The following is a 133,860-nucleotide window of genomic DNA, read 5'->3' as shown; positions in this document are numbered from 1 at the left end:
CTTCCTTATTCAATTTCAAATAGTACCTCTGATTCTCCTTTGGATCTAATCTATTCTGACGTATGGGGGCCTGCTCCTATCTCAGCTGGTCGGCATACATATTATGTGAGTTTTATAGATGATTTCAGCAAATACACTTGGATCTACCTACTCAAGAAAAAAATCTGATGTCTTCTTAGTTTTTCAAAACTTCCAGCAACTTGTAGAAAGGAAGTTTAACAAGAAAATAAAATCCATGCAATCTGATTGGGGAGGAGAGTATGAAAAATTAAATTCCTTCTTTCAGCGCATTGGAATCTCTCATAGGGTTTCTTGCCCTCATGCTCACCAACAAAACGGTGCAGCTGAACGGAAGCATCGTCACATTGTTGAAGTTGGCCTTGCCCTTTTAGCCAATGCCTCTGTGCCCCTAAAATATTGGGATCATGCTTTCCTCACAGCCACATATCTTATTAACTTGCTTCCCAGCAAAGTTATTGATTATGAAACACCCACTGAACGTCTGTTTCAAGAGAAACCAGATTACACATCCCTAAGAATCTTTGGTTGTGCATGTTGGCCCAACTTGCGACCGTATAATTCTCGAAAACTTGCTTTCCGCTCTACCCGCTGTGCTTTCCTTGGCTACAGTCCCATTCACAAAGGCTTTAAGTGCCTTGACATCTCTAGTGGTCGCATATACATATCTAGGGATGTTGTTTTTGATGAAGGATTTTTCCCTTTTGCTCACGTTCATCCCAATGCTGGTGCTCAGCTTCGAAAAGAAATAATCCTTCTTCCTACTCATTTGCTTGGGGGTGTAAGTTGTGCTGCTGATGTTACTAATGATGCTGGTGATAGTGCTTGTGATGGACAGGAAAATTCTGCAGAAAACTCGGCACAAATTGATGACAGCATCAATCCAGGAGGTGGGAATTCATCTGCTGTTCCATCTGGCAGTGATTGCGGTGTTGCTGCACCTGATGTGGTGTCCGCTCCGGTGCCGCATTCACCCAATCCCGGCGTGCCGTGTGGGGGGGCAGTGGATTCTCCCACGCACGCACCCATCTCCTCCTCTCCGGTTCGACCAACAAATGTTGAAGAGGATCAGCCTGCGGGATCACCTGTGCCATTAGCAAATGTTGAAGAGGATCATCCTGCGGGATCACCTGTGTCATCAACAAATGTTGAAGCTCCTTCTCCTCCACTCCGACGCACAAGGATGCAACATGGGATTATTAAGCCCAAGAAATTTACAGATGGGACCATCAGGTATGGAAACTTCTGTGCTACAGGAGAGCCTGAAAATTTACAAGAAGCTTTAGATGATCCTCGATGGAAGAAAGCCATGGAAGAAGAGTATACAGCATTGAAGAGAAATCAAACATGGCATCTTGTGGAAGCAAAACAGGGTAACAATTTGATTGACTGCAAATGGGTCTATAAGATTAAGAAGAAGGCAGATGGCTCGGTTGACAGGTACAAAGCTCGTCTAGTAGCCAAGGGATTCAGACAACGTTATGACATTGATTATGAGGATACTTTTAGTCCAGTTGTCAAAATTGCTACAGTTAGACTAGTTCTATCTCTTGCTATTTCTAGAGGATGGTGCCTTAGACAGTTGGATGTTCAGAACGCGTTCTTACATGGTGTTCTGGAAGAGGAGGTTTATATGAAACAACCACCTAGTTTTGAAGATGACAATGCTCCACATCTTGTTTGCAGACTTGATAAAGCTATCTACGGGCTAAAGCAGGCTCCAAGGGCTTGGTATGCAATATTAAGTTCTAAACTTATTGATCTTGGTTTTAAGGCTTCTAAGTCAGATACGTCTCTGTTTATATATCAAAGATCAGGAATTGTCATTTATATGCTCATATATGTTGATGATATTATTGTCACAAGTTCATCTAGTGAAGCTGTGACAGCTCTATTGCATGATCTAAGGATTTTGCACTAAAGGATCTTGGCAATCTACATTATTTCTTGGGCATCGAAGTTCAAAGAGACAAACAAGAGCTGCTGCTGTCTCAAGAAAAATATGCTCAAGAAATATTGTCTCGTGTTGGCATGATCAAATGCAAAGCTGCTCCAACACCCTTGTCGACTTCGGAAAAACTCTCTAGTCATGAGGTAGAATTGTTGGGACCAGAAGATAGTACAAGATATAGGAGTATAGTGGGTGCAATGCAATATCTTACTCTCACCAGACCAGACTTGGCTTATTCAGTTAATAAGGTGTGTCAGTTCTTACATGCACCCACCACTGAACATTGGTCAGCTGTGAAGAGAATTCTTCGCTATTTGCAAAGTACTTTGAATGTTGGTTTGAAAATTGAAAAGTCAAGCTCAATGTTACTAAGTGCTTTCTCTGATGCTGATTGGGCTGGAAGTGTTGATGATAGAAAGTCAACAGGCGGTTTTGCGATATTCTTTGGGTCAAATCTTATTTCTTGGAGTGCTAGGAAGCAAGCTACTGTCTCAAGATCAAGTACAGAAGCAGAGTATAAGGCAATGGCAAATGCGACAGCTGAGTTGATTTGGCTTCAGTCTTTGTTAGTTGAGCTTGGAGTTCAGTTAGCGCAACCGCCAATTCTGTGGTGTGATAACTTGGGAGCTACATATCTTTCAGCTAATCCAGTCTTTCATGCGCGAGCAAAGCACATAGAAATCGATTTTCATTTTGTCAGAGAACGTGTGGTCAAGAAGCAGCTGCAAGTAAGATTAATTCCTTCCAAGGATCAGGTTGCTGACGGCTTCACCAAAGCATTACCAGTCAGGAAACTTGAAGAGTTCAAGAACAATCTAAATCTCAAGAGGAAGCGAAGTTTAGATTGAGGGAGGATGTTAGAATAATCTGGTCTTTGTAACAGATATGTTCGGAACTAGATGTGGTAGATTGTATCATACTCGGTTTGTTAAGCTCTTAGATATAGACATAGATTGATTTTAACAAGCCAAACCGAGTCTGTAACTGCTATCGTATCTTTGTAAAACTCTTGGCAATTGCCTATATAAACATGCACCCGTGGCTAGCCAAGATAGGCAACCACGTTTCCTTCAATTTTACAGACCAAACACTGATTTCATAGTGTGTGAGAGATAAATTCAACTTTGAGAGTGTGCGAGCTACAAAATTACGCTTTCGCGGTGTGCTGCAGACTAAAAACCCTTTCTTTTTTTCGGTGCGGCAAACGGTGACCGGCGGCGGGTGCGGTGTTTGGTTACCAAAAATTTTCAGCTCCAAATTTATACCTTTCTTTTTGACACATATATGGAGCACTAAATATAGTTAAACAACAAAATTAATTACACAGTTTGGATGTATACAACGAGACGAATCTTTTGAGCCTAATTAGTACATGATTAGCCATAAGTGCTACAGTAACCTACATGTGCTAATGATGCGGTCAAAGACTTCAAAAGATTCGTCTCGCGGTTTCCAGATGAGTTCTGAAATTAGTTTTTTAATTAGTATTCGAAAAGCCCTCCCGACATCTGGTCAAATCATTTATGTGACATCAAAAAAATTTTGGTTTGGAAACTAAACGGCCTCTCACCGAGCAGCACTATGACTTACCACCCCTGAAAGCCGTCCATCCCAAAATCAACGGTGAGAACTAGATAGACAGTACATGTGCTACAGTCATAAACACTACACGTGCAACAGTGATTGTGCTACAATTTCTGCTACAGTGTCATCACTGCAGTATTGTTTTTGTCTTTTAGCACTAGTTACATTGTGACTTGCAAGAGGCAAGCCATTGAATCCAGCTGGGGGTGGGAGGAGGGGGGAGAGGGGAGCGGGTGGTTTAAATATGGTCGTTTAGACCGGTCTCAGCGGTTATCTAGAACCGCATCGGAGGAGTGTTATGGTGATAAGTGTTATGGTGATGACACTCCTCTCACATCTCATGACACTTCTCTTTCTCTCTTCTGCCATATCAGTAAATTTAATATTCATAATACTTCCATAAAATTCCCAAAAAATTTCTAAAAATACTTCAAGGTGCGATGAATCTAATGGTGTCAAATTTTCTCAAAAATTCGTTTATTTAGTATAGTTTGCGGGGATTTGAAGTTAAACAAAAAAAACGTGCATATAAAAGTATACAAATACAATGTAAAAGTAATACAAAAGAGGGTTGGAGGGTTCATTTAGGCTAAAATATGTTATACAAATATTTATTTAGTATACTTTGCAGGCATTTGAATTTAAATAAAAAAATAAAAAAATTTGAATTTGGCCGGTTAACAGTCAAACCGACCGGTAAACCGGTCAAACTGGCCGGTAAGCCGGTCCGAACCGATTGCACGGCGGCTTTTGAATTCAAATTTGAATTTGACCTGTTCCGACCGGTTTCCGGCCAAACCGGACCGATATACCGGAACCGGACTCCGCCGGTTTGGCCGGACCGGTCGGTAAGTTAAACCCTGGTCAGCACCCCCCTCCCACGTGGTGGCCGCGCCCTCTGCCCTGCCGCACAGCGTCTTCCCCAAGGGCTCCGCCAACCCTACACCCGGCACGGCACTGGAAGTTTTCTTTTTTTTACTCCAGAAAAAAGAAGGCTAATGCTTTTTTCGCATTTATAAAATTTTTAGAGTCGGTCCTACTGGAGATTTGTCTTAACATGCAAACTGTCTACCTCAACAATGCTGTCGGGGACCACGATTAGGGACACCCTAATCGGGGTACTAAGGTCACCCTAAAAACGCAAACACATGTTAGGCGACTGAGCCCACGAAGGCCCACGGCCTCCTTCCAATCTGGAAGAAAGGAAATGACTCAAAGAAGCCCAGCATGCGGCACATTCGCACCCCCCTCGGACCCGCGGGGCGATCTCCGTCTCGCTCAAGGGCTCCCATCGAGACCCTCGACCGCGCCCCACATCTCTGCCTCGCTCAAGGGTAGCGAACCTACCCTCGAGCGGGCAAAACCTCTCCGCCTCGCTCGAGGGTAGCGAACCTACCCTCGAGCAGGGCGAATCATCTCCACCTCGCTCGAGGCCACCCTTCAACGTAAAGGACAAACGGCCCTTCCGCTCACCCGCTCGTCGTACGGAGGCATTGAATGCCAACCACTCCTCCACAGCGCCCAGGACGGACGTCGTCATGCCGCCATTCCCCACAGTGGCTGTGACCGGAGTCCCGTCCGCCATCCCGAACGTTGTGGCAGTACTGTGGGACCTGCGACGCGGGACGAGACGTGCTTAGCACAGCTCCCGTTACTATTCTGCCAACTCCGGCTGTCCGGACTCCACCTCACCACACGTATGGTCACAGACCCGCCCCCTGCTCGGGGAGGGGTCCGACGTCGCCACATGCCCCTCAAGGAGGGACGCTCAGCACTAGCAGCCGGAGGCCCGGACCTCCCCCTCGAGGGGTCTGGGACCTCCATGTGACTCTCGGACCTCCTTAGTGCACACTCCAGCACTCTGTCCAGTGGGGTCCGAGACCGCCGTGTGCCCCGCTACCACTAGTGCACGTATATCTGCAAGACCATGGCCTGCAGGGCCCACAGAACGTCACCACACCATGTTTGAAGACTGTACACCCTACAGCGACGACCACGCCGCCTGGTGGGGCTGGCAGGACGCCGGCGCGATCTCCGCAAGACCAAGGACGATACCCAGGACGACTGCCACGCTCGATGTCATGCCCCACAGTGTACTTCCCACAATGTTCGACCATTGCACCCCCGCGATTCGCGGAAAACGACGACTTCCACATCCCCTGCTCATGTACACCGCCCCTCCTTGTGACTATAAAAGGAGGGGGCGGGCTTCCTTTAAAAGGGACGTCATCATCGACGATGTCGGCATAATCGCGCGACCAGACCCACTCGATAGAACACAACACTCAGCACGACTGAGCACCCGATATTGGCACTCGCCTCAATCAACCTCTCCTCTAGAAGAGACCTGGGAGCTTCCCTCCCTCTCTCGCCTTGCCTGTACCCCCTACTACAGGCACCTCCGATGCAAGATAATACAGTGCCCTCGCACACCCCCTTGCTGGATGTACGGCCCCGTGGCCGGAACCAGGATAAACATGTGCGTTACTGTGTTGCCTCTTGCATCAACATCTGGGACGAGGAAACACGCAACATTACTAGTTGGGATCCGGACCGCCGGGTCAGGACACCGACAGTTGGCGCGCCAGGTAGGGGACGCGCTGCGTGACATTTCCTCTTTTGTTCCCATTTGATCTCCAAGGATGGCGAGCAGATCCAACCCATTCCCCATGGGCGTCTCGGATCCGCTCCCAGCAGGATACGTGATCTGGTTCGGGAGTCTCGAGTTCAGAGCAACCGGCAACGGCTACCTCACGGAGCTCCTCTCACCCAGATGCAACCCGACCACTCCGACTTCACCAGCCCGGCGCAACAGGCGCTCGGGCCAGCATTCGCGACAAGCGCGCGCAGAGCGGCGCCGGGCGGCACGCCTCACCTCCCCTACGTGGGTTGAGGTTGCCATGTCACGGCTCAGCGTCGTGGCCGACGGGGCCTCCGCTTCATCATAACGTGCTTCGGCGTCGGTAGCGCCGGCACCATCATCGACTGCAGCCCTAGTGCCTCCCAGGGGGGCGTGACTTCGTCGTCGCCCTTCCCATCGGGATGCGCAACGCTGCGTCCTACGCTTCTTCGTCCAGCACCAACTTCGCCGATTACGAGGACCTGCCGGGTCATCACCTCATGTCGATCCGCAGCCTCATCGCGTCATCTCATAATGACTCCTACCTCGAGACGGTGAGCTCGATCGCCGACGACATCAGCTTCTTCATGGACAACTTCACGGTTGAGGAGGCCGGGGACTACTCTGGGGTTCGCGACCCCGGCGCTTTCAGCTCATTCCAGCTGGCGACGGCTTACTGCCTCACCTGCTCCGAAGACTCAAGCGAGGGGGATTACGATCCCGCCCGGGAGTGCTTCATGGACCAGCTCGCGGACGGGCAAGACGACAACGCTCCGGGTGATGACGGGAACGGCGGGGCAGACGCGCAGGCAAACCAACCGGTGGTGCCTCCTGCGGCCCCTTCCTCTTCGTCAAGCTCGGCGGCGCGGCAGGCACAGCTGGCGCAGCTCAAGGAGCTTCAAGCCAAGCTCGACGAGCAGCGTCGGCAGACTCAGGAGATACGCACCGCACTCGAGCAACAGCGCACCACGCGTGGCGCGCATGTCCAGGCGGCGGCACGCGTTACCCGGGAGCGGATCCTAGCCGACGACAACGTCGACAAACCTCCAGAATTGAAAACAGCAGGCGAAAAACTCGTCGCTGCGGCCTACCTACTCCAAGCGATGCCCGAGCTGTCGACGACTTCGGGTTGCAACCTGCGCCGCGAAGCACAGGCGCTCATCGAGCAAGCTGCTGTGCAGCAGGCCGAGAGCTCTGCGTCTCGCATGCGCTCGATTGCCCCAAAGCAGCCCGGTGGGACTGCATGCCAGGACCACAACGCTTAGGCGCAGACTCCTCCAGGGGGGAAGGGAAAGGCAGCCGTAGCGCACGACGCGAAGGCACCCTCGGTGCACGACCGCATCGGAAAGGCTCCCGCAAGGGAGCGACTCCACGACACGCGCGGTCATGCTGGCGATGGCGACGCCCGCTACATCATCAACGGCAGGAAGTACACCCCTCGACGGGGTGGACGGTTCAACCCCGAGCACGACAGGGGTGAGTCACCGGAGCCTCCGGGCACCCGGGTGTTCAGCCGGGAGATTCGAATCACTCCTTTTCCCCCGCGCTTTTGACAACCCGCCACCCTCGTCAAGTATTCGGGCGAAACCGATCCTGCAGTCTGGCTCAACGACTACCGCCTAGCGTGCCAGCTGGGCGGTGCGGCGGAAGACGCGGTTATCATCCGCAACCTTCCCCTTCATCTTGCTGACGCCACACGAACGTGGCTCGAGCACTTGCCTTACGCGACTACGTGTGGCGCTTCTCCAAGCAATGCACCGAGCTCCCCAGCATCACTCATGTCGAGGTTATCAACGCCTTCCTCGAGGGCACAACGTGCAGGAACCTGGTGCACGAGCTAGCGCGAAGCCGTCCCGCCAACACCAATGAATTATTCGACGCTGCCACCAACTACGCCGCCGGCGAGGAGGCGGTTGGTGCCATTTTCAACGACAAGCCGAACAAACGCAAGGAAGATGCGTCCGCAGAGGGCAGCAACGCCAAGATCAACGCCCCCGCCAAGAAACAAAAGCGGGGGAGGAAAGGGAAGAAGCTGGCCCCACCAATCCAGCGTGGACCGGGGCAGGCAGAAGACTCCGACGAGGCCTTCGTCGCTGCCCCGGACCGCAAGGGACCTCGAGGCCCCCCTCGAGGTGGAGGCAGCCTATTCGATGACATGCTGAAGAAACCATGCCCTTACCACAAGGGCTCGGTCAACCACACCCTCGAGCAGTGCGAAATGCTCAAGAAGTACTACAACTGCATCGCGCATCGCGACGAGGACAAGAAGAAGGATGCTGGCGACAAAGGTGGAGATGACGAGTTCCCCCCAGTGGAGAACGCCTTCTTCATCTTTGGAGGGCCAACGACAAACATGACCTCTCGGCAACGCAAACGTGAGCGCCGGGAAGTCTTCTCCATCACCAAGGCCATGCCGTCCTACCTCGACTGGTCGAAGGACACCATTTCCTTTAGCCACGAGGACCACCCCGACTACGTCCCGCATCCGGGACGTTACCCGCTCGTTGCCCACCCCATCATCGGCAACACCCGCTTCTCCAAGGTGCTCATGGACGGGGGGCAGCAGCCTCAACATCATGTACGCCCACACCTTGGAGCTCATGGGGATTGGATTGAACAAGCTTCACCCCAGCAAGTCACTGTTTCATGGCGTTGCGCCGGGGAGGTGAGTCCATCCCCTCGGCCAGATCGATCTGCCTGTCTGCTTCGGCACGGCAGCCAACTTCCGCAAGAAAGTACTCACCTTTGAGGTGGTGGGGTTTCGGGGATGCTATCATGCCATCCTTGGTCATCCCTGTTACGCCAAGTTCATGGCCATCCCCAACTACACCTACCTCAAGCTGAAGATGTCGGGTCCGAAGGGTGTCATCACCGTTGGCTCTTCGTTCAAGCATGCCTACGAGTGCGATGTCGAGTGCATTGAGCATGCAGAGGCTCAAGCGGAGGACGAGGCCCTCGCAGCCACCCTCGACAAAATGGCAAGCGAGGCCTTGGACTCCACGCACCAACGCGCGGGAAGCTTTGAACCCGCCGAGGGTATCAAGAAGGTGCCCCTCGACCCGAATCGCTCCGACGACAAGGCGTTGCAGGTCAGCGCCACTCTTGACAGCAAATAGGAAGTGGTGCTCATCGACTTTCTCCGCGCCAACGCAGACATCTTCGCGTGGAGCCCCTCGGACATGCCTGACATACCGAGGGAGGTCGCCGAGCACTCCCTTGATATCCGACTCAACTCCAAGCCGGTGAAGCAGCGCCTGCGATGCTTCGATGAGCTCAAGTGCCGGGCGATCGGCGAGGAGCTGCAGAAACTTCTGGCGGCCGGATTCATCAAGGAAGTATTCCATCCCGAGTGGCTAGCTAATCCTGTATTAGTGAAGAAAAAGAATGGGAGTTGGCGGATGTGCGTAGACTACACTAGTTTAAATAAAGCATGTCCGAAGGTTCCCTTTCCTTTGCCACGCATTGATCAAATTGTAGATTCAACTGCGGGATGTGAACTTTTATCCTTTCTTGATGCTTACTCCGGTTACCACCAAATTAAGATGAAAGAGTCCAACCAGCTCGCGACTTCTTTTATCACGCCTTTCGGCATGTACTGCTACGTCACGATGCCCTTTGGCCTAAGAAATGCCGGAGCTACATATCAGCGGTGTATGCTCCACATTTTCGGGGACCATCTCAGGCAGAACGTAGAGGCATATGTTGATGACATCGTTATAAAATCCAGGAAGGCGGACGACCTGGTTGCCGATCTCAGGATCGCATTCGATTGCCTAAGGGGTAAAACTCAACCCCGAGAAGTGCGTCTTCGGAGTCCCTCGAGGCATGCTCTTGGGCTTCATTGTCTCCCAGCGGGGCATTGAACCCAACCCTGACAAAGTCTCGGCCATCACTCGGATGGGATCGATCCGAGACATAAAGGGGGTACAGAGGGTCATGGGATGCCTAGCGTCCCTTAACCGATTCATCTCACGTCTCGGCGAGAAAGGCTTACCCCTGTATCAACTCCTGAGGAAAACCGAGCGCTTCACGTGGACCCCTGAAGCTCAAGAAGCCCTCGACAGGCTGAAGGCATCGCTCACTCACGCCCCCATCCTCACGCCACCCGCGGATGGCGAGCCCCTCTATCTGTACGTAGCCGCGACGACCCAAGTGGTCAGCGCGGTGGTCGTTGTCGAAAGACAAGAGGAGGGCCATGCTCTGCCCGTCCAATGACCGGTGTACTACATCAGCGAGGTGTTGTCTGAAACTAAGACACGATATCCACAGATTCAGAAGCTGTTATACGCAGTGGTTTTTCGAGGCCCATCCCGTCACCGTGGTCTCGTCTTTCCCTTTGGGAGAGATAGTCCGCAACAGGGAAGCCGAGGGTAGAATTGCCAAGTGGTCTGTGGAGCTGATGGGAGAAACTCTCACCTACGCTCCCCGCAAAGCAATCAAGTCACAAGTCCTGTCTGACTTCATGGCTGAGTGGACGGACACTCAGCTACCCCCACCACAGATCCAGGCCGAATGCTGGACCATGTACTTCGACGGGTCGGTGATGAAAACTGGCGCCGGCGCCGGCCTCTTCTTCATCTCACCTCTCGGAGATCACATGCAATACGTGATACGCTTGCACTTCCCTGCGTCTAACAATATGGCGGATTACGAGGCCCTCCTCAGTGGCCTCCGCATCGCCACCGAGCTCGGCGTCAAGCGCCTCGACGTGCGCGGTGACTCTCAACTCGTCATCGACCAAGTGATGAAGGGGCCTAGCTGCCACGACCCGAAGATGGAGGCATACTGCAAAGCAGTGCGCCGCCTCAAAGACAAGTTCGATGGCCTAAAACTCAATCATGTCCCGCGCAAGTACAACGAGGATGCCGACGAACTAGCCAAGATCGCGTCGGGGTGGACCACCGTCCCCTGAACATCTTCGCTCGCGACATCACCAAGCCATCCGTCGAATTCAAGGATCCGGTGGAGCCAGGCCCCTCGACCGCCGGGCCCTCCGGCGGGAACTCCCCAGTGGACGAGGCCGAGCCCATGGACACTGACTTCGAGACCTCCTCCTAGGACGAGGCCGAAGCAATGGAGATCGACGAGGCCCCCACTTCGCAAGATTGGCGCGCCCAGTACCTCGACTGGATGATTCGAGGGGTCCTACCCTCGGATCGCGCTCAGGCGCGACGCCTCGCTAGGCGGGCCAAGTCCTTCATCATAATCAACCACGAGCTGTACAAGCGCAGTCCCTCGGGCATCTTGCAGCGATGCATCCCCATCCCCTAGGGCAAGGAGCTGATCTGTGACATCCACGCTGGCATCTGCGGCCACCATGCCGCGCCGTGCACCCTCGTGGGTAACACATTTCGGCAAGGTTTTTACTGGCCCACCGCGGTCGCCGACGCCACCGACGTCGTGCGGACATGCAAGGGTTGCCAGTTCTACGCTCGAAAGACACACCTCCCGGCCCAAGCTCTGCAGACCATCCCCATCACGTGGTCATTTGCCGTGTGGGGACTGGACCTCGTCGGTCTGCTACAGAAGGCGCCCGGGGGCTTCACCCACTTGTTGGTGGCAGTCGACAAATTCTCCAAGTGGATCGAGGCTCGACCCATCGGCAAGATTAAATCCGAGCAAGCTGTTCTATTCTTTACCGACATCATCTTCAGGTTCGGGGTCCCGAACTCGATCATCACCGACAACGGCACCCAGTACACAGGCAAGAAGTTCTTGGCGTTCTGCGACAGCTTCCACATACGTGTGGACTGGTCGGCTGTGGCGCACCCACAGACGAACGGGCAAGTGGAGCGTGCCAATGGCATGATCCTCCAAGGACTGAAACCAAGAATCTTCAACAAGCTGAACAAGTTTGTCCAGAGGTGGCTCACAGAGTTACCCTCGGTAATTTGGAGCCTTAGGACGACCCCAAACAGAGCCATGGGCTTTACCCCGTTCTTCCTTGTCTATGGCGCCGAGGCCATACTCCCCACGGACTTGGAGTACGGGTCGCCAAGGTTCAAGGCCTATCAAGAGCAGCAGAACCAGCGAGCCCGCGAGGACTCACTGGATCAAGTGGATGAGGCTCGAGACGTGGCGCTCCTGCACGCTACTAGCAGTCTTTGCGAAGATATCAAGCGCAGAGAGTCCGGCGCCGAGACCTCAACAAAGGGGACTTGGTGCTGAAGCTTCGACAGAACAACAGGGGCCGCCACAAGCTTTCACCACCATGGGAAGGCCCATACATCACCGCTGAGGTGCTCAAGCCCGGCACGTACAAACTGGCGAACGAAAACGGCGAAGTCTTCACCAACGCTTGGAACATACAGCAACTACGTCGCTTCTATCCTTAGAGTTCTGAGCTATTTGTACATCGTTTGTACTCGCATTTTCCATTTCCCGAAATAATAAAGAAGTACGCTTTACTTGTTTATTTTTGGGAACCTTCCGGACCCTCGAGGCTCGGATGCGCACGAACACTGAGGTAGGCTCGGCCTTACCCTCGGCAAAGCCAAGCCTCCCTCGGGGGCTACTACTGGGGGAACCCCCAAACGTCCCCAAAAATCGCCAACGTTTTTTCGAAAAATTTCCGTTTCTAAGCTTCTCGTACACTTGGAAAAAACGGACGCGAGGCATAAGCAACTACGGTACGGGGCCGGCCGAGTCATGGGGCCGCCTACGCCTCCGGGATACGGCACCCCCCTCACCACCCCACGCCTACATCGCTTATTGTAACACCTCCGGTGTTTAGCACACCTCCGGTGTTTAGCACTGTTTAAAACTGCAATTAATAGTTAATAACCAAGTTAACTAAATCAGGTTTTTCATATACGTATACGTATATGAGGTTATGTGTAAGGGTACGCATGTAGTGACCTATAAATCGCTGTAAATTTCAAATCAATCCGTTTTTGCCTGTGAAATTGAGTAGGCACCTTTTCCTTGTCTTAATAAACAAATGATTAGTTGGAGACTAGGGGAGAAAACGAAATTTTTCACATGAAATGATAAGTCTTTTGAATCACGGTTTTTGGAAATTCAAAATAATTTTTGAACCATAGCTCGATTGGAGTTTTGCACGCCTTTGAATTTCTTACAACTTTGGTGTTCTCTTTTTTTTGAGTTTCAATACAAAAATTTGAGTTAATTGGAGTCAAACTCAGTTTACCCTCCTCCCTTCCCTTTCTTCCTTCTCTCTCTCCCTCCTCTGTTCCTTCCCTGGCGCCACGGCAGGGTGGGCAGCGAAGCCCCGCTGCCCGCGCGATGCCGCCTGCTGCCGCGCGCCAGGCCACCACACGCCACGGGAGACCAACGAGGACGCGACGACAACCAGGGCTGTCGAGCTCCCACACACACGCCGTTGACCCCGAGCTGGAGCGGAGGAGCGTGCCCGCCACCTCGCTCGAGTACGCACGCCCCCGGGTCACGCTGCTGCCTCGCCGTCCGCCCGCACGCTACCCCGTCATCATCGTCTCGCCATCGTCGCGCTGCTGCCCCACGCTGCGACGCCCCCAACCCTCCTCGCTGCTGCCCCTGACCCGGCCTTTACTCCTGTGCGGCGAGCACGCCACCGCGACGCCGCGCACGCGCCGAGCTCGCTCTACGACTACGCCCCTTCTGCCGAGCTCTTCCCCTCCCCATTTGCTTCGCCAAGAGGTGCTCCACCCTCCTCTCCACTCTCCTCCCCTCACAAAGCCGAGCCGGGCCGCCCCAGTGCCAGAACGGCGCCGCCGCCCGCCATTGCCGCCCGCCGCTCGAGCTTGCCACGGAACCCCCTGCTCCGGCCCTCCTCGACCCAAATAGACCCCCAAAATAGCTTCCTCATGGCGCCGTGAAGCTCCCAGACCTGCTCGCCTCCGCCCTGGACCGCCGGAGCGGCACCGCCGCAGCTCGCCACCACCGGCGAGCCACTGCCCCGCCGACCCCGCTCCCGGCCGCCCCCGACCTCGACAAGGCCACCTTCGAGTAGCTCTCGCCTCCCTCTTGCCTTTCCCCCACTTCCCCTCGCCGCCGGCGAGCTCCTTCGCCGGGAAATGCCGCCGCTGCCGCCTCCTCTGTTCCTGACTCCGGCCAGGGGCTTATGTGAGAGCCCCCAAATCTTTCCAGGGGCCTAGATGCAAGATCTCGTTTTCTTTTCTTTTTGTTTTCAAAAACAGCAAACTTGTAAATTCGTTTAAAAATCGTATAAAAATCAGAAAAATGAGAAATCAACTGTTATGGAATCCTTCCAAAGAGATCTACAACTTTTGTTACATGCACTTTTTCATTTGCTCAATATTTTTTGCTTTATTTAAAACACAAGGAAAATATAGCTTTTATTAGATCTCAAGTTACATGGATGATCTGTTGGCCATTTTTGGTCAGTATGTTACATGTTATATTCAGATCCTTGTGTAAAAGTTTCATAGTCATTTATCATGCCTAGCTATAGATTTACTTAGGTCTTGCATTACGCTTAGGTTAAATAGTTTTATTTATCCAAGTTGTTGTGGTATGATTCATGAGCTTAAAATTTTCCAGTTGCTCTATATAGATGCATGTTTTCTTCAAAAAAAGTTTAGAAATTTTTAGTTAAGTAAAACTGGTCCAAATAATTTATGGTAGGAAGAAATGTACTAAATCACGAAAAATAGTTCCTTTGCCTGGAAAAATCTAATATTTTTACTGCAGTCTTTAATTAAGTTGGGAACCATTTGTATAAATTTTAAAGCTCATAATCTTGGTATAACAGTCTGTGGAATTTAGTTTTGATCCATGCAGCTATACATTGTGCTATTTTTCATGCCTTGTATAATGCTTAGTTAAATCTGAAATTTTTAAAGTAGACTTATCATAAGTTGCGGAGCACTCAGTAAAAATTGTAGTATCTTTACTTGTAGGGTTTGTTCTGTATAAATGAATCTTAGTCCTAGCAGTATCTGTTTAATGTATTTTTAATAATTAATATGCTCAGTGAAAATAGCTGCAAATTTTATGACAGGTTTGTACTTAAGTAATTGACTCTCCATAAAAATTTCATCTTCATAATCTATACCCATCAGCTGTTTGGAATTTTCCATGCTTGCACTTGAAAATAACCTTTCTTAAAATAACAAAACCCTCACTTACTTAATAAGAAATAGTTAATCTAGATAATACTTTATAAATGATTGCCCAAGGAGATGTAAAGAAAATATTTTACAACTCTATTGTGAATTAAATTAAGTTTGTTACCATCACCACAACTCACGCATATGCATTCATGTAGATTTGACTACTCTCGCTGACGGTACGTACGAGCTGGTGCCGGAGTCCGAGAGTGAGCAGCGTGAAGCCTAAGTTAACCTAAATGAAATTACTGAAGACCTGAACCAAGGTTTAGAAGAGCCCAAGGCTAGCTCCGCTTAGGAAGGCAAGTCCCGGAGCATGTCCCGTCTATTTTTAAATTTATGCAACTTATTGTTATTCCTATCTACTTGTGCATTTAAGTTTATAGGAATTACTTGGAACTCTAGTTGCATAACCTTAAGTACCTATGTTTGAATACTAGTATGTATAGGTCGCTAGTTGGCTATGCTAATGGTTCGGTAGAAGTCGAGTGATTTCCTGTCACTCGCGAGAATTATAGGAGTTGGATGTTACTACACACAGCAATATAAGGTTTACGGGCAGGGTTGATGTCCTGGTGATACCCCGTCTGTTTAGTGAAAATGGATAAGGCCGCAGTGTGTGGTAGTGGTGGTTAAGCGTTTGAACGTACTAACCACATGCCGAGAAATATGGTAATCGGTAAGCTTAAGTACCTAATTGGACCGGGAAGTGGACTTTTCCCTCACCCTCTTTGAACGTTGTTTCTCATGCGGCCACATGCGGGTGCAAGCGTGTTCACGACCCGGCGTCGACCGTGGCGTGGGGCTCTTGTAGTCGAAGGGGGTGACCCTGATCCACGAGCCGGAAAGAAAGGGGAAATGTTGCGTGGGGACTCGGCTCCCATGCGTGTGTTTAGGTCTGCCTGGCCAGGTTAACAAATTCGATTCTAATCGTCCGCCTCACACGGATATTGGGACTGCTTAACCCTTTTGCCACATAGAGTAAGAAGTGGAATATTGATTATGAGGAATATGATTGACTGATGAAAAATAATTGTTTTCACCATGTATGCTATTAGATAGATGCTAATGTAGAATGGTTAATCGAACTAGAACTTGAAAGCTAAAATCTGAAAATAAGGACTTACTCTTTATTGCTTTTCAGCAAAAACAAACCCCTCAAGCCAAAAGCATTGCATGTCTAGTTAGAGGGCTAAGTATATCCTAGTAGGGTAAGCCTTGCTGAGTATTAGTATACTCAGCCTTGCTTGTGGCTCAACTTTGTTTTCAGGTGATACGTTTTAAGATCAGATAGCTAGCTTGACTTGGCCGTGTACTTTACCCCCTGGATGGTCGGTGGAGTGGGATTCGACTCCGGCCAACGATGACAATGCCGAGTGATGTCATATACGGGCTTCATCATGACATCTTGTATCGTCGTTTAGTATTCACTTTATTTCAGCTGCAGTGAACTCTGAACTACTTTCATTTTGAACTTCAAGTACCTTTCTGAGATTTCGAACTTGGTTTGTAATAATTAAGTTAAGACTCGGTAATGTAATATATTTGTGAAATGTTGTACTCTCTGGACTCACCTTCGTTTGGGTTGCATGTAAGCTTTGGGTTCGATCGACGCTCAGGTGGATTCTTCGGGACTTTACTCGACAACCCTGCCGGATTACTCCGTTTGAAGTGCGTGTTAGCCGGGATTACCTTTAGGGTGATGGTTAACGCACTTGAGCCGGATTAATTTGGGCGGTGCTGCCACACTTATGAACGTGAAATTCCTCGCAGAAGTTTACCTAAGTCGCGTACGAGAACACGGAAGCAGAGTAAAGAAAATGAAGTCTCGAATGCACAAGGCCTCGACGGGCCACACTGTCGATTTAACGATAACAAATTTCTTTATTCATAAATATAAAGTACAATTACAACGAACACTAATTCATTACATGGGCTCCGAGGCCCAGTTTTCCTACAGGTTATCATCCCCCCTCTGTGGATCTGCGACAACATTGAACTCGGCTATCGAGGGGATGTCAGCTTCGAGCTTCCCGGCTAAGGCAGTGGCAAACTCCTCGGCGGCTGCATCGGCGTCGTCCATGATAGCTGACGCGGCATCCGCATCGGTGTCGTTGGGGACGACGTACCCCGATGACACCCTCTGGAGATCCATGATGTAATGCGTCGAGGCCACGGCGAGGGCTCGCAAGACACCGAGACCGAAGGTGCTCTTGGCATGCTCGGCGATCCGGCCACCTAGCACTCGCAGGCGGCTGATCACCGAGCTACCAGACACGGCGCCCTCCCCCTCGAGCTCCCGGCACACGCTCACGGCGGTTCGCTCCAGGTCAGCGTACTCCGCCTGCGCCGCCATGAGCGCGGTGTTGACCGCCTCCTTTGCCGCAGTCTCGTCTGCCACTTGCTGCCTCAGCTCTGATCAAGGGAACAAAGATGAGTTACGAAAAACTAGAATCCAACAACATCGAAATTTCGAGCACTCACCTGCGATGTTCTTCTGCGCCTCTTCTCACTGGACCCGGGCGGCCTCCTCGAGGGAGGACAAGGAGTCCTCCTTCTCCTTGAGGGCGGCCTCCGCATTCCGGAGGGCCACCTCCCTTTCCTCGAGGGCTTTGCCCTTCTCCTCGAGGGTCCCGGTGAGCGTGGCGACGGTTGCCTTCTCGCGCTGGAGCTCGGCCTCCTTGCCGGTCTCCTTGCGCTGGAGCTCGGCTTCCTTCTGCTCGAGCGCCGTTCTAGTGTGCTGCAGCTCGGCAGTTTGTGCCTCGGCTTCCCAAGCCTTCTGCTCCGCTGCAGCCCTCTAGACGTCACGATCACCGACAGCCCGCGCCAGCTTCTCTTCTAGCACCTGCTGACGTGCCCCCAGATCCGCCATCTTGGTGTTGGCGTCGATGTTCTGGAGGACCAAGCCAGCATTGTGCTGACCAAGCCAGTGCACCTGAGAGTACAGCTGGGTCATCTCGGCGCTCTTCTTGCGCGAGATGTCCCTCAGCCGCTGCAAGAGGAAAGGCGTGGGTAAAACAAATGAAACCAAGGCCAAATACGCACGATTCCCGGGGAGGAGCCGCTTACCTGGCTGATCTGGTAGTCTGTCGTCCGATGGAGCTCCAAGGCGTGATCGAGGTGGTTCAGGATCTGAGAGCCTGCCTCGATCTGCGCCTGCCAGACGGCCTCCTCCTCCCGCTCGTCGTGGAGCATTCAGCGATCTTGTCGGCGGCGCTCGCCGCAGCAGCGGGGTCGATGTCACTCGAATCCCCGAACTCCTCGCTGCTGTCTGGCAGCTGCACCACCGGGATCGCGCTTTCCGTCGTCGCCCCCGCAACGACACCCTCATCCTGGGCCTCTGCAGGCACCGAGACGTGGGCTTCACCACCGACGCCCTCGGTGCCGACTCCTCAGCGACGCCTTCGACCCCAGCCCTCGGGGGCTTGGGGACGAGGGTCTCCACCTCCGTTTGGCTGGCGGGGTGCTCCTGCACATCCCCACCAGCTCCTTCCTCTGCGACCGGCCGGGCGGCACTATCCGCGTCGCTCCGACCGGCCTCGACTTCGACGACCGACCGGGCGGCGCCGTCTGCGCCGCCCCAGCCGGCCTCCCCCACAGTGTCAGCCTGAGCGGCTGTGTTAATGCCACTCTGGCCGGCATCGCCCCCGTTCCCCGGCGCTCGAGCCTGTAGGGCAGCTTGGGCCCCTCGAGCCATGGCCTCCCGCAGCTTCGCGGCCTCCGCCACGATATCCACGACGGGCGGGGGCTGCGACGCCGATTGCGGCGTGGCGCGTGCCCCGGTCTTGAGGGCTTTGGTCAGCGCGAGCGGGGCTGCGTTCTTGGCAATGGCCCCGGAGCTAGAAATCGGGGAAGGAAGGCTGAGGTTAGCGGGACTGGGGGATCGATCAAATGAACACAACAAACAAAATAAAAAACACTTACCCAGACCGGGCACTCATGCTGCGTTTGCCCGTGCCACTCCTTCGGGCTCGCGGCACGCTGACGCCCCTCGACGACTGATCTGAGGGTGTTGTCCCCGGACCAGCCTGGGGCCTTGAGGCCATCTGCGCGGGCGTCCCAGCGCTCGCCGCGGACCCACCGCCGCCCGTCGACATCGCGGGTGCGGGGGGCCCCCTCGCCCGTCGCGGGCAGGGGCGACCTCTGCTCTGTCGCGGGCGTAGATGATCTGCCGCCCACCGCCGGTGTGGGCGACCTTCGCCCCACCGCTGGCGAGGGCGACCTCCGCTCCGTCCCCACGAGGGGCGGGTCCGCCAACAGCCCCGGTGCGGGCCTTGCCTCACGCGGCGCCGCTGGCGCGTCCTCGTCGCCAGCCTCTTGATAGACTGGCGGGGAGTCCGCACCTGTTGCCGCCTCATCCTCACCCGGGAGGTGGGCCTCAGCATCCGAGGCGTCCTCCTCCTCCTCACTCGTGGACTCGGGTGTAGCGGGCCGTGGCTTCCCCTCCGCGGGGGCGATTTTGCACGCCTTGTCGTGTTTCTCCTTCCTCCTCCTTTTCCTGTCGGCGGCCGCTTCCTTCCGCTTCTTCACCGCCTCTGCGTGGAGGCGGTTGACCTCGCATTCCTCCGGGATCGGAGGCCTCGAGGGGTGGCACTTGCGGCCCATTCCCTGCAAAATGCAGTCAAATCGGAGTCAGGAAGCAGGAAGGGGAAAGGAATAACACAAATCGACAACGGAATGAAATCAAGACTCACCACTGAAATGTACCTCGGCTCGGGGCACATCTTGATCTCCCAGAGATTGTTTGCGTTGTCGGGGAACTCCGCCACCGCTTTCCTTGCCCTCCGAGCAGCGATGCCTCGAGGGAGCAGCACCGTCGACGTCCTCGAGCCCGAGGCCGGGACCCCGGGGGTGAGGCCGAAGATCGGCAGGCTTCTCTCCGTCAGAGGAATCACCCTCTGCCAGTGGAAGTTCGCGATGACGGCAACCGCCATCAACCCCTTCCTCGCCAGGTGCACTAGCGCCTCGGTGAGGACCTCGAGCATGGCTTGGTGCGCAGGGGGCGACACCCCCAGTCCCACTTCGCGGGCCTCTCCCGAAGCACCTTGTTGGTGAAGGCCGGGAGCTTGTTGCCGAAGTTGCGCAGGTAGAACCACCCACGAGTCCACCCGGCGTTGTTCGTGGTCATCTTGTTTGGGATGTAGAGGTTCTTCCGGATCGGGCGCAGATGGAGCATCAGGCCTCCGGCGCGAGCGAACCTCTTCGGTTGCCCCCTCATGTTCTCGACGAAGAGCTCGCCGCGGAACAGGTGGATCCACAGGTCCCAGTGGGCCTCGATCCACGAAGTTGTGCAGCTCTACTCCGTAGTGCTCGCACAAGGCCCGCATGAACCTACTGACAGGGACGCCGAATCCCCGCTCATGCAGACGCACGAGGCTCACGACGTAGCCTTCGGGGGGATTCGGCTCGGTCTCCTCCGGCCGCGGGGAAATCCACGCTGGCCGCTCCGAGTTGATGTTCATTGGCAGCAGCCGGTCGGTGACCAGCTGCTCCAGAACCGCCTCTGTGGCGGTGGACTTCCCCCACGGCACCGGCTCCCGGATATCCGACATGGTTTCGAACTACGGGGAGGTGTGGGAAGGCAAGCTCTGCGGTGCCTAAGGTGCGCTCTCGCTCTCTCCTTCTTCTTCCTCTCGCTCTTGGCTGCGGGCTCAGGATGCACGGGAGGCGAAGAAGGCAAATGGCTAGGTGAGCCCAAACAGTCCCCCCTCTCTCGCTTTTATTTCACCACGACACGCAGATACGCCACCATGGCCCGAATCCGCCACATTCAATGCGATAGATTTTGCCGTCTCTGACGGATGGGTCCCACGACTGCGGAGTCTCCCACGCGCGCACTCGGCAATAACTGCGGCGCGGTAACCGACGGGCGCGGCGCGACTGTTGCGCTATTCCATCCGTCAGCCGCCGCCCACGCCGCTTCGTCTACCCGAGGTAGTCGCCTGAAAAGGCGCGCCCGCACTGCACCAATCGGGCCACGTCGCCCACGACCAGCGGAAGACCCGCGCACACGACCGGCGACTCCGCGCCGTTTGCAAACCGTGACGGAATATTCCCTTCGGGGGCACTTCACCCTCGAGGGAACATTATTCCGAGGCCTTACTGATCAGGGGTTCGAAGCCTGGCCTGTCGAGGGTTCGACAGGCGCCCCAGATCGCCAGAGTCAGGGACTGCATGGGCGTGCCGTACAAGCTACCCTCGAACGTGGAGTTCGAGATGTCCTACGCAGTGTTCAAGGCCAGTCGAGGGTGCCTAGCAGGGGGATCCCATCAAGAGAGAGCATCGAACCCTCGAACCCTATCGAATGGGTCCGAGCCCCACCTAGCGAACCTTTGCGAGCGCTTTATGTGATGTGTCCACGGACCACGAGCCGACCCTTATCGAACGGGGCACGGATGTCCACTTGAACTACCCGATAACAGCTCACCGAAGTAGCCATAGCTCGCGGCCCGGGCATGGGTAGCATGGTGCGCTTCACCCCTCCTCCCTGCGGAAGGGCGACGAGGGCCGTAACCAAAGTCGAGGGTTCCCTGAACGCCTTTACGTAGGCCGAGGCTCGGGGGCTCCTCGCACACTACGGCTCAGGCCGCACCCTCGAATAGGTCGACGACCGTCGATTGTGAAGTTCCGTGTGTCTAACCAAAACCCCTACTATTGACGCACGTCTGCCTGATGGTTAAGCTGAATGCTGGGTCGTTGTGCCAGCACGAAAAATGCCGAGGCCGGCTGAAAGAGTGCCGATGCCGGGTGAAAAAGACGCTGGATGGCCACCCCAGTGAAGCAACCAAGCGGGGCGACGTTTATTGCCCTTGGACGAGTACAAACACTCCTCCAAGGCCTCGGGGGTTACACCCGCGGGACCAAAATAAACGATTTGAGAGTTTAGAGACCTAGGTGAAACCGCGGGACAAGTTTAGAGACCCGGAGTGCAATTTACTCTTTGATGATTATTTTTGCTACACCATTGCCAATAGCGGGTTCTATATATGAAACCAATTTGACAAAGCTAAGTGAGCTGTGATTAGTTTTCTGGAGTATATATTTGACAAAGTCGATCTCTTCGATTATTGCACGTACGTCCTATTCAGCCTTGGCCTAGCTAGCTAGTTTAGGAGAAAACGTATCAATGCAAAACAGATCACGGATGGATGCACATCACTTTCTTTCATAAGTTGCTTGCATTGCTAGCTGCTTCTAGTAGTAAAATGGCTGCAACGAAGTAAAAAATGCATGCACATCACTTTCGAAATTGGGCCTGAAATAGCAGTGGCCAATCAATTGCAATAGCCGGCCAAGCAAGGAGATGAAAAGTAGTCACTACTCGCCTAACTACTGGAGTAGTATATGTATGTACTCCTCCTAGCTGAGGCTTGGCTTGCACTGACACAAAAAAGGCAGAGAGAGAGAGAGAGAGAGAGAGAGAGAGAGAGAGAGATGGGCACGGCTGCTGGCGAGATGCCGCCGTTCAGCGCCGTGCGCGTGAACAAGCCCCTTGCCGCCGCCAACCGCCTCATGGCGGCCGTCCACCTGTCCCTCGTCGCCGCGGTCATCGCCCACCGCGCCCCGCTGTTGGTCTCCGCCGCCAACGCCACCATGGTCGCGGCGGATCTGACGCTCCTGTTTCTGTGGGCGCTGTCGCAGTCGATGCTGTGGCGGCCCGTGTCGCGCGCCGCCTTCCCAGAGCGGCTGCTGCTGGCGGCCCGGCGGCGGAGCGAGCTGCCGGGCGTGGACGTGCTGGTGGTGACGGCGGACCCGGACAAGGAGCCGGCGCTGGGGGTGATGAACACTGTGGTGTCGGCCATGGCGCTGGATTACCCCGGCGCGAGGCTGAGCGTGTACCTGTCGGACGACGCCGGGTCGCCGCTGACGCTGCTGGCGGCCCGCAAGGCCTACGGCTTCGCCAGGGCCTGGGTGCCCTTCTGCAGGAAGTACTCGGTGCAGTGCCCGTGGCCGGACAGGTACTTGGCCGGCGACGACGACGAGCGCCGTGGTGAGGCCGCCGAGGAGAGGCGAGGAATCAAGGTACGTTACGTTGCGTATCAAAAATCTGACGGCAACAGCCTAGCAGGCATGTGTATTCTTGGTCTTGTGACATATATAGTATATCCACATCAGTCAATCAGTGACGATGAGTCTAGATCATATAGATATAATGAGCACTGTACCAACCAATTTTATTTATTTCCGCCTAATTAATTCCCTTCTTTTCTTCATTAATAATAGTATATTAATTATCAGAAACTGTACGAGACGTTCAAGGAGGACATAGAGGATGCCTGCAGGAAGCATGCCGATAGGACAAGAGAAAAACGCAAGGATCACGATGCTTATGTGGAGGTATCTATCTATCTATCTTATCTCATGAGCTAGCTGGGAGCATGCTGCAGATCGACCACCACGCTGCATGCTGCAGATCATGAGTGCCGGCGACGAGGAGGAAGACGACGACGACGAAAGTAGGATGCCGTTGCTGGTGTACGTGTCCCGTGAGAAGCGGAGGGCGTCCCCGCACCACTTCAAGGCCGGCGCTCTCAACGCCCTGCTCCGGGTGTCGAGCCTCGTGAGCAACGCGCCCTTTGTGCTGGTGCTGGACTGCGACATGTCCTGCAACAGCCGCGCCTCCGCCCTGGAGGCCATGTGCTTCCACCTCGACCGCCGCGGGGCCCCAGACAACGACCTCGCCTTCGTGCAGTTCCCGCAGATGTTCCACAACCTCAGCCGCAGCGACATCTACACCAACGACCTCAGATACATCTTCGCGGTAGGTACATAGACATATATAATATATACACACACACATATATAATAATGATGGTGGTCGAGATCGGCAGACTCGATGGTTCGGCCTGGACGGCCTCCGGGGCCCGCTCCTCTCCGGCACCGGCTTCTACGCCCGGAGAGACGCCCTGTACGGGGCCCCGCCGCCCGCCACGCAAGGCGGTGCTGACTTGTCGTCCGGCGAGCTGGCGAGGAGCTTCGGCCACTCGGACCAACTCCTGGCGTCCGTGCGCAGCGTGCTGCAATCGTCAACACCACCCAGCAGCAGCAGCAGCAGCTCCGCCGAGAGTCCTCGTCTTGTTCCTCGAGACGCCACGCTTGTGGCCTCCTGCGCCTACGAGAAGGGCACCGGATGGGGCCACCAGGTCGGCTTCATGTACCAGTCGGTGGTGGAGGACTACTTCACCGGCTACCGCCGCTTCTTCGCCCGGGGCTGGACGTCGGCCTACTGCTACCCGGCGAGGCCCTCGTTCCTGGGCACCATGCCCACCAACCTCAACGACGTCCTCGTCCAGAACAAGCGCTGGATGTCCGGCATGCTCGCCGTCGTCCTCTCCCGCCACTGCCCGCTCGCCTGCCGGGACCTCCTCGCCGTCTCCGTGCCCCAGGCCATGGCCGTCGCCTACTTCGGCTTCCTCGCCCTCTCCGCATTCCCGGTGCTCTGCTACGCCACCCTGCCGCAGCTCTGCTTCCTCCGCGGCGTCCCGCTGTTCCCCGACGCCCGGTGGTCCGCCGCCGCATTCGCGTCCTCGCTGCTCCAGCACCTGGTGGAGGTGTCTGTGGCCAACCGGAGGCTGGCGGTGCGGGCCTGGTGGAACGAGCAGAGGTTCTGGATGCTCAACGCCGTCACCGGCCAGCTCTTCGGCTGCGTCAGCGCCTTGCAGGACCTGCTCGGCGCGGCGGCTCTCGACTTCGACCTCACCGCCAAGGCTGGCGACGGCAGCCTGTACCACAGGGGCGTCTTCGACTTCACGGGCTGCTCCACGCTGCTGCTCCCGGCCACCACGCTCTGCGTGCTCAACGCCGCCGCGCTCGTCGGAGGGACCTGGAACATGATGACCAGAGGCGGCGGCGCCCGCAGCGAGCTGCTCCCGCAGCTCTTCCTCCTGAGCTACGTTGCGGCGCTGAGCTACCCGCTGCTGGAGGGGATGTTCCTCCGCCAGGATCCCGCAAGGGTTCCACGGCGAATCACTGCACTCTCAGTAGCCTTCGCCGCCGTCCTGCTCGCCCTGTTTGGATGAGAGAGAGCTCAAGAACCTTATCATGTTTTATTTTTCTTGGCAAGCATCAAGCATTGATGTACTTTGAGGCTTTCATCAAACATTGGTTGCTAGCATTCGTACTGCACTGCATGCAGTCCAGATCAAATTAAGCTCATTATTCAGTACATTATTCCCACAGCTCAGTTTCACGCGTACATAGTAAAAGCACAGCAGTGAGACAAAACAACACTAAGAAGTGGCTTACTTATCGAGTACAGTACAGGAATATAGATGCGACATGTTAGATTATGCATGCCTAAACATCTCACAGCAAGATTCTAGTGCATCGGGATCATCCGATCCTGCTCCTCTGGGAATTCCAGCTCCAGGATCATACCGTGTAACGGTTCTTCGGACCCTTGTCCATCTTCTTTGCATCGTCCTGCAGCATATATGGCCAAGTGAGAAACTTACATGCCTTAAACAATGGGAACTGAGAAGAAAGGCAGGCAGGCTTTGGGTGCTACTCACATGGACGATGAATCCAATGGAGTCCTTGTAGTCCAGAAATTCCTTCCACTGCTTCCCGATGCTTACCTGAAGAAAGAGGGTAAATGTTCATCACGTTTCGCCTAATTATTCCGAATCAATGAAAATCATGTTGAGGGCTCAAGCATTTTACAATATATTTTTTTTAAAAAAAACACTTCCCAAGTAAAATGATATGCAGCTAAAAACAAAATCCTCCCTGAGTATACAACATTTGGAACAGGCACCTGATATTAATGGATCCACATATATTATAGCAACCATACACACATGCTTATATGTGATATCCAAATATGATCATTTTGTATTTATCACGAGCTTTAAATCATCAGAAAAGCACGATGCCTGTATACAAGGGAAGAAACAAGCTGTCGTAAAAGCATTTTACATAAGATGTCACTACAGCAATCAATACCTGGGCAGCTTCATTAGCAGCATTTTTGGTCCAGATAGCTATTCTTTCCTGCTTACCACGCACGCTAATGACTGCTCCACAAATTTCATCACCATAATCGAATTGTTCACCAATCATTGCCAACAGCTAAACAAAAAGCATGTGACAAGATATAACATGGAGGCTATAATAAGGTTAACTGTGCAAAGCAAATTTATTGTTTATCAAAAAATACTTACAGTGTGCAGCCACAGTGTGTCAGATTTTCCTTTGCCACAGATGATGGTCCATTTACCGCCATTAGCACAAATAGGGTCTTCCCATTTAGGTTCAATCTTGTTCTTGAAGCAATGGAAGTCCGCTCCCACAGCCAACTTGCTAGGGTGGTGAATATTATTGTAAAGGCTGAAAAAAATACGAAATTGGTTAGTGACTATTCTGGAATATATAAAGAGCTAAAGTTGGAATAGGACGTACAAAGAATGAAGAAAATATCACAAAATCCGGAAGATTCCTCAAGCAGCCGCTCCATCAAGAAAACAGACTCAAGTACTTATCCAGGGGTAAAAGGGGCAAGTTAAAGACTACAATTATCGACATCTGCTACTCATGTATGTCCTTCCTTTTCAAGTTTTATGTTTCTTTTCATCAAATCTCCTGACTTCAATCCTGTGCAACACCCACTATAAATTTTTGTTGGACCTGACATGAAGTGATATCTTTTGTGAACAAAGAAGATTTCACAATCAAGGAAACAACAACCAAAAGAGTCAACACCGTAGTAAGCATGGCTCAGTGTTTTCTTTTTTTTTTTTGATAAGGATGGCTCAGTGGATTGAATCGAACCTCTGAAGTCTGAACAATAAATACATCCTAAAGTTTTTGCAAGAGGCAAAATTACTCAAAAATAGAGCTATAAATCGAACCTCTGAAAATAAATCCCACTTTCAGTTAATGTTCACTTTAGAATATAAAGTTTGCATTTGAGTACCCACAATCTGCCCTGGTGAACAAAGGCTAGCAGCTAGGCGAGGAGGGCGGCGGTCCTTTTGAGAATAATGGCACCATGTGATGCTGCTACTGAGCAAACAGCTAACATACATCAATGAAAGTGAGTAATCGCATAACACTCCCAAGAACTTCTTGTAATCTAAGATGACAAATGAAAAAGAAAATGTCTCCAAAGAGTAGGGGGATTGGGGTGGTTATATAATTAGAAAGAAGCTGTATATAGATGACTGGCGCTACCCTAAAGGAAGAGTAACCTTAAAATGCCCAGTTGCCAAAAGTAACTAGTAACGCTTCAAACAAGGCCTCATGGCTTACTCCTGCCTATCCCTATGGATTTGAATCCAGAAGCAAGGGCACCACTTCGCATATCTATTTCGATTTCCTATTTTGATAGATAATGGAAGAATTGAAATAAACAAAACTATTGGTTTGCCAATTTAGTTGTGCAAGTTACAATAGCAGTTAGGTATTGTAGCTGAGCACAAAAGCTGTGAATATTTCTGCAACCAATGCGCCTCAAAGAGACGTCTTGCAAGTTGCAAGGCATGGAAATCTCAATCCGGCGTCACAAGCCCAATAATTTTCGTCCTAGAAACTAGTGTATGAGATTCAATCAGCAGGATCAGAAAGCAATAATGGAGTAAGTAGAGTAGACATCCCAGATCCGCGGACTAGTATGTATGATATATGTATTGTAAAGGATCTGAGAGACTATGGCGAGGCTAGGTAAATTGATTACCCCCAAAAGTCCTCGACGGTGGAGAAGGTGTGGATGGGTCGGATGGAGCTCCCCCATGCGGCCTGCTTGGATTTTCCGAACGGGTTGTCGAACCAGAAGGTCCAGGAGTGCTCAAGTGGGTGCGTGGCGGGGTGGAGCGGCGGGGCGGGCGCGGAGGAGTCGTCGGTGATCTCGCCCTCCTCCCTGTCGTTGTCGTCCGGCACGGAGCGGCCCCGGGAGCCGGCGGACGTGGGCCTGGTGTCGGTCTCATCGGCCATGGCGGCGGCGGCGTTTTTAGGTCGCCGTCTTCCCTTGGTCGGAACTCGGAAGAAGGAAGAGGAAGGAGAGCAAGGAAACGCGTGGTTGGGCTGCTGCTATGGGCTGGGCCCGCCGGATTTTCCATTTATTTATTTGGGCTCTAGTTGGGCTGGCCATCGTTGTCAGTGTCTGTCTCGAGTTTCCGACTAGTTGGCTCTAGTTGGGCTTAGGCCCTTACTGAACGAGAATTGATGTTTCTCAAAAAAAAACTGAATGAATTGATAAATCCTCTCAAAAGAAGAAGAATGAATAAACGAATGAATGAATTGATGAATGAAAGGAATGACAAGTGAAGAAGAGGACAAGCATCTTCCTTCATCACTCTCAACTGAAGATAGAGCTGGTCAAAGCGAGAAAAAGAAAAGGCAAGCAAGATCATGTGTTTAAGCTGCAGCTGTCTTGTGTTCCACGTGCCACTTGTCGAGTTGAGAGTGATGTGGTATTGTGGTGGTACTGGTACTGGTATGGTCGATCTCCACCCAGATCCTGCGAATTGAAATGAATCGTTTCCTCTAGACAAGACTAAATAGACAGTCCAATTGAAATGAATGTCTTCTTCCAGCTCCAAAAACTCCAGAGAGTATTACTTGAAGAAAAAAAACTCCAGAGTGATACCAATACCAACTACAGATTGTTTTTTGTCTTTGCTTTGTCTTGGGCACCAGCACCCACACACAACTACTAGTGTCTAGTGGACTAGAAAAATATATACTTGCACGCACGTTGCCCGTCTCATTCCCCATGCTTACACTTCTTCGTTAAGCTGATCAGGTCAGATCAGATCGGATCGTATCTGCAGATAATAAACATCCCAGTCCTATGGTCTTGTTTGGTTTTCTGGAATTCCAGGAATAGTAACACTTTGACTTATGGTGTCATACAAAGTCAGTTTACAAAACCAACTCCATAACTAGATTATTGTAAAAAAAAACTTGACCTGCGGGGGGTAAGACAGCCCCGGGGTATTGCATTAAGAGAAGACCTTCTCACGCAGGTCAAGAAAACCCCCGAACCCCTGACCCATCCTTACACAGCGGCACCGTAGCCCATGTGAGACGACCACGACCGGGGCCGGGCCTTAGACCTGTGCTTTGGCCATGGGACAGACGAGGGGATTTTTTTAACCTCAGCCTGAAATTCGCTCTCACGGGGAGTCGAACCCAGGACCTGAGGAGTGCCGCTGGGTTCCTCTAACCATCTCAGGTGGAGGCCCTTTGGCAACTAGATTATTGTAGCATGAGACGAATCTAATGAGGCCTTTGATCGCGTGATTAGAGGATGATACTGTAGTATCACTGTAGCCAATCATCGATTAATTACCGTCATTAGATTCGTCGCGAATAGTTATATTCATCCCTAAAAATTTTTTACAAATAGACTTCATTTAGACGTTCATACGGAGTCTAGAAGACGCGTTCTAGATTTATTTCTAGAAAACCAAACACGGTCTATGTAGACATGAATGAGAGCGAAAGAGACGGTTCAGTTGTTTCATTCACTCATTCATAATAATAATAATGCACCTAAAGCTGCAGCACAACCACCACCTCCAAACCTCCTCCTCCTCAAGTGTCCAGGTAAATCGAGTTATCTCGAGGTCAAATTGCAAACTCCGACGAGTCCGTCCCACTGCACAGCCGCACCAAACCAAAACAAATCATTCGGTCTGAGGTACGGGCAACTGAAAGGAACGGTGTTCTTGAAGCTGCTCTATGGTTCTACATGTTTCTTTGACTTAGTTCTGTGCTAGGCTCGGTAAAAATGTTTACTTGAAACTTGGTGGTTTCACTGGCTGCGACCAGTCTTGCTTTTTGTGGGTAGTTGGAACCTCCCTGATGGATGCTGTAAACACTTTTATCTGTCTTGTTAAGTAAGATGGGGGGCTTTGCCCTCTAGAACTCTAAGAAGGAACGGCTGCTGAGCATACTATCATCCATTCTTCCTTGCCACACTCATGTACCAACTTCTGATTTACATGTATGATAACACAAAACCAAAACAAACCATTTTTTCTAGGACAAATTGCAAGGTGACACACCTCTAGTGCTCTCTCTTCACAATTCAATTTGACTCTTATACATTTTTAGCTCAAAATTGTATCGAATTAGAGCCCGACTATTGAATTATCTAAGTCAAATTTAAGACTTTTTACCACTTCTACACATAAGGAGTGGACATAAACTAAAATCTGCTCTGCTCCGTGGAATGGCCCGTTTCTATTAGAGGGTGGACTCCCACTCCTCCCATCGGCTAGGAGGCTGGTGGAGAGGAGAAATAGAGGCCGGAGGGGGAGGAGGCGGGGGACTCGACGCGAGGCAGGGATAGCACATGGGGAACTGTCCGTGAGGGGATTTTTTCATTGTGTCCAAAGAGTAGACTAACTATTAAAAAAGAATGAATTGATAAATTCTTGAAAATAATAATAATAATAACAACAACAACAACAATAATAATAATGAATTAATGAACGAATGAATTGATAAATGAAAGGAAGGATAAGTGAAGAAGAGGACAGGCATCTTCTTCCAGAGCTGGTTAAAGCGAGAAAAAGAAAAGGCAAGCAAGATCCGACCATTTTGCAGTAATCTATTGTTGGCTTGCTGCTGTTTGATTCTGTCATCGGTGGCGGGTCACTCGCATCACCTGCTGTAGATCGATCTTTATGTAACAAATGAATGGTAATTACCATCAACTCCAACAGCTCCACTACAGCCATCAAAATGATCGATTTTTGGTGGAGCAAAGCTCTCCCAAACATCCTCTAAACATTAGCCATCAAAATTATACCTAGACGAAAGTCCCAAACAGAGCTATATTCAATTCTTTGAATTCACCTCAAGATACTACAAAGTTGGTGCCAACAATTTGGGGACTGCAACAGGATCGTTATTTCTCTAGATTGGCAAAATAGTCAAATTCATCCCTAAACTATATTATATTATAGTGTTCGGCTCAATTTAATTCAAGATCCGATTCAGTTCATAAATTATTCTTACCGATCCAACTTCGTTATTGGTTCCTCCCATCACCACCACCGAGATACATTTTTTACGCTCCATAATTTGCGAATGGCCAGCTCTGGCCAATAGCGGCAGCAGCTACCTCTTCTCTCGTCACTCCGGGCACGGGCAGCTATCTTCTTTTCTCGATCTATACTGCTCCAGCTCCCTCCTCTTCGTCTCCTTAAATATATATAGAGAGAGAAAGAGGGGTAGAGAGAGAAGGCGTAGCGAGGCCACCGCCACCGACATCGCCTGGTAACCCGTCGTCCCCGAATCCACCCACCCACATTCCCCGAACCCCACGCCGCATTCTCCCCGATCCAACCGCGCCGCCGCACCAGGAGGGGAAGGAAGAAGAAAGGAGACGGACCATGTCGTCGCCGCCCGCCCGCATGGATCTGGACGGCAACCCCGTCGCGCCCCTCACCATCTGCATGATCGGCGCAGGTGGCTTCATCGGCTCCCACCTCTGCGAGAAGCTCATGGCCGAGACCGCACACGTCGTCCTCGCCGTCGACGTCTACTGCGACAAGATCCGCCACCTCGTCGACCCCGCGCCGCCGCACCTCGCTGGACGAATCTCCTTCCACCGCCTCAACATCAAGAACGACTCCAGGCTCGAGGGACTCATCAAGATGGCCGATCTGGTTGCTTGCTTGCCCGCCCCGATCTGATGCTGCTGCTGCTGCTGCTTCTTCTTCTTCTTCTAGATTGATATTTTGTTGTCGTTGTTGATTTCGCTCCTCTGCTGAGCTGACTGTTCTGCTGCTCTTTGGATGGATCTCATCAAGACGATAAACCTGGCGGCCATCTGCACGCCCGCCGACTACAACACGCGGCCCCTCGACACCATCTACAGCAACTTCATCGACGCCCTCCCAGTGGTACCTACCCTGCCTCATCGTTTTCGCAAATTCCTATCTACAGAATGGGGAGCCTCATTCTCATCACTCCCCAGGTCAAGTACTGCTCCGAGAACAACAAGCGTCTCATCCACTTCTCCACGTGCGAGGTCTACGGCAAGACCATCGGCAGCTTCCTCCCCAAAGACCACCCTCTCCGCAAGGTCACCATAATTCCACCCCGTCGTCGTCTAACACTCTGCCTGCATATCCTCACCAATTTTTGTATTGTTTGCTTCTTTTTCTTCATGTGTCAGCATGCACTGTGTTTTTCTTTCTATTTATTAGCTGCCTCCATAAACTAAAGAATCCAAGATCTGCTGCAGGTTGCTAAACTGGTCATGTTTCTAACTATTTTTGTCCTTGTAGTACGGTCCTTGTACCAAGGTTGTGTTAGTTGGGGATCGATTTTCTAGTTGAGGCCTGTTTTGTTGTTGGTTGGCGCTGGGACATGCTCTTGTCATGCTGAATTCTTGAAATCATCACAGGATGTTGACCTTTGAGGGATACCATGGCTTGACTGCATATGTTAGCCTAGGCCTTTCTTATCTTCCTCATCCCTTAATCTGTGTATATTGTCCAGTAACATTTATTTTCCTTTTCACCTGTCTAAAACCCATGCTGTTGAATGCTTAATTAAGCAATCAAAGGGTTATTACAATAGCCAACTAGGCAGCCAGCAGCCTTGCTCAAAGAGTCAGCGTTTACTTGAATAGTGAATTCTTTTTTAATTTCACGAATTTTTGTATTTGTTTGGTTCTTTTTCTTGATTGATGTGTCAGCATGCAGTGTGTGTTTTTTCATGATGTGTAAAAAAAACCGTAAAGGATCCTGTCATTGTGTTGGTACTGCACCATGGCTAATGAAAATGTTTTAGTTATTGCTGTTGTATCCATCTATTTGATCTGAGCTTATCATTGTAACTGTAAAAAAAAATTGACAAATGGAATGGACTGTGAATTTTACCATGACTTTGTTGTGGTCAGCAAAGTGAGAAGAAACTTAAATTACAAAGAAAACAGCAAGAAAGAAGTTATAATTGTAGGCATGTCGGAAGTCGATGCCCTGTATTTTTATTCCTTTTGGTTCATATACTTGTCCATTTTCTGATGTTTTTGTGGCAACTATGCTCTTCATACAGGAACCTGAATTTTATGTTCTAAAAGAAGATGAGTCGCCCTGCATTTTTGGTCCAATCGTGAAACAGCGATGGTCCTATGCATGTGCAAAGCAACTTATCGAGAGGCTTATTTTTGGTCAGTAATTTTGGCCTGTACTATTTTTGTCACTATGTAGCTGATGGTCGCAGCTTCTCATTCTAACCATTCTTGTCATTATGGTTGAGTATCCACCAGCTGAAGGCGCGGAAAATGGACTTGAGTTCACAATTGTGAGACCTTTCAATTGGATTGGACCAAGGATGGACTTCATTCCTGGTGTTGATGGCCCTAGTGAGGGTGTACCGCGGGTTTTGGCCTGCTTCAGTAATGTATGTGTGTGCTTTTCTTTTTCTTTTGGCCGAGGATTATTACATTAGTTTTGTCAGTCTTCTCAGCAGATGTATGGTATTGATGGTTTTGCAGAATCTGCTCCGCCGAGAGCCCTTGAAGCTTGTTGATGGGGGCCAGTCCCAAAGAACTTTTGTCTACATTAAGGATGCCATCGAAGCTGTTGTTTTGATGATTGTATGTTATCCTTTGTCTCTGGCTGCTACTCATGTTCAGATTCAATGAGATTGAACTCCTTTTCTTTTTCCTGTTGTCAATTATGAAAGGAAAATCCTGCTCGAGCTAATGGTCACATCTTCAATGTTGGGAATCCTAACAATGAAGTTACTGTTAGGGAGTTGGCCCAAATGATGACAGAGGTATGTTGTGGATGATGCAGTTAAGATTTGTGATCCTTTGCTTGTGTCTGTTGTCAGCCATCCTTTGCCTTGTTATACAGGTCTATGCAAATGTCTCAGGAGAGGCACCACTAGTTGAACCCATGATTGACGTGAGTTCGAGTCAGTTCTACGGTGAAGGATATGATGATAGTGACAAGAGAATCCCTGACATGACTATAATCAACAAGCAGCTAGGTACTGCTGTGTTTTGAATGATTTGCTCTCTTGGTATGTCATTTACCCTCACTACTTGTTAATAGGCAAATGCTGACGAACTGTAGGTTGGAATCCAAAGACGCCTCTCAAGGATTTGCTGGAGACAACATTGACATATCAGCACAAGACATACAAGGAAGCTGTCAAAAGGCAAATGTCACAGGCTTCAGCTTCGAGTTAGATATGGAAAGGTGGTGGCGGGCTCTCATTTAGAGCGCAGTCACAGGTGCTATGGTGTTTTGGAAGTCAGGATACATATATGCTAGTAATCGTTTTTGATGCTCTAGTCGCTCCCTAGATGACATCTTGTTATCAGGGAAGGGATGTTATCCGATTCCGTGCTGCTATCAAGGGAAGGGATGTTATCCGTATGGCAGAGTTGATGTATTCTATCCATTGTACTTTGATTGCTCCTCTGTGCTGTGTCAAGTCATTCTTTGGAATCATTTCATTGGCGAGAGTTGTTATTGTTCGCATGTTGCAACCCGAGTGAGATTTTTAGTTGGGCACACATTACTCTGCTGGGTAGCAATACTATTTATTATATCTGATGTGGTGGCTTATTAGCTATAAGCTCTGGTGGTTTGGTTCCTTGGACCACTTGAAATTGATGTTGGCAAACTTTTTTTTTTAACACTCAGATAATATTCCTCTGATTTTGTGAGATATAAGTTTGTCAAAGTCTGATGTAGGCCTCCTTAGAGACGGCAAATAAGAATTCCAATCAGGATGGAAACTCTGAAGAGGTTTTAGGCTAGGAGAAATGGGATGCTATTTAGCTCATGGGCCTTACACGACATGGTGATTTCTTCAGCAATCCTTTTTGCTATGATTACTAACGGTTTTTGGCACTATTATCTGGATGATCAAAAAAGTTCTTGGAATTGAAAGAACGGGACAAAATCTTTCGAAAAAAGAAAGAAAGAACGGGACAAAGAAGAAAACAGAAAAAGGGAGAAAAGAAAAGAGATCCTTTGCTTTGCTTGCGATCCTGAAGCGGGACATCCCTGTAAACAAAGGACTACTCGGGTCGATAGGGGAGGGGAGAGGGGAGAGAGAGAGAGAGAGAGAGAGAGAGAGTTTCTCGCGGGAGGAGGCCATGGGCAACGCCGGGAGCGCGCCGGAGCAGCCCCACAACTCCGCGGATGGGGCTGCCGCCGCAGAGGCCCGCCGCGCGCCGCCGTCCACGGTCCGTTTCTTCCCCGATGCGGAGCGCCAAAAGGCCCGGCAGCCGCCGCCGATAAAGCTCGAGGAGGAGGAAGGCGCAACGCCGCCGCCCGCCACCGAAGAGGAGATGGCCCCTCGCAACCTCTGGCAGGTACGCCGCCGTCTGGATTTACTTTACCTCCCAGTTTTACAGGTACACTAGATTAGGTCAGTTAAACCACCCCAAGCCCCTTGTTGCCTGGTTTCCGAGTTCATCCAATCTGATTGCTGAAATTGGGCCTTCTTCTTCTTGTGTACGCTGGACCAGCACAGCACACTAGGCCTGCTGATTCTATAATGTCCATGTCCACAACACGAGGATATATGTTTGCAATTTGGGTTGAAATTTCTAGTATCATAGAGTTTATTTTTAAAAAAAACTCAAGAAGCTTTTTTTTAGGCCTGTGTCCAATTGTAGTCATCTTTAGTCGTGTATGTAGTGCACGGCTCTGAAAATGTTATATATCTAGAATTAGAATCACTTGTAGTGAGGGTGCACTTTCATTGTTACTTTTTGGCAGGATCGGTATCAAGTAGCCACTTTTGAAATCACTGGGCTAAGTGGCGAACTGGGCTGTGAACCGTTACTTATGTTTGAAAGGTCTTCTCATTTGTTATGTTTTACAAATGCTGGCTAACGGAAAATGGGATTTAAGTTGTAACTGTTCCGCCAAGACGATGAAGATTATATTAGTGTTATCAGCCTATTGGTAATCCACATCTTGATAAAAGTCCTTGACAGCAATTTTACTCTTGTTTGCTGTGGTTGTTTCATGCTGAAAAGTTAGATGCCTTTGACTTTATTTCCAACTGTGCCTGTACTATATCATACGAATGATATTGCTGTCTGACTTGTGGCTAGTGTATTCCATGCAAATGTGACATCTCCTACTATACTGCTGCTAGGTGTATGCGCTTGGGGCGTTCATTGTGTTGAGATGGGCCTGGGCCAAGTGGAATGAGAACCAGGACAGAAATGACTCAGACTCGCCTGATGGGGATGGAGGTGCACCGGACAGGTCGACTTGATCATGGTTTGCTGCATCCATGGACTTGGCTCTGCTTCGGTCTAAAACTAGAAGAGAAGATGAATGCTATTTCGCTTCGCTTATGATGATGGATCACTCTACCCCCATCATATAGTGGTCACAGATGTTGCTATGCGGTGGTGGATGTATGTTGTTCACATTTTGCAAGTGACACTCTATGTGTACTTTAGAAAATTCCTTTTCATCTCTGGTTTGTTACGGTTACAATCTGCGATGTTAATGTTATAGATTGATTGCCTGCTTGTTTTCTGACTTGCAGCAATCTTGTACTGGTTGTTTTTACAGTTAAATAACCATGTTGTCAAGTTGCTAGCTATTTGAGCAACAAAGTGGCGGCGGTTGTGTGTTGTTGTTGTATCGCGTGCTATCACTGGACTCTGCCTGATGTATGTGGAGGTATGCAGCAGCATGGTGATGCATGTTTTGTTACTAGAGTAGTATACTACAACATAGAATGAAATAATAAATAAAAAAGAAATGCTGCTGGCTGTGGGGTTCGAACCCACGCGCACTCAGCGTGCAGAAGATCTTAAGTCTTCCCCCTTAGACCACTCGGGCAAACCAGCTGTTTTTCCTTTTTTTTTTTCTGACGAAACATATGGTTTGGGGCTTGAGGCAGTATACTCTACATAGCATACGTGTCATGAATCTGCACGCGCGGATTCGGCCTGCACACTCTCACATTCACACGTTTGATTTGGTGGTGGGGCCGCATGTTTGCTTAGACACAAGATCCCATTGTATTGTGTCATCAGTTCAGTCCATGTCCATGCATCCCTCTCCAGTCTCCCCATCGTCCAAGGCTCCGCCGCCGGCAGTGCCAGCGTCGCCGTTGGATGCTGTGCTGCTGCCGGTGACCGGAGGAACCTGATGACATCGTATGTCCTCTCGGGAAGTAAATAATACATAAAGTTGGGAGACCAGCATGCAATACATTCAGTACAAGAGTTACTCTCATGGATTGGTGCTATCTTCAAAACTTTCAACTGCTTAGCCCCAAACAAACAAATTGCACACCACTGCAAATTGCAATCATACCCGTCTTGGTCCTTTTTTTTTCTCTCTCTTTTCTTACAAAGATTCTGATGGTGGTCTCATCGTTTGGCTCTTGTTCTGTTTCAGGCGCTGCACTCTTTTTCGGTGGCTTCGCCCTTGCCTGTGCTGCTCCCACTCGTGCGCCCCTCGGAGCACGCGCTTGTCGCAGGCCTGTAAAACACAGCATTCACATACACATGCTTCATCACTTAAACTGCAACAGGATATCAGTTTATTCATACAACTAAATAGTTACCACTAGTCACCTCGCGCACATATTGAGTCCACAGCTCTCTTTCTCCAATATGATCTGAAGCATTTGTGCTTGGCAAACAAGTTGTACCATCAGACAAAAAGCTTTTCACAACATCCACACAAGGTTCAACAACTTCCTTGTTCCATGAGTTGCCTGTGGTACCTAGCAACATACGCACAAGGGATTATAATTCTACAGAAAGAACATGCATTCCATGATATGCACCAGTTAAGTAGAAATGGCCTTACAGCAGAATGCTTTGGTTGCGTCAACACGATGCAAGTTCCACCCAAAGTCTTTACTCACCCGATGCAGTCTCCGTCTCTGAAGGGGGAGAAAATTTTAAAAGTGAGAAAAGCATGCCAAAGTTTGCTCAATCTTTTAAGCAAAGGTAACAAAGGATGCAAGTGTTTACTTGACGCCGAACAAGTCTGCGTGTGTTTGTCTTAAGCTGGGAAACAGCTTCATCCAACAAGCTCTTAAGTTGATCATCATGTACTGTTAACATAATTGCAGAAGAAGTTGCCTTATCCTTATCAGATTTTTTTCTTGTTAAATATAATCTGAAAAAATCATCAAATTTGTTAGCAGCTCAATTTTCACTCTCATTGAGCTGAGAGGATGACACTCAAGTTGGGGAAGTTTTCTCTGTTAGCAGCTCAATTTTCACTCTCATTGAGCTGAGAGGATGACACTCAAGTTGGGGAAGTTTTCTGGGTTTTCTTCATTCACACTCACAATGCCATGCCTTCCAACGGGAGGGGTGACCACACATATATACAGCCAGCCAAGGAGCTGCTAACTGCCTAGTCTAAGATGCTCCTGCTGTCCTAGAAAAGTAGATGCTAACTGCTGCTGTCCTACTAACTGCAGCTATCCTAGCAAACTAAAAAGCAGTTCAAGATGCTGTCCTCTAGGGCCAGCACAACCCACTGCATGCTGCAGCAAAAAAGGAGATGCTGCAGCCCCCACAAAGACCAAGAGTACAAGACTTATTCCCTTCATTCTCCCCCTAAACCTTGTGCGTCGTCTTGTGGGAAAGTTGGACCATCCCGGTCCTGGAGCAAAGCTCAAGGAACTTGATCCTCCCAAGGGGCTTGGTGAGCAGATCCGCAAGCTGATCCTTGGTGTTGATGTAGCTCGCCTTGATGCTTCCTTCCTCCAAGCAGCCTCGGATGAAGTGATACCTCACCCGGATGTGCTTGCTCCGTTCGTGGAAAACGGGGTTCTTCGCCAATGCCAGAGCGGACTTGCTGTCCACCCTGAGCTCCACTGCTCCAGTGTCTCTGCCGAGTAGATCACCAAGCAGTCGAGCGAGCCAGAGCGCCTGAGTCGACGCGGTGGAGGCCGCTATGTACTCGGCCTCGCAGCTGGACAAGGCCACCACCTGTTGCTTGACCGACTGCCAGCTAACGAGGCACTCGCCGAGGAAGAAGAGGATCCCGCTCGTACTCTTGCTGGTGTCGATGTCGCCGGCGTGGTCGCTGTCGCTGTACCCGACGAAGTGTGCCGCCCCAGGGCACCTCGGGTAGTGGAGATCGTGGTCGAGAGTCCCCGCAACATAGCGGATGATCCTCTTCACGGCCTGCTGGTGCTCCGTCGTCGGTCGCTGCATGAACCGACTGACGTAGCCAACGGAGAACGCCAAGTCCGGCCGTGTGTGGGCGAGGTAGCGGAGGCTCCCCACAAGACGCCGGTACTAAGTAGCGTCCACCTCCTCCGCCGTGCTGTCACGGCTCAGCTTCAGCCTCTCCTCCATCGGAGTGAGGGCTGGGTTGCAGTCGGTGAGCCCAGCGAGCTCGACGACGCGCTTGGCGTAGGCGGTCTGTCGAAGTGTGATCCCGGAGTCGTCCTGGTGCACCTCGATCCCCAGGTAGAAGGAGAGAGGCCCCAAGTCGCTCATCTGGAAGGTGGCCTTCATCTCCTCCTTGAACACCGCCACCTCCGCATCCTTGGTGCCGGTGATCACCAAGTCGTCGACGTAGACACCCACCAGCAGGGCATTGCCTCCTTTGCCCCGCCGGTAGATGGCCGCCTCGTGCGGGCTTTGCTCGAAGCCCATCCCCTTGAGCGTGGAGTCCAGCTTGGCGTTCCACGCCCTCGGGGCCTGCCGCAAGCCATAGAGGGCCTTGCGCAGACGTAGCACCTTACCCTCCTTGCCGGGGATCGCAAACCCCGGCGGCTGGTGCACGTAGACCTCCTCCTTCAAGTCGCCGTTGAGAAACGCCGACTTGACGTCCATGTGATGGACACGCCAGCCCTCCTGGGCAGCTAGCGCAAGGAGGAGTCGCACGGACTCCATCCGTGCCACGGGAGCGAAGGCATCGTCGAAGTCGACTCCCTCCTGCTGCACGAAACCTCGTGCCACCAGGCGAGCCTTGTGCTTGACGACGGTGCCGGCCTCATCCCTCTTCAGCTTGAACACCCACTTAAGGGTGATCGCGCGGTGACCGCGAGGGAGATCAGCAAGCTCCCAAGTGCGGTTCTTCTCAACCGCGTCCATCTCCGACTGCATCGCGGCACGCCATGCCGCGTGTCCCTCGGCCTCTGCAAAAGACCGAGGCTCGCCGTCGTCGCACGCGAGGTGCAACTGCGCCTCCAGGTCGTGAGGCACCAGTCCCGGCACCGGCTGATCGCCGAGAAGGTCCTCCATCGTACGGTACCGCAGCGGCTCACCGTCGTGGTACGCGTCGATGCGCTCCTCGTCGTGAGAGAGCGGAGTAGCGAACTCCACCAGGCTGTGAGCAGGTGCTGGAGTAGGCGTGCCCGGAGGAGTGGCTGTCGGTGCTGGAGTGCGCGGCGTCGCCGGCTGTGGTGGTACAGCTGAGGAACTTGGCGCAGCCGGAGTCGTAGCTGAAGGGCGTGGTGCCGCTGGTGTGGCGGGCGCCGGAGTCGGTGGAGGCTCGGGGACCGGGGTAGGCACGCTCGGCGAAGAAGAGCTGCCTACTCCCCCAGCTCCCTCGAAGTGGACGTACTCGACGGTGAAGTCGTCGTACGTCGGAGCCGAGCCGTCGTCCACCGCCTTGTCCCACGCCCATCCTCGCCCTTCGTCGAACACAACGTCACGCGCCGTGCGCACACGCTGTGTCTCCGGGTCGAGAATGCGGTAGGCCTTCGAACCCGCCGCGTAGCCGATGAACACTCCCGGAGTGCTCCTGTCGTCGAGCTTGCCGATGTGGCCAAGCTCCTTGGCGAACGCGAGGCAGCCGAAGATCCGCAGGTGGGAGACCGCCGGCTTGCGCCCATGCCAAGCCTCATACGGTGTCATGCCGTCGAGTGCCTTGGTGGGCGAGCGGTTGAGGATGTAGACGGCCGTCACCACCGCCTCTCCCCAGAAGACAGGCGGCATCCCCCTCTGCTTGAGGAGGGCCCGGGCCATCCCCACAACCGTCTGGTTGCGCCGCTCGACGACGCCGTTCTGCTGCGGGCTGTACGGCGCGGAGTAGTGGCGCTGGATGCCCTCATCCGCGCAGTACGCCGCGAACTCGGCCGCCGTGAACTCGCCGCCGTTGTCGGTGCGCAGCACGCGCAACTTGCGGCCGCTCTCCGCCTCCGCAGCAGCCTGAGCACGCCTGATGGCGTCCGCAGCCTCTCCCTTGCTGCCGAGGATCATCACCCACATGAAGCGGGAGAGGTCATCGACGAGCAGCAGGAAGTAGCGCCGTCCTCCTGGTGTGACCGGTGTCACCGGGCCACACAAGTCCCCGTGTACGAGCTCGAGCCGCTCCTTGGCTCGGAAGCTCGCCTGCTGGGGGAAGGAGTGCCGCCTCTGCTTCGTCAGCACGCAGACGTCGCAGAGCTGCTCCACGTGGTCGAGGCACGGGAGGCCTCGCACCATCTCCTTGGCGCCGAGCCGCTTCAGGGCCTCAAAGTGGAGGTGCCCAAAGCGCTCGTGCCACTGCCATGCCTCGTCGTCCCTGCGAGCTGCAAGACAAAGAGGCTGGGCCACCCCGACATGGAGGATGTAGAGGCGGTTCTTCCCTCGAACCACCCTGGCGAGAAGCTGGCGACGGTGGTCCCAGATGCGGAGGACCCCGCTGTCGATCACCACGCGGGAGCCGCTCTCATCGAGCTGCCCAAGGCTGATGATGGAGTTCCGCAGCGCCGGGATGTAGTAGACTCCGGTGAGCATCCGGTGCTCTCCGGACTTGGCGGTGAAGATCACGGAGCCCACGCCCTTGATCTCCACGGCGGAGGAGTCCCCGAACCTGACGGAGCCACCTACGTCGACGTCCAGGTCGGAGAAGAACTCCCGCCGCCCGGTCATGTGGTGCGTGGCGCCGGAGTCGAGGTACCAGCCATCGACCCTGTCGTCGTCGGAGCCGTTGCCGAGGAGAACTCGGGCACGCGGCTCGTCGAGGTGGAGTAGAGCGGTGACAGGCGGTGCCGCCAGGCTGCGGCTCCATGTCCCCGTGGAGTAGGAACAGAGCCGGCTCGTCATCCGGCTGGGCCTCCGCGACGTGGGCTTGGCCCCCACGCCTCCGCTGCGGGCAGTCCCTGGCCCAGTGGCCGGGCCGGCCACAGTTGTGGCAGGCGTCGTCTCGTGCCGCCTTGGGCCTGTCAGCGGCGCCGCCCTGAGCATCTCCGCGGGCGCCACCCTCGGCGCGCCCTCGTGCCCCGGCTTGGGCACCTCCGCGCCCCTTTCGCGGCTTGCCGCGCTTGCGGCCACCAGTCGAGGAAGAGGGCTCCCCCCTCCTCCTGTCACCGCGCCAAGCCTCCCACTGCTCCTGAGTGAGGTGGAGCTTCCCACCGATGGAGATGCCTCCCGAGGGAGGCTGTGGCTCGTCGCTGTCGACGACCTTGAGGCGACCTATCGCCTCCTCGATCGTCATGGTGGAGAGGTCTAGCAGAGACTCGTTCGAGCGAGCGGTCTGCCTGTACCTCTCGGGGACGCAGCGGAAGAGCTTCTCGACGGCTCTCTCCTCGTCGTAGGTGTCGTCGCCGAACTGCACCACCTTCTGCAGTAGAGTGTTGAGACGGAGGGCGAAGTCATCAACATCCTCACCTGGCTTGAAGGCCAGGTTCTCCCACTCCTTGCGAAGTGCCTGGAGAGTGGTCTTGCGGGCGCGGTCGCTGCCGATACGTGCCGCAGCGATGGAGTCCCAGGCCTCCTTGGCAGTTCGCTTCTTGGAAAGCGTGAACTGCATCTCGGGCGGGGCTGCTGCGATGAGAGCATCCAGCGCCCGTCGATCCTCATCGTAGTCGACGTCGCCGTACCGGACTGCCTCCCACATATGCCGCACCTGGAGCTTCACCTCCATGACTGCGGCCCACTCGACGTAGTTGGTCTTGGTGAGGGTGGGCCACCCACCACCGGGACCGACGTCCCTGACCACCGCCTGGAGGCCGTGGTAGCCGGGGGCGCCGCCGCGCGCACCCCAGCCAGGAGCTCCGCCACCGCCCTGCGCGCCGCCGCCAGGGGCGCCGCCTCCGCCGCCGGGCGCGCGGCCCCCTGGGCCGTCGCCGGGCGCGCGGGCCCCTGGACCGTCGCCGGGCGCGCCGCCATCCAGGCCGCCGCCGGGCGCGCGGGCCCCTGGACCGTCGCCGGGCGCGCCGCCGTCTAGGCCGCCACCGCCGGGGTGGACTGCTGCCCACCGCGCGGTCCGCTCCCGCGCTCTCTCCCTCTCCAACTCCTCAAGGTCCTCGCCGGCGATGGAGCCGCTGAGGCTGCCGCGCAAGGTCTCAACCTCGACCTCCGCCGCACGCGCTGCATCCTCCGCCGCCTCTGCTTCCACCTCCGCCCTGGCCGCCGCCAGCTCCGCTGCAGCCAGCCTGGCCGCCCTCGCCGCTGCTGCAGCGGCTTGTGCCGTCGCTCGCCTGCGCTCCTCTGCCGCGGCGAGCTCGGCATCTCGCTGACGCCGTGCGCTCGAGGCGACCGAGCGCTGAGACGGTGCGTCGGACATGGCGCGCCTCCAGGGGGCTGCTGCGTGGAGAAGACGCAGCCTCAGACGAGCTGCCGCTCGTCTGCTCGGGTGAGGAAGGTTGAGTAGAGGGTGCAGCAGGTGCTGCTGCGCTAGCCGCTGCTGCTGCGCTAACTGCCGCTGCTGCTGCGCTAGCTGCTGCTTGGGAGGGAGAAGTGCAGGAAATGTCTAACCTACAGGAAAGTACGGCTCTGATACCAGATGTTAGCAGCTCAATTTTCACTCTCATTGAGCTGAGAGGATGACACTCAAGTTGGGGAAGTTTTCTTTGTTAGCAGCTCAATTTTCACTCTCATTGAGCTGAGAGGATGACACTCAAGTTGGGGAAGTTTTCTGGGTTTTCTTCATTCACACTCACAATGCCATGCCTTCCAACGGGAGGGGTGGCCACACATATATACAGCCAGCCAAGGAGCTGCTAACTGCCTAGTCTAAGATGCTCCTGCTGTCCTAGAAAAGTAGATGCTAACTGCTGCTGTCCTACTAACTGCAGCTGTCCTAGCAAACTAAAAAGCAGTCCAAGATGCTGTCCTCTAGGGGCAGCACAACCCACTGCATGCTGCAGCAAAAAAGGAGATGCTGCAGCCCCCACAAAGACCAAGAGTACAAGACTTATTCCCTTCAAAATTCACGAACCCCAATGGCCTGCCGCAGCCCTTGGGTGTAAACACCATCTGGATCATATATATTGCACACTTCATCTAGCAGGCCAGCATCCATCATGCAATCAACCCTTTGGTTCACATAGTTATCCAGAACTTGAAGATCAGCATCTACCCACAGGAAACAACAGTCGAATCTGGAGTTACTAACCCGGCCCCATTTCTGCTCTGACACAACCAATGCTCACAATTTAGACATTTAGAATTCCCAGCGTTTTTAACACATATAGGAAAATAAAAAAGTGAGATGCAAGGCAACACATTAATGAAAAAAAAAGTGGGCACTCCACTAGGACTTGTGCAGGACTGAAAAGCACTGAGGAGACAACTATAGCAAAATTCCTCACCTTAGCAGCCTTTCCTTGGAAAAGATTGCTGGGTAGGGCACCTGTGGTCGCATACAACTCAAGGTAGCGTTTTATCTTTCCAAAACAAAAGCACATGTAGAATAGAGAAACACAAAACAATCAACATCATTGGGAACTGCAAAGGAACCTAGCACAGTGTCCTAGTAAGTTAGGAAAATTAGGCAGCACCCTTACTTTTCTATGGTCGTTTGGGTGGATCCTTTGGGTTGCGACAGGATCGATCTCCTTCAATCGCTCATACCCACCACCTTCATCATCACTGGTAAGCCCTGACCGGCATAACAGACAGGTCAGCCAATGTTTGAAAATTGTGCTACTCGTGCTAAGAATAAGAAGCATATAATGTGACTAGATTATTGACCTATGTCATCTGGGTGATCACTCAAAGTACAGTCCTGCATATCTTGTGCCATGTCATCAAAGAGAAATGGGCTAACAAGGGCCTACAATACGCAAGGGGAAAACCACGACAGGAAATCAAATACTGCAGTCATTCAAAATAAGATGAACTTCATCTTACAGAATCCGGCATGCCATCAAATCAAAATTACCTGGATGTAGAAGTTTGTACCGCCAACAATAACAGGGAGGCCACCGCGATCCAGTATTTCCTGTATGATCTGTAACCAGAGGGAGGGAGGGAGCTATTATGTGACACGGATCATCAAACCAAGTGGGGAGTATCACTTAACATTTGCAACAAGTAGTGAAACTTGTACAGCAGCAGCGTTGGCTTACCGGCACGGCATGGTCGCGGAAATCGCGGCAAGTGAACTCGACGGAGGGATCGATTACGCTAAGGAGATGATGAGGAACACCTGGAGATACGCATCAAGGATTAAATCTGACAGGAAACTGAAGTTGGGGATTGGGGAGTTAGCAGGTCGTGGGGAGCCAGAGACCGTTCTGCTCGTGCAGAGGAACCTTGTTGGTGAGGACGTCAAGACCGCGGTAGACCTGCATGGAGTCAGCACTGACCACCTCGACGCCGGCGAAGTGAGCCGCGAGGTCGACGGCCAGCCGCGACTTGCCGGCGCCCGTGGCGCCCATCACAATCACCACCTTGGCCCGCCACCTTTGTGGCGGCGGAGGTGGGGAGTGGATGGCGCCATCCTCGCCGGCGTTTGGAGCCGGCGGCGTGGAGGCGGAGTCGGCGGGATGGGCCATCTCCAACCGGTGGCGGCGGCGTCGGGGGTGGGACGCGGAAGCAGGCAGGCGGCGGCGGCGGCGGACCGGACCATCTCTTTTCAGGCCTGTATGTTGGCTTCTGGCATAAATAAATAAATTCCTCTCAATAAATAAATACATACAACTATAAAAACGTTAAAACAGTAGTCTAAACGGGTTTAGCAGCATTTTATTTCCTTGATTATTCGATTCAAGTTGCCCTCTGATGATGGTTTACATGCACCAAGAGATTCTATATTTACTACAAAAAAATCGAGGAAAATAAAGCAATTGAACATGATCAATCGGCCTTTTTTCTGGAAAAAAAACAAATAAAGGGGAAAACGATGGAAATACAAAACTTTGAATTTGACAACGCTAGGATACTCTACTTTTGTGAATAATAGATGCATACATTGATACTACAAAACATGGGACTTGTCTTCAGAAACGCAAAAGTGACAAGAGTGCCTCTGCCTTCCGCATAGAACAAAACATGGTTTTATACTTTTATCACTCTCTCTCTCTCTCTCTCTCTCTAAAGTTATTATTACACTCTCTCTTTTACTATGGTGGTTGTCATCCTTGTGCTGCTCCATTCCAGCACCACGGTGTCCTTGTGCACCGGCTTTGAGGACCCTTCTCTGGGGAGCTCCAAACAAGACCCCCTCAACGTCGTGCATCTACTCATCCTTAGGCTTCTCATCGTCTTCCCCTCTGCGTTCTACAAAATAGTAACCGCCGCATGTTAGTGTCGCTCTTATCTATCAGGTTACACCTACGAATCTCTTCGCTACTCACACTTGGGCTATCATAACCTTCTTCACAAGCATCGCAAAGATCCAAAGCCAGCTTCCGAAGTAGTGGTAACTGCAATATATAGAGATCAAACTTACTTTAAGCTAAACCTTTCAAGTTTCAAAACCGCCAGAGCTAGAGGAACGATAAAGGATGAGGAAGGTACCTCTCTGATAGTATCGTCTACTATGCTCCTTCCGATGCCTCTACCCTGCAGTTCTCAACTCTCACAAACTATATAAGCAATCAACCCTTCAACTTATTAATGAAGAAAGGGGCACCAGCATACATCTCCAAAACAAGAACCTGGCTATGAAATTCTTCATACTCACCGTGAGCCATAATAGGACGTCTTCCAAAGCTTTACAATTTAAAATAGAAGAAACCCCTCCAAGTGTTACTTGGCCACAGTCCTGTATATGGAAAAAGAATGCCATCCTTAAAAGATGGCATTTACAGGTTGAAAACGATTTCAGCCGTAGAATAGAGTTTTCAATAATTGCACAGTATATTTTCTATAGCATTCGAAGTCAAATACATGCCAAAATCAAGTTTCAACTAATATAAAACATCTATCGACGAGTGAGATAAAACTGCAGAGTACATGCCAATGCACAAAATATGAGCATGCTATTTTGTTAGTTCTATAAGCTACTCTTTGAAAGGGGCTGTTGCTACCCCACCACCAGGCAAATCCCACTGCGTACAGTTACATTAGCAACCGAATCCCACAAATTTGATGTTCAATGAAAATAACTTATTTTAAGTACTGAAACATTAAAATGATTTTGCTCAAATGGCTGCACTAAAGGTTGCAGTTAGGCATACCTCAAGGTGTAAAAGCACCAAGTTTGGCCACCCAGATGCGATTATCTCTTGACTGCCTGTAGATCAAGAAAAAGTGAAAACTCAAACTGACAAATTAACAGGTGGAGCCACACACTGAATTTAGTAAAACTTACTGGAGTCAAGGAGTTTGCAACCAGACAGTGAAAGTTCAACTAGATTACAATTCTTTGTAAGGATTGTCAAGTCATCATTTGTAATCCAAGGAGTAACCCACTGAAGGGATAATATTCTTAATGCTGGTGCCTGTGCTTGAAAGATAAATGAAGTTAAACTGCCAAGACAATAGTGCAGGCAAAGCACCTGAAGATTTACTGATGATTCCAGTAGATTTCTAACAATCATGTCAGATATCACCTGGATGTAGATTGCCAATTTATTATGGGCATGTAGTGAAAGGCACAAGTTCTTGATTAGCATGCAGTAGAGTGTTGGAGCACACCTGAAACCTCGAGTCACAGACTCAAGAAATGGGCAAATCACAGGAAGAGCATGCAGTACATTCTCCGCTAATGTTGTGCCAAGGCCAACTGTCATATTCCTTACTTTACTAAAAGAAGGAATAAGGTCTTCGATTTGAATAGGGCAAAATCCCCAGCCCATTTCAACATCCTCCAAACAACTACTTCCTATCTCCTGTAGAAAATTTCCGTACTTGTTACCACTGATGTGTTCTACTTTATCATGTTCAAACAGAAGACTACGGCATCCAGCTGTTTTCAGACAGTTCAAATTACAATTTCTCCGTATAACTGGTGCTAACGATTCCATAGAAACCTGCAAGTTTATGGACAGAAACAAAGAAGAATTAAGCACTCTATTGTGGTATAACGACCATGAAAACTGAGAAATACGAACAAACAATAAACTTGTGGGTTTGTCCTTTGGAGCACAAAGGTAATGATGGTTGTTGCATTCCACAAAAAAAAAGCAGAAAAGATCACCACATGATTAGAAGTTATATAATAAAATCAAACTCTAGGACTACTAACATATCAGCCTGATAGAAACTGTAGGAAAGTAGGATGCGTATAATGTGGTCGATGTATTGCATTGAGCCCCTTGGGCGGTATATATAGGAGTACATGGCTTGGAGGGCAAGTAGCCTCTCCTAGAGATAAGGAATGTTATCCCGGGATTACAATCAATCCTAAACTAACCATTTCCGGAGTTGCCTAATATACTCTAACATCCCCCCGCAATCGTAGCGGTAGCAACACGAACGGCCAGACTGGAGAACAATGGAGACGTATCCCCCCTGCAGTCGGAACGCCGGTGCGAAAGTTTTGACTGGAGAATCATGCAGATGATAGCCCTTTAGTGCCGTAGTAGCCGAAATCGAGGTGGACGTGGTCGAAGCCGTGGAGGGGGCGTGGGTCGAAGCGTCGTCGAGGTGCTCGAGTACACAAACTCAGCAGCTTCTTGCCGAAGACAGCAGCAGGACGGTGCGGCGGATGATGATGGTAGACAGCGCGGTTTGCGACTTAGGTCACGCTCAGAACAGGGGTGGCGACGGCACAGGTTGCAGCAAATTTCGCGCTCAGATCAGGGGTGGCGACGACGTCTTCCTTTAGGAACATCGGCGGCGATGTCCGTGCGAGAACGGCTCGAGGCGCGGAGGAGGATCGAGCGCCTGCTTGACGAAGACTGGCGGCGAGTGGCGCCACCGCCTGAAAAGACGACGACACCGGTAGGGTGGCTTGATCACGAACGTCGTCGCTGCAGCCTGGAGGGCGCAACAACAACCTCGTCCTTCGGGAGTGTCGACGATGAACGGCGACGAACGGCAGGGCGACGCAAACCCAATCTCTGATTGGGAAAAAGAAAACAGCAGCAGCAACGGGACAAACCTCCGGGTACAATCTCGGGTGCACCTAGCTGGATATTCCCACCACACCTTTATCCTCATCTCTGCCCATCGGGAAAGAACAGAGGAGCATAGCAGAGGGGGCGAGCCGGCGAAGTGCATCCCAAGCGGCCACTGCTCCAGCTGCACGGCGGGCTGGCGACCTCCGAACCATGAACCATCCCTGTAGCCGCATCCTCACGTGCAAGGCGGCGGCGGAAGCGGCGCTGAGGACGAAGGGGATGCAGGCTCGACGGCGCCGAGGAGAGTACCGGTGGTGGAGGGCGGCGGCAGCGCTGCGGCCTGGCGGCGACATCAGACGGCGGTGCGGTGGCCCGATGGCGCAGTGGCCTGGCGGCCCCACGGCTTCCTCCGCAGCCACGCACTCGCGCTCAGGGGCAGCGGTGCGGCGGCGCAAGTGGGAAGAGGGGGCTGGACGTTGCGCGGAAGGGGCGGCGGGTCCTGATGCGGTGCCGAGGGAGCGACGACGCAGAGGCAGGGCAGGCTCGGCGGCGGGCCCATGGCGACACAGTGCCCGACGAGGGACGGCGACGCAGCCATGGATACAATGGGCGACGGGAAGAGGTAGGTCCCCTGCTGCTTGTTGACGACGACGGCGGTGCGGTTCAGAGGGATCTGCGGCGCATCCTAGGAGGGCGTTGCCCCCAGCGGAGATCGATCTCCCCGAGGGCGGCGCGACGGCAACGGAAGCGGCGGCGGCTAGGTCAGGATCTAAAACCTAGGCGTCTGATGCCATGTAGGAAAGTAGGATGCGTATAATATGGTCGATGTATTGCATTGAGCCCCTTGGGCGGTATATATAGGAGTACATGGCTTGGAGTGCAAGTAGTCTCTCCTAAAGATAAGGAAGGTTATCTCGGGATTACAATCAATCCTAAACTAACCATATCCGGAGTTGCCTAATATACTCTAATAGAAACAAATGATCCACAGTTCAGTATGTGTTACTCTCAACAGTCTCCTAGCTCAGTGAATATTCCAGTATGTGGATTTCATAGATCAGTTAATTGTATGTGATTAATTAGAAGATCAAAACTAAATCACATAATCAATGTGATATATATTTTCTAAAAAAAGAAATAAAAAAGGTGACCAGGCACATTGAAGAAAACCATAATTCAAACAGAAAGATCGTACCGCAGTCTCTGAAACATCAAGATACTCAAGACTAGTGCCAAAAAACTTGCAGAGTGCATCATCTGTAAGTGATGTTTCCCTTAAGCACAGAAATTTTGTGATATTTATCATGCCCATTAGCCGGGACATAGCAGCAGCATCAATACCTACACATCGACATAAATCTAATTAGTTATCACACCCGTTTGGCTGTAGTGGAAGGTGTCCACAATGATTAATCAAAGCCAATAAAACAAGCATATCATCATATTCCTGCTTTCCTAAATAAGTTATCATTTCCCCAGCTGCAGAGAGATCAAGGGCATCAAACATTTTTTTTACCTTTGCAGCCACCCAGATGTAATTCTTGTATATTAAATGTCATATCATGTAGCGTTTGAATTGACCGATTTCCAAAAAAAAGTATAAGAAAGAATCATTGAATGGATCTTTGTACATTTCAACAGAAAGTTTGAAATACCATCATCTGTCAACAGGGTGCAGTTTCTAATGTTTATATAACAGAGAGAATTTTTCAGCACAGATATCTTCAGCAAGTCCACATCTGCACATGCACAAAAGAAGAAGTTACTAGCTTGCCAGTAATACAAAGACCATGCGCACAGCTGCAAAGCAAGAGACAATAAGCTCAAAAGTTTTTAATTACCATCAATATCATCTCTGCCCTCCAATGTCAGCCTTGATATATTTAAGAAAACTAAATTCGGTTGCCTGTCATATGATGGACATGATATGTAATATTTTCTTGTATTTTTCTTCAATTTTCCTAGGACTTCAGAACTAGAAGAGACTACTGACTGTCTGGGTGTTATGGTGCTTTTATCAATAGCCATATCAATTTCATCAATCCATGGACATCTCAGTAACAGATATAGCAAATCATCAAATTGAAATGACAAACAATATAAAGCCCTGAGTATCCTTAGTTCTGGGAAAGCCAACTTTAACCAGTCAATTGCTGCACCGAAATGAACATTTGGACATTTCGAAAGATCCACCATGTGTACATTCCTAAATAATAAGGTTTTAGCAGACTTCTCCAGTTCATCATAAAGAATGAAGCTTTGATGATCAACCTGGGTGTATGAACTTACTATCCTTCTCTTAAATGAAACATCCAGATAAGTAGGGAGAACAGATATGTACAAGAATGCTGTAGTTATTTGTGGGCATCCTGAAAGCACTATGTTCTGCAAAATAAAATCGTCATCCATTAAGAATACACTAAGTTCACGTTCTGCATATAAAAATGATGATAAAAAACAGAGCACATGAGCTTTTAAAAAGATCTAGTCAACCTAAAGTTTTTTGCAGCATATACTTCGCCTATTTTCCCAACATTTGATCAGATTAAAGTACATGAATAGGTTGCATAAGATCCCGCTCACTAAACAAGTAACGTACTTTCTGTACAGCAACAAGAACCCAAAAGAATAAATCATAATGGTCAAGAAGTCTAGACAGCTTAAATGTATCACAACAATATCAGTACAATGGAAGTAAATGCAAAAGAAAACCTTCGAACATTCTGTTATGCGAATGCAATATCCTTCCAAATTACCATCAGCAATGGCATCCATTAGAGTTTTCAAACTGTCCTCTTTGTCCCTAAAAATACAATTTTCCATCTTGTTACTAACACATAACAAGAAAGTTTGGAGGGTGCCTAGTGTACAGAAACAATAAACATGAGGACTAACTATTATCACTTAAACCTACTGATAGAGCAGTTGTACCTGTTGCAAATTCCAATGGTAAAAGGCATATCTTCACCTGTGGAAAAAGTTAAAACAAAAAAAAAAGCATAAATGAGCACAGTCAGGTGCTTGATGAAGATACTACAGAAGATGCAGGATTTAACATGGATTTGACACTAATATTGCTCACATATGTTGTAGAATGTGTACCTTGCTAAGAAGGAAGAGATGGTCATCTTCAGAGTTGGGATTTGGCCGTTCACAGGGTTTCGTATTTTCTGAAACCCAATATAAAATTGCTTCGCACAATTGTTTTTCACTGGACAAGTACATCAAATTATTTTCCTTCATATAGGGGAACAATAACAATCAAGTTTTGGAATAACAATGAGAAATGATGCGGCGAACCTATCAACCATCAGATGTGGACATTCAATGGTTGAACATAACAGACCATAAGGTGTTTTATTAAATGACCTCCTTGAGATAACATGTGCCTGCACGGTTCACACAACGGTAATGATACAGGAAGCATATTACATAATGAATGAGCATATAGGAAAGGAACCAAACATTGAAAGAACATGTGCCAAGTATCATAAATCCATAGTACTGCAATGCAGTATGTTGTACCCACAAAATTCTGAGCTAGATATTCTGGGCATATGTCTTGAACAAAAGTAACACCTGCAACCATAGCCATAGCCAACAAAAAGGTTTCAAGAATCAACTAGATTTTGTAAAAAATGGAAGCTATGAGAATACCAGAAAACCATAACAAAGACACAGACCATGCTCTTGAGCAAAGTACCAGACTTCAATTATGAAATCCAGTGGGACTGTCGTTGCAGAAGTTTGAGAGCACATGGTGTGGAACCATCTTTCACACTCCACTAGAAGGCTCTGAACAGCAAGGAACAAAGCTCCCTGAAGGTATAAAGTAAGTTAGAGACTCAGAGTGAATACCGAAGGCAGTAGCACAGTATGACCAAAATGGCCACCCCCTGCAGCAGTTTTCTGCAAGGCACCATTTAACGGTAACAGCATACTGAGGTGAGTAGGTGACCACAGTAGACAAAAAATGCATGAAAAAATTGGCACGGAACCAAATCTATGAAACATAATAAAATGTACCAATATTAAGCTAAACGAGTGATTATCTTGTACTATGAACAACAGCAGCTAAGCACAGAATTGCACATATGGGCACAACTCTGGACCATTGCATTCACCATTCAGAACTGATAAGAACGAGGCACACTAGACTGTACGGCGTACACATGTACTAGATGCAGGGCTGGATATACCTCCAATAGCGGGAGGAAATTGTCGGGCGTGATGGTGAAGCTCTCGTAAGGCTCAAACAGATAGCGTAGCACTTGCACGGCAGCCTCCAAATTGCAGCCGACCTGCACATATGGTCTGCCCGACTCACTGCAGCCACAGAGCCCGTGAGGAATTCTAACCTTCTGAAGCTATATGTTTCGCAGCTAGACTAGAGCGGTGGAGGGCTTGAGTTTTCGCTGACCTGAAGCTGCCGCCGAGCAGTGCGCGGAAGTAGGAGGAGCTCTCGATTAGCCTGGTTACGATTCACGCACCAGAAGAAAGGATTAGATCATCAAAGGATAGGAATCAGCTCGGATTTAGGTCGAGATGGGAGAGCACTCGGTTGCCTGTGCCGGTCGGCGCGAACAGCGACGGTTGGGGACGGAAGCGGGTCGAAGCGTGCGAGGTCGGAGACGCAGACCGGCGCGGGACGAGGCAAGGAGGGAGCACCAGAGGGTGCGGCGGAGGATGTGTCGGTGATCTCAAGAACCACCGGGTCGCCGGCGAAGGCCATGGCCGTGGTGCTCTGCTCGGTTAGGAGCGGATTGCTCTTCAGCAAATTCGGCGGGCGGGCCGTCGGTTGGAGTTGGACACAGCCCAACTCCAACTCCAGAGTGCCAAGGCCCACCAGAAAATTATTTTGATTTCTTCTTCTTCCTCTTATTTAATTTAATGTGCTTTTTCTAAAAATATAATTTAATGTGCTGCAATGCAAAATCACAAAACTGCTGATTACGAAGCACTGGGGTTTGTTCGAGAAACGGTTTTGGAGCATATATATATATATAGATGTACGAAATCTCAGAAAATTAAACACTACTAGTGCTTATGTATTTTCATTTTCCATCAGAAGAACAAAATGAAGAGATATGAATAATAACTAACTTGTTTTCATTTTTAATTGCAATATATTATCAGTAGCTAGCTATAAAAATCAACTCAAAGTTATTTTGATTGATGCATGCACACTTTTTATAAAAAAACACATATAAGATTATTTTAGCAATTAGTGGTGATCAAAATGCAAAAGATTTTATTTTCAAATAAAGATACAGGACGATGGAAGGATTAATTAAAACCAAGAGCTAGAGAATACAAAATTGCACTACTTATTACTACGTACTCACGTGCATGTTGCTTTACGCTCTAGCTAGCTAGATCGCACCAGCCACAGATACCAGCCAGACAAGTAGCATTTTTCTCTCATAACAAATCAGCACCAGCTATTAGCCACAGTCAAGCGAATAGAGTGAAATATAATTGCATATATATAGTGGGCGATTACACAAGTGATCGATCAATTATCGTCTTGGATCGATTCATATTAAACAAGATATATATGTGTGTGTACGTATACAGATGAAAGGTTTGGATATAAACGCATATATGTCATCGTCGTTCGAATATCGATATCACGACGTATGTATGTATGTATGTGTGTGTAACTATATACTAAGGTGTCGTGGTTATTACTGCTGCGCGCGTTGTCGATGATAGATGAGCCAGTAGTAGTACGGGCATGCATGCATGCATGCCAGGTGGCAGCCGGGCGCGTGCATGCGCATGATCATGCATGCATATGCTGATGGATCTATAAGCAGTAGTAGTATAAGCAGTAGTAGTAGTAGTTAACTAGTTATTCCCTGTCGTCGTCGGTGACCATCGCAATGGCCGCCGGTCCTCCGATAATGGTTGCGGCGGCGGCTTCTTGGCGGCGGCCAAACCGTGCGACGGCGCAGTCGGCGGAGAACAAGCCGGAGGAGAGGTAGTCCGGCGCGCCGCCCATGACCGGCATGTTGGACCTGACGTCGAGCTTGTTGACGTAGTTAGGGCGATAGGTCTGGCCGAGGACGCCGTGGACGTCGTCGGTGAGGTCATAGAACTTGAAGCCCAGGTCGAGGTGCGCGAGGCTGTCCGCTGTCGTCGTCGGAGACGCCGTAGTTGTGGATCCGCGAGTCACACGGCCACCAACAGTATCGCCGTCGTGGCGGCGCCGGCCAGGGCGGCCATATGGCTTGCTTGCTGCTAATTATAATCAAGGTACGTATGTAGCTCGATCGATGATCTGCTAGGAGCTTATAGTAGTGATTTCACAGCCACAGCTGAGGCTATCTTATATATACATACATAGCTCGTGTAGTACGTGCATATACATGCAGCATGTGATCGATCGGTCGAGCTGGCGGCCAGCCGGCCGGCGGTACCTTTATTTGGACTTGGATCGAGATGAGCCGGCCGTTGACGTTGACATTATTATTGGAGCACGCATGACAGCCTTGAGTTCCGGCTCAGCAACTAGCCAACAAATATAATGCTACTATAGCTAGTGTATTATTAGATCGAGTGTATATATGTATAATATATATATATATATATATATATATATATATATATATATATATATATATATATATATTGCAATTAAGTCAGAGGTAGAGCACAATTGTCGAATTCAAGCGACTTCATTTCTTTATATATCCGGCTACACGGTTGATCCTCCTTGAGCACAAATTAAAGCATGATCGAATTAACTAACTGCAGACAACTAGCTGTCCAAACTCGATCAGCACCTTCCACACCTCCATCCGATCCGATCTGATCTTGCTGTCAAAACACAAAAACTGCTTCATACAACAGGTACTGTTTTACTTAGGGAAAAGTCTATTTTTCAACCTCCAACCATCACGTTCGTTCGATTTTCGCCATTGGACTACAAATTCAGATAGCCCACGTCAGTCAACTATCCAAGCCAGACACTTTTACCCCCCACCCCCACCCCCACCCCCCCTAGGCAATACCACCCTAGTTTTGGTGCAGATCACCATCCCACGTGGCAAAAGGGAGAACAGTTAGCGGCCGATGTGCCACGCTGCACCCGATGGGCCTTAATAGACCTAGTTCCATCCCACACCATCCCCATCTCTCTCTTCCTGATCTCCTTTGAAACTGTAGCTAACGAATGAGGCGACCAGGGCGGCGGCGGCAGTTGGTGACTGCGAGTCGGCGGTTGGCCGCGGGCGACCTAGGCGAGGAGGATGCAGGCAACGTAGGTGGAGGCGGCAGTCCAAATGGCCACATCGAGGAGCTCGAGCAGCTCCCGGCCATGGAGCTCGAGCAGCTATTAACTGCGGCGGTCACATCCTCCAGGCTGGCGCTCAGGCGCGTCTGGCGGGTGCGCGGCATTGACTAATCATGTCAAGGGGAAAAACGCCGAATCACCCTTTGGTTGAGTCCCTTGACTCAACCAAAGCCTCGGGGGCTACTGTCGGGTACCACGATTAGGGACACCCTAATCGGGGAACTAAGATCGCTTTAAAACACAAACACATATTAAGGCAACTGGGCCCACGAAGGCCCATGGCATCCTTCCGATCTGGAAGAAAGAAAAGGACTCAAAGAAGCCCAAACACGCGGCCCACCGACACGGTGCGGCCCATCCACGCTCCCCTCGGACCGCGGGGTGGTTTCCGCCTCGCTCGAGGGCTCCCGTCGAGACCCCTTGACTGTGCTGTGCATCTCCGCCTCGCTCGAGGATAGCGAACCTACCCTCGAGCGGGCAGCGCATCTCCGCCTCGCTCGAGGGTAGCGAACCTACCCTCGAGCGGGCGGCTCATCTCCGCCTCGCTCGAGGCCACCCCTCGGCGCAAGGGACAAACAGCCCTGCTGCTCACCCGCCCGTCGTACGGAGGCTTTCAGTGCCAACCACTCCTCCACGGTGCCCAGGACAGACGGTGTCAGACCGCCATTTTCCACGATGGCTGTGACCGGAGTCCCATCCGCCAACTCCGGTCACTGCACCGCCATCCCGGGCGCTGTGACGGTACAGTGGGACCTGCGACGCGGGACGGAGCGTGCCCGGCCCTGCTCCCCGCACTATTCTGCCAACCCCGACCGTCCGGACTCTACGTCATCACACGTATGGCCCCGGGACCACCTCCTGCTTGGGAGGAGGTCTGGTGCCGCCACGGGCCCCTCGAAGAGGGATGCCCATCACCCGCAGCCGGAGTCCCGGACCTCCCCCCTCGAGGGGTCTGGGACCTCCACGTGTCTCCCGGACCTCCTAGTGTGCACATCAGCACTCCGTCCAGGGGGACCAGAACCGCCGCGTGTCCCGCCATCGCTGAAGTACGCAGGACCCTGACCCGTAGGGGTCGACTAGATTTTTGGTAGGGTCTCCTTCAGAAGTGGTGCCCCAAGGGCCTTGCGGAGTGAGTCACACTGAAAGATCGTGTGGGAGCTCTTTGGGTGGATGAAGCACTTGTGTAGAAGTGCTTTATTGATCCTGTTTCCACCTTGAGACAATTCTCCTTGGTGCGGGGTACGCGGTTTACCCTGAGGACGGGTACTGGTGGTTGTCGGCTTGTGCTTCTTGAAGGAAATAAGCCTTTGATGGGACGCGGTAGTTGGAAGAAGGGAAGTAAGCCTCGACTTCATCATGCTCCTTTCTTCTTGAGATGATGACGTTGCGTGCGTCGCGACCAACGTTGATCACGTTGCGGAGGTCGCAGTTGGAGTAGTCGTAGTTGTCACTTTGTTGTTCCTGCTGGCTGTTGGCAAGGCGCTGGCTCCTAAATGTCCTTTTCTGGTTAAGCAGACGGCGACACTCATAGAGATCTTCTGCTGGATGCTGCTCTTCCAGTTGCACAGTGCCTATCACCGCTGGAGGAGGTGCAGGCGGATCTTGCTTGATAGTAGCTTGGGTTTCTGTGGTTGCGGGGGGGGGAGTAGTTTCTTTGTTGTCGGAAAGGTACTCGTCGAAATCATCGGAGTTGTAGTCGTCGAGGTTGAGACGCTCCGCGGAATCGCCCTCAGGTCCCTGAACTTCGAAGATGCAAACCATGAGGATTTCACGGCAAAGATCTTGAATTTTTTGGTCTTGTTTGCTTGAGGACGGGTCTAAAGGGGTGCTCTGCTGGAAGGGCGGATCCGTTGGATGTGAGCCAGAAGTATTAGGATCTTGGGTCTTTCTTAGGTGCACTATCTGTCCTTGCGGCGTTGCATATATGACCAAGTTAGGGAGGGAGTCCTGATTGGTCTTGGAGTTTTTAGCCGAGTTGGACTCGACTTGCTTGCTGTACTGGATTAGGTCATCCAGCTCACCCTCTGAGTTGGAAGAGTATTCGGATTCGGAATCGGTTAGTCCACCGATTTTAGAGTATGTGTGCTTTGGGTGAGAGAGAAGCAGGATGCCCATCTCTATACGGAGGGCGTTCTCGTTCATTCAATGTAGCCATGATTGGGTGGGAGTCAGCCCTTCAGGCTCCTTAATCCAGGGTTTGTCAAAAATTGAGTTGCTGGATTATTGTGGAGCTTTGGCTTTTCCCTTCTTAAGCTTGGCTAGTTCCCAAAGAGCGACAGCGTGTTCGGGTGGATTGGCCATAGCGTCCATAAACATGTCGACGTTGTCTGAACAGTCTTCGAGATCATCGAATGGTTCAAAGTTGTCGAGACTGTCCATGAAGTGATCAAAATCCTGATCGAAGGAGGACTCGACTTGTTCACGGGTCCGAATGTGAGCAGATTTCGGTGAAAGGCTCTGAGGTATCCTGGAGATAGACGGTCCCATCCGAACAAGCCGGGGGGTTTGTCTCACCAGATCCCCTGCAGATTCCTCCTCCCAATTTTTGCTCCTTGTCTTGCAGGGTGCCTTCAGCTATCTTAATGCAATCGGCGAGTTTGGAATTCACTCGGTCGATCCCTAAGAGTAAATCACCCGACCTTTTCTGTGGTGGGTTCAACACTTCTCAGTTCTGTGATGAGCCAAGAGCAGTTTCTGCGAGTTTGATGCAGCCCTCGATTGATCGTGAAACTTGTCCTACTCAACCGAGTAGTTCTAAGTTGTTGATCTTGGGGCGTTTGATTGTCTTGAGATGAGTCAAGTATTTTCCGAGGATTTCGGAAAAGTGAAGTTTTTCGAAATCAGAGTTTGTGTCGAACTCGAATGAATCAAGAGTTCGAGTTGGAGTTGACACATTTTCTGAGTTGTCCGAGTCGAGCTTGGGTAGAACTCTTTTTTCGTCGAGATCCGCGGACTCGCAGATGTTGGCGAGTTGGGGAGTGGTTTTCGGTTTTGGCGAGTCAGGCGTGACAAGGTGGCTGGAGAAGCCGCCCGATCCGTCAGCCATGCATGCCCAGGAACCGGAAACGAGATTTGTGCCCTTAGGCACATTGTTGGCGTCGCTTGATCCAGCCATCGAATTCACCGATGAACTCGCCGAACCCCCTACCTGGCGCGCCAGCTGTCGGTGTTTACTGCCAAGCCTGCTCAGGGATACCCTTAGCAGGGAGGTTTGTAGCTAGGGATCGACTGATCTGGAACTCGATGGTACAAGGAACACAAAGATTTAGATAGGTTCGGGCCGCGAGTTGCTTAATACCCTACGTCCTGTGTAGTTGTTTGTATTGCCTTAGGTGTTGATGATTGTTTTGAGGGGGTCCCTGCCCGCCCTTATATATCCGGGGGGGACAAGGTTACATGGAAAGTCCTAGTCGAGTACAGTTGGAGTTCTACTACAACACAATCGAGTAGTTTCCTTTGCACTTCGGCTAGTTCTACGACTATCCGGGTAGTTACAAGAGAGGTAAGGTACACCCATAAGCTATTCCTTACTCTAGAACATTCTATGCCTGTAAGCAGTCCCGCTGCCCCGGGTCTGACAGTCATTGTAAGCGTACCCGCCTCGGTTAATCAATTTTGAGAGGTGGTTTTTTAACCGCCTCAATTAATAAAAATAACCATCTCGATTAATGAACATCATTAACTGAGGCGGTTAGAAATTCTGTCCGCCTCGGAGGTGATTTAAAAGGTCGCGGTAAATCATTTTATGTAGTAGGTGCACGTGTAAAAAAGTATATTTTCCCTATATATCTTCGGGTTTTCCCCATATATGGATGGGTAGTACTACGTATAAGTAAAACAAAGAGTGAGTTTAATTTATAGAATGCATATATAGGTACGAACGATGATCGAGTATCACACATTTCTTTAATTTTTTTTGAAAACAAATAAACGCATATATATTTATGATGGATCAGTTGAGCTTAATTTGTTCCTGCATGCTTCTCGTCTCGTTACATATACACGGTCACGTAGTCCCAGGTCCAGGTTGTGGTTGTGGAACTGGAAGCCCAGGTCCAGGTGCACCAGGCTGTCGCCGCCCTCCGCCCTGCCGTACCCGTGGATCCGGTTGTCCCTGTCGGTGACGGAGAGCCCGGGCACGGCCTCCGACACCCAGCGGGCGTTCTTGACGGCGTCCACGTCGACGGGCTCGGCGTCCAAGGTGATCTGGATGTGGTCCTCGTCCTCGTCCCACTCGACGGCCCTGCGGGCGCCGACGTAAGGTGACGCACTGACGCCCAGGGTCTGCACCCACGTGAAGTCGCGCTTCAGCTCGGGGTTGTGGTTGCCGATGAAGTGGGCGTTGATGTGGAGGTCGGCGTCTTGGGGGTCAGGGTCTCGAACTTGGAGTTGTGCGGGTCCCGCCGCCTGCCGCCGAGGCCACGCCGGCGGCGCACACCATCAGCAGCGCCAGGGCCACCACCAGCCTCGCCATTGTCGTCATCGATCGCTGCATGCTGCGCTAGCTCTTGCGGGCGATCGATCCATATGCATTGCAATTGCTAATGCTTGTTGGACGCGACGCGAGCGACCGCGCGTTGACCTGCAGTGGAGGTCACGAGGCTTACATGGCAAGTCGCGTAGGAGGGGACAAAGTTGAGTAGTGCATCTCCGGCTGCCCGGCCAGCTCCAGCTCCAGTTCCAGCTGTGAATAAAACTGGTAGGCACACAATCATCTAGTGAAATTCTTGTTGTCCATTCTATTATTGCAGAGTAATAATAATTTATTTATTTAAAACACAAGTGCCTGCAAAAATTACATACGGCTAAAATTAACTAGCACTGCACCTGAACATTTCTCCGAGACAAAAACACAAGTGCACAAACAAAAACAGAGGAACTAGACAGATTCCATCATCCATGTGCAACACTTGCTACCGCGCCTAATATAAATCACGGATAACAAGACCTATATATGTTGTGAATTCATCAATCTTAAGATTCGTCCGTTCAATCTCATGGAGACGTTTTTAAAAGAGTAAAATGCACTGTAGGTCCTTGAACTACTTCTCCTGTTCTGTTTAGGTCCATGAACTTTGAAAATGCATTTCTAGGTCCATGATCTATTTAAGTGAGCCATTGGAGGTCCAAAACGCCATTGACCTGCTCTGACCGGCTACGTGGATTGCCAAGCTGGCTCTGACGTGGACATGGCATCTGACGGAGGCGCAAAAAATTGCAAGTACACCCTTCCCTTCTATAGTAATGTGGGGTGCGGATCCATGCCATGGCTCTCATCCTCTGTTCTCTCGTGTTCTTCTCCCCCCTCTCTGCGCCTACCTCTGAGGCCCAGATCCATGCCATGGCTCGCGAATCCAGTGCATCGGCGTCGGAGCAGTGGGGTGCGGATGAGCTCCCGCTCATCCTTTGCACTGATTGTGGGCTCCGGCAAGTGGTGCGGCGCAAATCGAAGCAGGAATGGAGCTTTGGGAAGGTGTTCTACTGCTGCCCGTTGCACAAGGTGAGTTCGGCTGTGGGTTGATGTGTTGATTTGTTGCCCACTCATCTTTGATTTAATTGAGGAAGATTTGAGCTTGTTTTGTTGGTCTGTGTAGCGTGATGGAAGTGGATGCCCTTTTTGGTTCTGGGAAGAAGATTACGTTGTCAAGCTTAGGAGTCTTGGGTTGCTGAAAGGAGGCAGTTCAACGCAGCTGGAAGGCCCTATTGCAGCCCCAAGGATGGAGTTTCTGCATGCTAGAGAAGGAGAATGGAAGAAGAAGAATGCCACTGAAATAGTTAGGTTGCTAAAGTCAATATGTGTTGTATGTGTATCTATTCTGTGTGTGCAATGTGTGATGCTGTTGCTCTTAGTGTTTAAGAACTAAACATGGAATGTATCGAAGCTATTAGCATGTATGAACTGAGCTTGAATTGTGAGAACCATTTGACAGAAACTAGAGGGTAGTGGCTATTGTTCACAGCCATTTCAGATAAATGAGTTGACAAGCATTTCAGAGAAATGAGTTCACTAGCATTTCACAGACATGTCACAGAAACTAGAGTTCACAGCCATTTCTCATAAACTAGTTCACAAGCATTTCACAGAAACTAGAGTTCACAGCCTAATGTTTTGCTGTACAACCATGACAGCAGGTTAGACAAACCACAAAAGGTCACAAAAGATTTGAGCATCTTCTCTAACCATGTGTAGGCAGCTGCATTTAATGTCTTCATTTGGTCCATGTTTGTGTTCCAATCCATCACAGTGGTTGATCTTGCACACATCCATAGCTGATTCTTCAGTGTCTCTCCCTTGAAGTGCTGCTGGAAATTGGAGTATAAGTGCCTAACACAGAACCTATGTTCTGCTTCTGGAAAGACTTGCTCCACAGCAGGGATCAAACCCTGTACAATGAGTACAAGCATGAGTACAAGCATGAGTACAATTATGAGTACAAGCATGAGGATTAGCTGATTACCTTTTGTTTATCAGTCATTACAGTCCAAGGATAAGTGCTCTCAATTCCAAGATCACTCTTCAATGTATTCAAGAACCACAGCCATGAGTCCTTGCACTCTACCTCAACCACAGCCATTGCAATGGGATATATACAGTCATTAGGATCAATACCTACTGCAGTCAATAGAATTCCTCCAGTTCTGGTCTTTATGTGGCACCCATCCAAGCATATCAAGGGCCTGCATGCACTTAGAAATCCCCTTTTGGATGCATCCAATGAAAAATAGCAGGTGCTGAAATGATTAGACACTACATTGAGATAGAAAGATGTCCCAGGATTACTTCTCCTTAGCTCTTGCCCATAATCCCATAACTGGTTGTACTGCTCTTCCTCATCTCCGTGGACCTTCTTCACAGCAATAAGCCTAGCTCTTGCCAACTTGGTTCTAGTTGGGGTTAGATTCCATTCTCTCTGCACAACCTTTGCAAAGTTTACCAAACTCAGTTTATCATTACTTCTGAACACCTCAATGTACTTCTCTGCTAGCCACTTGGAAGTGCATCTCTGCAAAACAAATTCCTTTTGACAGTTGTGCTCACTCTGATATGTCTTGACCATGAAACATTTGGCCCTGCTATCATGGGAAGCATACAACCTCCAAGGACATTCTGGAGCACAGTGAGCCTCTATCCTAGTTCTATCATTCCTTGGCATCTTTATCTGCACCCTATTCTTCACACTGTATTCAGTGATTGCCTTCCTCAAAACCTCAACTGAAGGAAACACCATCCCTGGTTTGAACACTGGATTACTTAAGTCCTCTGCAGACCAAGACTTGAACCTTAATCCTTCATCCTCAGAATCTGGAAGATCCAAGCAGTCCTCATCTATACAAATATCATCAGCAGCACCTTGACTTGATGATGCATTCACAGCTGCACCCTCATCATTCACCCCCACATCAACATTCTTAACAAATAAGTCATCATCATCTGCATCAATTTCATAGTCACTGTCCACGAAATCTGAGTCTTCAGAACTGCCATCATCACCACCACCACTTGAATCACTTCCTTCATCATCTACCATGCCTCTACTAGTGGTTGGTACATCACTGTAAAAATTTGGTAGCTTCTCATCCACCTTCTTTGGAACATACTGCACCTTGTGAGGGCTCAGTACCTTGGGCAACTCAGCAACTGGGTTCACTACAATATCATCAAAGTCCAAGCCTGCAATGTTGTCATCATGATCAAAGTATACCACAAGGTTCTTGACCCTATCTACAACTGACACCATCATATTAGTGTCTGAGTCATTGGAAATCACTCTTAATCCATCAGCCACATCCTTCCTAGGTAACTGCCAGTAAATCCTCATGCTTTCTTTCCTCTCATATCCAAGTTGCTCTATGAAATCATCAAACCACAAAGGAGACCATGTCTCTGACTCACAATAATCGAACCAAGAAACCTTCCCATCCACATAGCTCCTCAACTGGCCATGCCCAACAAAAAACCCGCCATGTCGGACCTCTACTGTGAACTCGTCACTACCAGAACCTACACAAAATTGCACATGAATCATGAACACAACCTTCCACAAAACCCCACGGCTCAACCAAAACCCTAACAATCTTCCTGAAATCGACCAAATACCCAAAATTTCCACCAAATACATGATCTACGTGTACCAATACTCGACCGACAACTAACTAATCTCAAAGATTGGGGATTTAATCGACTCACCATACACGGGCGCAGGTTCTCCTTTCCGCCGCAGTCGCGGCGCCATCGCCGCGCTTCAAGTGCCACGACTGGTCCCTCCTTGCCTCCCTTCAGATCCTCTCGCGAGCATCCACTGCCGCCGGCCCCTCACTATCTTCGATGAATGCCGATCGCCGCCGCCCTAATCGCCCCCTTCCGCCTCGTCGCTGAGGAAGACGAAAGAACAGGGGAGCGTAAGGAGGGGTCGGGATGGGAGGGCCTACTTGCACTTTTTTCTTTATTTTTTGTCTCCGGTCAAATGCCAACACACAGGCCACGTCCACGTCAGAGCCAGCTTGGCGATCCACGTAGCTGGTCAGAGCAGGTCAATGACGTTTTGGACCTCCATGCCTCACTTAAATAGATCCTGGACCTAGAAATGCATTTTCAAAGTTCATGGACCTAAACAGAACAGGAGAAGTAGTTTAAGGACCTACAGTGCATTTTACTCTTTTTAAAATGTTGTTGTGCATGCATGAATCCATTCATAAAGGTGAATATACTTGTATACGTACATTCATGACTACCTCCATATATACTGTCTATGTCAGTAGTGTATTTCAAAAGAAAAGGTAATGGCGGTATCCAAGGCAAAGGCGAGGTATAGGCCGAGGCAAAGGCGCATCCAAGGCAGTGGAAGGTCGATGCAGCATTGTGATGTTACAACTCCCATTGACACCACTTTGAGGTTCATTTGACCAACTACATCATGTAAAATGTAGCTTATATGTTTGGTTAGGTGTCTAGGAGGCTCATTTGTAATATTCTTCAACTTTGAGAGCCCTTTTACAAGGTGGGCAAACCAGACCCTGTTTAGTTCCCAAACAATTTTGCACAGTACCCATCACATCTGATGAGAGCATGACACCTTCGGATACAACCATTGATTATAAGGTGAGCTCGTTCCAAATAAATTTATAATCTGAATTTGAGAATAAATTATTATCTAATGATTTAATTATTGTTAGAAACCATGGAGATGATGAGGAGGGCGTTGGGGAGGAGTTTGGAGGCGTGGTGGACCAGCAAGGGCAGCCAAGCCGAGTTGGAGGCCCAATCCAAGTCGAGTTCGAGTCTGCTTCGGAGTCCAGGAGCAGCCCACACTAAAATCAACGCCAAGGCCGCATACGGAGTCCGTTTGGGATGCTCTTTATATGGATGGAAAGATAATTTCAAGGAGCTTCCAATGGCACTGGTTTAAGCCCCAAATTCATTCAGAGTCGATGGGAATCGTCGAAACAAGTGAACGTCCAGAATCTGTCAAGTTGTTGCAACACCGTCTTTTGGGCTGTTGGCCCGTGTACCGTGTTGGCCCAAGTGGTGGACGCCCCCTTGGCCTCCACCAGCAACCCTAGGACGTCCCTTAGGATATAAACTTAGTAGCCGCTGCCTTTTAGACTAGGGTTTTGTTTAGATCTAGTTTTCCATTGAGGAACTGAGATAGATTTATTGTAACTGTGGCGACAAGTCCTTTTACTGTGATCCAAGGCCCCCGTTCTTGATCTCCTCCACTGTGTCGATTAGTCCTTTGGAATTGAGTTATTGAACTCCATATTTATCCTTGCTTCATTTATATTTGCAATTTCAGATTGCATGTTTTTACTTTCTTGCTTGTGTTCTTCGATTCGCTTGCAGGAAAAGCTTTCTCGGCGAGGTCAATCAAGTTGTACTTGGTTGATAACCAACAGAGTAGCGGTGTAACGGTTGCGGGACTTCGAATCGTGTCTGATTAGAAGCCGGATCGCCAACGTCACATACTCCACCAATCGAATTTACCCCCTACCTCTCGGAAGATCGGGCCTAGTCTACATCAACATCGAATCTTCGGACACATACATGGAGCATTAAATACAGTTGAAAAATAACTAATTATACAGTCTAACTAATTAGCACAAGCTAAATCTTTTAAGCCTAGTTAGTCCATAATTGGACATTATTTGTCAAATAACAACGAAATGTGCTATAGTACAAAAACCCAAACTTTTTCACCAACTAAACACACCCTAAGGAGCCCAAGCTCCCTTTCTCTCCGCAGGTGCTTGCCCCCTTTGAGAGTTGAGAGAGGGAGAGATATGAAGGGTGATGTTTTAATCTACCAAATCCATCCATTACAGAGTGAAACCGGAGGGGATTTGGAGCCTCCTCCCTAACCTTGTGGGCTCCCATCTCTTGTATTCTTCGTCTTCATAGTCGATTGTTTATTTGTTCATCGCCGCCCATGATTATTTCCTGCAAAGGGTTTCTATGTAAATCCTTGTGTGTACTTGTGATTCAGTACTTATCATACTTATTGATCCGTTCTATCTTGATTGCTATTGGTGCCATTTTGTTCAAGTTTATGGTGTATGGATGAGATTGACATATGATGCATACTTGAGTTCTTTGATATATGTGTTGATGATGGGATTGATGAGTTAGCGAGCTGATCTTTGCAAGTATATACCAAACTGTAAAGTTTGGGCATCACCATCATCCTGTTCGGCTGGTATTATTGTGCTGGACTGCACCTATTGCTGGAGGCTGCAACCTGCCAACCGGAAGCAACGGGGAATAGGCAGGAGGCTGGCCGGCTGGCTACTTTGGCCTTATCGGGCAGCCGAATGGCTGCCAGAACCAGCCCAGCCGCGGCTGGATTTCATTCCAACTGAATAGAGTGCATGTTTGAAGAATCAATATTATATATAGGGATGTTTTAATATATGCACTTAAGATGTTCGGTAAAATGCGTGTGAGTAATTAGCTTGCTAATTTTGACGCTTCCGCTGCTCCTCTGCTCTCACAAGCATGCAAGATAGGAAAGGAGGTACTACTAACATCCTGGCCTCATATATATGGTCTTGGCCTATACCGCCATATGGACTAATAAGTTTTTTTTAATGTAATGACTTTGTCAATGTAAGTTTTAGTGGTTATTTTTATCTACCACAAAAGTATTGGTTATTCACCAAAGTTAAGAAGAATGTGTCGTAAAATTAGTTGCCAAACCAAATCGATGCCCCCTCAACGCCTTACAATTTACAACCTTGCAAGACATCATCGAATAATGATTATGGAGTTTTTACAGGGACCGGTTTTTGTGGCCAACGGGTTTAACCATGAATTCCACCATATAATGATCTTCCCAACATCATCTACAAGATCCGGTTCTCGTTGGTAAATAATAAATTTATTATTACTGCATCCGATGACTATATATATAGACTGTGATGAAATTTGCATGCATCTGACCGCGAAACGATTATTATTACCACAGTATAGGTGAAAGGTGATGCGTCATGCTTGCTGCATCCACGGCAACGTCCAAGTAGTACATCACAACGATGGAGGAGTTTAGTAGGCCCTAGAAGTGACCATGGAGATGCCGCCGGCACGACCGAACCTTGCGACGGCGCAGTCGGTGGCGAAGATGTCTGAGACGACGTATTTGGGCGCCCCACCCATGACGGGCATCTTGGAGCTCACGCTGAGCTGGTTGACGTAGTCGGAGCGGTAGGTCTGGCCGAGGACGCCGTGGACGTCGTCGGAGAGGTCGAGGAACTTGAAGCCGAGGTCGAAGTGCGCGAGGCTGTCGTCGTCGGTGACGCCGTAGTTGTGGATGCGGGAGTCCTCCTCGCTGATGGGCACCACGTTGGCCATGATGTCCAACACCCCCTTGAGATGCACCCTGACGCCGTTGGTGGTGGCGGTCCTGGTGACGGTGAGCCCAGGCGCGGCGGCGGACTGCCACACGGCGCCGATCTCGGTAGGGATGTCGATGGGGGCGCCGTCGAAGGCCAGCTCCAGGCGATCAACGTCGTTGTCCCACATGGCGGTCTTGGCGGCGCCCATGTACAGGCGGTGGTCGGCGAAGCGGACGCCGAGGGCCTGGATCCAGGTGAAGTCGCGGCTCATGGCGGGGCTGCGCTTGCCGATGAAGTGGGCGTTGATGTGGAGGTTGGCGTCGGAGAGGATGCAGAAGTCCTTGTCCTTCTTGCCGTGGAAGTAGAAGTTGTTGCCGTCGCCGCCGGTGAAGCGGGGGTCGCCGCACGACACGCCGGGGTAGAAGTCACACACTTAAGAAATTAAATTGCATTGTATGTGATCGGTCGATTAGCTCGCTTAGCTAGTGAAGAAGAAGAAGAAATTAAAGCAAGCAAGCAAGCGAGCTCTGTGCGTACTGCAGAAGGTCTTGCATCCTGGGCAGAGGACGATGCACTGGTTAGGGCAACGCCTGTCGCACTTGGCCACGCACGCCGTCCTGTTGTTTTCGTCGTCGTTGCAGGCCAGCTGCTGGTCCCTCCTGTACTTGCCCGGGGTGATGACGTGGTAGTTGGACGGCAGCGGCGGGGGTGGCTGCGCCGCCGCTACGGAGGCCGCGGCCGCGCACAGCAGGGCGACAAGGGCGGCAACCACAGATGGAGCGAGGTGGCGGGCCGCCATTGGTGGGTGTGGCGACGACGCTGATCGACGACGTCGCCTGGAACGCCTTCAACTTAATTGCTAGTGTGGTGATGAGGAACTAGCTAGGGGAAGGTGCTAATTTATAGGGGCCGGCGACCGGCGGCGTACGTCGCGGCGAAGCTAACACGTCGTGCCGGCGGCGTGTTCGGGTCGATCAGGAAACACTTTGCGTTCACTGGATTGTATTCGGCATGCAGCAAATAAATGAAAGGAATCTTTCATCACTGGCCGTACCTTTTCATCATCCTAATCAACACTACCGGAAAACGTGCGTTTGCCGTGTGTCACAAAATTTGCCGTGGGCAAAACATCGGGCACACGGCAAAGGCTCGGTTTGCCGTGTGCCAGGAGAAAAGGCTCACGACAAAGGTCTGGCACACGGCAAACACACATTTTGCCGTGTGCCTCGAGACACAGCCTACGGCAAACAACTGGCACACGGCAAAAATTGAGTTCGCCGTGTGTTTTTTTTTTTGCACACGGCAAAGATTTTTCAAAAAAAATAAATTTGGCCTCCACACATTTTCTGGTATAAGGATACAATACATGTTGCTCCATGTTAAACATTGGTAAATTTCTCGATATTTTTGCTATATTTAGATATTTAATGTCAGTAATCAAATTTCTGATGATTGAACTGGAAGTCTTTTGATTAGTGGAGTATAAAGAATATAAAATTGATAGACATATTCGCGAGTTCAATTGGAGGTTGTATGCGTAAAACATAAGTAAATTTTGAATATCTTTGTAACAAATCATGGTCCAGAACGTGTTGCCAAATTAGTTTAAAATTCTAATAAAAGCAAACAAATTCCGAAAATCATGAAATTTATCGTGGTGTCATTATTTCATGTGTGGATACTGTGGAAAAAAATTAAAATGTTTCGCACAAGTTTCGCCGTACAGTAGTTATATATCGAAACATCTCCAGCGAAGATCCGTAGAGTTGAGAAGTAGTCGTATAGGTTTATACTAAATGTTACGAATGAATTTACAGATGACCCTGAAACATTTTCTATTTGCAAAACACAAGTAAGGTTGTTTCATGCCAAAATTCGGTTATTTTTCGGTTCAGTTTGATAATTATTTTTTTTGCAAATAATCTATTTGTTAACGTTAATAAAATTAAAGCTAAAAACACATGAAATAATAAGTTTCATGAGTTAGTTTGGCTATGTAAAACTCTTATCTAAAATTTTCATGCATGGAATAACCAAATATTTGCAGTTTAGGAATTAGAATTGAAAAATAGGAAAAAATACTTTGCCGTGGGTCAAGGATCAGGACACACGGCAAAAAGGAGTTTACCGTGAGTCCATCTATACAACACACGGCAAACAAAATTTCCTCCCCCCAACACCTCATCCGGCCCGGCCCAACACACCGATCACACCCTCTCCCTAACCCTACCCCCACACACGCCGACCCCCCTCTCTCCCCAGTCCCCACTGCCGCCACCCTCTCTCCCTCCTCTCTGCCCACTCCGCCACCCATCCCTCGTCTCCGACGCCACCGCCGCCCCGACCGCCGCCCAAATTTGGCGCGCGAAGTGGCTTCGCCGGCCTCCGGCACGCGGCTGGCCCCCTCCCGTCGCCCAGCCGGCCCCTTCCCGGCGCGGTCATCTCCCGACCGGCCATCTCCGACGCCACCGCCGCCCCGACTGCCGCCCAGATCCGGTGCGCGGAGAGGCTTCGCCGGCCTCCGGCGCGCGGGCGGCCCCCTCCCGTCGCCCAGCCGGCCCCCTCCCAGCCGGATGGTCTTTGTGATCCGGTTTTGTTGTTAAAAGTTGAAAATCGAACTTTTGTGATAGTTCAAAGATATAAAGCAGACTCTTTCCTAATATATATACTCCATTGCCTTCAGCTGCAGCCAGTGATTCTTTGGCTTCAAATGACTTGATGAATTCGATCTCTAGCTAGTGCCATCAGAGAGAGCGAGGGAAGCGCCATTCGGAGGCTACTCACGGCTTCCGAGATATTACTTTATTCTTTTAAAATAAAAGTACTACAACGTATTCTTAGTTTTACAAGAGAAAAATGAAGAAATATAAGGGTCTGTTTAGTTTTCAAAATTTTTCATGCGCCACAGTAACTTCGAACGTTTGACCACTAATTAGGAGTATTAAATGTGGATAACTGACAAAACCCATTCCATAATCCCTGGTGAAATCGCGAGACGAATGTAATGAATAATGACGAATTAATTAAGCTTAGTAGATTCATCTCGCGATTTTTCGTCCATTCGTGTAATTAGTTTTACAATTAATCTATGTTTAATACTTCTAATTGGTGTTGTAAAAGTTCTCAAAAACTTTTGGGAACTAAACGCGCCTGAGATGCGGTAGAAAAATAGAGGAATGGAAAACAAATGAATTTCATAAGAGTTGATGTATGGAACGCATGAATAGAAAGGGGTTGAGAGATTTTGGAAGCGTGTAATAACTTAATTAATCTTATGAATCTACTACATCTGTACGGGTACAGGTAATCTAAGCCTAGCTTTGATACATCTGTACGTCTTGTAATAAATTTATAAATTTTGTTGTTGGGTTGTTCGAAAAGACACTTCCCCCACAAATTTTTTTTTGATATTACTCGTAGTCGTAGGTACTATCGATCTGCACTTAATTTTGTAGTAGTGTTCATAGCTAGATCGAAGGATGAATGCATATTCGGTGATGTTTCATAATTCAAATGAAAGGGTCAAGTGCTTATGGCCGGGGAAGTAATTGATAAAGTTTAAACGCCAAAGTAGGCTATATATGCAGTGTGAGCTAATTTTGTGGAAGGCTCGCGTGAGACGCACAGAAAGCTGCTGCAGGGCCATATAGCTGTAGGTGCATTCGGATGCACGCACAAGCTGGCATCTCTATGGATCTGAAGAAGCACAAGGGGCGGCGCGCCTGCCGCCGGAGGCCACCATGAGGTAGCTAGGTGTGTGCGGCTTCACCGCCACGCCGGGCGGCCGAGCATCTGGGCTGGCCTCGGCTGGGCATGCAGGCCACGAGGGCGGTCGCTTCGCCGCGACGCCGCGCGCACCACGCCGGCCGGCCGGGATCCGATCGGAGAGCATGCACAGCAGAGCACAGCACGAGGTGGTCGCTTCGCCACGATCGACGCCACCACCATCGCCATGCCCATGCATACTCTTCTGCCCGCCCTATAAATAATCCTGCCCATATCGATCAATCGATCCGCGCGCGCACCAGAAAGCAGTATAGATAGTAGTCAATCGGAACTGAATCGAACAAGAAGAAGCAAGATGACTCATTTGGTTGCAGTCGCTGCGGCCCTGGTGGTGGCCGTGTGCGCCGCCGCCTCCGTCGCCGCCGCGCAGCAGCCAACTCCGCAGCCGCTGCCATCCAACTACCACATCATCACCCCGGGCAAGTTCAAGAGGGACCAGCAGCTGGCTTGCGGCGACGACTCCAACGGCAACAAGCCCAGCTGCAACGCCAAGTGCGACAAGCGATGCCCCAACCAGTGCATCGTCCTCTGCCCAGGATGCAAGACCTTCTGCAGTACGCACACAGAGAGCTTGCTTGCTTGCTTGCTTGCTTTAATTTCTTCTTCTTCTTCACTGGCTAAGCTAGCTAATCGATCGATCGATCACATACAATGCAAATTGATTTCTTCAAGTGTGCGACTTCTACCCCGGCGTGTCCTGCGGCGACCCTCGCTTCACCGGCGGCGACGGCAACAACTTCTACTTCCACGGCAAGAGGGACCAGGACTTCTGCATCCTCTCCGACGCCAACCTGCACATCAACGCCCACTTCATCGGCAATCGCAACCCAAGCATGAGGCGCGACTTCACCTGGATCCAGGCCCTCGGCATCCGCTTCGCCCACCACCGCCTCTACCTGGGCGCCGCCAAGACGGCCAGGTGGAGCAGCGACGTGGACCGCCTGGAGCTGGCCCTGGACGACGAGCCCGTCAGTATCCCCGCCGAGGCCGGCGCGCGCTGGGAGTCGGCCGCCGTGCCGGGGCTGTCGGTGACGCGGACCACCGCGGCCAACGGCGTGCGGGTGCAGCTCGCCGGGGTGCTGGACATCATGGCCAGCGTGGTACCCATCACGGAGGAGGACTCCCGGGTCCACAACTACGGCGTCACCGACGACGACAGCCTGGCGCACCTCGACCTGGGCTTCAAGTTCTACGACCTCACCGACGACGTCCACGGCGTCCTCGGCCAGACGTACCGCTCCGACTACGTCAACCAGCTGAGCGTGAGCGCCAACATGCCAGTCATGGGTGGGGCGCCCAACTACGTCGTCTCAGACATCTTCGCCACCGACTGCGCCGTCGCCAGGTTCGGCGGCGCCGCCGGCAGCATCGCCATGGTCACCGCCAAGGCCTACTAATCATCGATCATCGATATCATTTGGCCAAGATTTCGAATATTTTCTTCTTCTTTTTTCAAACTGGCCTGATGCATGAATAAATTTGTCAGCCAAAACAATACTGCTATAATGGATGTTCACTGTTCATTCAATGATACATTTAGTTTGGCAACATTTACAACACTAATTAGGAGTATTAAATATAGACTAATTATAAAACTAATTACACGAATGGACGGAAAATCGCGAGGCAAATCTATTAAGTCTAATTAATTCATCATTAGTGGTTGTTACTGTAGCACGACATTGTCTAATCATTGCATAATTAGGTTTATTAGATTCGTCTTGCGATTTTGCCCGGGAATTATAGAATAGATTTTGTCAGTTATTCACATTTAATACTCCTAATAAATTACTGTAGCGTAGGAAAAAATTTGGGGGAAACAGGTAAAAGTAAACACGGGCCATCTATGACCTTGGACGCCGCTCCCTCCCCCCCTTTGCGTGCGCTTGGCTATACGAGATCTGAGACCCTGCCCGCACTGCACGGCATGCATGCCTTCGCCGCGATGCCCGCCCGCCCTCTCGCACAGTCGCACTCTCGCTCGGCTGCAGGCTGGCATGCATGGCATGTACCCGTACACGACGCCGCGCGCGCATGCAGAACCAGGAGATCGAATGAACGCTCATCCAGCAGGACCCGTCAGGCCAAGTTCATGGTGAATTGGCCTAAACTTGGCAGACTAGCTAAGCCGTCCCTCGCGTCATCAAGACGAGAGATGAACAGCATAGGATTGGAAAATTTTAGGGCAAAGAGAAAAGGTAAAACAAATAAAAGATGTCTTTTTAATTAATTAGATGTTTTTAATCGGTTGTGACTCTTTATATTTATGGGAAGGGGAGGTCTTGCTTCTGATGAAGTCGAAACCCTGACAAATCTCGTGCTAAAATACAACTCCAACTCGAATTACACAGTCCAAAACCGATCTTCGCCTCACAAGAACCAGTTAGACCAATCTCACCGGGGAGCCCGACAAGATCCCGTGAACGCTCGCCTGGGTCATCTATGCAAGAAAAATTGCATAATTGCTTTTGGAAATGAGATACTAGTACGAGATTTATTATGGAAATAAATAAACGTGTATGCACTAAAGGATTTGGTACATTATTTTCTCATCTGTTTGGACGACTGAAGGTCTGGGAAAAAACAAAAAGATTGCAAATGCAAATTGACTACAAAGAGCTTAACTTAAATAAAAGAACAAAATGGAAAAGAAAAAGGTATGCCACAGGAGTGTAAGCCCCGTTCTGTTAGTCCAAACTTGGACCAAGTGAATAACTGTGAGATATTCGGCCATTTGACCCAGGGCCGGCTCCCTGAATTGGGCTCCACACACGTCTCAGCCCCCCAAACAACAACGGGGAGAGCCAGCCCGTGGGCCGTCCACGTTTCCGTGGGCGCATCGCTGCGCAGAGGGGCCCGGGGACTTTCCAGGGCTTGTTAGGCCCGCTCACTTCATCCTGTGGCACGCCAACCCACGCCGTAGCTATCCCTTATAATCAGGGCGCTGTCCACATGAGCTCACGGTATGGGATTAATCAGTACCTCCAACTCGATAGCCCGCCATGGGAAAGGAAAGGAAAGAATGAGGAGGAGGCTAATGCTAGTGCACCGTGGGCTCAATCAGCTAGCTTATGGGGGGCCTGTGGGCGCTGATGGCCCAAAAACCTCCGCTCCTCCTTAGGGCTCTTCCTCCTCGTCCTCCCCGCTCCAGCCGCCGCCGCCGCGCCACGCACTCTGCAATGGCAAGGCGGCGCGGCTCCAAGGGCCCGAACCCCGACCTTTCCCGCACCCTCACCGATTGCACCCGCCGCGGGGACGCCGCTGCCGCCATGGCCGCTTTCGACGACGCCGTCTCCGACCCCGACGCCCCTACCCGCCTCGCCGCCCACCAGTACAACCAGCTCCTCCATCTCCTCGCCACCGCCGACCGCTCCTCCTTCCCCAGCCCCGCTGCCGCCGCGCGCCGCGTCTTCGACCACATGCTCCAGGCCGGCGCGCCGCCGTCCGAGGCCACCATCACCTCCCTTGCCCGCGTCACCGCCGCGTCCGCCGCTGACGAGGCCTTCCAGCTTGTGGCCACCATGAAGGAGAAGCACGGCCTCGCCCCGCGCCTCCGCTCCTACAGCCCCGTGCTCGCCGCGTTCCGCCGTGCCGGGGACGCCTCCAAGGCCTACGCTGTCGAGGCCCACATGGCAGCCTCCGGTCTGTCGCCAGAGGAGCCCGAGCTGGCCGCGCTCCTCGATGTCAGCTGCACAGCCGGGGACGCCGACAAGGTGTATGAGTATATGCACAAGCTGAGGCAAACCGTGGACTGCGTCGGTGAGGAGACTGCGCAGGTCCTGGAGGCTTGGTTCGGTAGTGACAGGGCGGCGATGGCTGGTAAGGCTGAGTGGGACGCCGCTGAGGTCAAGCACGCCATTGTGCTGAATGGTGGCGGGAGCCATCAGCTTGGATGGCTTGGGACTGGCCCTTGGACGGTGCAGCGGGTGACAGCTGGGGCTGATGGTCAGTGTGGTAGCTGTAAATGCCGGCTTGCTTGTGTTGACATTGACATGGAGGAGACGCAGAGGTTTGCTGATTCTGTTGCTGCTTTGGCACTTGAGAGGGAGACCAAAGCGAATTTCAGACGCTTTCAGGTGCATTTCCTCCCTCCCTCCCTCCCTCCCTCCCTCCCTCCCTCCGATTGCTGTGATTCTAGTTACTTTGCTGGAAAGGGCAGTCAGCATTCATTTACTACATCACTAAGCATTAACCTGGGAAAATTGGCATACAGATGATGTGCCCTGCCACTTTTCACAGTACCTACTAATACTGCTATGCTATGAGGTTTGGACTTTGGATATGTAGTGCTGTGCTGTAGGGTACTCTATGTCCATTGATTCACACATCCTTGGGAGAAAAATGAGCTGATGTATGCTGTCACATGACTTAGGCTTGGGCATCCTTAGGCACCTAAGCTTTACTTTTCATACCTGTGTCATACTAGAACACATCTGCCATTTAGAATTCTGTTATAACTAATGCATTGTATTCACATGACTATAAAGCTAGCATAAAGATACCCATTTTTCTCCCTATGTTTGTGAACAATACCCATTTGTGAACACAGATTGATTAATATGTTTTATGTAGGAGTGGTTGGAAGAGAATAAAGAATATGAAGCTATAGTCGATGGTGCAAATATCGCATTGTATCAACAAAATTTTGCAGAGGGCGGTTTCAGTTTGACTCAGGTCTGTGCGTCACTTTGCACTGAACTTTTTACACATTGTTACACGATACATGCTAATTCTTGTTCAAATTCCCATGCTTAATATAGAGCAGCTGGATGCCGTTATAACAGAGTTACGGGGTAGATATCATGGTAAATGGCCACTTGTCATTTTACATAATAAACGAATTGCCAAGCTTATGGAAAATTTGTCCAATAGACATTTGATTGAAACTTGGAGAGCAAACGGAGCATTGTACACTACACCAAGTGGGTCAAATGATGACTGGTAATGCTCAGCTTCTAGCCTTCAGTATCCCTGCAATTACTTTCCAAGTTAAAAGTTCTCAATGACAATGGAAACACCTTGCGGCCACCTTTTTGTAAATTGGGAGGTGTTTCCTCTTTATGTAGTACGTGTGCACAGACCACAAACATTTACGCTCAATAGTATGTTGAATTTTTTGCTTTTCCTATGTTTCTCTCCTGGCAGGTATTGGCTATATGCAGCAATCAAACTAAATTGTTTGCTTGTGACCAATGATGAAATGAGAGATCACATATTCGAGCTTCTAGGATCATCCTTTTTCCCAAAGTGGAAGCAACGTCACCGGGTGAGTTCAATGCCCATTTTCCATGTGTGATTTATTAACACAGAAGCCTGTCCGTTGATGTTTACAATACTAGTTTGAACTAAACAATGTACTAATTAGTTTCGTAGGGCCTTGATCCTTATTTCAAACCTTTTTCACATATTGGATCATGTCTGCTATTATTAATTGCTAATTTTTAAACTTGTTGCTATTGTGCAGGTAAAGTACACATTTAATAAAGGAAAAGCGGTGCTTGTGATGCCACCCCCTTATTCTTCAGAGATTCAAGTAAGTAACCTGGTTTCAGTTATTTTTCCAGAGCCCTGTATTTTCTGTTGCTTATGCGATCTTTTTTACAGGAGTCAGAGGTGGGATCTTGGCATGTTCCGATGGAAGAGAAGTCTGGGGATGAGAGAGTTAGGATTTGGCTTTGTATTGGCAGGACAGGGACCTGCAAAGTACCTGACAAAGTTCCTACAACTAATGGAGTTGTCCAGGAAGTTCCTCCAAATGAGGCATCTAACAGGGTGCGACAGAGTCTGCAAGAAGATAAGGCCGAGTCGATAACTGGTAAAAGAAAGGATAGAGAGTGATTTCCTATCCAGCAGTGGCATCTATGGTGGGAGTGGTCATCCATGAGCAACTGAAGCATACTGTGTTTCTGCAATCTGCTTGGTTGTGTATTCCACAAGAAGTTCTTGCCATCCCAAATATTTGGGACAATGATCATTATCCTTACAGCTGTGCGCCAGTTAGTTTAGAAGTCTAATGAAAATCATTGGCAAAGGAAACTACACTGGCACTAAGGATTTCATTGGTTCCAAGATTCAGTGTAAAACTCAACTGGTATACCATTGTTTCCTTTGCCCGGTTAATGAAAAGTTTATTTCATTCTGTATCTATGATAACCTTTCAAGGTGACACGATACATTTATTAAACACTCACATCAGAATGTTTTACTAGCTAATGCCATCTGCTGCTTTTGTCCAATGCAGCAATATGGAGATAGATTTATTTCACGTGTTTCCCTATTTGTGGACAAAATTTGATTGGAATTATTAGGTTACAGGATTGCGGTTGTCAACTTATAATCTTCAACAATTTTTATTTAAGAAATCATAATTGTTGTAAGAAAATGCTTATTTTCCATCATAAGAAGCAAAAGTAGCTAACGATATGCAGCCAGATATATATCCCATCAAAAGGAGAAATGGAGAGGCTTTTACATGTTCAAGTTATCTCAAGAAACAGAGTTGTCAGCGTGTAACCTTATATATATCAACTGATTTCTCAACTCATGAGGAAGTTTCGGCTCGATCCCGCCTGCAGGAATGTTGGTCGTTCTATGGGCATAGTTTCTCGGCCTGGTTGCTGAGCGTTTGCCTTTGCGACCTCCTATTCGAATCTTCATATAGGCGTTTGCCTTTGCGACCTCCTATTCGAATCTTCATATAGGTTGGGATTGAGTTCGAAGCTTTTTCTGATTTTCTGCTATGTCAATAGGTGTAACTAGGAGTAATTGTAGCTCATGGGCTAGCCAAATAGGTGTTTTAGTGCGAGTATGGTGGGTGAGTGGCGGTCTATAGCCCCACCATTTTGTTCTGAGACACCTTGTGTCTTATTGTAACAATGTTCATGAGTTATGAATGAAACACCGTCTCAAAAAAAAAACTCTTCAACGGTACAGACAGACGGGATGTTGGTGTATATAAAATTGATGCTATGATGATAGATAGATAGCAACAATTCGAATTTCCATTAATTATTCAAACATTGAACAGTAAAAGATATAGGACTAAAAATCTACATTCAACTTCCTGTCAATATCGGAGAACATCTCGAAAAAAGCTTTGAAGTGCCTGTATGTTGTGTCTACATCTTGTTTGCCGCACATTTCTCGTATGCTGCAACAAATTCAAGGTAGTATAGTATTTAGTGATGCAAGGTTTCAAAAAGAAATCAGCAATTCGCGAGAGAAATTTGTAGAATTAAAACATTTCCATTAAAAAATGTTGAATGAGCTGATTAATACCTGTGCATCGAAAGCTGAGGAATGCCACAATCAACAGTCCGTATGCCAACACCAGAAGCAAGTATGGGTCCAATAGTGGAGCCACATCCCATATCATTCCTTACAACAAATTCCTGTATGGTATTTAAGTCAATTGAATAGTTCTGGATAAACCATCTAATGCAATCCAAACATAAATGAAGTAACGAGAGAGATTTGACTAAGACAAGAAATTAAAGTGATCAGTTTCTATGTTGTATAATTCAGCATTTCACTTCTTGCAGCGGTGCTGCAGTTGCTGCTCTACCTATCAGTGGTACTAGCAAAAGATTATAAACAAAAAAAATCAGGCCACTCGTTAGCCTGTGTTTTTAGGCTGTTGCACAGCTCAATAGCTCGTCCGTGTCTTTTCATACACATCACTATGTCCTTACAAACCAGGCTACTAATAAAACCATAGTGCAGAAAACTGAAAAGCACCTGAACCGGAAGGTTTTGAATCCTCGCTATTTCTTTGAAGAGGAAAGCTGTAATAGCACTTGTGGCATAACGTTGGTTAGCATTGTGCTTGATGACAAGACCCTTCTGTAGTTCTGGTCTATGGCACTCTTCATGCTTGTCTGAATAGTTCGGGTGCAGGGCATGAGCCATGTCTGCCGAAACTAAAAAGGGTAAATAAAAGTCAAGTTAGAGCGACTATTCCATCCTTACGTCACTGGGGACATCTCTTGAGCCTTACATGCTCAAGCCTTACCAAGGAATGAAGAATGTATTGCACGTTCCAAAGCTCCCTCCCCCATTGATTGATGCATCAAGGAATCGACGATTCGTCTCATAGCCTGGAACATGGTTGGTGCACCTGCCCCTTGCATTGAATCTGAACCCACCTGAACAGTGCAGGGAACAAACATGAATCTCAAATTAGTTCCAATTTACTCCTTTAAAAAAAATCATAGCATTCCCTGAAATCACAACTATAGATTTATTTCTTGCTTTAAGGCCACTTTAAGCATAAGCCATCTCAAACAGGGCCCTAATGAGTATTAGGAATCTAGAAATGCAAAGATATATTCTTCACCAGCAGGGTAAAATTTATCGTGATACATCTCATGCGGGACAGCACTTTTGTGTATATAGCATACCTCCTCGTTATCAAACATAGCAACCATTCTTATAGCCTTCTCACTGGACAGTTGTTCTGCCACCTTGGAAGAGTCCATGAGAGATCTGAGAGCACAATAACATGAAGCAAGATTATCCAGTCTTCCAGAATAGATGAACTCATTGTTTCCCCCACCAAGGCAGCTAGGCTGAGTATCACATACGTTCAACTCCATACCAATTATTTCATCAGATTCACAACCAATTTCCTCTGAGAGAATCTGAAGAGTAAAGAGATAAGAAGAGATATGATTTCAAGTCATCTGTAGCAATTTCCAACTAAATTTTAGTAGAGTGAAGGGGACAGGCCCCAAAACCAATGGAGTGGGATTAGGGGTACCTGCAAAAGTAGCGGATGGTGGGCGACTTTTGTAGAGCTAGAACTTTTGTCATCAGAATTTATAGTTGCTTCTTCATGCTTTGTTGCAAGAAGTGGAACAAGATGGGTCTCTAGGTTAGGCTTGAAGCCATCAGAATTCACTGTGCTAAAATGAAAAGGAGTTCACTAAGACAAGGGGGAGGAGCCATGTTTTTTCTTTTTCTTTTTTAAAAAAAAGCATAGATGAACTTTAGAAGTATTTTCTTAATACAATACATAGAATAGAAATCATAACTGCTAATGATTATAAGATTTACAAGATAGACAAGTAAGAAGATGAGATCACCGGTTAAGATGTATGGCCAGTGTGGGCACACGTATCAATGGTCTGGTGATCTTGACCAGCTTATGCTTGAAGGAACCATCTGCAGCCCTGAGGATGACTCTCCCAGCCAAAGTTAGATCCCTGTCAAACCAAGTATGCCACAGCCCACTCCCGTACGTCTGCACATTCAGCATTTGGTGGCCAGATTTGAAGGTGGCAGACCTCGGCTTGAGCTTGAGACATGGACTATCAGTGTGGGCAGCAATTATATTAAAACCATTCCCAACCCTGTACCTGCAACAGTTTATGAGCGTATGTCAGTGCGTGCAATGCTATCCATTCATATGGGGTGGCAAGTGCAAGGCACGCGTGAAGAAGTGATGAGTGACTTACTTTTCCCCAATGGCAAAGGCGACCAAGCAGGACATGTTGCGCGTGAAGAAGTAGCGTCCACCGGGCTGCAGGTCCCAGTCATCACTCTCGCTGAGCAGCTTGAAGCCCGCGTCGAGAAGCTGCCGCTTGGCCTCAGCTGGAACACAGGCATGGAGGAGCAGAGGTGGAAGCGGAATGACTGGAGTTAGCAGCAAGTAATATCGTCGAACAGCGAGCGGGCACGCGGCTGGACGAGAGTGCAGTAACAGAAGGGGAGCGGGTGAGGAACCTGTGGCGTGGAATTGCGTCCATGAGTCGTTGAGGTAGTCGAGGAGGCCGGCGACGATGGAGGGCGGGGCGGCTTCGAGGGGCGAGGCCGGGTGGGTGGAGCAGAGGCGGCGCGTGGAGACGGCGGGGAGACGGGCGCGCCGCAACCAGGACGAGGTGTAGGAGGAGAGAGAGGAGCGGGAGTAGGGATGGGTTGGTAGCGGCGGAGGCCTTGGGAGGTGGAGGCGGAGCAGAGCCATCGACGGCTAGTGTCGGCGGCGGTGCGGCGCCGGCGCTGGCGCGGCAACAGGACGGGTAAGGGAGATGACGTCGGACGAGAGAGAGAGGGTGGTGGGGGCAGTGGCATACCGTACATGGCCGAGCCCAGCCCAGTCCAAGGTGGTTCCTGTTTCATCGTCGGAATATCAGGGTTAAAAATCCTGACCGGTCCGGTTTTACCGGTAATCGGTCCGGACCGGTTCCGGTTCCGGTTTCAAATCGGCCCAAATTTAAAATTTAAATTTGAATTTTAAAAAAATGGAAAATTTTCAAAAATTTTCTAAAAATACTTCAAGTTGTGACGAATCTACTGGTGTCAAATTTTTTCAAATATTCGTTCATTTAGTATACTTTGCGAGCATTTGAAGTTAAACAAAAAAATATGCATACAAAAGTATACAAATACAATGTAAAAGTAGTACAAAAGAGGGTTGGAGGGTTCATTTAGGCTAAAACATGTTATACAAACATTCATTTAGTATATTTTGCGGGCATTTGAATTTAAACCAAAAAAAGGAAAAAAATTGAATTTGGCCGGTTACCACTCAAACCGACCGGTAACCGGTCAAACCGGACCGGTAAACCGGTCGGCTAGCCGATAGGAACCGGTTGAACATGAGTTTTTGGTTTGGATTTTGAATTTGGCCGGTTTTTCTGGTAACCGGTCCGGTTTACCGCTAATAGTGGGCGGCGGTTTTGTCCTACCGGTCGGTAAAAAAACCCTGCATCGGATCGGATAGAGCTGAGAGGCCGGGCCCAGGCCCAACATAGGTGTTTATAAATAATAAATAATGCCTGGAATATTGATTTGATCAAAATTCAAGTGAATTTAAACCGGTATTTCGCATGGAGGTCTTGGAGGAGCTTGTCCTGCTCGTGAGGTAATAAATTCTTCTGCGGTTTTGCCTAGCCAAATTCTTATTATTTTACTTACGACGTTGCAGCAGTCTTAGGGTGTTGGCGACGCTGCCCCGGGGTATGATTAGAGCCTCTGTTGCACGGATACGCCAAGAGGGTGGTGTATTCGTATCCGGTACATATCGGATACGGATACGCCCTAGATACGCCTCGGATACATTTCAGGCCATATCCTAAAATTCTGAATACATATCGGTATGGATACATGTATCTGATACGTGGTCAACCATCAGAGGGAGGCCGAGGAGGAGCGATGGCCACTGCTGTGGAGTGGGAAGGGGAGGAAGAGAAGTGGCGACGGTTATTGCTGCGGACAGAAGGTAAAGGAGGAGCGGCGACCGTTGCTGCGGAGGGGAGGGGGGCAGAAGATGGGCCGCGATCGGAGGCAGAGGTATCTCCCTCATGCCCTTCCCTCTCGCGCGTCGCGCCGCCCCTCTGGATCCGCGGCGATTGGGCCCGTGCCGGAGGGCCCGCGTCGAGACGACGGCCGGCGGGGCCGTCGCCCCGTGTTCCGCTAGGCGGAAGAGGCAGGGCTGGCGGCAGCGGAGGAGGAAGAGGAGGCAGGGGCGGGCAAGCGTGCGGAGGAAGGAGGTAGGGGAGACGGCCGAAGGAGGAAGGAGACGTGCAGATCCGATCGGGGTGGGTGAGTGGATAAGGGGAAGCTAGGAGGTGGCTGGACTGTTTTAGTGGGCTTTTGTCCAAAGTTAGGCCCATTAGTTGCTTATTGTTTTTAGAGATATATCTCATTACGTGATATTTTATATATAATTATTAATTATTCTAGCCGTATTCCCGTATCGGTGTTTTTTGAGAAAGTTTGTATCTGCGTATCCGATATGTATCGTATCCGTATCTGTGTAACATAGATTAGAGTTGTTAATTGGTGGCTCTTAGGTGCACCTCCAACCCTCTTTAGTTCAAAGTTTTGTATTAATTTTTAAAAATAAAATCTGATTTCGAAGAAATAATATAAAATTTTAAACTAAAGAGGATTGGAGGTGCACCTATAAGGTCACCCATTAACACCCTTAGGCATGATGATGTACTCGTATGTGCATGATGAAAGCAAGAAAATGAACCTTGAACCAAACACTTTTGTTTCATACTACATACATATTTAAAAAAAATTCTGTTGGCGTAATCTTGAACCAAAATCAAGACGTTTGACAGGTTGCATTGCTTGCTTGTTCTTTTTTAAATTTGTTATACAAATAGGCCACTAGCTAGCTGCTAGCTACATACAGATGGACCGGATCGACCAAAATCTTTAATTACAAGAGAAGGTTAGCAGGAGTGACGGTGAGTTGGCGTCGTGTTCGTGTATGTATTGGTGCCGCCCACGTCTGTCGTCGCTGGCTGCAGGCTGCAACTACGAATGAGGCGGGCAGTGCACCATTGAGTTGAGGAGACAGGAGAGCCTGCATTGCATGCATCCCCAGCCACCTCCTCTTCCACCAACTGCTAGTTAGATTCCTGCCGCTACGCGGTCTCCCTCTCTCTGATCGATCTCTCCCCCTTCCTCCGATCCATCCATCAACTGCTGCGTGCTTGACCAGATCACGCCAGACCGACCTTTCATTATTGCATCTGCTGCGGGCCGGCCGCGCGCACCCCGGCCGTCGCGTCGACGTCCGATCCGATCCAATCGGATCGAGCGAGATGCATGGTGGTGGCGACGACGACGACGACGACGGGGACCTTGTCGACCACCGGCGGCAGCCGCCGCCGCCGATGGAGATCGGGTGGCCGACGGACGTCCGGCACGTGGCGCACGTGACGTTCGACCGGTTCCACGGGTTCCGCGGCGTGCCGGAGGAGCTGCGGCCGGAGGTGGAGCTGTCACCCAGCGCCAGCAAGACGGTGTTCGGCGTGTCGACGGAGTCGATGCAGTGCTCCTACGACGGCCGGGGGAACAGCGTTCCCACCATCCTGCTCCACCTGCAGCGCCGCCTGTACGACCAGGGCGGCCTCGCCACGGAGGGCATCTTCAGGATCACCGCCGAGGCCGGCCAGGAGCAGCGCGCCAGGGACCAGCTCAACGCCTCCGGCGTGGTGCCCGACGGCGTCGACGTGCACTGCCTGGCGGGCCTTATCAAGGCCTGGTTCCGGGAGCTCCCCGGCGGGCTGCTGGACGCGCTGCCGGCGGACGAGGTGGTGCGGTGCCAGACGGAGGACGACTGCGCCCGCCTCTGCGCCGCCAGGCTGACGCCGCCCAAGGCCGCCCTCCTCGACTGGGCCGTCAGCCTCATGGCCGACGTCGCAAGGGAGGAGAAGGACAACAAGATGGGCACGCGGAATGTCGCCATGGTCTTCGCGCCAAACATGCTGACGCAGGTAATCTGCAGTTGATGATTTGGCATTAATTATGCCTAGCTTCTTTTCGATCTGATAAAATTATATGCATGATCGATCGATTGCTGCGCGCGTGCAGAGCGTGGATCCCCTGACGGCGCTCAAGTACGCGGTGCAAGTGATGAACTTGCTCAACATGCTCATCGAGAGGGCGCTCAAGCACCAACAACCATCACCGGCCGATCATGGCCGGCATGGCGCCTCCTCCTCCTCCTCGTCTTCGTCTTCCTCTGCTGCTGCTGGTGGTGGTGGTCGTCGTCCATAGTTCATCATCATGACACAAATATAATCGATCAAGCAATATAATTAAAGCTACCACTGATAGAAGATTGTTATTTCATTCATTCATTCATCCATTCATGGATGTAATACTATAGCTGCTAGGTGCTTTAGTTTGCTTGGCGTGCGAATTATATTCAAGCTGACTCGTGCCTGACCAACCAACCCTAACTAGGTCTAGGTAGGTAGGATCGAGCAAATCAGCATTGCATTGCATTGCATTCTCTCTCTCTCTCTCTCTCTCTCTCTCTCTCTCTCTCTCTCTCTCTCTCTCTCCTCTCTCTCTCTCTCTCTCTCTCTCTCTCTCTCTCTCTCTCTCTGCTGTGTGTGAGTGTCGTTTCTGATGTGATGAACATCGTCATACCATTCCCGTTTAATCTAGTCTAAGTTGCTGTATGGTGTCCTGATGACTGTATGTATGTTTGGATGTATAATTGTATTTCCCTACCCGCCGGCTGATTCAATAGTGTTATGTCTGCTGTTTTTCTCCAAACGCATTGTACAGAGGAATCACAATCACTCACTCAGTTCGTTAAAAAAAAACAATCACTCAGTCACTAGAAATTTAATAAAAAAATCAAATTCGACCAACGAACAAATTCGGCCCAAATAAATTCATCGATGGATCCCGGCCCAACCTAGCTAGAACGGGCCATCACCATCCACGGCCGCGGGCCACCGCACCACCACCACCTCCTCCTCCTCCTCCAGAAAACCAAAACCCCCTTCTTCGCTTTGGGTCCAGTCCAGGCGTCCAGCCCAGCCGAACTAGGGTTTCTTCTCGCCGCCGCCTTCTCGCCTCCACGCCCAGGTAATCCACCCTCTTTTCCTTCTCCCTTCTAGTAAGTAGCCTGTGATGGCCGTGCGTGGACTCGAGATCCATCCGGACCTAGTTTTGTTGCTTTCAATGCCCTAGTAGTTAGTTTGATTGCTCGTTGTTTGCTTTCGCCCTCCAGAAATCCCAGTGTGAGAAGGGCCTCTAGCTGACTTGGTTAGGAAACCAACGGCACTCCTAACTCTTGGGTTCGACTCCCTATGGAGCGAACCTTAGCTTGAGGTTAAAAAAATCCCCTCGCATGCTCCATGTCCAAAGCACGTGTATGGTCCGGCCTAACTCACAAGGTGACAGACTCGTGTACGGTAGGGTGCAGGGGTTCGGGGGTTTTTTCGATCTGTGTGAGAATATCTTCTTCTTAATACAATGCCGTGGGGAGGTCTTTCCCCCACTGGTCGAGTTTTTTTTTATAGAAATCCCAGTGTTTCTGTATGCACTTCCAATCCCTCCAGTTTGTTATCTATTCTTCATTTATTTTCTGAAATGAAATTTGCGGGGGTCAACCTGAAACCAATAGACTGTGTTAATTGCTACCTATATGCTTTCAATTCAAGCTACTAATCATTTGCTTGTTTTTTTTTTTCCATGTGAAGATTGCCGGCTCTACTTGGTGAGCCGCACGGATGGCGGAGGATGCCAATGTAAAGCACCAAGTGCCCGCTCTTCTCTTTCTACTTTTGCGGTGTCTATCTTCTTGGTATTAATTAATTGTGATCTGGCTCATGTGCCCTTAACACCTTTGTTGAAACAGGGAAAGAAGGAGGAGGAGGAGTTCAGCACAGGCCCTCTGTCAGTGCTGATGATGAGCGTCAAGAACAATACCCAGGTTTCTACATTTCTACAACTATTATGATCTCAGCTTACCTCCCCACTTTCATCTGTCAGTCTATCTACATTGATTTGCTCGCCCAAATGCACAAATTCTGTTATCTTGTCATGTTATCGTGCTAGCTCAAAGTTCAGTTAGCTGAGGTGCACAACAGAATGCGCTATATCTTCTACAGTTATCTTCCCTGCAAATTAGGGTGTGTTATCATATTTTCGGTAGCTGCAGCACGTTCCTTAGCCATGGTTCTCATTTCATTTGCTACAACATGTCCCCCATAAGCCATAGCTGTGATTCCAACATCACTTATGTCCATGTAAGTGGTGACACAGTAGTCTCAGCAGTCATCATGATTTGAAGTTGTGACCTATAGCATTAGTGCCTCTATCTCAGCTTCTTCAGCCTTCATTTTCTACATTCCTGTGCTTCCATCATGGATCATATGTCATTTATTTTCATTATCTGAAGTTGGATTTTTTGTGTTTTTGCCTGGATCTGTTTTCTCGGAGTGTAATGACTGATATTGTTGTAGCCTGACTAATTTGTTGAGTCCAAGTTGGTTAGCCATAAACGTGGTCACGTATTGATGTATTGCAGAATAAACACTGATTTGGCTACCTAGGTGCTGCCAGCTTCCAGGCTATAGCAAGTCTCAGTGTCCCATGCACATTTTCACGCACTAGATCTGAGCTCTGCATTTTAAACCCTGGACATTGTTAGCAGGCTAGCAAGTGTGCTAGCTATATCCATCGTTGTCACCCATCAGCTATATTATGTTTCTCTCTGATGTATCGCATTTTAAGCATTTTATATTATGCTAAATTGCTTATTGCTGACTGCAGATAGAATTGTTCAACTGGTCCTTATTCTTATCACACTCTCTTACATCTTAGGTTCTTATCAACTGCCGGAACAACAAGAAGTTACTTGGTCGTGTGAGGGCATTTGATCGGCATTGCAACATGGTTCTTGAGAATGTTAGGGAGATGTGGACTGAGGTATAGATGGCATGTTATCTGAGCTGCTGTATCAGTTCCATCTCTTGTGTTTATGTGTTAATTAACATATCTGTTGCTCCTGTTACAGATACCGAAGACTGGTAAAGGCAAGAAGAAGGCTCTTCCGGTGAACAAAGACAGGTTCATAAGCAAGATGTTCCTCCGTGGGGATTCAGTCATCATTGTTCTCAGGAACCCGAAATGAGTTGGACAACTTTGCTAGCTTGCTGTCTAATCTGTATGCCAAACACTGTTCCATTCGTATAAGAGACGATTCTTGGTGGAGTGTTTTAGTTGGATGCTGTGATGCACCTCTTGCGTTCACTGGTACTTTCTATTTGGCCCAATCATTATCAAATTTAGAACTCCACTGTTCCATTTGTCGATTCCCATTTGCAAATTGCAAGGATGGTAATGGCATGTGTTTGAGCAAAGCAGGGTCGTCATACGCCCACAGTAATTACTTTCTGCGTAAAACCGATCTGGGAGTCATTTTTTTAGGCAAATCTGGGGGTGACATTAAAGCAAATCGCACATTTTTTTTAGACAACGATTATCAAAGAAATTTTGACGGAGCGCAGCAGCAATTTATTAGCCGGCACCACAAAAATATTTCCGCCGTGGGTGTTCTCACAGTTCGTTGTTCTTGCAACCTAATAATACTCGTGTATTGGATAATACTTGCTCAAAAGGGTCCATAGCTTAGTGGTAGAGCATTTGACTGCAGATCAAGAGGTCTCTGGTTCGAAGCCGGGATGGGCCCTTTCACTGTTCTTTTTTGTTACCAGCTTTTCTCAAGCCAAGCTACTGACAAATTTATTTTATGATCTGAAGATCAGACAAGTCTTCACGGGTCCTGGAACTTTATAGTAGTTGTCTATAAAATACTTCCACTTGAATGATGGAATTGTTTGTTCTTCTAATCACTAGTACTAAACAATAATCTCTGTTTCCTTTCCTTCTAGCAAATGAATTACATAATCTGATGTCAGTCATCTGGTGTTTAGTATTGTGTCCCCCTTCTTTTCTTTCCAGGAGCTAAAGGATAAGCTTGCAAGTAGGATAGCATGACGCCTTGAAGTAACTCATGCACTCCCCCAATATGGTCAAAAGGGTTTGTTATTGCTAAATGATGTATAGTAACATGCTTATCCCATCTTCACATTCACTTGTGCTCTCCTCATGCTCCATGCCTTCAGCTGAGGCACTTTGACGGTGCTGGTTCCATTGTTGAACGCATACATCCGAGTGCCGCCATTGATGACCGTCACGGGGTAAACCCTGGCCATGATGCAGAGCTTGCCACCGCCACCAAAGCTCTCCACCGCAGAGCGATCAATCTGCAGGGCGTCCAGAGGTATTATTGCTGTTATAATTCATCCATTTCATTTCTTACATGAAGAAAAGTGTAAGCAAAGCTCCCCAACTCACCAAAGTTCTCAAAGATATTGTCTTTTCCTTCTCGAGGTCAAATTCAAAGAAGCCTCCATAGGCAGGTGTGTACAGCTCTGGTCTCAAGGATGATCTGCATAAACAAGAAAAATTAATTGATGCAACGGACATGAAATTTGTACAAATATCAAGATGCCTGAAAAATTTAGCAAAAACTGAAAAATAAAAGATGGAACGCGTGTACTAACTTTCTCAGATCCGAGCACATAAGAATCATGTACTTCTCCTGTGATTTGTAAACTCTGAAGTATACAGAAGTGTGCTCTTCCATGTTATCAGACGCAAGAACCACAAGTCCAAATGGGCCCACATCACCATGAACCGATGCACCTGCTTCCCGACAATGCTTCTCGATGTCCAAAAGCCAGGAAGGATCAAAAGGACCAGCACTATCTATGGATGTAAGCTCAAAATCTATCTCCACATCTGCCTGTTTCGAGAAAATCATGTGCCCGATCAGCTATAGCTGCTATAAAAAACAAACCAGAATGGCAAAACCTAAGTGCACGTAAAGTACCACAGGCACAAAGTTAGCTGTTATTATTGTGGCATCCATTTGAAGTAAAAAGAGAGCTATTTGGAACTTGGAGGGTCAAGTAAGCAAGTGTGTGCAGGAGAAACTAGCCTGTAAAGTATCAATTCCCTTAATCTCAAACAGATCCCCCTGATTCAGCTCCAAGCCTTGGTGGCTGACTTCTTCTCTTCGAAGCGACTCGATCTCTTCAACTGGCCATTGCAGCAATTGCTTACTGTTGCTATCTAACCATATAGTCCTGGGGATCGCCTAAATTTTGGGGGGAAAACGAGGGTAAAAAATGTATTAAAGCAACAATCACTAACTCAACAGGAAATAAGCAATGCAGTTAGAGGCAGATTTGCTTACATGGATTCCTGCCCAACCTTTGGCAACATCATCTGACGAACTATCTGTCTCATTGGTCCAACCCCATATAATCCTCCTGCCCCTCTTCGAATCGAAGAACGACTTAGAAGCATAGTAATTGCCGTAGTCAATCCTTGACCACAATCTTCGGTCATCAAGTACGGTATCTGGGACAAATGTATCGCTTTTGAGATCATAAACACCAACCATGTACTTGTCACAATTATCCAAGCTCATTTTGAGGACATGCTTAGCACCATTCGGGATAGCTGCAGACAAGTCCAATCCACTGTTCTTTCCGGGTAATACTGCAAAGAAATCTGGGCACTCCCACATGGTGGAGGCATTGGAAGAGTACAGTGGGTGATCAACTCTAGTCCAGTTCACAAAATCCTCACTCTTGTACAAAAGTGCTGCACTGTAGCCGTTCAGCTCAGCCCCAATTGCTATTCTCCACAGCCCATCTGGTCCAATCCAACTGGTTGTCGGATCTCTAAATTGGTCTGAGTTCAATCCTTGACCAACTGGTTGGATCAAGGGGTTGTTGTCTGGTTTGATCCATTCCTTCAGGTATGGATCAGACACGTTCTTTGGAAACACAATGTTTTGGACTTGACGCTTCTCTGTGTCAGCACCAGTGTATATGATAACAGGCCGACCGCCCTTGAGGATTGTGGCTGAACCAGTCCAACAACCGTTTATGTCGCTCGGAGTTGTTCGTTCTATTGCTGGCTCAAGCCGGATCCAGTTGATGAGATCTGTTGAGACCGAGTGGCCCCAAACTATGTTACCCCAGAGTGAACCGTTTGGATTGTACTGGTAGAATTGGTGATAGATACCATTGTAGTACATTGGCCCTGGAAATGAAGGCAGCATTGGTTGAGGAATGTTTCAGCTTATTCTACATTTTGGTATGTAAGTATTTTGTGTAAGAGAGACACATACCATTTGGATCTTTTGAATTGTCAAAGGTTTGAAGAGATCGCCGATTCATCAGAATTTTGAAGGACAAAAAAAGAAAGATGATTTCAGAAAAGCTTGTGAGTACTGCATATTGATATGTAAGACAGTACAAGTAGGGGCAAAGATGCAAGAGTTCAGAAGCTGCTAACACTTCCTTTGTTGCCCAAGAATCACGGAAGATCTCTCTAATGTTTTGGACATACTTTCAGTTGGGTCGATAGGCATTGCCTAACTGAATACTTTTCAGACGGTGGTAGTACCAGTGGAGCAAGTCTAATAGATCTAGAGACGAGCCAAGATGGGCATGGCATACATATTGGTGACAACTGAAATACTTCCCTTTAAAATAGGGTAATGAATGTGAACTTTTTATCAACGAACAACTTCGATTAGGGCATAGATTTATATGGCTATTACTACACCGGTTACTGAAAATCTAACTGCACTGCAGGGCCATAAATGTGAGCACCTATCCTGTGCAGCATTCAGCCACAGGACTGCACAAGTATTGAGTTGCCTACCTAACTTTCCCATCTCATATCATGAGCAAACAAAAAATAAGGTCACCTACTTCTAGGTTTAAATGCTCCAGATGATGTTCTTTTTTTCCGAGAAAGAAAAGGAAGCTCTCTCCAGTTGGGCAAAACTAGATCAGAGGTTTTTCTTGAACCATGAAAAAGACCCGAAACTAGAAGACAATAGCCATTTGTTGTTTTTTTGTGTCGACAAGTTTCATTGCAATGAACCCATGTTTTGGTCTCCGATTGCGAGAAAGTCAACAGGAGTGAGAAAAGAAGAGCAGAAGGTCATACCGTTGATCCAGTTCTTGGGAGGCTGGAAGTGGTAGGCAGTCCTGTACTTGGTGCTCACAATAGAGGAGACCTTGGGAGACTGCGGATACAGGAAGACCCTCTGCGTGGCCTGTGCAACTCCATTCCTCGTGCTCTGAAGACCAGATTCATCGTAGGAGAGCAGTGCAAGGAAGAGAAGAAAGGCCCAAGGGCGGAGCATGAGGGCCATGGAGGAGGAGAGAGAGATGAGGGATGCTGATTAGAAGATGATGACTTTGTTAACTCTTCAACCTGACGAGGTGAGCAGTAGTAGAAAAGTAAAGAAACAGTTGCTTGGGTTGGTCCAAGGAGGGTCTCAGAATATTCAGAGGAATACAGTAGAGTAATTTATTTCCACTGGTGCTGTGGCTGTGGCGGATCACTTTGCATCCAGAACCTTAATTTGTAGAAATATTCTAAAAAGTTTATCTGAATCTGCTGCGAACCAAGGTTCAAAATGAAAAGTCTGAACCATGTCAAATGGCGTGAATGAAAAGAGAGAGGCGAGAAAAAGTATTGTTGGACCGTCGGAGGAATCTCGATAAGGAGCCGGCCGGCCTAAACAGCTGCTTCTCGGGCTTGGTAAAGGTTTATTGATCTACATCTTCTGCAGCTCACAAAGATTACTAGGATCAGCAGACTAATCAGAAACCAGTGATCAAGGGAAGACCATGTTTTTTTTTCTCTCTCTCTCTGTGTTTGCCGTGTGACGGCCAGCTAGCATTTCTGTCTGTCTCTACTCTCAACCACCGAAAATGCAGCCTGTAGTTACGCTTTGATTGAGACTGAATACTGATATCTGTTGCGCTGTGCGGCCTCAATACATAATGCAGAGTTAAACTGAAATAATGTTAGTGTGGTGTGATAATGTCACTGCTCATGTCCATATCGGTGTGTGGATGGCAACAGGATCATTGGCCTCGCCTCCGTGCTAGATGTTACTAGCTACTACGACAGTATGAATAGGTTGGCCCCGCTCTAAACGAAAGGAAAAAAATCTGGCGCCTTAGACCACTCGGCCAAACTGTCCTTGCTGGTTGATATTCTTAAAACAGATTTATTATACTAATTTTAGTGGATAATGATAGTACATTACTTGTATCTTCCGCGCTGTGCGTAAATTGATCTTGAAGGTTCAACTGGCCTTATCTATCTTAATACTTAATCGAGCTTCCCTTCAACATTTAGCGAACTATCTAATCTAGTCTTTGGATACGGAATTTCAATTCTAGCTTTCAACAAACGCAAAGAGGTTTCAACAGTTCAGAATCAAACAAATATCAGCATCAAGTTTCCATCACTTCACTGAATAACATGTTAAGGCAATGTAGCGGCCAGCAAAGAAGAATGGTGTACCGTGTACAGGCTCTTGCTCATGTTTTGCACAGATTGGGTTCCTTCACAGAAACATGCGACTGCAATGTCAAGTGATCGAAATAACATCTGCCTTGCCACGTCACCACAGATCTTAAAGAGTGCCTATATGAAACATCAGCCAGGGGTTTCAAATACACTTCTTTGTACATATCCATGCTAATTGTTAACTTCCAACAGAAATTCTTCTGCTTAGCATGGAGAGAAGCGGCCACAGAATTGCTATTCTTCAGGGGTCCGTGCATGCACATTTACCAATCTTCATCTAGGGTAGCCCTATGGAAGCACAGCACCGTGCATACAAGGATGAAGAAGGACGTGAACTCGATGAACATGGCACCAGTCTCAATTAGGCCTGCGTGCCTCAGAATAGCTGGGATCGCGAGGCTTCCCATGGCAGATGCACCAGTCAGGAATTTTGCAGCATTAATCCACCTGAAATGTTTAATGCCTCCTGGCTATCAGTATCATTGTGATACCACAGGGTTGAATAAACCTATGAAATCCTCACAGTAGCTTTTTCTGTACATCTCTTTAACTGTAGACATACATGTTGTGTGGTATAATTTTTCATAAACAACCAACAACATTAAATATTAGAACTTACCCTCCACCTTCTCTGCTTGTCAAAAAGTGTGTGGATCCACCACCAAAAAACAGGCATGGCATCGGTACAAGGACATACATGAGAGCTGCAAGAGTATGAGAATGTAACAATGTCAGTAGAAAGACCATGACGACTTTCTCATGACTGAGGAGGTCAACAAACTAGCAATCACCTGCTAACATGGGCCACCAGTTGTTGTACAAAGCACATGCCTGCACCATTGAAAATCAAAACTGAACATTATAGAGGCCACAACTTAGTCAAACAACAATGGTCTGACAAACCAATGCTGCCTTGTCCACGAAAATACTATAGCTAGGATATACATCAACGGTATCTGGTGTGTACACAATCTTTGTGTGCACGACTGCAAAGCACTTCCTCCAGCGCATATGAGTTATGACTGGTACACACATACACATATGATAATTCTGATATAATCTAGGCAAGCAGCTAATGGCTATAAATCACATATCACAGGACAAACGTAAATTGAAGGAACGAAATGTGAGGTCTAAGTGATATGTTCTCACTTCTCAAAGGCACTAAGATATGCCGCAAGTAATAGTCATTGACATAATGTAAAGTTTTCAGAAATCCAAATTAGTTCCTGGAAGAGGCTAAGAGGAGCCTTAAATAGGTGGGCAGAACTTACCAGTATTTGCAGCAGAATGCTCGTCGAGAACATAAAAGCGAGCCCAGCCAGCCTGTAACAGAAAGAATTAAATAGGTAAGACTTTTTGTAAATGCAAAACAAAGTTAAGAAAAGATGCAGGACAATAAACTTACACTGTCAAGAGCAACACCAAGAGTAAGTTAACAGCATCGTCCAGCACAAAAGTATGGAGGATAAGCAGACAAATAGCTTGCAAAGTCAGTAACCGAGCTCAAAGTGTTGAAGATATTTGACGAACAAAGGTAGCTGGCAATCTGATATGTATAGCTAATCACTACTCAGAGCATGAGCCTAAAATATTTTCGGAAAAGATGAATGGTGAAATGCAGAAGACTAGACAAAGATGGAAATACTATAACCAAAGCATTGAGTTTGATAAACAACGACTGCTAGTACTCGGACGATCTAATTAGACCCGGATTCAGGGAGCTCGGCTGTGCAAACAACCTTTTACGCAAGCAAATCACTTTGTCTAAGATTGATCTGGCAGATTTCCACCAACATTGGCACACCAACCTCGATTCGCAGTAACAACCCACGGCTGGCGCTGCGGAGAACCATGACTAACAGGAGATACACACCTCAATACCTCACAATCCATAACTTAAAGCACACCGCCGGCAAGAGTAATTGGGATCTCCCCAGCCCTAATCCACAGCAAACCACAACACCCACCCATGGAACCGAACCCTAAGCTACCCAATCTCCCGGATTCCATACACGAATCGGATCCGAAGCGAAGCAGAGCTCAAATAATCAGTTGGAATTTAGGGGAGGAAGAGCACCAGAGGCACCCACCCACCTTCGACGGTCATCGCCATCGTTGCGAGGAGAAGCTTCGCCTTTCCTCACCTCTTCTCTTCTTCTGTTTGTGACCGACTCGTGCGGAGACCGGAGACTCTTCCCGTTCCGTGGAGACAGACAAGCGGGTCCTACTTAAGGTGGGAGGCCCACCTGTAAGGGTCTCCCCTTCTCTTTTTTTTTTTTTTGCTTTGCTTTGCTTTGGGCGCCGTTAGGGTAGGGTACCAAGTGATCACTTCGGCGGCGGCGGCGGCGGCGAAGGAGGAGATGACGCGGCTAACTGTGGAGCAGGCGGCGCGCGAGGCGGGCTCGGACGGGAGCGGCGCTACGGCCCTCAACCTCTCCCACCGCGCGCTCTCCGACGTCAGTGGGCTGGTGTCCCTCTCCGTCGCATCCTACTCCCCGGGGGTTCGCGTGCTGCATCCTCATGATTCTTTGTGCTGCGTGTGCAGGTGTCGTGCCTGAGCAGCTTCAACAAGCTGGAGCGCCTTGACCTCGGCTACAACTGCCTCGTCGCCCTCGAGGTACCTCTATTGCGCTCTTGCTGTTACAGACAGTATAATTAAATACAACAAATACGCAGCGGGTATTATGTTTGGGCAATGCTGTTTTTGTACACTACTCCTATTTCAATGAATAGCACATATACAGGTTAAATATGTGTTGCTTGATGTGGACTCGTTATTGTTGGAATCTCACTCTGGTTGATTTGGTGTGCTCTTATTAATATTATCATTATTATAATTTTCTCTTGACCACATTTTCTCTGCAGACATACTGTAAAATCGATCTATACTGATATAAGTTGAGGGGATGCTCAAATGATAATTAATACTACCATTTTCATGTTTGTTTACTTGCAATCTTAATCCATGTAGGTCTTGTTTGGAAAAGGTAGACTTAGGATCTGAATTCCTAAGATTTATTTAGTACAACCTTCAACTGATCCTGAAAAAAAAAAGTAATATGAGCTTGGACTAAATCCTAAAGTTTCCAGACCAATCTTCCCTTCCAAACAGATCCATAGCGGTTGATATAGACTGTTACTGTTTGAACCTGAGCTTGTCTATTTGTGTTTCTACCTTTCACTTAAATTTCTTGCTTTTATGCTCTGAAGGGCTTATCATCTTGTGCCAACCTGAAGTGGCTTTCAGTTATCGAAAACAAGCTTGTGAGCTTGAAAGGCGTTGAAGGACTCTCAAAGCTGCAAGTGAGTTGCCTTCCTGCCCAGCATTTCCACGTGGCCTACTTCAGTCCTGAATCTTACCACAGAACTTGACTCACCTTACTTGGCTATCATTCTAACCTCTGGTTGTACAGGTGCTGAATGCTGGCAAGAACAAACTTACAAAAATGGATGAGGTCGCATCCTTAACAAGCTTGGGAGCATTGATTCTGAATGGTAATGCAATGGATGAATACTAGGGACTTTCAGTTGCTCCTATTTTATCTGTTAGCAGTGTACTTAATTGCATATGAGAATCTTTGCAATTTCTAATGCAGATAACAATATTTCTTCCATCTGCAAGCTTGATCGGCTGCAACAGTTGAATACACTTGGTATGTAATCAAAATAGTACATATTTTGTATCTGGGACTTGATTACCTTATCTTTGGAACACATACTTATATCCTTTCTTAAAATGATATCATGGTTTGACACTTGTAATATTAAGAAATATTTTTATTGCTTTATTAGAACAATAAGCTTCTTATATAACCATAGAAATCTGCAAGGTAAATAATAGTTTGTGAATATGACATTCATTTTGCTTCTGGATCTATATGTAAATGTATCACCTAATAAACATTATGTTTTCTTTTAGTACCTATAGACAATAAATAGCCATGGTTCCCCTTCACTTATCTGTAATTTGTGACCATTTACTCTGCTGCAGTTCTCTCTAAGAATCCTGTTTTTACCATCGGCAATGCTCTGGCCAAGGCTAAGTCTATGAAAAAGGTACTGTTCATTTCTTTATTATCCTTAGTAAAATATATAAAAATGCAGTGTTGCTTTTCGTATTGAGAATTTCTAACTCTAAATGACTAATTTGTCGCTGGTACTTCTTTCCATAGCTATCCTTGTCTCACTGCCAAATAGAAAATGTTGGATCTTCTCTTGCCGCGTGCGTGGAATTGAAGGAACTCAGGCTTTCCCACAACAAGATCACTGTATGATTTCTTTTTTCTTTTTTTTCTGGCAGTTGGATTGCTGTTGCTAGCTTATGTTGTCCGTTGCACTTGATGACTAACATCTTGTTTGAACCTTAACTTACAGACAATCCCTTCGGATTTGGCAAAAAATGTGAAGATCCTGAACCTTGATTTAGGGAATAACTTGATTGAGAGGAGTTCAGATCTGAAGGTTTGCTCCTTATTTTGCTACCTAATCTATCATGGTAATCTAGAGTGTCACAGTAACTTGTTTGGTTGCCAGGTACTCTCTGAATTGCACTACTTGAGGAACCTTAATTTGCAGGGAAATCCTATTTCTGAGAAAGACAGTCTTGTCAAAAAGGTGATATTCCCAGACAAACTTGCTTTCTAAGTGTTGTAATCGTGGAGTAACTCCAATACGTTCTCTCAGGTAAAGAAATTTGTGCCAACCTTGAGAATCTTGAATGCAAAGCCCCTAGAGGCCAACTCCAAGAGTGATAAGAGCTATGGAAAAGATAATCTTCCAAGCAAATATGATCCAGTTGAGATTGATAGAAAAAAGGATAAAAGGCAGCAGTCGAAACAACATCTAAAGGGCCCTGAAGAGCCTGAAGTTCTGGATGGCAAGGAAAGGAAAAAGGACAGGAAGGAAGCAAAGAAGTCTGAAGTGGAAGAACCTACCAATGACCGCAAATCAAAGAGGAAGGATGATGTAGATCATACTGGTAGAAAGGATAAGACGGATGCCAAGAGGAAGAAATTTGTTGATGAAGAAGATATAGATGCTGAAGGAATCGATAATACTGAAATCTCATTTGCTGATTTAGTGTTTTCCAAACAGAACAATTCAGAGCCCAAACTAAAGGACAGTTCAGCCCAGGGAGTAGCTCCAGATGGGAAGTTTGAAGAATTGGTAATTGATCACACAAAGAAGAGAAAGAAGTCAAAAGGGGCAGTCACCATCACCGATTCCTTGGTTCTTAAGATGATATCCTCTGTTCCAGAGGTGGGTTCGGGCGGACTCGGTCTGTCAGGATGGGATGATTAGTGCCTAGTAATATGTTTTACAGTGATCAGTAGTGTTTAAACTGTTTATTGTTTTTTTTTTGTAGCATCACCTTGCAAGTAGATTTATTTGGCGACATTTGTTTGCCATATGTTGTGGTTGAGAATGAAGCGATGGTTAAAACCTCAATTTTAATGTGAAATCAGCAGCATGCTTTCTTTTCCATTAATCGTGGCTTTACTTCCCATCCATTAATCATGCCCTCATAGAATGATCATGGATTCATGGTTCTATGTTTTGACAATCAACAAGCAAGTTTCCCTTGTGACTGCGATCTCCAGCTATCCACTGTCGATAAGAAATGGCACAGCATGGCAACAGATCAAATGTGAACAACAGAACATGGATGAATGGCTAATTTCTGCAAACAAACTCTTCAAAATTTTCATTTCTGTCAACTTCACTCATTTCATCTGTGCTGTTTGAACAATTACAAATGAATGTAGCTGCTGAAATCCTAACTACAATGATTTGCACTTCTGAAAGAAAGCAGTTTCTAAGCCAGTGGCCAAGTAGAAGCTCAAAACAAAAACTCCAATGGACCATTCTTCAAGTCCATCAGGGATCATTGTGTAGGGTACACTACTGGAACCGCTTGCAAACAAATTCGTATGGAGGAACTTTGTCAACTGCAAGATGTGTAAGGCAAGCCGATCAGTCATAAGCATATATGTATATTTCAAACTCAAGTACAGCAATAAGGAGCGTACCATCTCCCCAGCTAACCATTGTGGGTTGCGAAGATAACATCTTCCTGGCACATGTTGTGATATCATCTACAGTAATCTCTTCCATATATCGAAGGAAGTAATCAATAGGCTTCCTGTTGTTATGCCAAAAGAGAGAAAAACGGATCCATAGTTAGCTAAACTAGTAAATATAACACTGAAGTAACTAGCATACAGACTTACCTGCAATCATATGTCAACAGCTGTCTTCCAATATCTTCTGCAACAATTGCCTGCAGTAGAGTAAACAAAGGATGTCAAATTTTAAGTATACCTGAGAGAAAAGGGAAGAAAAGGGTAAAAAGATTAGACATTCAAGATTACCCTGGATTCAAGATTCATTAATACAGATGAAATTGTTGAGTTTTTAGCTCGTTGCAGTTCAACCTCCGTCACTGAGAATATGCAAACCACATGCTTCAGAACAGGCAGTAAGTAGTCAAGTTTTCCCACCAAGTAGGGCACGATTCATACCTTCTCCAGGTGTTGCAACAGCAATCAATTCACTTATTGCGACATCAACAGCCTTTACAACAAAATCTGGTGGCTGAACCAATTAAAATAGGCGAATGATATATCAGAGCCCCATACAAAGAAGAAAGGCAAAGTCTGCCATGTTGATTTAAAAAAAAAAAACAAAACATAGTTACAGCATGAGCCAAACCACTTTGCTCATGCCAGAATTGACTGGACCAATACAGGAGACCTATTCTCTAGCTAATTTGTGTTGAAAGAAAAAAACTAGGCCATCCATCATGCTAAGGAGTAATATTAACAATCAAGGCTCAAACTTGGGAAGGAACATGTGATTATCATGTTGACCGAAATTCAATTACTATTCACATATTGCGTATTTTCTATAGGACGATAGGCCATCCTATCACCAGAATGAAGTCACTAGACAACAAGGGACATCATCACCACAGGAAAATGTGCAGGGATAAAAGCAGGATAAATAGGGAAGGCCTTAATCTAACCCCAGAAGTCATAATCACAGAACCTGATCAAACATAAATATCAAATTTGCAAACTTTAGTTGAAAGCAGAAACAAGTTTAATGGAAAACAATATACAAGGCACAGAACCATGTGGAGAAGATTAGCTCACCGTGGTCAAGTAGATGCCAAAGAGGCCAGTATTGTCATATATATTACTAATTGCTGAAAAAGATTGGACAGAGTGATATTTATTTAGGACCCGTAGATCTGCAAAGAAACAACAATTGAACATATTTATCAAGAATATTTCATCGACGGCAAAAAAAAGTCTGAAGAAACTAAAACCACCGAAAACGAGGTGCAGCATGCGGCACAATTCCAAAGTGCAAAAACAGTTAAAGCAAATGACCACAATCTAACTACAGTGTAAAGTATAGAAATCCAACTACTGTTGAAGCAATCATCAAGAGTTCAAACTTACAAAGCCGTGAATGCATTCCTTTCCCAGGACCGCCAGAGGAGAATGAACCACCACCACCCATTAAAGTCTGCCATTCATGAATTAACAATAATAAAAGGAAGGAAAAATCAATGTAACCCAGCAAACTACTAGAGAATTCAGAAGTATTAGACGCACCTGTATGACGGTCATAGTTGTAGCATCTCTTTCTTGAAGCCAGCCCCCTGGCACTTCAAAAGCTAATGCAACATGCGTCATCTGCATAAGATAGCAAGATGAGCAAAGCCTATATCTAGTACTCCAATAAACAGAAGTAGAACAGAAGGAAACCCAAACAAAAAGGGTGTATGGTCATATTACATCTGAATCTGCTCTGTGTCTGGAATCACCACCCACATATGTAGACTTTGGTTTTTCCACAGGGGACCCCTTGTGCCAATCATTTAACAAACATTCAGCATAGTTTAGCAAGCTTTCATGATCAACGCCAGATGCTGCTAGAACCACACGATCAGCGGTATAGTTTTCCTGTTACATAAATAGCATTTTTCTCACTTTTCTGCATAGAATTTCTTCATAATAGATAAAACATATGAAGTCAACTATATGCATAGTATTTTTTTCTTTCTAGGGTATGATAAAACAAAAGCACATTAGCATCAAACTGTTACAGCACATGTGTAGTTTCTAGAACTATATTTGCGTTTCAGCATTAAATTAGGTTGCCGACTTCAAGAACCCGTTATGCAGCATACTTGAACTGAATTACTTATGAGCCCAAAATAGTATCATAAATAACTGGAAGATGATACTATTTTGGTGTAGTCACTTAAAACTATGTACTTATGAGCACTATTTTTTTATTCTTATGAGGAACAGGAACCAAACGTAAGAAAGGGAAAAGGAAAGGACTTTACATGATAAAATTTTTGAATAATCTTGTCATTGATTCTGGCAAGAGCATCCTCAGGAGCTATTAGCGGATTTGCAAGAGCACCTGAATATCCAACAAGGTTAAGCTGTTCATGAAGAAACCTCTCAGGGTTCTTCTGCAGGTCCTGGACTTCTTCTCGAGCAAGGACCAACTAACAGACAGACAGCATAACAGTGAGTGAGCGAGTGACCAAACGTTGAGGTCATCCACCGAGAAGTCCAGCATGTGCTGGTACCTGTCGTTCGACTTCTTCCTGGAGGAAGAGCGGGTTGCGCATGCAGTCGATGAGTATCTCGATGGCCTCCGGCATGAAGCCCTTGAGCGTGTCGTAGCTGTAGACCATCTGTTCCCTGGAACAGGAGGCCCCGACATTGCCTCCAGTAAGCTCGAGCTCATGCACGAGATTACGGTGCCCCCGGTGCTTGGTGTCCTTGAAAGCCATCTTCTCCAGCAGGTAGGACACGCCGGTGGTCTCCGCGGACTCGTAAACCGAGCCGGAGTTAACAAAGAAACCGATGCACGCGGAAGGACCCTGCGGGGGAGAGAGACGAACCCCACCGAGCTTGAGTGAATCCCAACTGAAACGAAAATGAAAGGAGGCGGCACAGCGGCATTACCGGGACGTCTTCGGTGGCGACGCGGATGCCGTTGGGGAGCGTGGTGACCCGGGTGGGGCTGCGGCCCAGGTTGTCGGGGAGGGGCGGAGGGAGGTCGAGACCGGGGAGAGGGTGCAGGAGTGAGTTATCGCGCGCGGGTGCCAATCCACAGAGCTGCAGCGATGGGGCGTGAGTGAGTGAGGCGGCGCCGCTGGCTGGCGCAGGCGAGAGGAGCGGCGGCTTACCTTGCGAAGGGCGCGCGTGGTGGAGGAGCGCAGCCGCGGCAGCATCCCGGAGAGCATCGGAGGCGGCGGCGCTCGGCGTAGGAGTGGCAGTCGGCAGGGAAGATTAGTGCGACCTGGAGTTTATCTATTGGGCCGTACGGGGCCTTTGCCTGCCTCTTCCCTTCTCTTCTATTGGGGGCCCGGCCCAACACAAAGAGAGGACTCTTGCTTGCCTCTGCAAGTGGCTCATGGAGACGGCTTCCTTGCTTGTGGCTCCCAAACCTTCCATGGCCACGATCGTCTCTGCAAGTGCAAGGAGGTGCCTCGTCGTCGCTGCCGCCACCACCAAGGTCATATTACCCAACCAACTACTAGCACTAGGAGGAGATGGAGCTCCCAACAAACTCTAGTGCCCACCACAATTTTTTTATCTAAATAACCAACAAAAGTTGCAGCGAAAAAATGTTTTTTTCTATAAATCAGTTGCCATTTACAAGGCACACTTCGTGCCTCTATCCAGTTTGTTTTTTATACAAAAAATCATAATGATTTCTACACGGCACCAGTCTATTATTCTGCTGGCCACCACACCACCAACTTATTCTCGTAACAAAATCAACAATCAGGATCAGGACTTATGTACTATGCTATCCCATTGGAGCCTGCACCTCCAAAAACCCAACATCTAAATCTTTCCCTCCTAGCACTGACGTGTGTATATTTTCTTCCGTTACGTATCTCAAAATTTCTGAAATAGAACAACAAAAAAAGAACAAATCTCCAACCCAAGGGAAGGCTCCGTCACACACTCTTGCGCGTGCATCCTTGCAATTGCCTTCCTGGCTTCTAAAGACTGCCACCGATGAAGCAGCGGGTGACGACGACAACAGCTCTTTGTACAATTGACAGGTAACTAACTATAGATGAAAGTCAGTTGACGGCACCGGTTATTGGTGGATGGCACATAGCTCCCACTTCCCTTCTCCATCGATGAGTTTCAGTTCCAACGAATGGAAGGGAATCAGAGCAGGCCTCTGCAGATTAAGAATCAAGAAAAGGTTTCAGTAACATGCGCTTCACACACATGTGAGAAACAAAGATAAAAACTGCATAGGCAACTGCCAACTAGAAATAGAGAGTATGATGATGATAAATGCAAACGCTTACCTGTGAGGACGTGATGACTGTTATGCCCAGGTTGGTTGCTATCCTGTACAAATGCTCCTCGACATCCACACTTGTGGCACTGCAAAGATTATTCTTTCTAAGTACTGCAGTGTTTATTCCCCACAAATGAAATGAAAATAAGAAAAAAAAATATTGAGACATACTTGGTGCACTCGTCAAGGATGCCATATTTAGGACAGTGAAAGAATAAACGAGCCTGAAAAGAAAACAGCTATTTAAACAGATGGGAATTTGTTAAGACAAATAATACTGGTTCAAAGACATAGAATCTTAATCACTGACCATCCCCAGCCTCTGCTGTTCTCCCAAGGATAGGATATCTTCCCAGTTAGGAGTAGCATCCCAACCTTCCCTTTCTAGAAGATACACCAAACGAACATTCTCTAGAATCATCTTCAAGTGATCATCCAACATCTTGGAAGCTGTAGGCTTCTCACCTACATACCAAAATAAATATATAGGATTAACTATGAGGAATTTCATAGAAACAGCAACATATTGGCAGAGATGGTGGCACAAACTTCTATCGTGTGAAAGCATCTTCAACTCCGCCTCTTCGCGCGAGAGGGGGTATATGATCTGATCCCTCAAGGTTCCAAGACAAGTATATGGACGCTGAGGTACATTAAAAATTCCTTCAGATGGCTTGCTAAGTCTACCAGAAGCAATGGGCCACAAACCTCGGAGCACCCTAAAAATAGAACTCTTTCCACTACCATTTGGACCTTCAAGGAACAAAAAAAAACACAATTGAGATTAGAGAAACAATATTGCCACAGTGCTAATTTTAAGATAAACAGAAGCTGCAGGATCATATACCAGTCACAAGAAGGCTTTTTCCTTGGGATACATCACAAGACAATTGGCTAGCCAATAGCTTCTGTGATGGCGTGACAATATCCACGTTATGGAAGGAGATGATTTCTTCGGAGGCGACATTTATAGCATTAGAAGGCACAGCGGGATCTACATGAACAGCAATACTATGTTCAGGTCCAGGCAAGTGACCAATCAAGCACACAAAAGACAAATAAGTCTAAATTTATCTGAACTGCAAATATTCAGTGGACGATCAGTCTGCTCCACCACTACCTACTAGCACCAAGTTTCAGTATGAATTGCCACTTACTGCTTTGTGCTGCCTGAAGAAGCTCCTCAAGCTCAAATATCCTATTAATACCACCAGAAAGTTCAAGGAACTTCTTGTGTAATTCAAGAATATCACCAAATGCTATGAAGCTTTGTGACACCACAGATGCCAAAAACCGCAGGGCATGTGCCAGCTCTCCTGTAATTTAGAAAAATGAGTGCATATACTTTAAAACTCTACAGCAAGAGGAACACCATATAGAAAATGGAAGGGCTTGATTTTTTTTAATAATAGAACTTTTAGGATTAAAATTAACCTTGTGTTGAAGTCAAAGCTCGGTCTCCCTTGTGCTCCAAAGCATATAACAAACTCAGTCCCCACGTCACATTATGAGGTAATTGTTTCGTCACAAAATCATCAAAAATACCATAAAGCCACTTTTTCCTCAATAGAACCTTCGAGTGGTTGAGCCATGTTGAGAATTTAGCTTCAATCATCTGTTTTTAATAAAGGGGAAAAAAAAGCATAAGTGATGGCATACATTTTTACCAAGAAAAAGATCATGTATAAGATGACAAAAGAATCTACAAAACTTTAACTTTTTAGCATTTTGATTTAATCTACAGACAAATTTGTGATTGAAGTACATGTACAATACTTGGTAATTACGATTTTTATTCAACCTCAAGATTGATTGAAAGAAAGCACCAGACAACACACTGTTCAGAAGCACCATGGTATAGACAAGATAATTTTGAGTTGCATTCATTTAGTATGAATAAACTTACAGCTTTTTCCCTTGATCCACCACCAAAGAAAGCTATTGACTCAGCATGTGTCCGCAATCTTGAGTGCATGAATCTTGAAAAAGGTTACAAGGTCAACACTTCATAGCTTTTCAAATAATAAGAAAGTGAACTTTGCGAGTGCTCAATGAAGTATGTATTACTAACCTGAATGTGCCTTCAAGTTCTTGTTCTTGGTTTGCAAGATCACCGAAGTCAGGGGACACAGCTCTTAGAAAACCAAGACCTAGGAACATGTAAGCATACAATATAGCAACTCCTCTTCGCCCAGACAAAAGCTTCATTCTCCATGTAAACCTGGTGAATTCCAATAAGGTTACAAACAAAACCTCGGTATTGAGGAACAACATTGCCAAAACACGGAGATCATGAACTCACCAAAGAATGTCGACTAGTGGCTTCACCATTCCAGTAACCAAGCCAGCAAGATCATTGGTCAACTTCTCTACATCATGTGTTAATCTTTGGTCTGCATCCACATTCATGCCAGAAATGTTGAATACCTGCAAAATAAAGTTAAATTGTCATGTTTTGTGCAAAATATTAGAATCAGCACAAAACACAAGCCCATTCTGAAACCCAAGGTCTACCAAATTTTTCAGAATGAGGACCAATATTAACTTTAGCTATCCAATCTGCAGTCAAATTCGTTACAAAACGATCCAGTTGATGTACAAAACTACTGTGCCTTTGAATCGGCCCACTACATATTTTTCAGTATCAACTACCAGGAATCTTCAAATGTTCTGGTAGTGAGCAGCTCAGGACATGTTTACAAATAGATTAATCAAGTATTAATGCCGAGTGCGGAGTAAAAACACAACAGGTGAAATTGTCACATTCTCGAACTTTATCTATCCAATTACTCCACATATAAAAATGGGAAAAGAACAGGATAGTACCAGACTGAGGTATACAGGCACACATGTGATACACACAAACCACATGAACAATCAAACATGGGTAATAGCCAAAATTCTCTGACAGTATTGAATGCTTCTCATCCAAATGATGATATGCATGCAGCACAAAAGAATAACAATAGATAAAGGAAAGAAACCACAGTGCAATAAAGGCCTGGTGTGTATTCCATTGGAGAATAGCTCACCTTGTAAAAAGCATTTCTTTTCAAATAATATTGAAGTAGATGGTTGGTCATGCGAATCCGCCATCCAAGGGCAATTCTTGAAGTAAGATTTCTGCAGAGAAATCATTTAATTAAACCATGAAACCAATCGCATAAAACAGTTAAGGTGCACAAGAAGCTAATGTGTATGCCTGGGAACATAATCATTGGATTCATGTAGTGAATATTCCATGTGGAACTAAATTCAGTAGAAAATACTTCAAATGAGAGGAACCAACAAATTACCTTAGTGAGGGTGATACAATAGAATTTGCAGCACTTTGCAGCACACTGATTCCAGTCAAACGAATGAAGGCAGCTTTGTCCTGCTCCAAGACATACTTGACACTTGTTCCTATCAAAATGAAATATATTAGTATGTAAGCACGCTATCAGTTCTAGTCCATATAGTTAGCGAGAGAATAATATCAAACATCATACCATTCAGTGAAGCTATACGGTCTGAAATCCAAGTGCGGGAAAATACAAGTAGTGCCACTGCAAGCAGCTGCCCTCCTTGTTTATCAAACAGCTTTGGAACCTGGCAATCAAAAAATAATTAGCAACAATATAAGTACTGAAGAGCTTATAACTTTCTAGATTTTGTGGTATGTTTATAGCAATCCAATTCAAGATTTGAGCTTCTGGTATCTTCAAATCGTCACATGTTAAATCAAGTTCAAGAGGAAATAAGCAGCTGATAATAAGGAGCAAAACTTATCCTAACACTAAAATAGATTTTGTACAAGTATGTACCAGTATTTGAGACATTGCAGCAACTCTGGCAGGCAAAGGTCTTGGAGAGCATTGCAATTGTGTGACGATAGGTGCTTGTACTGTATGTTCTATCTCCATACTAGGGGAAGATGCTATGACCTCTGTTGAATAGGACTGTTTCTTGATCTTTGATGATGCATTGCCCTGGTATAAATAAAATTCAGTTAAAGATTGAAGACGAGCCAAATAGTAACACGTTGAAGTGATGTTCTGAAAATATAAGTACCTTTGTGTTTGTGACAAAAGCCCTTTGAACAGTACGTGCATCAGATTTGCGATCAGTTTCTGATGACTTCAACACATCAAACTCTACTTCAGGAGAAAAGGAAGAACCATTTCTACAATAATAAAATCAACTTCAGCCTTACTTTTTCAGATCTCAAAAGTTAAAAAGAAAACAAAAGCGTATTTTCATGACTGTAACCTGTTGTCCTGAACATTCCACTCTCCTTCACCATCCAAGGACAAAACAATTTCATGAAATGCAACTAATGCTGGACGGTGAGATATTGTTATGCATGATGTGCCCATTGCTCGAACCCGTTTGCAGAAGCGTTCTTCCATATCAATTGTCACAGCACTAGTGCATTCGTCCAGGATAGCAAACTTGGGCTTGTGATAGAACAGTCTAGCCATTCCTAATCTTTGCTGCTCGCCAAGAGACAATTCATCACCCCAGTTAACTTCCTTATCAAGGGGATAGCGTTCTAGCAAGTACTCTAGATCAACCTGCAATCAAAAGGAAACATTAAGGATTTCCAACATAGTTACTAGTTGTTTCAGTTGTTTGCAAAAACAAAGTACATAAGGATGATGGTAATGCTTGATTGGTCAATTTATAAACTACAAAGACATATTTGTTATTACATTCTTTAGAAGATCCGCCATGCCACTATAGCTGAGTGGTTCAGTTTCCTGGTCTGCTGTTAGTGGATAGATTAACTGGTCACGAAGTGTTCCGACAGCTGTGTATGGTCTCTGGGGCACATAGAATATTTCCTTGTTGAGATTAGAACCAACACCAGGTTTGACAATATGACCAGATACCAGTGGCCACAGACCACCAAGAACACGGAATAGAGAGCTTTTTCCACTACCATTGGGGCCTGAAATATAAAGTTCATGTGCATCACAGAATTAATCTCCCATGGCTGTAATTTACATAAAGTGAAATCTCAGAGAGAGAAAAAACATTAGGCATACACAAAATGATACAAATAAACAGCTACTTGACACATCAACCTCGTCCTCGTCCAAGGAGATGAACTTTTTTTTTAGGACTAACCAGATGATTACTATCAGTCGAGAAGACATGTTAAGTGCATCTAAGCCAAACAAATAATTAAAATATCTCATGTAACGTTGATTATCAGTAGAACCAACGAACCACACAAACAAGTATAATGCATTGGGGAAAAAGCCTGTACCAGCTCTTTTATTCTTGAATACGCAGGTGAGCTACGCCCTTTTGTGTTATAGAAGAAAGAAAACAACTTACTAGAATTAAATGTGAACGAAAATCTATTGGACTAGGACCGCAAGTCACCAATAACATTCGATGTATTATATACTCAAAAACAGTACCCTCAGATAAGTGGAAAGCACGTCTACAGAATAGGAAATACTAAATTATTCTTGCATGAAGTTTCTTGTACTTGCAGTACATTTGAATACTCAACAATCAATTCAATTTCATTTGAGATAAGTAACACAGATCCAGATAATGGGAGTAAATATTTAATAGCATTACCAGTGATCAATAGATTAGAGCCTGACTCCAACCGGAGCGTCAAATCATCAACCAAGACGTTCCCAGAGGGTGTCACCACCTGTAACAAATTGTTTCTAAGAATATCCATACAGAGTAGATAAAATTAAAATGAGTATGGTATATTATTACCTTAACACCTGAGAATTCTATATAATTTGCCTCGCTGATATAATTTCCAGCAGATGAATTTTGACTCAACAATCTATCACGAACACCAGATAGCTCACGTGAGACATCCAGTAATTCATGAATACGATTAGCATAGCCACTACAAAAAAAAAAGATTAATTAACATCAAATATTCCTCGGAATTTCAAGCTCATTGAAAATCTAAAACTGAATTTACAGCTCGGTAGATTGGGGGTTGCATGTACATCCGCACAGCCGCACCCCAGGTTTAAGTCCTCTTTAACTAAAATTTAGGTGCATACTTCTTATTTCAGATGCACCTAATTCCAATACAGTTCTCAGGAACTGGAACTGAATAGTTAGGGGCAAATTGCTCAAATTTGCAAGCGACATATTTCATTTAGATCTTAACATTTTGGATCACTTAAGGTTGTGATTCAACATGATACAGGATAGATTAGGTTACTTTATTACGGTGTACTTAGCTTACAGGTGGTTGTATTTGACATAGCGGACTCAGGAAATACCTGAGAATATTTAAGCGCCTTGAACTGATAGAAAGGGTCCCAAGAGACTGAAATAATGATATTATCACACTTGTGTGATATCGGAGATTGCTCAACATCTCTGCCCGTCCTAAGGTGGACGATTCAGGTCTAAGATTCCCCGCAAAGAAAGGCTCAATAATTAGGATAACTCCCACGGTGGCACCAAGATACTTCAGAAGAAAATCTTGAATCATGCTAAACCACCAATTTTCATGAAGAACAACATTCAAGTGCTTAACAAGTGCCCCGAACCGCTGCATAATATGCGATGCTTCTCTGCTTTCACCACCATAAAATGCCACACTCTCAGCATGGGTTCTCAATCGTGAATGGACCTGGCGATATTCCCCCTCTAACTGTTGTTCCGTAGACTTCAACTTACCAAAAGCAGGAGAAAATTTTCTAATTGTACCACCAGCACCTATAACATATGCCTGCAAAGTGCATACTTATTAATAATTTAACCAAATATAAAGAATAGACTCTCATTAAATAAGAACAAACTTTCTCTAGAGAAAAGAAAAAGAAGAGATCTAGAAGCAATTTTATTTTAAAGTAAGTATTAATATCATCTGCAATTCATAAAGAGTAACAGTCGATCCATAGAAGAATTACCAGAATCCACAATACATATTTGGGACTTGCATAAGAGCAGAGACGCCAGATATATATTAACCCTTCTGCAATTGCTGCCATATCATCTTGTACAAGGTCACTTAGTTCTGAGCAGAACTTTGGTATATCACTTGCAATTCTTTGCTCTGGGTTTGAGATCCTATGATCAACATGTGAGATCTTGTAGTACACCATGTTCTGGACATAAGATGGAAAAAGAATCAATCCAGCTGAACATAAAAGATTCAATACAACCCTGCAAGGGAAGGGTAGATGGGGATAGGGTTTGATATTCAAATGCAAAGAATGAAAACTACAGGAAGAAAGAAAAACCATTAAGATGTCTCTGGTTTATGGAACTTGACAGTCTATTAAATAGTTCGCCCAATCGTAGGTACAAATCTACCTCACTTGTTTGTTGGGGGAACAAAATGGATTTGTCCATTATTTTAACCTCATAATCATAAGCCTAGTAGGAATATAAGGAACGGTGGGATCATGCAATCATCGATAGAACGATCAGTCCTATAATGAGGTGATCCCTCAAAGATCACACCACATTTTTTTCCCAGAGCATTGCATCTATATAATAATATAAGTAGCTGGATTCCAGGAAAAAAGTGAGTTAGTTTGGGCAAAGACAACAGGGGGCAATTTGAAATCATGAGTAGCAAAGAGTGCAGACGATTGATGGATTCCAACTTTATAACCCAACATACCTCAAAATAATCAGCATGGACAAGATCTGTCAAAATTTTCTTGAAGTGCAAGCCTAAGGACCCTGTCAAGTACTTTGACGTCTGGTATATTGTGGATTGGAGAAAGCATAGAAGAAGGTTTTCAATAATCAGACGTGTAAAGGTTGGAACACGCCGAAGGAAAGCAGCTCTGAACAAATACCCTTGTACTTTTGCTAATCTGTGGCCAACAGCTGTACGCAAGACCTGCAGAAAGATTGGATGCATCATCCCAGTGCTTTAGAACAATAACTACGTGAGTGTGCATAACAAAGTTCTGGTTTACATGTAGCTAGAGGAGAAAATTGTCACAATGTTCACATAAGTGATGAGGACATGTCTAGCGTAGTTGGCAATAAAACAGGAAATACATGTTCACAAAGCCCATAATGATTCAGAGTTTAAGACTCAAGATACAGCTAACCACAGATAATCAGAATTGAAGAGTGCAACACAGTAACATACTACAATGGCAAAACAGTAGAAAATTGCAAAGAATGACTAAAAAGATGCAAGGCAATGGAGATTTTGAAAATAGCACATAGATTACATGCATGTTTTGATATACATCAGAGCATGAATATCAATATGACAAATAACTGACATGAGCAAATAGTGAAAGCTGCATAACTTACTGCTGTTATAATCAAGCCAAGAAGGTAATTTGATCCATTTGGGCCAATCTTCTTAAGCAAGATGGCAGCTAGAAAATGTAAGGACTTGAGTCCACTTTTCTTTTTCCTTGGTTTAACCAATTTACCATCAGTACCATTATGACCAATTTTGTCTTTGGTATGTGCATTTCCATTGGTGCAAGAATTTTCTTTCTGTTGCCTTTTCCATCGGCCTGACTGGGTATATGCTAAAGTTCCACCAGCAATTAGTGCTCCAGAAACAACTGCAAGTGTTTTCCTGTACAAATTTGAGCGAAAAGGAAGGACACACAAGTTAACATTCATGGTGAAAATCCACTCGCCAATTAAAAAGAAAAAGAAAAAGCAGTATTGTTGGATCAGCGTACCTTCTTGAAGACAAAAGGTTGCGCCCGCGTTCTGTTAGTTGCAACAATTGAAGCGATGCCATTGTTGCTACTCTTTGATGAGCTATATACAGCTAAACTAGAACAGTTTAGTTGTAAGGGCACTTGAATGATCAAGGAAACATCGGTGGATAGAATCTGAAGCTGTGAAGATGGAAAATATGACTATTGCATCACACTCCAATGTACTGTGTGAAGGCACTGTTCAGGAAATAAACTCCCTAGTGTAACAAAAGCTAAAATATAAGCAGCAACACATTAAGAATCAAGTGTAAGAGAAATTCGCCCCTGCATCAAACATAGAAGGATATGAGATTCATTTGTTAAGCAATGGAGGATGTGCGAGCAATATCATAACCCAGGCGGGGAGGGCAGTACGTTAATTGAGGAGCAGCTTTGAAGTGTCCTTGCTGCTCATAAATGGACACTAGGATAGGATGGTACAGTGAAGAGAAGCTGCTAGCTAACTAACTAGGCAAAGTGGTTAATCAAGGTTGGTGGTAGAAGTGTTGAGGTGTGTGATCTCAGATGTAGGGTCTGGCAGGCAAGTGAAACTGTATCAAGCACGTTTGACACATTAGCAGAGAAGAAGCAGGAATCACATGGAGGAGCATTTGTTTGGCGTATCACCTACCAACTGCATAGTCCTTCCATGACTGCATGACACGACGAAAGCATTGGAAAATTCCGACAGCAGCAGCAGCAGGCACAGGCACAGCCGGTGGTAGTAGAAAACTTGGGACCATACCATACCAGCAATGTAACAAGCGAGTTTGCAATTACTTGTAGGTAGTGCGCAAAAGGGTTTACTTGTAGGGCAGTAGTAAACGGAAACAATTGAAAAGCATGTTGAGTTGGAGCACAGCGGTCAGCAAGCATATCAGCAAGGAAAGTGTGTGGCGTGTGGGTGTGGGGTATAATAAAAAGGAAATTTATTAAGAACAAAAATCCCGTCCCAAAAAAGCAGAGCCGCTTTCTTCGCCCTCGCTATAGATTTATGTTTATACTAGCAGGTACTAGTAAGCAAGTAGTGATTAGGCAAAACTTGGGAGGTCCCATCTACTCGAAATCAGAGCAAGCCATCGGAAGGAAGGCGATCGAAAGGAATTGGAGCAGAAGAGAAATCGGTGAAGGCTGGGTACCTGAGTCTGGCTGGTCGATCGGCGAGGCGGCGCGAGGGAGAGGGGAGGGGGGAGAGAATAAAAATTAGGGAGGGGCGGATAATAAAATAAATAAAAAGAGACAGAGCCGAGGCCGAGAGAGAGATGGACGAGGGAGGAAGAAGGAGACCCAGACCGAGCGGGAATCATGCCAAGGAAAGGAAAGGCGGTGCCGGGTCGCGGTATACCGTATACGGAGATACTAGTACTCCGTACGTGTGAACACAGTGTCCGCCGCTATACCGTGCGGCATGGGTTCGGACGTCCGGTAAGAGTCGCAATAAAAAATATAATGAAAAATCGTGATTCATTTAGATCAAAAACTAATTGTAACAAAATAGACTCATAATAGGTACAACAAAAGATTTAGATTAATTCCACACCTCTAGATTCGGACTGATTCCCAATCTTTTAATGTAGTTATTATAAGCTTTTTTTTTATCCTGAATGAATTCCGGTCTCTTGTTATATTTCTTATTGTTTCTATCATTTCCAACTCGAAATGAATCTATGTCTAGCCGAACAAGCCCTAAAGTGGAGGGCACACCTACTTCCACTTCTTTCCGATCCCGCAACGCAAACCATCACCAACCTGCTTTGTTTTTTCTATTTTATTTTCAAAAAAAGAGTGGTAGTTATATTCTTTTCCTACTCCAGTAGGACATCACTCACCCTGTTCCAAAATATTGGCCCTTTTATCATTTCTAGATAGATGTCTAGTAAGACATAGCAAAAATTATACAATACGACATGTAAATTAGAACTGAGAGGATATATAATAATAATAATAATAATAATAATAATAATAATAATAATAATAATAATAATAATAATAATAGTTGAAAAATAATGTGCTGTGGGAATCTATCGATGTGAAGCATGCAACGCATGTGATTATTGGATTATATGCGCGACAGCACATGACATGATCAACCGCTCAATCTAGAGTTCTAGTACGTATTATCATATATTAAGTAAGGGTGCTTCTTTTTTATTTGAGAAATTTAGATTCATACCATCGAAAGATTCAGATTTTAGAAAAATACCATCAGAAGATCCAAGTTTAGAAGAATAGCATTGAAAGTTGCTCTGTTGTTGATTTGTACCATCTCCATGAACTTGCAGTTAACTGCTGATAAGAAAAACGGAGCAACCTTTCAATGCTATTTTTTTAAAGCTGGAATTTTTTTATGGTATTTTTCTAAAATCTGAATCTTTAAATGATATGATCCAAATTTCTCCTTTTGTTTCCATTATGTGGTTTCAAATAGAGTACTTACTATAAAGTATGGGAAGTGAAGTTAGCAATATAATATCGGCTTTACTATATCCACAAGAAAGACAAGAGACTAAGAGATTTTGGCTGCCATTATGCTGCGATTTGACTGTCAACGCCGGGGGCACACTGGACACTATGTTTAAGTCGAGTGTTGCCGAATTCGCACAAGTTTCCTCTCAACACAACGGAAACCAAGTTGTTTCAGCAGTTTGTATCGAAAAAAGAAAAGTTGCTCCACGATAAACAAAAGAATCTCTCTCGATACGTCTCATGCGTCTCCTTGATTTGTGTGTTTTTTTATGCAATATTCCACTCTGTTGCACGTGGTTTGGTTTGTTCGTTTCCTTGGTTGGAGGATCTCGCTAGCCGCCAGCCCAGCCCAGCCCAGCAGCTCAGGTTCATTATTCAAGTTGATGAAAAAAGAAAAAAAGCTTGTTCGGCCCAGTACAAGCTAACTGGATCCTTGCAACCAACAGCCCATGGATGGCTTGGCTTGGCTTGTTTCCTTTCCACTTTGCGTGCGCTGTGGATTTCGTTTCGTTGGTACGGTTAAATAAAAATAAAAGCAGCAGCAGCAACTGCAAAAGAACATGAACATGCATGCGCCTATTGTTGCCTTCTTCATGTATCTGCTGCAATGCAAAACTGCAACTGAAGCAGATAGAAAAAAGTTGATTTCCATTCCATGTGATGCGCTGTGGTGTGGCACTCCAGCATACTAGTCCAACGGTCCAACCTACCTAAAGCAGAGGCATGCACTAGCTTTGCTTTGCTAGCACACGGACTCTTCTTCTTCTTAAAAAGAAAGAAAGAAAGAAAGAAAGAGAAAAAAAGCTAAAGCCGGGCTAGCTCTAGGATCTGTGTGTGAATCACTGCTTCTTCCATTCCAGCAGCAAATAAAGCAAATATTCCTTCCATTCTCCCTCCAACCACCTCCGAATTGAATGAAATGACATATTCATATTCATATTTATATTCATATTAGCTAGCTTAGTGGCCAACTCCACGCACGCTAGCTTAGCTCCTTGAAATTCCAAAACCCATCCGGCATCCGCCATGAACCGCCTGGAGGTGGCCGAGCTCGTCCTCCTCGCCGCGGCCGCCTCCGCCTTGGCGTCCGCGCTCATCCTCTTGTGCCACAACCGCCTAGGGAGCAGGAGGAATAAGCAGCCGCCGCCGGAGCTGCCGCTCTCCCACGAGCCCACTGCCGTCGTCCTGACCAAGGCCAGCCGGAGCCGCCAGCTCCTCGTCCTCCTGCTAACAATGCTCTGCGCCTGCTCTGGACGGCGCCAGCGCGCGCGCGTCGAGCCGGCCTCGCAGGCCCAGTCGTCTCCGGCCGCGGCGGCGTCGAGTTTGCGGCGGTGCTTGGGGCCGGCCTCGCGGCCGCTCTACACCATCGACGAGGAGGAGGAGGACGCGGGCAGCGACGAGCCACAAGATGAGGAGCCTCCCGAGACGCCGTTCTACACGCCGGCGGCGTCGCCGGCCCGGCTGCAGGTGATTTGAATGTGATCTGAGCACGAGGGCGGCCTGTAATTTGGTTTGCATCTGCATGCAGCTTCGTTCTCGATCTGTGTACAAGAGTGTTTTACTACTAGCAGCCACTTTATACAAGAGTTTTAGGCTAGCTTTAATTTCTAGACCGCAGTCCAGTCCAGGGATGCATGCAGGCAGGCTTTGGCTTTGGCTTTCCCGGTCAGGTCAGGGAATCAACCTTCTTGCTTCCACTCACTGTAATATTCTTACTGTTTTCATTGCAATTTCAGCAATGCGCAACATGTCGAATCGAATCATTCAACAGATCGGGTTATCAACTCCAACCAATTCAATCACAGCGATGCCGCCGATGCAATCACCACCCACAGGGTCGACAGGTACAGTAGATCAGACATCAGAGTGCGTTTCAGATCGAGGCAGCTGAAGCTGCATCCATCACTTCATGCCATGGACAAGATTACTGGCGGCGTTGCCGTGCGCGTAGGCAGCCTGCAGGGTCGCCATCGCGCTCGCCTCGCCGCAAGAACGCCAGCCGCTGGCCGCTGGCGGTGGGGCGGCGGCGCTGCTGATGCTTCCAGGAACCGACGACGACTTGCCAGTGACCACCACCAGCTCGTGCAGGGACACGTTGCCGGCGAGCAGGTCGGTGAAGCTGCCCAAGGGCCGCTCCATCTCCAGGAACGCCAACTCGTCATCGGTTAGTGGCGCTGCCTGCACCGTGTACTTGCGCCACCATGGCTCTGAACTTGCCGCTGTTAGATTGGATTCTGCAGGTCGTTCAGCACTTCCATTCGATTCTGGCGATTGAGATCGACATGATCTGAAATTGCTCTGAGGTTTCTTCAGTACGTACCTTGTACGGACTTGTAGAGCAGGGTGGTGCCGGTGATCACCACCAGGTTGAGCCTCTTGATGTCCTCCCTCAACTGGGGCTCCAGGGGCCTGAAGGAGAAGGACCTCTTCCATGTGTCCACTAGACCAGCTATAGCCGGTATCACCAGCCTCTCCACTTGCACTGACGCCAACACCTGACAAGGAATTAAGCTCGTCAGCCCCAAGAACAACAATAGTTTATTAGCTGATTATGGATCATCAGTGAAACAAAAAAATGCACCTGCTCCACAGCATTCACAAGGCGACGCATCATTCCCTGTTTCCGGTAAGTCGGCAGCGTGCCTGCGAAAGGCATCTCCGCCATCTTTCTGCCATGGAACCTGAAAAAAAGAAAGACGCAATGCAAGGCAAGCATACTAATCATGTGTTATTATTCATGCATGTGTGTATAATTAGATCATGCCAACAAGCTAATAAGGTACTGAAGGTATATATGACCTCAGCAAGGCTGCTGAAATGATCTCTCCATCCTTCTCTAGAATCATGGTGTAGAATCCTTCGTAGCTTAGACGTTTAAACTCTGACCTGTTGAAGCAGAGCACAAATATGCATGACGTGTCAGGGACGGTTACCGCACTAACTGATTGTAGCTGCAGTACGCGTCTGTTGATCCTCCCTCTGAATTCTGAAACAACGTAACTCACCCCAGGCTATAAACAGCTTGATGGAGCATATCAATGTTAGTTCTTCGATCTTTCACAGGGTTAAAGCACTCATTCAGCACGCCAAGCGCCACCGCAAGCTTCAGATTGCCCTCAAGGACGAAAGGCATGTCCTGGGAACCGTCCAGTTCGTCTTTCTGAATCTTCAAGAGGGACCATGAGAAACCATCTTGGGTGGGGTTCGTTACTCCTATCATATCTGACAGCTGAGCAGACAGCTGAAAAAAAATTTGTAAAACAACATTCGGCTTCTTAACAAGAATAAAAGTCATAAAAAAATTTACTATTCGCATTGGAAGATCAAGCTACAATGCAGCCAGCTAGCACAGTAGTAGTACAACTGAAGTAGCCGTCTGTCAGCAATTGCTCACCTTCTTGCAGGCCTCGCTGCAGTACGCCCCGATATCGTGCCCATTGTTCAGCAAGGGACGGCAGTGCTGATGGTCTGCAGTAGAGGAGTTGCCACTTCACCACATCAGTTCCTCATTTTTTTAGAGAAGAGTAATCATCAGAAGTTTTCAAGGCAGTGAACGAAGTAGTACTCCGTAGATGCTTACACTTGCTACTGCATCGTTGGCATGTGGACAGGCCCTGCTCATCACTTCCCATGCACAGGATGCATCGACAGTAGTGGCACGCCCACGACCCCTCTGGAACCTGAAATCAATCTCATCTCATACAATACAGCAGCATTCTATATATTAGCTACATGGAAATGGAATGCTGATCAATAATTCAGACAAACCAAGAGGCCAAACCAGGTCAACAATTCAGAAGGAAAGGGAACCTTGATGGCGAGGCACTCCGGGTGGAAGGTGGAGGGGCAGCTGTCGCAGCACAGGAGCTCCCCACCGTCAGCGCAGACGCCGCAGGCGTCGTCGCTTGCGTCCTTGGTCTCCCCTAACCTCAGCTTCATCCTTGGAGACATGGCGATGCCCCCCTTCCTGTGCTTTGCCAGGAGCCTCCTCTTGGCCTGCGCGCTCTTGTCCTTGTCCTGCTCCAGCGCGGCTCTCAGCTTCTCCTGCGACTGGAAGGTCCTGACCCTCTCCCTCTCCCACGCCTCCTGCATGCGCCGCAGGAGGGAATTGCCGGAGACGAGCAGGAGCTTCTCCCACGGCCGCTGCCCGGGATCGCGCTGCCCGGCGGCGTGGGCCGCAAACACCGGCAGCGGCACGACGCCGTCGCAGCAGCTGCAGTGGACGCCCGTCCGGGTGACCGCGCCCGAGACCACCTTCTCGGCGGCGCCGGCGCCGTCCCCTGGGACGTAGAACACCTTCTCTCTGTCGGACAGGAAGCCGGCGTCGATCAGCCACGTCAGTACGGTGTGCTTCTTCGCCGCCGCCACCACGCTCCTCCCCCTGGCGACCACCAGGTTACATCTGACGCTGCTCGACGAGGCAGCCGCAGCGCTCTTCCTCTTCCTGACGATGTTGCCTGGCGGCGGCGAAACTGCAGGAACGATCTGAAGATGGTTGCTTTGCGCGTGCGGACCCGGCTGCTTGCCGGCGGCCCTGATCTGCCTGGGTTTCCTGGACGACTCCGGCTTGTCGCTGTCCTTGCGCCTCCGGACGCGGGCCGTCCCTTGGGCGCCAGCAGTCGTCGGCATGGCGAGCACAGGGGGCAGCCGCTGCACCGCGCCATCTGCGGCCTGGCTTTTCGCTGGAGACGCGGCCTTCTTCTTGCTACCTGAAGCTGCTGATCCCGTGCCGGCGGCGGCAATCTGCAGTGGCGTCACGTTTGGCGGCCTGCGGCGGCTTATTGCGCCGCCGCCGCCGCTGCCTCCAGGCCCAGAGGGGAGCAGCAGCGGCTGGCCCCGCGGGGACATGGACGCGTAGTTGTGGAGCCATGGCGGGCGGGTACCCCAGCCAGCCAAGATCATAAGCTGCTGCAGCATCTGCGGGGCAAGCGCTCCGCCGGGAGTATGCGCCGGGACGCCGACGCCGGTGCCGGTGCTTGGATAGGCGCCGTAGCCGCCGATGGCGGGCACCGGCGGCGAACGCACATACGCCCCATGTCCCCCAGAGTTGAGCACGTGGAAAGTGCTGCTCGCAGTCGCAGCCGTGGTTGCGGCCTTCTCCGGCCTGCCCGGCACCGACGACGACGACGGCATGCCGGCCGGCCGCCAGATTCCAGACGGCGAACAAACAGAAACAGCTCGCTCGCGTCGCCAGGACGACAGGATTACATCGGAATGAATAGTTGCTTCATCAGACTAGAATCTAAAACAGGAAGAGAGTAAAATTTTACCTAAAAAACAGACAAGAGAGTAAAACGCCGCCTGAGCTAAACAATGGCTGCAGATCGTAATCCAGCTTATCACCAATGACTAACACAGCATGCAATGCATGCATTGTATATGAACATGATGCCTCATGACATGGAAAACCTGAATTAATAGTTTCTGCAGTCATTTTGGGGCTGGAATGTAAGAGCTAGCTCTATATTTACTATCATCGTCATTTGCAGCTCTGGCTAGCTAGCTGTACAAATGCTCAATATAATCAGGATTCAGGAAGAAATTAAACTAATGACGTCAGCAAGTGTGACCTGCATGCTGGATAGGAAGAAACGGCTCACGCAGTAACGTACGCTAGCTAGCTAGAGGACACGCTAGGCATCACCACGACAGCATGCATGCCTGGACGCGCATTAGCTTGCTCCCCTCTGGCGCATAGCCAGCCTAGCAATGATCATCAAGTAAGTAAATAGATCCCAGCTCTCCGGCCGTATGATTTACATCTATATCAGATAGATGTCAAAATTGTGTTTCTAAATGCTAACGCAGGTGAGACAGTTCTTATGGGGGAGTTCTTGGCGTCGAGCCAGCTAAATTTCTTCTCCCCCGCTCCGCCGCTCACCTGAGCGGCCCTCTTCTCCCTCACATCTAGGCACGCGGCTGTCTCGATCGACGGAGCGAGCAGCTCGTGATGGCGCCGGCACCACCATAGGAGGCTGGATCCGGTGCCACCGAGCACGGATCCGCCGATGGGCGCGGGGTGGCCGGATCCGGTATTCAAAAAATATTGGAACAAAAGTGTTTCTACCCCTATTTTACAACATAATGGTGATTTTGTTCTTATTTTTTTTAATTTTGTGATTTTACTACTGCGATTTCAAAACGAATGCTGAGTTTACCCCTAGCCTGTTAAGTCCAAGTAACGGTGTTAATTCTTGGACAAATGGACAACTTTACCCATACATTTTTACCCCTATTTTTTACGATAATTGTATTTTTACCAACAAGTTGACATTTTGAATACAGAAATTGTAGTAAAATTTGGACAGCAATTCAACTGACAATCTCACACACCAAACTAATTTAACAAATATTACATTAACAACAACAAACCAAATGCATGCACTCCTCGGACTCGGTCTCGCTGCTGTCGGCGCCGTTGGTCTTGATGCTGCTACCGCGGCTGTCCCTGTCGTCGTGGCACTCATCCCCCATGCCGCGGTGTCAACCTCCATGCACGCGTCCCCCAACGAGGGCCACTACCTGCCGAACGCCTGCATCATCGAGGCCGCGTGCGCGTCGCTGACGCCGTTCATGCTCGGCTTGGGCGGAGGGTGGTGCAGGCACTTCCGCGACGCAGCGCAGCGGCAGCGGCGGAATCGAATGGAATTGGTTCTTACACGTAGAGGATCTTGCCGGAGGGGCGCCGGAGATGGGTGAGCGCCGCGAGAGCCACGGCTCCCCTGTTCTGGGGGCCACGCACCGGAGGGGTCGAGCTCCGCGATTCGCCTGAGCGGCCGGCCGTACGCGCGACTGCAGGGGGCGCGCGCCTGAGGGGTCCGAGCGCCGGCGGCCGCGCGCGGAACTGCCGCGGGCCTCGTGGCTCGGGTGATTGGCCGAGGTGGCGACCTGGAGCTCGGGATCCCAACGAATCAATTCGCCGACGGAGGGGTCTTGGGCGGGCGGCCAGCCTCGGTTCCGGCGAGCCCCTGCTCGGAGGGGGTCGCGCGCGCGGCTGCCTGCCGCGGGCCGCGAGTCGCCTGTGCTCTGCGCGCCGCGCCGATGCCTGGCCGCGGGGCCTGGAAGCGGGGAAGGGGGAGGGCCACAGGAAGGAGGAGGAGAAGCCGCGAGGCCCGCGACGACGGCGCGCAGGTAGCACCGCCGCCAGGCCCTCCGAGCCTATCCTGTCGATGGAGGTTTGGGTGAAAGAGATAAGGTGAGGGTACTAATGTCTTTTCCAATATGTGTTTTTCATTTTTCATTTTTTCTCTCTCGTTTAATCTTTGCAAATCTAACGACGTTTCAAACCAGGTAAACGGCTGATTCGTTTCAAAGTTACAGGGGTAAAATCACAAAGTAAAAAAAAAAGTAAAATCACTATTGACGTTTGAAATAGGGGCAAAAATACTTTTTTCTCAAAAATATTTGTCAGAGATATTATCCATATTTGACTTATCTCGTATTCGATACACATTTATTCATATTCATAACCGAGATAATCTGCATTCGTATATCTGTATCCGATAGCTATTCCTCCAACAAAAAATATGAAAACAAATATGTTATAGTGATAGATCTTTTTAAACCGATTTAGGCATATGTGAGTAGCTCAGCATTACTGACATTATTGATTTTTACTGGCGGGTAACAGATCATCAATGGAAATGTATTTTTACTGGTGGTAAGAGACACCCCATTATAAATTTTATTTTGAGCAAAAAAAATATATTTAATCATCAGGTTAGTGCCAATAAATCTTAATGCACAAGATAACAGACAATTGATTCCAATGCAATGAAGTAACATCATCAATTTGCATGCATATATTTATAGCTTGGTCTTCCCTAATCGTGCACCTCTAGCTTCTAGTGCTTTTCCTCGATGATGGCATGATACAGTTTGTCTTCAGGCTCCATCACGCCACCCTTGTTCAGGAATAAGGTCATCACTTCGTCAGAGTACCCGCTCAAGCTCTTAACACCATGTTTCGTCACAGTCAGAGTCGGGGAATGCTATACCGTCAGTCAGGTTCCAAAACACAGCCTAAAACCCTACCTTAACTTATAACAAATGGCATTATACTCTTTCTTCCACTTGTGGGTCGAAATCTTGAGGGCGACTCATCTAGCGTGGGGCACTAATGCCTCTTCAAAGTGCTTGCTATGGGTAAACACAAATATTGTCTTCATTACTGCAACTGCATCAGGTTTGGCTGAGGAAGGATTCGACCTGGCTTAAAACCCAATAAAAAACCTTTCTCAAGATAATTTTTCAGTGTACCCAATCTTCTGAATGATCCCACCTTTTCTAACACCCTTCTTCTTGTTGACCCTTTTTGTTGAAAATTATGGTGATCCTAATACCCACTAAGCTGAGGACCTACACACATGACACAACTCACTCTAGACTCGGTCACCCTATTAAATTTCTAGTTACTTAGTGTATTCGGTCTTTTTTATGGCAGAATCATCTTTTCACTTCTGGGTAGAAGAGCCTACCACCAGATGAAACTGGCTTCCAGATGGTAGAGCTAACCTACAATCATCCTGTTTGGTTGGTATTATTGAGCTGGACTGCACCTACTGCTGGAGGCTGCAACAAGCCAACCAGCAGGTGGCGGCAACGGGGAATAGGCAGGAGGCTGGGTTACTTCGGCCTTATCGGTCAGCTGAACTGCTGGGCTTCTCGGCCTAGCCAGAACCAGCCTAGCCGCGGTTGGATTTGAGTCCAGCCGAACAGGGCGGAGGGCGAATACAGCCCAAATCTTTTGTGATACCCGGTGAGAGTCAACCTTCGATGAATCACAACTTATACACTAAGTGACTATATGGCTTAACTAGTAGATCAATATTTATAAGCAGTAACAAGAATTTATAGCAACACAATAATACTATATAAGAGCATACAACACTCTCTTCTTTAGTTACTATACAAGAGCATACAACACTCTCTTCTTTAGTGGCTAGCCTAGCACTCAACTTTCTCACTTGCTCTCTTCTAGCACTACCACCTCTCTTCTTACATGCCCATGGATGGATGCCATGGCAAGAAAAAAGGTCTCTATTTATATGCCAAAGGGGATATGATATTTAGACATTCTAATATTTTCTAAATTTGTTTATTACTAATTCTAGAGTCCTCCATAGAAAAGATCTCATTTTTGCATTGTGAAGAATACTAGAAGTTTGCCTTGCACTCAACACTTCTCTCTCTTTTTTTGCGATTATACGGGGCAACTCAGACACTCACAACGCACACACACTCACCTCTGTAAATGCACATACGCAAACACTACTCCTATGAGCATATTTGAAGACTGAGCCGACAAATCGTTGATATTGACGAAGTCACCATAGACGTCTTGCTGTCGACGGGAACGTCACCTACCACTGAAAGCACAACACCATAGAGGCCTGAAATATTCACCTAAGACCTTAGGTGCTACTGAGGCTCTTATTGTTGAGAAAATGGGGCGTAGAGTTTTCGCTAAATTCGGGCACCCGGTTCGCCCATGGACCATGGTTCCTCATTTAGCTGCGATATGAGCAGTCCCATCACCACACTAATAGTCTTCATTTCCGTGCGCCTGGGGACATGTCGCACACAGCCAGACAGCTTGCCAGCAATTCCATAAGGCGGCTACGCATAACCTCAACCATGGTGTCCCACTTCACACAAGAAGCGTCAAGCGATAGCCTCGTATAACAGCGGCGTCTGGTCGAATAGCGAGTAAAGCGAGAGGCACCGTACCACTTGGCGGCGAGTGACAAGATGTTGCTTTGTGCGTTGAGCTCCACCTGCTTCGTGTCGTGCGCGAGCTCTGTGGCAAATGTAGAGGGAGTGCTAGTCAGCATCATTCTCTCGCATATTCAATGCCACCACGGCGAGGGTGGACGCCTTCTTGCTTGGGCTCCGACTCCCCGTCCTCTTGGTAGTGGTCGCATGACATTCTTCCTAGGGCTCCAGGCTCCGGCTCCCCCTTCACTTGGTAGTCACCGCTGCCGCTTCTGTCTTGATGGATCGTGGGGGGCGGCTTGATGAGATGTGGTCTGTTGACGATTAAAATTAGCACAAAGATTGATTTTAGTGACTTTTTCAAAATGTAAGATTTCAGTAGAAATAAATAAAAATAAAAAGACAAAACCACCATCCAAATCTTGTTAGGGTTGTTTGACTAGTTTTGGAAAGTTTAGATGCTAGAATATCTGGTTTTATAGTTGGCACCCTATCTGGTGAAAACCAGAGCAGCTATGCAACCTTGGAAACTTTGAATCAAGTCCATAGGATGCTCATCCGATGGCTATGGATGGAGATGGGGTTAATTTTACACACCGCGCGCTGCATAGGATTGCTAATCACATTTATCAAATCCCCCTCCGAATCCCACAACGCCCCTCATCATTTCATCTGGCACACAAAACGCGTCGACGCCGCCATGGAGTTCGGCGCGCGGGTGGCTTAGCCATCCCGAGCGCCTCCGCCATGTCAAGCTCGCCGAGCTCCAACCTGCCCGGTAGCTCCCAATTGAAGTGGTACAGGAGGGAGGCGAGCATGAGGTCCATGTTCACTAGGCCAAACCCTATCCCCGGGCACATCCGCCGCCAGGAGTCGAACGGGATGAACTCAAAGTTTGTTCCCTTGAAGTCGATGTCGCTGCTCTCGAATCGCTCCGGCGCGTCCCAGTAGCTCCGATCCCTACCGATCACCAATGTGTTGACGAGCACCATTGCCCCCGCCGGCAAGTCGAATTCGAGCACCCTGTCTGGGCTCCGGCCCTCGCGGGGTAGCAGCAGCACTGCCAGAGGGTGCAGCAGGAGCTCGCTCAAGCTATCCTCCGTGACTGTCTCCTTTTTAGCAAGGACTCGCCGGACCTCGTCATGTGCCTTGCTCATCACTCTTGGGTTTCTCACGAGCTCTGCCATGATCCAGTGAAGCGTCGTGGCAGATGTTTCGCTGCTCGCTGCGAACATATCCTGTAGGAACAATCGCAATAAAAAGGATATGAGATTTGCCTAGGGATGTCATGGTTTGGCAAAATTTTCCATTGGTGCTCGGAGAAATCTTACTTATGAGTATCACGGCCTTGATGTTCTCGCTGGTGAGGGGCGGACCAGCGCATCCTCCTTCTATATCCTCCATCGCATTTTGGATTCCGTCGGATGAGCATGGCGGAATCGGAATCGGTAACGCCGTGCGCGCCAAACTCCATGGTGGCGTCGGCGCATTCTGTGTACCAGACGAAACGACGAGGGGCGCCATGGGATTTGGAGGGGGGATTTGAAAAATGTGATTAGCAATCCTAAGCAACTGGCGGTCAAGTACAAAATTAACCCCATCTCCATCCATAGCCATCGGATGAAGTAGTCCACTGAGTAGTTGGAGAGGGGTTATGCATACTTTTTTTTGGAGTTGGCGGGGGAGGGGGCGCCACTAGAGAAGATTGCTATGGTCCTAGACCTCCAAATCACAGTAGCAAGAATATTTGAATGTTATGGATACAATTTTGAAGAGGAATTAGGTAGGGAATAGCAAGAACTAGGGTTAGGGTAGCAAGAATAGCAAGAGGGAGAGTTCTTCACGGAAGGAAGAAGATGACCGGTTCAATTCTCGTTCGGTGATTACCTCCCCGTTTTCCTCCCTGCCTTATGTATACACCTTATGTATACCGGCCTTAGCATCCAGTAGTTGGCCGAGGCCTGCTCCCAGGCCCACTCCTATGCAGTAGCATAGCCCATCACCTAGTACATGACATTCCCCTCAAGTCGCACCAAATCTTCAGCATATCTTCAAATGAAAGAGGAATCCTCCAATGATGCAGCACCTTTGTTTCAGCAACCACCGGATCAAGACCTTGAGTAATCGCAGCAATCCTCATTTGCTTGCAGACGAAGGAAGCAGTGAGGTTCATCTGAAACAGCTCGTCATTTGTTGTAGCATGCTCCACAACTAGCCAACCTATGGTGTCCATGGAAATGGCCTGTAACACCCCAGTGTTAATAATTGTGCTAATCAAGTGCTTAATCCCAAATTGTTGCTAAGCATTGTCATTAGCTTTAACCATCCTTGGTTGGTTACATGTCATGTATAGTTGAGTTCTTGTTCTTGATTTTCTGCCAAATCTAGTGCTCCAATCAATTTTTGCCAAACATCAAAGTTGTAGATCTCCTCTTCCTCTACAACTTTTGTTTTGGTCAAATTTCAAGTTCTAGTATAGAATTCGGAGTTATAGCTGGTCAAATTCGGATCAAATTCTTTTGAATGTGTCACTATGCTACCTGCTCCCTCCCCTGTTCCCAGTACCGGCGCCCATTCCGGCGGCATAGTCCGGCGAGCCTCCACGCGTCGGCCATCGCGGGCACTCCCTCCACACGAGCTCGTTCTTATCCATCTCAGCGCCCGACCCCATTCTTCCCTCCCCTTCTTCCTACTCGAGCTCAGGCTGAGCCGAGCTAAGCAGAGTGTGCTGCCGGCTCCGCGCCAATCAACCCCCACTGCCCCGCTTCGATTCGGCGCACCCCGAGCCCTGCAACCTTGTCCTCTACCTCCTCCAAGTACCTGCGGGTCGGCCGGCCTCTTTCCCGGCCGGAATCGGCCTCCCTACTGCCGGCCACCATTGTTGCCGCCCGAAGCTGCGCCCCCACACGCCGACAACCCCTTTCGGGCCTCCCTCTGCCCAAATCGATTTCGGGGTGAGCTTCTCCGAGGTCCCCTCTTCATTCCCCGGCACTTTGCCCTCTGTATCTAGCGCCGCCGCCGCTGGAATGCTGCCGCGGCCGCCATGGTCGCCGCTGCGCCGTCGCGGGCTGCCCCGCGCGGGCCCCTGTTGTGCCGTAGTGCGCACCGGCCCCGCCGGGCTGCGCTGGCCGCGGTCCAGCCAGGCCGCCGCGCTGGTCATGGCTTGCCTGGCCACTGCGCCGGCCATGGGCGCTGGCAAGCTTGGGGGCTGGCGTGGCCTCCCACTGACTGGTGGGTCCCGGCCGTCAGCCCCTGTTTAGGGTTTAGGGTTTCCATTTATTGTTGATTTCGGCTGAAAACTTGTAGAATTCATAGAAAAATGCAGATAAATGCTAAAAATGCAAAGTAAGTTTAGTTAGTTTACTTAGATCTAGAACTTCAGATTAAAAATACTCATGCATGTTAAATGTCAGTTTTTACCCCTGCTAGAATTTAATTTGTGCCTAAGCTTGTTTATTTTATATCTATAGTTCTGTTACTCCAAAAATCTTGAAATTCTTGCAGTAGGCTAATGTTGGCATGTGTAACCTACTGTAAAATTTTTAGGTCCTGATGTTGTGCACTTTTGTGTAGATCTATTTTGTTGACGGTCCTTAAGTCAAAAATAAAGCCGCCAACTTCTGCAGCATTTCATAACATTCCATTCACCAAACTTAGTTGTAGGGTTTATAGCTAATCAATTCCACGAGTTTTGGTGAATTATGACTTGCAAACACCCACAAGTGAATTACAAGGGAAAACACAAGTGAACGCAGAAGAAACGCACGGAAGATCATGTTCTGCGTTACACATCCAAAAGAGGCCCATTTGACAAAGCAAACGGACCAACCAAGGCCTGGCACCGGGAATCCTGAACAAGGGGCCCACAAGGAAGGCACCGGCCAAAGATGGGCCCAAACCGCCTCAAACGGGGTTCGGCCGAACCCCTACTGAGGCGGTTCAGGCTCAGCTTTGGCGGGAAGCTTGTGCTTATCCTCTAGAAGGCGGTTGTTAACGTTCCCGCCCTTATCTTCCCCAGGAACCGTCCTATTAGGACTATAAAAGGGGCCTCCCTCACCCCCTCTCACACACACCATTCAAGAGTAGGAGTAGTGCCACATTGTAAAGGCGACGTGCTAGTTCGCTAGTGCTAGAATAAAGGAGGAGAGTGAGGAGTAGTTCGGGGAAGCGTCGGCCTGTCAGTGTTCTTCTCCAAGCTGTACCTCTACGGATACTGGCTTCTTTCGGAGTAAAGTAAGTTAGTATTTGTGATTTTCTGTTCTTGCATAGTACTTATCTTTTAAGTGAGATCAGTTCTCTTACTCGCGGGTTCGTCGCTCTGTGTTTATACAGAGTGCCGTAGTTTGCTACGGGGTACTAAATGTAATTAGGCTACGGTAGTAATCAGTAGCATAGACGTGGTGTCTAAGCTAAGGGTTACCTTCGTTTGCCTTATATCCCACAGTCTGTGAGGTAGTCCACAGGTGGTGACAGCCCTGTTGGTCCTTAGTAGTCCTCCACGTTCGGATATAGCATAGAGCCGTTGGCCGGAGTCTCCTGACCATTTCAGGGGTAAGCCGGTGCCCGAAGCGAGTCTCTAGCCCGAGAGATCGACCTTAACTCATCTAAGTGCTACCTCAGGAATCCTCTCTATCCTCGCCACTTATTTTGGTGTGTCCTTGGACCGACTCAGTAGAAGTTTGTGCACACATGTTCCCTGTGGATATGATAACCCTTGAATACTCACGTGTGAAAGCTACAACGGTATCCGTGCGCTTGCGGATTTATTCACAGTCGTTAAAATAGCCAACAAACTTTCTGGCGCCGTTGCCGAGGAACGGTTGCTGTATCTCTCTTCGAACCAAGTTGGTCCTCGTATCTTATCTTTTCAAAACAAAAAAAAACTCTTATCTTTTGCTTTCCTTTATCTTTCTTCTATCCTCACCCCCGATATCATGGAGCAGCCATCTATCCTAAGCTTCTCTGCTCCTAAGGGCGAGCTCTTAGAGCCTCCGCAATCTGAGTACCCAATTCCTGCATCCAGCTATGAGCTCCGCCCCGACCTTATCGCTGTGGTTCAGAAATTGTCCTTCTCCGGGTTAGATAGCGAAAACCCTTACCATCATCTGCGGGAGTTTGAGCAAGTGTGCTCATGTCGCGCCATCGCAGGCATGTCACACTATACCCTCAAGTGGAAGTTGTTTCCTTTTTCTCTTGTTGAGAGGGCGAAACAATGGTACACGCATATCGTAGGAAGCGTGAACGGAAGCTGGGATGAATTGAGAGACAAGTTTTGTCTTTCATTTTCCCCCCAGTCCCGTATTGTCACTTTACGAAGGGATATCCTCTACTTTCAGCAGAATGAGAAGGAATCCATAGGTGCGGCCTGGGCCAGGTTTTCACTCCTTCTAATATCTGGCTCGAACCTGTCGATATCCGATCATGTGTTGCTTCAACATTTTTACATCGGGCTCGACACGGAATCCGCCCTTTACCTTGATGTAGCCGCTGGAGGATCCTTTTCTCATAAGACTCCGTCCGAAGGTAGGGAAATCCTAGATCGTATCACAGAAAATACCTCCTTCGTTGCTAACGCCGGATCCTCCCAAGAAGAACGTACGTCAAGCCATGAGGACATTCTAACAGCCGAATAAGATCTTTCACCTCCCATAACCCAAGATTCGGCTCTAGAACCATCTTCTAAACCACAGGCTCCAGAGGAAGAAGAAATTCAACCTTCGGAGCTCCCTTTCGAGTTCGAGGATGACCTTTTCGAAAATTTCGGAAACACCTCGAACTATCTCTGCACGAGGAAGCCGCCGGTTCCTATCCCGTCCACAGATCCTATAGAAGCCACATTCCTTAGGGAAAATGTTAAGAAGGTAACGGCCATCATGGCCGGCGAATGGTCAAGGGAGACGGAGTCGTCACCGGAAGTTCTCCGGATCAACTCCCCTCCATCAACCATTCCTTGCACCATAAGAGGAACCCCGGTAGACATCCTCTACAGTCCCACTGTCGGAGCCAACATCATCTCTAGCGAATGTGCTTTTCAACTCTTGGGAGATGAGCTGTTGGTACAAACCGACAAAACCTTCTAGACTTCCTCTAGAAAAATCATAGAAGGAATTGGGATTTTACAGAACGTGACTGTCAAGCACGAAAACATCGATGTGATCCTCGATTTTCATGTTTTCGATGTCCAAGACTTTGATCTCATGATCGGGAACCCCATTGAGAAATTGCTCGTGGATGCCCCGACTCAAGGTAAACTCGATGTCCGTTTAGGGAAGGAAAACTTTTCGGTCCAAATTTCTAGAGCAGCAAACTCTTTGGCCGAACCTTCCCTTGACTCTGAACCGATCATGGAGGTGACGGGAATTCTCCCTTTTGACTCACCAGAATCCCTCCTTGAAAAAGATGCTAAAAAGTTCATCGAGGAGGTTGATGATTCCACTGAACCCGTAGACATATCCGAGTTCGAGTCTCCCCCTAGACCCCCGATCGAGTTGAAACCTTTATCCGCAGGCCTCCGTTATGCCTTCCTCCACGATGATCCTCAGTCTCCTGTGATCATTAGCGACAAACTTTCAGAAGAGGAATCCGCGAGACTAATCACCGTCCTAGAGAAACATAGAACCGTTCTGGGATATTCCCTTGAAGATCTAAAGGGAATTAGCCCAACTCTTTGTACCCATCGCATCCATTTGGATCCAACTTTCACACCGTCTAGGGAACCTCAAAGGAGGTTAAACAATGCGATGAGGGAAGTTATCAAGAAGGAGGTCCTGAAACTCGCCGTATAGCGAGTGGGTTAGCCCTGTTCAGGTTGTGCCTAAAAAGGGAGGGTTGACGGTTGTTCCTAATGAGAAGAATGAGTTGATCGCTCAACGTCTCCCTACTGGGTGGAGGATGTGCATAGATTATAGGAAACTCAATAAGGCTACAAAGAAGGATCATTTCCCGCTACCCTTCATTGATGAAATGTTGGAGCGGCTTGTAAACCATTCCTTCTTCTGTTTCCTTGATGGGTATTCCGATTATCACCAAATTCCCATCCACCCTGATGACCAAAGTAAGACCACATTCACATGCCCTTATGGAACGTACGCCTATCGTAGGATGTCGTTCGGGTTGTGTAATGCACCCACTTCGTTCCAAAGGTGCATGATGTCTATTTTCTCAGACATGATTGAGCAGATCATGGAAGTTTTCATGGACAACTTATCCGTCTATGGAAAAACTTTTGATCATTGTCTTGAGAATTTAGATAAGGTCTTACAACGATGCGCGGAGAAAGACTTGGTGCTTAATTGGGAAAAGTGCCATTTCATAGTCCGCGAGGGCATTGTCTTAGGGCACCGTGTTTCTGAATGTGGGATAGAGGTGGATCGAGCCAAGATTGAAGTTATAGAAAAGCTCCCACCTCCTGTTAATGTCAAGGGAATCCGTAGCTTTCTAGGCCATGCTGGGTTCTATCGCCGTTTCATCAAGGACTTTTCTCACATCGCTAGACCCCTCACGAGCCTCTTAGCTAAGGATGCACCCTTTGACTTTACTGATGAGTGCCTTGATGACTTTCACACTCTCAAGAAGGCACTCATCTCAGCGCCAATCATCCAGCCCCCAGATTGGACGCTCCCCTTTGAAATCATGTGTGATGCTAGTGACTTCGCCGTAGGGGCCGTTCTTGGCCAAACTAAGGATAGGAAGCATGACACAATCACTTATGCTAGCAAGACTTTGACAGGAGCTCAACTAAAATATGCTACCCCTGAAAAAGATCTCCTTGCCGTTGTCTTCGCTATCGACAAGTTTAGATCTTACTTAGTAGGAGCAAAGATTGTTGTTTACACCAATCATGCTGCCTTGAAATATTTGCTCACTAAGAAAGATGCTAAACCTCGCTTGATACGTTGGATCCTTCTACTCCAAGAATTTGATATTGAAATAAAAGATAAAAAGGGAGTAGAAAACTCTGTTGCAGATCATTTGTCGTGTATGCATTTCACTAACATGCAGGAGCTACCAATAAATGACTTCCTCCGGGATGACATGCTCTTGAAGGTAATGGACGTCACGCCCTGGTATGCAAATATTGTGAATTTTATGGTTGCAGGGTTTGTACCACCAGGGGAAAACAAGAAGAAGCTGGACTACGAGAGCAGACGCCACTTGTGGGATGATCCGTACCTCTACAGAGTTTGTGCTGATGGCTTGCTAAGGAGATGTGTACCCACAGCCGAAGGGATGAGAATCATTGAGAAATGTCATGCGGCACCATATGGGGGACACTATGGTGTATATCGTACTCAGGCCAAGATCTAGCAAAGCAGATTCTTTTGGCCAACCATGTACGAGGACACCAAAGACTTCATCTGAAAATGTCAAAGTTGCCAGCACCATGGAGGAATCACTGCAAGAGATGCAATGCCCGTACAGAACAACCTCTAAGTAGAATTATTTGACGTTTGGGGCATTGACTTCATGGGACCATTCCCAAAGTCCTATGACAGCGAATACATCCTGGTGGCAGTCGACTATGTGTCAAAGTGGGTAGAAGCAATGCCTTGCCGTGCTGCCGATGCCAAGCATGCTCGAAAGATGTTCCACGAGGTCATCTTTCCTCGTTTTGGAACACCAAGGATGGTGATAAGTGACGGAGGGTCTCACTTCATTGATAAGACCTTCCGAAACTTCCTGAAAGAGCTTGGTGCAGAGCACAACATTGCAACTCCATATCA

The 133,860-nt window shown here is 48.3% G+C and overlaps 15 protein-coding genes, 1 long non-coding RNA gene, 2 other non-coding genes and 2 pseudogenes across 24 annotated transcripts; 10 read left to right on the top strand and 10 right to left on the bottom strand.

The window, feature by feature from the left end:
• Positions 1–22,524: 22,524 nt before the first annotated feature.
• LOC120672976 lies at positions 22,525–25,414 on the top strand (annotated as a pseudogene). Its single transcript, XR_005674433.1, has 4 exons — positions 22,525–23,266; positions 23,483–23,581; positions 23,658–24,005; positions 24,076–25,414. The product of XR_005674433.1 is annotated as a cellulose synthase A catalytic subunit 7 [UDP-forming]-like (transcript).
• On the bottom strand, positions 25,334–28,281 carry LOC120672977 (eukaryotic translation initiation factor 4E-1-like). The gene is made up of 5 exons (XM_039953631.1): positions 27,918–28,281; positions 26,407–26,572; positions 26,189–26,314; positions 25,756–25,821; positions 25,334–25,666 (listed from the first exon to the last, which is right to left on the bottom strand). Exons 1-5 carry the CDS (start codon positions 28,172–28,174, stop codon positions 25,616–25,618), a joined length of 666 nt encoding a protein of 221 aa, XP_039809565.1. The 5' UTR covers positions 28,175–28,281; the 3' UTR covers positions 25,334–25,615.
• A 3,107-nt stretch (positions 28,282–31,388) lies between these two features.
• LOC120673065 (UDP-D-apiose/UDP-D-xylose synthase) lies at positions 31,389–34,790 on the top strand. Its single transcript, XM_039953743.1, has 9 exons — positions 31,389–31,863; positions 32,008–32,100; positions 32,175–32,282; positions 33,260–33,374; positions 33,474–33,607; positions 33,702–33,803; positions 33,893–33,985; positions 34,066–34,201; positions 34,288–34,790. The coding sequence occupies exons 1-9, from the start codon at positions 31,588–31,590 to the stop codon at positions 34,401–34,403; spliced, it is 1,173 nt and encodes a 390-aa protein (XP_039809677.1). The 5' UTR covers positions 31,389–31,587; the 3' UTR covers positions 34,404–34,790.
• A 445-nt stretch (positions 34,791–35,235) lies between these two features.
• On the top strand, positions 35,236–36,825 carry LOC120673066. The gene is made up of 2 exons (XM_039953744.1): positions 35,236–35,540; positions 36,335–36,825. Exons 1-2 carry the CDS (start codon positions 35,322–35,324, stop codon positions 36,455–36,457), a joined length of 342 nt encoding a protein of 113 aa, XP_039809678.1. The 5' UTR covers positions 35,236–35,321; the 3' UTR covers positions 36,458–36,825.
• Positions 36,826–36,958: 133 nt separating this feature from the next.
• TRNAL-UAA lies at positions 36,959–37,043 on the bottom strand. The gene has a single exon. It is a non-coding gene; the product is annotated as a tRNA-Leu (tRNA).
• A 334-nt stretch (positions 37,044–37,377) lies between these two features.
• LOC120672667 lies at positions 37,378–54,135 on the bottom strand (annotated as a pseudogene).
• Positions 54,136–62,081: 7,946 nt separating this feature from the next.
• Positions 62,082–62,558, top strand: LOC120672077. The gene is made up of 2 exons (XR_005673952.1): positions 62,082–62,136; positions 62,231–62,558. It is a non-coding gene; the product is annotated as an uncharacterized LOC120672077 (long non-coding RNA).
• A 5,434-nt stretch (positions 62,559–67,992) lies between these two features.
• On the bottom strand, positions 67,993–69,324 carry LOC120674254. The gene is made up of 2 exons (XM_039955402.1): positions 69,000–69,324; positions 67,993–68,894 (listed from the first exon to the last, which is right to left on the bottom strand). Exons 1-2 carry the CDS (start codon positions 69,259–69,261, stop codon positions 68,173–68,175), a joined length of 984 nt encoding a protein of 327 aa, XP_039811336.1. The 5' UTR covers positions 69,262–69,324; the 3' UTR covers positions 67,993–68,172.
• Positions 69,325–72,490: 3,166 nt separating this feature from the next.
• LOC120674200 lies at positions 72,491–73,781 on the top strand. Its single transcript, XM_039955337.1, has 2 exons — positions 72,491–72,802; positions 72,921–73,781. The coding sequence occupies exons 1-2, from the start codon at positions 72,544–72,546 to the stop codon at positions 73,643–73,645; spliced, it is 984 nt and encodes a 327-aa protein (XP_039811271.1). The 5' UTR covers positions 72,491–72,543; the 3' UTR covers positions 73,646–73,781.
• Positions 73,782–75,353: 1,572 nt separating this feature from the next.
• On the top strand, positions 75,354–78,466 carry LOC120672746 (proteinaceous RNase P 2). The gene is made up of 6 exons (XM_039953304.1): positions 75,354–76,324; positions 76,821–76,922; positions 77,014–77,189; positions 77,394–77,514; positions 77,713–77,781; positions 77,853–78,466. Exons 1-6 carry the CDS (start codon positions 75,428–75,430, stop codon positions 78,084–78,086), a joined length of 1,599 nt encoding a protein of 532 aa, XP_039809238.1. The 5' UTR covers positions 75,354–75,427; the 3' UTR covers positions 78,087–78,466.
• A 718-nt stretch (positions 78,467–79,184) lies between these two features.
• Positions 79,185–82,357, bottom strand: LOC120672747 (probable aspartyl aminopeptidase). The gene is made up of 9 exons (XM_039953305.1): positions 81,972–82,357; positions 81,704–81,839; positions 81,332–81,604; positions 81,007–81,151; positions 80,648–80,887; positions 80,260–80,392; positions 79,986–80,167; positions 79,527–79,639; positions 79,185–79,398 (listed from the first exon to the last, which is right to left on the bottom strand). The coding sequence occupies exons 1-9, from the start codon at positions 82,207–82,209 to the stop codon at positions 79,290–79,292; spliced, it is 1,569 nt and encodes a 522-aa protein (XP_039809239.1). The 5' UTR covers positions 82,210–82,357; the 3' UTR covers positions 79,185–79,289.
• Positions 82,358–84,412: 2,055 nt separating this feature from the next.
• On the top strand, positions 84,413–85,995 carry LOC120675210 (rho GTPase-activating protein 2-like). Its single transcript, XM_039956319.1, has 2 exons — positions 84,413–85,480; positions 85,578–85,995. The coding sequence occupies exons 1-2, from the start codon at positions 84,806–84,808 to the stop codon at positions 85,761–85,763; spliced, it is 861 nt and encodes a 286-aa protein (XP_039812253.1). The 5' UTR covers positions 84,413–84,805; the 3' UTR covers positions 85,764–85,995.
• Positions 85,996–86,457: 462 nt separating this feature from the next.
• On the top strand, positions 86,458–88,822 carry LOC120672419 (small nuclear ribonucleoprotein Sm D2-like). Of its 2 annotated transcripts, none has more exons than XM_039952807.1 (5): positions 86,458–86,588; positions 87,206–87,253; positions 87,364–87,438; positions 88,332–88,436; positions 88,525–88,822. In XM_039952807.1, exons 2-5 carry the CDS (start codon positions 87,236–87,238, stop codon positions 88,639–88,641), a joined length of 315 nt encoding a protein of 104 aa, XP_039808741.1. In that variant the 5' UTR covers positions 86,458–86,588; positions 87,206–87,235; the 3' UTR covers positions 88,642–88,822. The 2 variants fall into 2 exon arrangements, with proteins under 2 accessions (XP_039808741.1, XP_039808742.1); XM_039952808.1 differs by lacking the exon at positions 86,458–86,588 and adding an exon at positions 86,631–86,899.
• Positions 88,823–89,127: 305 nt separating this feature from the next.
• TRNAC-GCA lies at positions 89,128–89,200 on the top strand. The gene has a single exon. It is a non-coding gene; the product is annotated as a tRNA-Cys (tRNA).
• Positions 89,201–89,288: 88 nt separating this feature from the next.
• Positions 89,289–93,293, bottom strand: LOC120672415 (beta-fructofuranosidase, insoluble isoenzyme 4-like). The gene is made up of 7 exons (XM_039952801.1): positions 92,547–93,293; positions 91,717–91,725; positions 90,772–91,628; positions 90,514–90,672; positions 90,077–90,318; positions 89,868–89,961; positions 89,289–89,776 (listed from the first exon to the last, which is right to left on the bottom strand). Exons 1-7 carry the CDS (start codon positions 92,752–92,754, stop codon positions 89,585–89,587), a joined length of 1,761 nt encoding a protein of 586 aa, XP_039808735.1. The 5' UTR covers positions 92,755–93,293; the 3' UTR covers positions 89,289–89,584.
• Positions 93,294–93,842: 549 nt separating this feature from the next.
• On the bottom strand, positions 93,843–96,265 carry LOC120672418 (vacuolar protein sorting-associated protein 55 homolog). Of its 2 annotated transcripts, none has more exons than XM_039952805.1 (5): positions 96,024–96,265; positions 95,201–95,252; positions 94,718–94,757; positions 94,546–94,630; positions 93,843–94,373 (listed from the first exon to the last, which is right to left on the bottom strand). In XM_039952805.1, the coding sequence occupies exons 2-5, from the start codon at positions 95,231–95,233 to the stop codon at positions 94,190–94,192; spliced, it is 342 nt and encodes a 113-aa protein (XP_039808739.1). In that variant the 5' UTR covers positions 95,234–95,252; positions 96,024–96,265; the 3' UTR covers positions 93,843–94,189. The 2 variants fall into 2 exon arrangements, with proteins under 2 accessions (XP_039808739.1, XP_039808740.1); XM_039952806.1 differs by lacking the exon at positions 96,024–96,265 and adding an exon at positions 95,335–95,483 and having other exon boundaries at positions 93,845–94,373.
• Positions 96,228–99,417, top strand: LOC120672417 (protein phosphatase 1 regulatory subunit SDS22-like). The gene is made up of 10 exons (XM_039952804.1): positions 96,228–96,385; positions 96,475–96,546; positions 97,140–97,232; positions 97,343–97,424; positions 97,526–97,582; positions 97,921–97,985; positions 98,102–98,197; positions 98,304–98,390; positions 98,463–98,543; positions 98,613–99,417. The coding sequence occupies exons 1-10, from the start codon at positions 96,290–96,292 to the stop codon at positions 99,228–99,230; spliced, it is 1,347 nt and encodes a 448-aa protein (XP_039808738.1). The 5' UTR covers positions 96,228–96,289; the 3' UTR covers positions 99,231–99,417.
• On the bottom strand, positions 99,292–103,305 carry LOC120672416 (mitochondrial-processing peptidase subunit alpha-like). 2 transcript variants are annotated; one of them, XM_039952802.1, is made up of 13 exons: positions 103,150–103,305; positions 102,926–103,078; positions 102,544–102,840; positions 102,292–102,459; positions 101,735–101,902; positions 101,552–101,632; positions 101,396–101,462; positions 101,084–101,181; positions 100,451–100,523; positions 100,301–100,371; positions 100,160–100,209; positions 99,959–100,071; positions 99,292–99,877 (listed from the first exon to the last, which is right to left on the bottom strand). In XM_039952802.1, exons 1-13 carry the CDS (start codon positions 103,204–103,206, stop codon positions 99,831–99,833), a joined length of 1,443 nt encoding a protein of 480 aa, XP_039808736.1. In that variant the 5' UTR covers positions 103,207–103,305; the 3' UTR covers positions 99,292–99,830. The 2 variants fall into 2 exon arrangements, with proteins under 2 accessions (XP_039808736.1, XP_039808737.1); XM_039952803.1 differs by lacking the exons at positions 99,292–99,877; positions 99,959–100,071; positions 100,301–100,371 and having other exon boundaries at positions 100,160–100,250.
• Positions 103,306–103,577: 272 nt separating this feature from the next.
• Positions 103,578–114,637, bottom strand: LOC120672413 (ABC transporter D family member 1-like). 3 transcript variants are annotated; one of them, XM_039952799.1, is made up of 26 exons: positions 114,097–114,637; positions 112,937–113,242; positions 112,551–112,827; positions 111,898–112,122; positions 111,179–111,376; positions 110,543–110,997; positions 110,016–110,154; positions 109,866–109,944; positions 108,983–109,221; positions 108,540–108,844; positions 108,342–108,453; positions 108,095–108,259; positions 107,780–107,879; positions 107,585–107,693; positions 107,321–107,411; positions 106,591–106,715; positions 106,360–106,509; positions 106,195–106,267; positions 105,723–105,903; positions 105,446–105,604; positions 105,136–105,282; positions 104,838–105,041; positions 104,599–104,753; positions 104,460–104,512; positions 104,296–104,374; positions 103,578–104,162 (listed from the first exon to the last, which is right to left on the bottom strand). In XM_039952799.1, the coding sequence occupies exons 2-26, from the start codon at positions 112,996–112,998 to the stop codon at positions 104,076–104,078; spliced, it is 3,969 nt and encodes a 1,322-aa protein (XP_039808733.1). In that variant the 5' UTR covers positions 112,999–113,242; positions 114,097–114,637; the 3' UTR covers positions 103,578–104,075. The 3 variants fall into 3 exon arrangements, with proteins under 3 accessions (XP_039808733.1, XP_039808734.1, XP_039808732.1); XM_039952800.1 differs by having other exon boundaries at positions 112,937–113,098; XM_039952798.1 differs by having other exon boundaries at positions 112,937–114,637.
• A 2,688-nt stretch (positions 114,638–117,325) lies between these two features.
• On the bottom strand, positions 117,326–120,556 carry LOC120675145. Its single transcript, XM_039956228.1, has 8 exons — positions 119,234–120,556; positions 119,004–119,103; positions 118,818–118,891; positions 118,429–118,664; positions 118,223–118,309; positions 118,005–118,104; positions 117,744–117,918; positions 117,326–117,597 (listed from the first exon to the last, which is right to left on the bottom strand). The coding sequence occupies exons 1-8, from the start codon at positions 120,554–120,556 to the stop codon at positions 117,326–117,328; spliced, it is 2,367 nt and encodes a 788-aa protein (XP_039812162.1).
• Between the last annotated feature and the right edge of the window lie 13,304 nt (positions 120,557–133,860).

This window comes from Panicum virgatum, chromosome 5N (genome assembly GCF_016808335.1).
Source record: "Panicum virgatum strain AP13 chromosome 5N, P.virgatum_v5, whole genome shotgun sequence".
Classification (NCBI taxonomy): Eukaryota; Viridiplantae; Streptophyta; class Magnoliopsida; order Poales; family Poaceae; genus Panicum; species Panicum virgatum.
Note: the sequence above shows the minus strand (reverse complement) of the source record. Positions and strands in the feature narration are given on the sequence as shown.

Bases quoted from the DNA above. Each gene is read 5' to 3' on its own strand.
- LOC120672977 (XM_039953631.1), bottom strand. From the start codon at position 28,174: ATGGCCGATGAGACCGACACCAGGCCCACGTCCGCCGGCTCCCGGGGC. The intron at 26,573-27,917 runs GTAATCAATTTA...TATTTTTTTCAG, and splicing joins ACCGTCGAGGACTTTTGGGG to CCTTTACAATAATATTCACC. The intron at 25,822-26,188 runs GTATTGATTGCT...CTCTTTCTTCAG, and splicing joins CTGCTAATGAAGCTGCCCAG to GTAAGCATCGGGAAGCAGTG.
- LOC120675210 (XM_039956319.1), top strand. From the start codon at position 84,806: ATGCATGGTGGTGGCGACGACGACGACGACGACGGGGACCTTGTCGAC. The intron at 85,481-85,577 runs GTAATCTGCAGT...GCGCGCGTGCAG, and splicing joins CGCCAAACATGCTGACGCAG to AGCGTGGATCCCCTGACGGC.
- LOC120673066 (XM_039953744.1), top strand. From the start codon at position 35,322: ATGGGCAACGCCGGGAGCGCGCCGGAGCAGCCCCACAACTCCGCGGAT. The intron at 35,541-36,334 runs GTACGCCGCCGT...TACTGCTGCTAG, and splicing joins CCCCTCGCAACCTCTGGCAG to GTGTATGCGCTTGGGGCGTT.
- LOC120674200 (XM_039955337.1), top strand. From the start codon at position 72,544: ATGACTCATTTGGTTGCAGTCGCTGCGGCCCTGGTGGTGGCCGTGTGC. The intron at 72,803-72,920 runs GTACGCACACAG...GATTTCTTCAAG, and splicing joins AGGATGCAAGACCTTCTGCA to TGTGCGACTTCTACCCCGGC.
- LOC120674254 (XM_039955402.1), bottom strand. From the start codon at position 69,261: ATGGCGGCCCGCCACCTCGCTCCATCTGTGGTTGCCGCCCTTGTCGCC. The intron at 68,895-68,999 runs GTACGCACAGAG...TAATTTCTTAAG, and splicing joins AGGATGCAAGACCTTCTGCA to TGTGTGACTTCTACCCCGGC.
- LOC120672747 (XM_039953305.1), bottom strand. From the start codon at position 82,209: ATGGCTCTGCTCCGCCTCCACCTCCCAAGGCCTCCGCCGCTACCAACC. The intron at 80,888-81,006 runs GTACCCCTAATC...TTTACTCTTCAG, and splicing joins ACCATCCGCTACTTTTGCAG to ATTCTCTCAGAGGAAATTGG. The intron at 79,640-79,985 runs GTGCTTTTCAGT...AATACCATACAG, and splicing joins TTCAAAACCTTCCGGTTCAG to GAATTTGTTGTAAGGAATGA.
- LOC120672416 (XM_039952802.1), bottom strand. From the start codon at position 103,206: ATGCTCTCCGGGATGCTGCCGCGGCTGCGCTCCTCCACCACGCGCGCC. The intron at 102,841-102,925 runs GTAATGCCGCTG...TCTCCCCCGCAG, and splicing joins TCGCCACCGAAGACGTCCCG to GGTCCTTCCGCGTGCATCGG. The intron at 100,524-101,083 runs GTGAGCTAATCT...TAATTGGTTCAG, and splicing joins TTGGCATCTACTTGACCACG to CCACCAGATTTTGTTGTAAA.
- LOC120672413 (XM_039952798.1), bottom strand. From the start codon at position 112,998: ATGGCATCGCTTCAATTGTTGCAACTAACAGAACGCGGGCGCAACCTT. The intron at 108,260-108,341 runs GTACTTATATTT...TATTTATACCAG, and splicing joins CTTTTGTCACAAACACAAAG to GGCAATGCATCATCAAAGAT. The intron at 105,605-105,722 runs GTTAATTTTAAT...TCTAAATTACAG, and splicing joins AGCTTTGACTTCAACACAAG to GAGAGCTGGCACATGCCCTG.
- LOC120672417 (XM_039952804.1), top strand. From the start codon at position 96,290: ATGACGCGGCTAACTGTGGAGCAGGCGGCGCGCGAGGCGGGCTCGGAC. The intron at 96,386-96,474 runs GTCAGTGGGCTG...CTGCGTGTGCAG, and splicing joins CCCACCGCGCGCTCTCCGAC to GTGTCGTGCCTGAGCAGCTT. The intron at 98,198-98,303 runs GTATGATTTCTT...CTTAACTTACAG, and splicing joins TTTCCCACAACAAGATCACT to ACAATCCCTTCGGATTTGGC.
- LOC120673065 (XM_039953743.1), top strand. From the start codon at position 31,588: ATGTCGTCGCCGCCCGCCCGCATGGATCTGGACGGCAACCCCGTCGCG. The intron at 31,864-32,007 runs GTTGCTTGCTTG...GATCTCATCAAG, and splicing joins TCATCAAGATGGCCGATCTG to ACGATAAACCTGGCGGCCAT. The intron at 32,283-33,259 runs GTCACCATAATT...CTCTTCATACAG, and splicing joins AAGACCACCCTCTCCGCAAG to GAACCTGAATTTTATGTTCT.
- LOC120672419 (XM_039952807.1), top strand. The intron at 87,439-88,331 runs GTTTCTACATTT...CTTACATCTTAG, and splicing joins GCGTCAAGAACAATACCCAG to GTTCTTATCAACTGCCGGAA. The intron at 88,437-88,524 runs GTATAGATGGCA...CTCCTGTTACAG, and splicing joins TTAGGGAGATGTGGACTGAG to ATACCGAAGACTGGTAAAGG.
- LOC120672746 (XM_039953304.1), top strand. From the start codon at position 75,428: ATGGCAAGGCGGCGCGGCTCCAAGGGCCCGAACCCCGACCTTTCCCGC. The intron at 76,325-76,820 runs GTGCATTTCCTC...TGTTTTATGTAG, and splicing joins CGAATTTCAGACGCTTTCAG to GAGTGGTTGGAAGAGAATAA. The intron at 77,782-77,852 runs GTAAGTAACCTG...TCTTTTTTACAG, and splicing joins CTTATTCTTCAGAGATTCAA to GAGTCAGAGGTGGGATCTTG.
- LOC120672418 (XM_039952805.1), bottom strand. From the start codon at position 95,233: ATGTTCTCGACGAGCATTCTGCTGCAAATACTG. The intron at 94,758-95,200 runs GTAAGTTCTGCC...TCAATGGTGCAG, and splicing joins GCATTCTGCTGCAAATACTG to GCATGTGCTTTGTACAACAA. The intron at 94,374-94,545 runs GTAAGTTCTAAT...TAAACATTTCAG, and splicing joins ACAAGCAGAGAAGGTGGAGG to GTGGATTAATGCTGCAAAAT.
- LOC120672415 (XM_039952801.1), bottom strand. From the start codon at position 92,754: ATGGCCCTCATGCTCCGCCCTTGGGCCTTTCTTCTCTTCCTTGCACTG. The intron at 90,673-90,771 runs GTAAGCAAATCT...CCCAAAATTTAG, and splicing joins AAGGTTGGGCAGGAATCCAT to GCGATCCCCAGGACTATATG. The intron at 89,777-89,867 runs GTGAGTTGGGGA...GACGCCCTGCAG, and splicing joins CAATATCTTTGAGAACTTTG to ATTGATCGCTCTGCGGTGGA.
- LOC120675145 (XM_039956228.1), bottom strand. From the start codon at position 120,556: ATGCCGTCGTCGTCGTCGGTGCCGGGCAGGCCGGAGAAGGCCGCAACC. The intron at 118,105-118,222 runs GTCATATATACC...TCTTTTTTTCAG, and splicing joins ATTTCAGCAGCCTTGCTGAG to GTTCCATGGCAGAAAGATGG. The intron at 117,919-118,004 runs GTGCATTTTTTT...ATTCCTTGTCAG, and splicing joins TTGTGAATGCTGTGGAGCAG to GTGTTGGCGTCAGTGCAAGT.